Raw genomic sequence first — 139,481 nt, forward strand, 5'->3', positions numbered from 1 at the left:
CGATTCGCAGTCAGGGCACATGTCTGGGTTGCAGACCAGTTCTCAGCAGGGAACACAGGAGAGGCAACCATACACTGATATTTCTCTCCTTATCTCCTTCTCTTCCCCTCTACAAATAAATACATTTAAAAAAAACTGATCCTGCCGTGGCCCCAAATGTGCTGAGAGTTTACAAACATCTGGCTGCGATTGCAGACACTTGGCACCCGCCCACTTCTGGGGAGCCGGCCAGCACACTTGGCTTTCAGTTTCCCTTCTGGCCCACACACAGGGGCTCTGTCTCCCTAGATCACAGCCCTGGGAGCACCGGCCCGGCCCGCCCTCACTGGCACTGGCCGACGTCCACGCCCGAGCTCAGCGGCCCCCACACCCCAGGGGATCTCATGAGCTCTCTGGGCTCACAGATAATGAAGTATATCTGGGGAGTAAAAACGGACTCGCAGCCACAGGCTGGCCAGCGATGAGCTCGGGGCAGAGGGTCCAGCGGCGCCCACCCTCAGACACGCCAACCTTCACACGCCTCCCACGGACCGGAGACCGCACACTCTGACGCAGACCGGACCAGCGGGGGCTGAAGGAGAGACTCCTTTGGTACAAAATTCAGTGACGCTTTCTAAGAAAACCGTAAAAATCTGTAGCCAGCCACCGCGATGCTTGTCACTGAGGAGCATCTTAGAACAGCACTGGTTCTCCTGCCCTGTGTGAAAGATGGTGGAGAAAAGCCGGGAAGGGCAATAAATGCCTGGATTCTCACACCGTGACAAAGCGTGAGTGGAGGTGAGCAGCTCAGGAAGCAGCGAGGCCACGCGTGTCCTGATGTGCTGGCGCGTGCCGCGTGGGCGTGCCAGGGAGCAGGGGTCGCCGCTGTTCCCACCATCTGGGCCCCACGACTGACTTTCCCCCACAGCCCAGTGTGGGAGGGGCAGGGGGCCGTGGCTCCCAACTGTGGTGCCCGCGTGGGTAACGGGGCCACGCCAGCCGTGGCTCTCTCGGCAGCCCCACACTCTGCGCCCCAGGAGCAAAGGGGTGGCAGTGCCTTGACCTGTGCCCAGGCACAGGCTGTGGGCGGGTCCCCAGGCAGACACAGGAAGCTCCTGCCCGAACTCGGGGCCGCCAGCCTTGGCGCTGCTCCAACTTTCATTTTCATGAACAGAAAAATTGAAACTCAGATTCAGCGGAGCGTCACTGGTGGGAGGTGTGTCCACCTGCCATGTGACGCTTCGCCTGTGCACATATAAAGGGAGTCCCTGGGCGGCAGGACAGCCACAGGCAGCGGCACCATGTTCTTCGTCGATCTCCTCCTGTTTGTGGTGAAGCTGCTCTGGAAGGTCCTGGCCGCCCTGGTGGGCAGCTTGGTCCCCTTGCCCGCCTGGCTGGTGGACACGGACAAGGGGCGGCGGCGGCGGCCCCGGAGAGGAGCCCAGGACACCAGCAGTGAGGACGAGGAGGAGGACAGCAGTGAGGATGATGAGCCTCTGACCCCCACCAGCGTCAACTACCACTTCACCCGCCAGTGCAACTACAAGTGCGGCTTCTGCTTCCACACGGCCAAGACGTCCTTCGTGCTGCCGCTGGAGGAGGCTCAGCGGGGCCTGCGGCTGCTGAAGGAGGCGGGTGAGTCTCGGCCGGGGAAACCGGGCAGCCTGCGGAGGAAGGGCAGGCGGGGGACCGGCGCCCACGGGACATGGAGGACCCGAGGCATCTCCCAGCACAGGGTGCGGGCAGGTAGACGCTGTTTCTGACTTGGTGGATGAGCACCCAGGTTGTCTTGACCCTGGAGCTGGTGATGACCAGCGCGGCGGCCACTGGGGTGGTCAGCAAGGCAGCTAGCATGGCGGTCAGCGGGGTGGCCAGTGGGACAGCCCCAGTGGCAACCAGCAGGTTGGTCAGTTGGGCGCCAGCAGAGTGGCCAGCGGGGCGGTCAGCAGAGGGGCGACCCGAGGAGCGGCCAGCGATGTGGTCAGCGGGGTGACCAGAGATGCAGTCAGCGGGGCAGTCAGCGGGGTGACCAGAGGGGCGATCTGAGGCACAGTCAGCGGGGCATTAAGCGGGGCGACTTGATGAGCGACCAGAGGGTGGTCAGCGGGGCGACCAGAGGGGTGGTCAGCAGGTCGGCCAGTGGGGCGGCCAGCAGTGAGATCCGCGGGTGGTCAGCGGGCGGTCAGCTTGGCGACCAGAGGGGCAGTCAGTGGGTGGTCAACGGGGTGCCAGCGGGGTGGTCAGCGGGGTGACCTGAGGGGTGGTCAGCGGGACAGCCAGCGGGGTGGCCAGCGGTGGGATCAGCGGGCGGTCAGCGGGGCGACCAGTGGGGCGGTCAGTGGGGCAGTCAGTGGGGCGGTCAGCGGGGAGACCAGAGGGGCGGTCAGCGGGGCAGTAAGCGAGGCAACCTGATGAGCGACCAGAGGGTGGTCAGCAGGGGCGTCAGTGGGGCGACCAGAGGGGCGATCAGCGGTGCGGTCAGCGGGGCGACCCTAGGCGTGGCCAACAGGGCGGCCAGCTGGGCGGCCAGTGGAGGGGTCAGCGGTGCGGTCAGTGGTGCGATCAGTGGGGGCAGCCAGCGGGGTGGTCAGCGGGGCGACCCGAGAGGTGGTCAGCAGGTTGGCCAGCGGAGCGGCCGGCAGGGCGGTCAGCGGGGTGACCCGAAGGGTGTCAGTAGGGCGACCAGAAGGGCAGCCAACAGAGCCGCCAGATCGGCGGCCAGATCGGCGACCAGCAGGTCGGTCAGCGGGGCAGCCAGCACAGCGGTCAGCGGGGTGGTCTGCAGGGCGGCCAGATCAGTGACCAGCAGGTCAGTCAGTGGGGCAACCAGCATGGCGGTCAGCGGGGCGGCCAGTGCTGCGGCATGGACATGGTCATGGGCACCAGCATCCAATCGGCAGGCAGGTTGTGGCACTCCCTGCGTTCGTCCAAAGCAGTGGTGGGTCAGGGTTTCCCTGCCATGGTGAAGAAGCCAGTCCGAAACCAGGACAAATGGCCTGCCACCGAGGAGCCCTGGTGGCGCCTTCCAGTCTGCATTAGGAGCCTGAGAGACGCTGCAGCTCCAACATCTGCTCAGCCCGCAGTGAGCTTGCGTGGTCCTCACGCCCGCATCCGAGGGAGCGGGGCCTGGCCCCGTCGGGGCAGTGTCTTCCTCTCCACCGCTGCCCCCCTCACTCCTCGTCCTCCTGTCTGTCCCAGAGCACCCCCAGACTGGCGACTTCAGCAGCATGGCCGCCTCCTTTTCTCTCAAGGGGTCTGACCTTTCTCAAGGAAGTAAAGCACGTGAGCACACGGTTGCCCCCCTCCCGAAGGTCCGTCTCCAGACCCGGGGCAGGGAACCAGTTTGCCCACTTAGGGACGGAGACCTCGCAGCCCGGGAGGGGCTGCTCTCCCCCAGCTGCTGCCAGTTTCCCGCAGGCAAACCCCCTGCTTATCTTCCAGCGAGCGGACAGGTTCTGCCCGATCTGGCGCTCTGTGTGATCCCGTTGCATAGTTCGCATTTTATCGGGTATGACTGGTCCTCCCCCCGCCTCCCCGTTCCACAGCCCAGCCGAGGGCAGGCCTGCCAGGCCGTCCTGTGGGGTCCCACCTGGGGCGTCACCATTCCCAGCAGGGTGGTTGCATTCCCTCTCCCTGTCCCTGCCGGGCCGGCAGGAAGGCACACCCTCGTGCCAAGTTGCACCTGAGGCGCCTGGATGCTTCCTCCTGACTGTCTTGCCTGGTCCACAGCCTCACACTCAGCAGCAAAGGCTTCAAGGCCCTTGGCAAGCTCTGAGTTTCCACCAACTCCCTCACCCCAAGGCCGTACCTCCCCTGAGCCTTAGCCACAGCAAGTTCCACCCCCCACACCCCTAACACCTGCCCCACCAAGCCCAGGTGACCAGGTCGCTCTCTCTCCTCCTGCGAGGCTGGTTGCCCCAGTCTCTGTCAGCAAGCTTTCCAAGCTCCTGGTCCTCTGTGGGCAGAATCCAGAGCCTCTCCCCTCCATCCCTGATCCCATGGCCCTTGTTACACGTGCGTATCAGGGCAGTTTTGAAGTTGCACCCTGTGTTTGGTCTGGCCCATTCGTTGTAAACATCTGAGTCCTCGAAGCATCTGAGTTCCCAGGCTGAGCCTCAGCGTCTCTGTGTCTTCGTGCCTAGCAGTGCCTCGAACCTCCTAGGGCCCTAAACAGGTTTCAGAACAGGTGCACTAGTGACGGGTGAGTGAATGAATGAGAAGCCATCTTGTCTTGTGGAAGGGTCTCTGAGTCTTGAGTCACAAACCTGGGCTTGAGTTCCTTGGGTACCAGGTTTGTCCGCAGGTCTAACTTTTCTGAATATCAGTTTAATAACCTTTAAAATGTAGATAACAATAATAGCTCCTATACCAACCTCAAACTTTCTTACAAGGCACACACAACTGAATGCTTCTGTATTTTTATAACCTATTGTAAAGAGTTGTAATGAATACTTTCCCATAATGACTTCTCAGTTTTTAGTCAATAAAAGCCCAGTGAACTAAAATGGTTAGAGTGGAGGACCCAGGACAGGGCAGAGTAGGTGAGAACTACACTAACCTCCTCACAGGACCAAACTGGAATTAGAGCAAAATTATGGGAAAACTGTCCCGAATAAGCAGCTGACCACTAGCTGGAGAGGAAGGAGCCTTGTAACCAAGGACTTATGGGAGGAAGACGTCACCACACTGAGACTGGGAGGGAGTGCGGAGAAGGAGCGAGAGGCCTGGCTGGGCTCCCACGGGTGGGATGTTCCAGTGGCTGGGTGCGTTCCCTCTGAGAACCGTGGGGTCCTGAGCCCCACGCCGAGACCCCCAGCCTGGAGAACCAGAATCAGGAAAGGAACCCTAAGGATACCCAGCTGTGGAAGCAGCCAGGTTTCTGTCCACCAAGAAGAGAGGCCCAGAGCCTCTGAAAGGGCCCCCACAGAATTCTGTTTGCAGCCACTCCGCCTGGGCAGAGGGGACTAGAGACACAGAAGGAGCCTGGGGTGGGGGGCTCTGGGGACAGAGCTGAGGGGGCCGGCCACCAGGACCCCTGTGCTGAGTCATTCCGCACGCCGCGGAAGCCATCTTTCCAGGCAGACTGCTCCTCCGCATGGGACAAGAGCCTGAGGGGGAGCAGTAGCCCCCACTGCAGGTCCCCTCCCACCCCACCCTGCAGAGCTGAACCCCCGGCTCTGAGGAGCACAGCTGGAGGCCACTATGGTGCTCAAGCCTAACAGAAAACCTACAAGCAGAGGCAGGGCTCTGGGCACGTTGGGACTTGAGTTGACCCTTCCCTGGGTGCAGTGCTGGTAGAAGTCAGCCTCCGTGTGCGGCCTGATCCTCTCCACACACACCCGGGCCGAGCAGAGGGACCCACACGCTGTGGATCGCTGAGGGCTCCAAACAGGTGGCCCAGAGCCAGTCACGGGCAGCGTCTGGCATGGGACTGAACCAGAGTCTTTGCAGACCCACCTACACAGAGAAGCAGCCGCAAAAGGGCAGGCAAAGTGAGCAGACAGATAGATAGGCTGCAAACGAGGGACCGAGAGGACCCTCCAGAACGAAGTGAAATGGGGGCCAGCAACGTGTCAGGTCCAGAGTTTAGAGTGAAGGCTGTGAGGACCCCCAACAGCTGAAAAAAGACAGGGGCACCATACAAAAAGGACCAGTCAGAAAGGAAGAATGCAATGTCTGAAATGAGTGACACACTGGGAGGAGTAAACTGCAGGTTAGAAGAAGCGGAAGATCGAATCGGCAATCTGGAAGACAAGGCAGAAAAAAACACCCAAGCTGAGCTGCAAAAAGAAAAGAGAATTAAAATGGTTAAGGTTTGGTACAGGGGACGTGTCCTGTGAGTGAGATTTCTGGCTATTAGAGGAAAATGCTCAGGTAATAATCAAATATTTCAACTTACATTAAAATTAAAATTCACATTGTGTTTAAACGTACTATAGATTTAAACTTAAAATTTAGAGGTCTGGCTGAGAAGGATTCTATCAGACTTACTTCTCTGGCTCTTTGAAGAGAAGACCGGTAGACTTTACCAGCCGTGAACCACACTGTGGTGGCTCCCCGCACGCTGACCCCGCCTTAAACCGGTGGTTCCTGCTCTGAGAGAGTCACCACTTCTCTACCCCTGTCCCCTCAGGGCTCTTGTTTCTCCGTCCCCTCCACCCCTGCTCCTCAAACTCACCGAGCACCTCGACGGGGCACGCAGGTCACCCTTGGGTGAAAACACCCTGTTCTGCGGGATCATAACAACTGTCCACAAGGAGCCTCCTCACCCACAAGTAGGGGGGTGACACCAGTCATCACTGTCCCATCAGGACACAGCTGGGGCTGAAACCCCTGTGACCTGGTGTGACTGGGGTGCCCTCACCCAGGACTGCTCTGGGCCAGGTGGCAGGTGGGACAGCCCTTCTTAGACACATCCTTGGGGAGAGCACACCTTGCCACGGGAGCCCAGGGCAGTTCCTGGGTCCAGTCACCAGGCGGGGAGGGGACGTCTGGGCAGAAGCCTTCACTGGGGCTCTGTGGCCCGGCCAGAGCCTTTCTGTGTCGCCCAGAGACCCTGGCCGAAGGCACTGCCCCCGGCTCTCTGGGCCCGGGGACGCCCAGGGCCCTGTGCAGGGACCCAGATCAGGTGACCGAGACGGTGCATGTGGGGTGCCACTTAAAGGGCTGTTTGAGGAGAGGAACTGCCCCCTCTACCCGGGGCCTGGAAACTGGGGCACTATAGCGTTTTTCAAGGCTGCATGACAGTCCCCTGCAGAAATGAAGCCGGCACGCTCCGTGTTCACTGGTTCAAGGGCACAGGGTTTGCTGCGTGCACGGATAGGTGGGCAGCGTTCTCGGCAGCTCAGCAGCATGTGGTGCACCACCACGAGGCCACCATCTTGAAATTTCAGAGCGCCCGAAAGAAAGCTTCTGGAGGAGCAAAACTGTGTCCTTAGAAAGGGTTGTGTGTTTCAGAGTGTTATCAGACGTCTGAATGAAGCTATAAAAACCTAGAAGGCAATAAGCAAGGCCCATAAAACTCACAGCGAGGGGTGATCTCACCTGGAACATTTTGTGTGCCAAGCTGCTGAATACAAATCTACTGTAAAACACATGAGCATTCTAGGTTGTTCTGGATGGGGAGGGGGTGAGGGTTCTGCTTGGCAATTCTCTGTGTTGCCTCTTCGCACCCTCAAGCTTCTCGGGGACGCTCTCGTCTCTGTAACTGGTGACCTACATTACATGCATCTGGTTCAACACCAGGAAGGAAAGACAAACAACTTCAGGCGATTTGTGTGTGTGTGACACTCTGGCCTACATACACAGTATCCACCAACATGGGGTTGACGGGGGACTGGACTTGGGGAGGGGAGGATGATGAGGGATTTTACGTCCTGTCTGTGACGTGGAGAACACACGGCTCCTGCTATGAATACCACCGCAATGTCTGCGGCGTGGAGACAGAAAAGGACAACTCGCATTTTCCCTCCACCAGGCATGGAGAAGATCAACTTCTCGGGCGGGGAGCCGTTCCTCCACAACCGGGGCGAGTACCTGGGCCAGCTGGTGAAGTACTGCAAAGAGCGCCTGCGCCTGCCCAGCGTGAGCATCGTCAGCAACGGGAGCCTGATCCGAGAGAAGTGGTTCATGGATTACGGTGAGCTTCCTCTGGGGCTTCCCGGGCACCTGCTGTTGCGGGCAGGGCTGCCTTTCCAGGCCCAGTCCGGGCCTCGGGCCAGGCCTGTGGGGGCCCGGGTGGGGGCCACCAAACATGCTCACATCAATCTCTCTTCAAGAGGAGCATTGGGTTTGGGGTGTTTACGTTCTGCAGAGCTGCCCCCAAACCAGCCTGGCCAGAGAGATAAGAGAACACCCTGGTCCGAGGTACTGTGACAGCCAGAAGGAGCACTGAGGATCAGCTTAACAGCCGTCAGGGGCCACAAACACCGCCGCCGGTGACAGCCCCGCCTCACTGCTCCTTTGCTATTCATGTTTAGTTTTTTTAAATACTTGCAGAAATAACCATTCTTTAAATTACTCTTATCTAAAGTAAGTGATTGGACTGGCACGGTTGTCTCACCGAGTCTATACCTCCTGTTTCCTGTCATTGGAGAGCAGTTGGAAGCAGTGACATCTGTGGTCTGCCCTGCGGTGGCCCCGAGAGCCAGGGAGACTCACACTTGGTCAAGTGCAGGGACGTGGCTGGTCAGGTGCAGAGAACGGCCATGCTTTAGAGACAGGTGATGGGGGGCCACCCTGTCTGGGACGTGATTTTCCAACCGCTTCCCTGGGTGTCTGGAACCAGTACAGACTGGTATTGAATGTAAACTGTATCGAAATGAAAATAATACAAAGATCGTAGGAGAGCCAGGCGGGTGGTTTGGAGCAGCAGGGGAAGTTGAAGGAGGAACAGGAGACACGGGGGAGCAGGGGGTGGGGCAGAGAGTGAGGGGAGAGGGGACACGAAGCTGATCCTGTGCCCCGCGAGGGTGCCCGGGCATGGCTGCTCCTATGTGCTGTTTCGGGGAGCGGCTGAGCTCTGCACCCCCAAACCCGAGTTGTCTGGGCTTTCTCGGCGTCTAACAGGATCACACTCTGCACTCTGTAGGGTCTCTGTGGGGGGTTAGTTGCCGAATCAGATATGAAACAGAGGTCAGGAAGGAGGCAGAGAGTCGAAACAGGAGGGTGGCTGAGCGGTCGCACTTCTGTGACCGGAAAAGGAGCAGGCCGGCCAGTGCACACAGGCCCAAGTGCCGGCCTGTCTCAGAAGTTCAGGGCCCGGGCGGAGCTAATGGGACCCCTGGAGGAAGCGCCTTGGAGCGAGCTCACACCGAATGCCAGCGTGGCCGTCCTCTCCTCAGGTGTCTAGTTGTCACAGTCGGTGGACAGGAGTGCCCAGTAGAACACACACTTCAGTGAGTGTGGGGGTATGAGGAAAAAGGCTTCTTCTTTTCCTTTTAAGAAATGAAAGCATGAGTACAGACCAGGGATGTTTTAGCACAAGATATGAAAACAGCCGCAAGGACTTGGTCCCTGGATGGATGTCTTAAGGATGCTCGTTTTCCTTCAGGCAAATACCTGGACATCCTGGCCATCTCCTGTGACAGCTTCAACGAGGACGTGAATGTCCTCATCGGCCGCGGGCAAGGGAAGATAAACCACGTGGAGAACCTCCGGAAGCTGCGGAAGTGGTGCCGAGATTACAGGGTGGCCTTCAAGATCAACTCGGTCATCACCCGCTTCAATGTGGACGAGGACATGAGAGAGCACATCCTGGAGCTGAACCCCGTCCGCTGGAAGGTGAGTGCAGGGCTGCTTCTGCTGACCATCATTTTAACCTGTCCCGGGGGAAAAACCGCCTCCGGGAAGCGGAAAACTTCGAGGACCCAGAGGCGTCAGAAGCCGCCGTACCAGCCGGGAAGCCGGCTCCTTGGTCTGTCTTCTATCTGCTCAGCTTGAAACTGCTTCGATTCTCTTTGCCTCAGTTGTCCTCAAAACTAGGGCTAATTCCCTTCTGGAATATTCTGAGGACAAAGGCCAGAGATACGCTAGGTGCGTGGAGATGCTCTGAAGAAGGCTCCCACAGAAAGCCTCCTCCATATGTGTTAACGGGGACAGCACTGGATTTATTCTTACAGCTCTTGGCTTGTTAATGAATGGGCGTGTGTTCTTCACACACTCCGTTAATACATTTTTTCACTGAATTATTAAAAGGTAGTGCAGGCACGGCCATTCCCAAGTCGTAGCAAAATTCATTCACCAAGGGCTATGCTTCTCGGCTGCCCCGAAATCAGATACTGAAAGTCTGAAGGTCAAAGACACACGCCCACTCAAGGTACAACGCCCACAGTGTGGCCACACTTGCCGATAATGATAAGGTAACGTTTCCTACCCCTGGCTGTTCTTCAGAATCAACTCAGAGACTGTTTAAAACAAACAAGCAAACAAACAGAAAAAAACCCAGCTTCCTGGACTTGACCCCACGCCCATGAAATAGGGACCTGGGCCAGGGGTCAGGGCGGGTAGACATTAGCAGGGGCTGGCACCAGTCTACATGCGTCACAGGCTTCCCTGGTGACCGTTGCAGAGCTGACTCACCTGTGTGTCTGGGACTCCAAGGACCTGCCACCAAGGGTCAGGTGCAGAACTGGGTTCTAGGGAGGAGAAAGGAGCAGGGACGTGGGCAGTGTAAGCTGTGGGCTGGGGCCACACAGGAGCACGGACCAGGCAGAGTTCAATTTTGCCAGAGTGCCCCGAGGGCTTCGGTAGGGGCTGCTACTCAGCTGCACCCTGGAAAACGGACAGAACGTCTGTGGCTGGGGAAGGTCTGGGAAGAAAGTCCGGTCCAGGGCTCTCCACGAAGAGAGCCACTCCTTCCAAAGCTGCCCGGGGCCTGTTTAAATCCACGCCGGCATTCGGCACAAACCTGGAGAGGTGGGGAAGGGGGCTATTAGCTTATTTTTCTGATGTTACCCTGAAAAATGCAGAAATGGGTTAAGGGAAGCTGAAAATGTTACTTTTTTTTATATGTTGCGGAGCAGGGTCCCCCAGACCCTCCCCTCCGGTCCCACCCCCCTCTACTCTCTTCAAGTCCCCACGACCTGGCTGTCCCCCGAGAGCCCCTTGCAGTCTGGCTGGTGGGTTCTGGCACCAAAGTCACAAGGGGAAATGCCCGTGTGTGTGTGTCTTCAATATTGGGTCCTCCAGTCAGGTGGGGACCCCAGACCTTGTGGGGGCGCCCCTCCCCGCCAGGCCTCCGCCTGCCCGCCCTGTGACCCAAGGGGTGGGAGCTGTGGGCATGAAGGTGGCTGGTGTTCCCAGAGGAAAACGGCTCCCAAGGCAAACAGTGGCGGGCCAGGGGCCAGGGGGGCGCAGGCAGCAGTGGGGGGCCTGGGGAGCGCTCGAGAGACAGAGCGAGTGAAGGAGGTGAAATTTAGGGTGATGAAAATTACACTTTTTGCATAATTTTTTGCTCGTGCACCAGTGAAAAGGTAATTAAGTGCCGCACAGAGCCCCCTCTCGCGTGGAAACCCTACAGCCCCGTGGTTAGCCGTCACCTGTGGTCACCTGAAGAATTCGCTGCGACCGGTTTCCTTTTAGATGATTCATTCCTTGTGATGGAACAATGTATCACACGCACATACCCCCATTTACTTACTTAAAAGAATGCTGAAAAGCGACATTCATGGCCTTGGAAAACTGTCCTTCTAGCTGGTCCATTCCCGAGGCCTCCGGGAGGGTGTATTAAAACCCAGTGGCAATGACAGCATTTTGAAAGCACTTATTTCCTGGTTCGGGGATTGCAAATGATTTGCTTATTTTCTCAGTGTTTTCTTGTGGCCCGCAGGCCCTTCACTGAGTGCTCCTTACCCTGTGGTCTAAAAAGTTAGATTCTAAGACTCGATCAAATGTAAAATCCAGGCCTGTTTTTGTGAGTCTACATCTTAAAAATCTCCATGCTTCCTAAATGGCAGCGCGCGCTCTCGTCCCCCCAGAGCAACGTCTTTCTGGAATGTTCCTCGGTGGGAGGCAGCACAGGTCCGGGGACTGAGCTTGGCGGGGTGGTGACGCGAGGCACCCCGTGTGCTCAGGTGTTCCAGTGCCTCCTCATCGAGGGCGAGAACGTGGGAGAAGGGGCTCTGCGCGAGGCCGAGAAGTTCGTCATCACCGAGGAGGAGTTCCAGGGGTTCCTGGACCGCCACCGCGACGTGTCCTGCCTGGTGCCCGAGTGCAACGACAAGGTGGTACCCAGCGTGGTCTGCTTCCCCAGCGCACTGGGGGACTGGGTCCAAAGAGGGACGTCTCTCCCCGAGGGCTCTGCAGGGTCACTCAGCGGAGGGCTCCAGGAGAGCGGGGTGCAGTCTCCTGGCTGGGCCCCCTCCACCTTCGGGGTCTCGGAACGAGGCCCAGGTGCCCCGTTGGTGCCGAGTGCCCCCCCGGACGGCTGTTGTGATCTTTCTCTGGCAACAGATGCAGTGAAAAGAGGGACGCTAGAGGCCGGGTGGAATCAGCCCCCCAGGAGAATCAGATAAGGAAGAGCAGGGCTCTCCCACCACCTGAGGAAATGGGGGGATGGACCTGGAGATTTCACCATCAGAGGAGTTTCGGGGTGACATTGGACCCCACGGGGCAGAGAATCCAGCCTTTGGGGCACAAGCAGCCGCCCCCAGAGATGTGCTTGGTGGGGGAGGCTCCCCCGTGAGGGCCACACCCGAAGACCCACAAGCAACGCAGGGACTGCTGAGCCTGGAACAAGTGAAAACACCCCGCGAGCCTCGTGGGGTGGAGTGTTGAACACACGTACTGAGACTCACACTCGGAACTAACTTTGAACTTCATCTCTCCTTTGCAGATGAAGGATTCCTACCTGATTCTGGATGAATACGTGAGTATTTCCCATGAATTACAAGGTTATCTTTCAAAAACTGATCAAGTGGCGAGGCCAGGGCTGTGTGACCAGCAGGACCATTTAGTCGGCCTTTGTCCTGGGCCAGCCGTTCACGTGTGGGTCGTCATGGGGCACAGCTGGTAAGACACGGGCCTCGGGGGGCACGTCTGCAGTTCCGTTTGTCAAGCACTCAGCTGAGGCCACGGGTTTGCGAGGGCGGAGGCGAGCCAGAGGGCAGGAGACCAGGTGCCCGGGAGTTCGGTGCCCTCAGGGCAGCATCCGGCCCTCGGCTCTCAGTGAGCCCTGTGGAAGCGATCGCAACACCGAAAAGATCCTTGGACTAAACTCCAAATCCTAGTTTTACAGGGTAACTATAGAAATATCCCAATTTCTGTCGTGAATTTTGTAGATGCGCTTCCTGAACTGCCAAAAGGGGCGAAAGGACCCTTCTAAGTCCATCCTGGATGTCGGCGTGGAAGAAGCCATCAAGTTCAGCGGCTTTGACGAAGAGGCATTCCGCAAGCGCGGAGGGAAGTACGTGTGGAGCAAGGCGGACCTGAACCTGGACTGGTAGGGCTGGCAGGGAGCGGCCTCCCGTCCACCTGGGGCTCTCGCAGAGGCCCCTCTGGCTGCCATCGTCTGCAGCGCCTCCTGCTGGCACTTCTCAGTGGCCCCAGATTTGATCTCTGGATTCGCATGATAGCGGGTGGTGACCTGCGGTCCCGAACGCATACTTGGGTAGCTGAACGCCTTGGGTAGTACAAACCCAGTAACTGCAGTTAGTTGGCTTGGTTTGGGGTTGGTTTCTTGAGCACTGTCACTGTGATGCCCGCATTTCCATTTTTTCCTACTTTGTTCATTTCATAGTTCAATTCTGTTCTGCTAAATATTGAGGTGCCGATTTTCACATCTGAAAAAAATCACAAAAGGTCTCTCCTGAAAATTTCTAAATGTTGTAACACTGTCCCCTCCCCTGCCTTTATGCCATTGCAACCCGGGACTCTCTGTCCACAAGTTCACAGTCAGTCGGTATGTTCCAGGCCTAGAAAGTATCATCTCATCTGTCCTCAGGGATCAGGCAGAAGGGGCCCGAGCGACTGCTGCTTGAATGCACGCTCTCACTCTCTCTCTCTTGCTCTCCTTTTCCTTCCAAAGTACTTAGCAAAACCAAGGTACACTTTTCATTTCAAGGTGAAGTGGGCCAGGCGTCTGTGCCTGGGTTGTTGTGTGAGCCCACTGTTCAGGCCGTGTGAGTATGTGAGCAGGTGGCTGCCCCCACCCGCTGGACTGGCCCGAGCTCACGGCCAGAGTGGACAAGAGTGTGGTGAGGAGCCCAGGCCAACCTGGGCCTCAAGCCAGTGACACTTGGCACTGGATCACGTTTCTCACGGAACTCCAAGCCACTTGAAGTCAAGCACGATCTAGGTCAAAATGACAGGGTCCCTGCCTCCCTCCTCCAGCCCCAGGAGGGAAACTGTCACTCAGACAGCGCCAGGGCCCCGAACTCTCTCCTGGCAGGAACATCCAGGCAGCTTGTTTGTGTAGCCGGGACGGGGTCCCAGGGTCTGTAAAATAATGATTTCCTGTCATTCTTTCAAAGGGGCAAAATCATGGAAAATTTTTTTCCCAAACAAAGGAAGAGCTATTTTAACCCAGAGGCCTCTCCACGTGCTGTCCCAGGGTGACGGCCGGGCTGGCCAGCAAGTCCCCTTCCTGATCTGTCTCTGAGACGTTGATTTTGAAAGGTTTGCTTTTTTCCTCAGGAAACATATTCCTACTTCAAATTTTGAGTCCTTCTAATTCAGCTGAAGGGTTTCTGTCCCACTGAGTCCTCATGCATTTTCCACTTTATACATGGCTTGGATACTCATCATTTATCCACAGGAAAAAAGCACACCAACAAATAAAACAGCTGCTGCGCCAAGGTGTTTATGAAAAAAGAGAAAGGTCCCCCCTCTGGATTTTGCTAGTATCTAAGCTATGATGCTGCTGCTATAATCCATACGAATGTAAAAGAATTCTTTTGACTTAGCATGTGTGTAACTTGCCAACCTTCCCAGCATTCCCAGGGGTGAGGGCAAAGAGAAAGAGCAGGCGTGGGTGACGCAGAAGGCCCGGTGAGGCACCAGCGGGGGTTCTGCCAGCGTCCTCCAAAACCCGAATTCGCACCCCGGATCCTCTGACGTAGGTGGACTTTCTCACGCTGCACAGGACTGTGTTTCTCTGTCCCCAAAGGGAAACAAAACAAAACAAGTTAAAAACAAGCTGCACATCAGCAATAAGCTACAGGACTTGAATCCATTTCCGGCTGCTGGTACTCTACTGCTCCCTCCCTGACGCCCTCGCGGATGTACAGGGCTGTGTTCAGAATCGTCCAATGCTCATCTTTTCTACTTGTCGCACTGCAATGCACTTTACGTTTAAATTATATAATGCTTGGCTTTACTTTTTCTGTTTTAAGTATGCATCTCCAGCCTTATGAAATATGCTCTTTTCATCAGGAAAGCAAATGGCCAATGTAACCAAGGCATCTCAGTCAAAGGGGGTAGGGCAGATGTTTTGTGCGCCGTTAATTATCGCTGAAGTTGCATTCTAATGTTCTGATTGGAATTTTGTCTTAGGAAACATCCAGACATTAGTGATCGCACATCGGCTTTAAGAGCATTATCTCTGTTATTTAGTGATAAGTGATATGGAATGTGCCTGTTACGTGTGAACATGAGTGGGACCGTTGGGCCGAATCATCTGAAATGCAGGCTGGTGTCGGGCTTCGGTCTGGAGTTTGGAAGCAAGCGGAGGGCCCCGCACGGAGGGCCGTGAAGCAACGCGGGCGAATGGAGGCCCAGCGGGGCCCCTGGGCAGCCTCGGTCTGTCACACGGCCCAACCCTGTTGGAAAGACCGCGCCACCTGCTGTGATTAGCGGGGGACAGCTTGCACCCTGAGATTTTAGAGCTTGGTCTTTGGCGTGCCTCGGCGGTCCGAGGGGGTGGGGAGCTGTGCATGTGTATCTCAGAGCCCTTGTACGTGGCTCGGACATATTATTCATATTCTATAAGATATTCTAATATATTAAACTTTCCCCAGCATGACAGCTCTCTGTGTCAGTGTGGTGGAGTGTGTATACCGCCATGGCCCTGCTTCACTCGACAATCCCGAAGGGCCAGCGTTTCTGTCACCTGCTCTCTCTCCGGCGCTCCTGTCCAGCTCTCTGCACCAAGGGAGCCACACGCCTGGCCCCGGGGCGCCCCTCATGGCCTCTGGACTCGGAGTGGTCTTGCTGGGACTTGACCTCTGGTTAGAAACACCCACTTTCTCAGGAAGGCTGTGACTCCCTACCTTCCCCAACCTGATGTGCCCACCCTGGGCTGCAGACCCCAGGACAGGGGTCAGGTCCGGGAGCTCACGGACAGTGAAGAGCCTCCGGGACAGCAGGTGTGTTCTGTCCTGGTGGCTGGGTCCCTGACTGCCACACGGGGGGAGGGGTGGGGGGCTCAGCTAGATGGCCCCTGAGCAGGCAGATGCATCCCACTCACAGAGGGAGGGGAACATGGCACAGAGCCCTCCAGAGCAAGTCCCACTGGGAAGCCGCTGACACGGGCTCCAAAGAGCAGAAAGATTCTAACATGTTGTTCGTGATGCTACAAATAACGCACCCGAGAAGCATATTGCAAACACAGAGGAAAGCGAAATGAAGCAGATACAAATGGTCCGCAGTTGTGCCGCCCGAGGCCACCTGCTCAGATACTCACTGGCTTTGCAGCCTCACATATTTTAACAGAATTGCAACCCTGCTCGGTTTTATGTTGCCCGTCTCTCTGGGAGGTTCTCAGAGCCAATGAGCTCGCTTGGGCCACAGGGAGAACATGCACTTCCCAACCACACACACTGACGGGCAACAGGGGAGCAACCCAGGCAGTTTGAAAAAAGGAAGCGCCGGGTTTGGTTTTGAGTTGTTTACATGCTTGCGTATGAACGTGAGTGTATCTCATGTTTGGGGAATTCACTTTATCTAAAAAAAAAACCATAAAAACCACAGTCTGAGCAAGCCAATTCCTGGAGGATTTGGGAAACTGCCCGAAGTGACTCAGTCTTCCTCCCGCCGTCTCGGCCGGTGCCTGCCTGAGTCCGCTCCCGGTCTGGTGTGCGTGGTTTCTTGCCCACACCAAGCCACGCTCCACACCAGCTGGGCGCCTGCAGTTCAGCTGATTTCAGATGCTGTGGCCCTGGAGGCAGCACCAGGCCCCCCAGATGCACACACGATGGCTGTCCCCAGCCCCTTCCTGTCCCTTAGGAGATCGCCAGTTCACTGTAAGAGCATGTGACTCAGGAGCAGCCCAGGGCCCCACGTGGGGAGGGGTCAGAGCTTCCTCCCTGGCCTGCTCTTCCCCTGCCCGCATGTCCGCCTGCCCAGAGGCTCTCCAAGCCCCTCCCCCTGGGGGTGTGTTCACAGAGGCTTCACTGCACAGTCAGGCTTCATTCGGTCCTTGGCCTTTGATTCAAGGCCCAGCCCTACCCCCTCCCAGAAGGTCGGGGGCGTGGGACTGAGAGCCCCAGGCTCCAATCACAGGGCTGGGGCTGCGCAGGCCCCATGCACCAGTCACAGTGGTCCAGTCTCACCCAGTCTCTGTTCCGTGGGTGACAGCCGTGCCCCCCACCTCCTTTCTTTACTTTAAACCTCAGGGACATTCTACCTGTGGCCACTTCCATGGTGTGTGAGCTCTGGGTGCCCCACATCCTGTGACTTTGTCCTGACCCAGGCCTGACTCCCTCACTGCGTCCTTTCGGCTGGCCTGTCCCTCAGGTCCTTCCAGGTTCCCACCCGGCTCCTGGGCCCCAGTGGGCTCTCGAGTCTGAGACTGGACAGTGGGCTCTGCCTGCCTGGTGCCCCCAGCCTTGGCTCCCTTCCAGATGCACTGTCCCTCCCAGCGAGTCTGCCATGAAGGTGTCAGTCAGTTTAAATGAGACCGAGCTGCCCTGGCTGATGTGGCTCAGTGGATTGAGCACAGGCTGCAAACCAAAGGGTCACAGGTTCAATTCCCACTCAGGGCACACGCCTGGGTTGTGGGCCAGGTCCCCAGTAGGAGCCAAATGAGAGGCAACCACATATTGACGTTTCTCTCCCTCTTTCTCCTTCCCTTCCCTCTAAAAATAAATAAATAAAATCTTTAAAAAAACAAAACTAGACCAGGCCACAGTGACAAGTGGCCTGAAACACCCTCTTGGGACTTGGCGACCGAGAGGGGTGCCACTGACTTCATTTTGTGGCTCAGCCATCGCCATGGACAGGGACGAGCACAAGGTAGGTGCCCGGGGTGTCTTCTCTACCTCAGCCCAGCAGTGACACTCCTGCCAGCGTCTGGTGACCCACATGAGTCACAGGGTCCTGCCCGAGTGCCGGGCTGGGAGGCCTGCCTGGGCACAGAGACTCTCAGTGGGCCTTAGCTGTCTGCCCGCAGGGACATCTGAGCGGCACCAAATGCAATCTGATCTGAGGCCTTCGAAAACTCTGTCCTGCCACAAGGGCCACCATGTGCCCCTCGCTGGCAGTGGCATTGGGACAGCCCCCAAGGCCAGGTCCCACCTCAGTGTTTCCTGGTGAGAAACAAAGCGATCAGACTACCCTTTCTCTCTGGCCCCACCATCTCAGTAGGGTCCACGACATTTGCCCCTGGGTCGTAGTTCGCAGAGAGTTCGAGAACACAAAATCATTTCTTTCACCCAATGACTGCGGGTGCCCAGACCGGTTCCTCCAGCGCCGGGCATGGCGGTGCACAGGACAGAAGGGTCTCTACTTTCTGGGAGGATGCCAGGAAAAACGTTTTTACTTTTTGATGAACATAGCAGCAAACTCCCGCTTTATTACCGCTGATTCGGCCGCCTTTGTATGGTGTTTGATCTTGACTGTGACACTGGTCTTTTACCTCGCTGTCACTTGCGTCGGCACCATCAGAGCAGACTCGGCGGGGTGCGGTGGTGGGAGGGAAGAAGTGCCGGGGTTCCCTGTCACTCTAGAGACGGGGGTCCTTTCCTAACGCCAGTGCCTTGGGTCCAGTGCGCATGCTTGAGCCCGCATAACTTCCAGCTCCCAGGAAGTGGCGACCCGAAACCTCACAGGACTTCGACCTTCGAAGACCTGCCACTCTGACCAGCGGGAGCCTTTTCAACGGGAAGTAAGTTGTCGCGGCCGCTCTTCTCCAGGGCTCAAAGCACCCGGGCAGTGGGAGGGACGGAAAAACCTTTCACGGGATTCTGGTGCAGAAAGGGCAACGGATCGCGCACCCGCTGCCTTCCTAGCCTGCTTATAAGCCCGCCCGCTCGCCCCAGACTGTTGGCATCGGGAGACTGTCTTCTGGTGGCCACCAGGCCAGGAGCCTCGCTGGTCATTTTCACCCCCGTGGCAGCAGGCCGTCCCCTGGAGCCCGGGGTGACCCGGCGCGCCCGCGCGGCTGAGGGCGGGCGGCAGGGGGCGCTGCGCAGTGGCGGGAGCGGGAGACTCCGCGCCGTGTCTTTGTGCCATTCGCGCCGCCGCCCTGTCTCCCGCCGGCTGCGCGCCCGGGCTGGAGGCCGGGCCGGGAAGAAAGGGCGGCTGGGGCGGGGCTCAGGCGCGGGGCCGCGGGCACTTGGCGCGGACCTCGGGCCGCGACACCGGACGCGAGCGGAGTGCTTGCAGCCCTGCCGCGGCCGAGCAGGAGCGCCAACCCCCGGGGCCCGGGCCGCGGGGGACCAGGTGGGTGACGGCGTCCTCTTTGTGTCGGCGTGTCGTGAACGGGGCGGCGGGGGGGGGGGGACCGAGGGACGTGGCGTGCGGAGCCGGGCCCCGGACGCTGGGATCGGGGGCTGCTGTGGGGATGCGTGGGCTCCGTGCCGAGGGCGCCACCCTGGCCCTGGCCTGCCCCGTGGTGGCCTCGGCGCCGCGGGCACTTGAGAACCGCGGGTCCCACCTCCTCGGCCCGGGCGCGGGTCTGTGGAGTTGCGTCCCTGGCATTTGGCTGATCCGGCAGTGGGTGGCCGCTCGCAGGCCGCGGATGGCAGGGCCGGACAGGGCACTTCGCTGGGGCGTGGGGAGCAGATGCATCGGGAGCGTCCCCCGCTTTGCACATTTACGGAGCCCGCAGGACTCCCGCCAAGCCTCCCCTAGCCGAGGGTCTGGGGACTGTCCCGCGGGTCTCTCGATTTCTGTCCTAGCAGTGGTTGCCCCGCACCATCCTGGGTGCCCAGCCTCCATCTCTGTGCCACCTGGAGGCTCCAGGCCCTGAGGAAGAGGTCACTTTCCTGTGCCCTCATGATCTCCAGAGACAGGTCCCACCACGGTCACTCTGAAGTGCCCCCTCTGTCTGCCTCTGCCTAGCCTGTGGTCTCCTCGTGCCGGGTGGAGGGCAGGGCGAGCCAGAGGGGTCCGCTGAGCCCAGGGAGCATGTCTGGAGTGGGCCCTGCTGCCTTGGGGGCGTCCTTTAGTACCTGCACTAGGAAGTGACCCCAGATCTTGCTTTGCCCAGTTGTGAAGAGGAGGCTCTCTCCTGGGAGTGGGGCCTGGGGACCTCGGGAGGGCACGTCCAGGGGCTCTGGCCAGGGCTGGCCCTGGGGGAGAGGCTCTCCAGCAGATAAGACGTGCCCGTGAGTGGGAGGTGGGAAGGGGCTGTTGTGGGTGCGCGTGGGCTTCGCCAGGAGGGGAGGCTGGGCGGAGGCCCCGGGCCACTGTGTGGGGGAGTCAGCTTGAAGGGGGAGCCCTGCAGGGAAGTAGGAAGGGGTGCTGGCCAGGGGCACTGCCCACAGAGCAGGGGAGGGGACACAAAGGGGCACGCAGGGGGGCTGTCACGAGGTCCCAGAGCCCAGGCATTTGGTGACACGCTCCCTTCCCCAGGGCTGACAGCAGGAGCCTGTCTTTGGCAGTTTCCCAATTTCTTTTGCAGTTTTGCTTTAATTATTTTTTTAAGAGTGTGGAGAGGTCGTGCCCGGAGAGGTCCGATGGGGGAGGATGAAGAAATGGTAGGATTCCAGGCCGGGCCCGGTCTGGACCCTGCGGCGGAGGGAGGTACTGACGGCGGTAGAGAAGGAGGGTGCGCAGAGCCTGCTTCCGAGTGGGCGAGGCTGTGTTCGGGGGAGGGGGTGCAGAGGGGCGTGGGCCTCGGGAGCAGGCCCCCACACCTGCACCGCTGCCAGCGGGTCCAGCGTGGACGACGTCCTCGTGAGGGAACGGGGATGCGAATGACCTCACCTCACCAGCACGGAAGATGCCCGGGGTCAGCACAATTGGAGTTTGCAAGTTTGTGTGTTTAAAGGGGCCCCCGAACCTTGTGCTGCTAAATTTGGGAAGGGAACTGAAGAAGGGTGAGCTTGAGTGCTGGGGGCAGCGGGCACCCCTGGCGAGGCGCAGGGTGGGTGGTCCCCGCGTCAGAGCTCCACGGGAGCGCGGCGCTTCTCTCGTGGCCTGAGACTCGGATGGGACCTCAGGCACAGGTCAGCTGGAGCTGCCGAGCTGCCTCCGCGAACGTGCCGCTCGGCAGGGCCAGGCACTGGGAGTCTCCTCACCTGTTTTTTCCACTGTGATTCATGATTCTCCTCCTCTGGGGAGCCTTGCTCTTCGTGGGAGAGGCTGGAGGAGGCCTGTTCTCTGAGACTGGGAACCAGAGCCAGGCAGTCTCTGGATTCCCAGCTCCGCCCCCCGGTGACTGTGAGGACACTGTGGACTCAGAGGAGAGGTCTGGGACCCCGGCCAGCGCGTCCCTGTTGGTCCCTGCTGTGCACTCAAGCTGGGGGGTGGGGGGGGATGTGGAGATGCGTCAGCTGCCTGGGGCTCTGGGGGCTGGAGCCACTCAGGACAATGTTGAGCCCTCAGCGTCTTCTGGGCATCTGGCCAAGCAAGGGCGCCCCAGATTCACGGGGTGAGGCTGTGAACAGAGCAGGGTGTCTTCATGGAAGAGCAGCCCCCACAGCCACTCTGGGTGATTTCCTGTGTCCACCCACCCAAGCAGCACACTGAACGCACTTCTCCCTGAGACTGGAGGAGTCGCTGGAGGGGTCCCTTCCGGAACCCGCCCCTCTGTCCTCTGTGTCTGCGTTGCTGACCCTCGCGGATGCCTTTGCCTAATTGGATGAACACCTTCGACAGAAGCAACTGCTCACACATCTGCTGGGGATCAGGACCAGAGGGCAGAGTTCGTACAGCTCCGTGACCCCACTTGGAGACCCTAGGCAAGGGCCTTAACCTCTCTGCATGGCCCCCGTCCCTTCACCTGTAAAACTGGGGTGTTGACCTGACTGATGCCCGAGACCCGGAACTCGGTGCCATGGTGCCATAGTGCCCAGCAGCACCAGGAAGGGCTGTTATGGGAAGGGAGGCCTCTCTCCAGGACCCTGTGCTGAGGGCGGAGGCTTCGGGGCAGGTGGTTTGGCCGTGAGGAGTTTCCACCTTCCTTCTCCCCGAATCGTACACCTGCCGGGAGCTGGTGTCCAGGGTGGCCCGTAGACACCCAGGGCTGGGCGTGCTCCAAGGAGCAGAAAGACAAGCTGAGCGCAAGAGGGAGACATGAGTTCCTGCGTGGCGGGAACTTACTTTCTCATATTCTAATTCGTATACTCTGCACTTATTATTCTTAGAGGCTCCTTGTGTCTGGCACTGGAGGGAGACCGCAGTTAACACTCATTTAGTGTCCCTGTCTCCAGCTGCTGACAGGCAGTGCCGGGCAGGGCCAGGGGTCCTTTCTCGAGGGCTCCCAGAGGTCAGGGCAGGACAGGGGCCAAGTTCGTCCCTGAGAACTGGGGGGCAGCTGCCTTGTAAGGGGGCTGCGGGGGCGGGGCTGTGCTGGCCTCTCCGCCCGAGAAGAGGGTGCCGTGCAGATGGCAAGGACTGTCCCTTTATCCCTTCCAGGTCTGTCCCTGCATCCAGGACATCTGCTCACTGGCCGGGGGCCACTGGCCCGTGGTTCTCCCAGCCTGCCCTCTGTTGCTGGCTGGTCTGCCTGTCTCTGTCATTCAGAATTGGCACCACGTGCCACCCCCTGCGGCCCCCACTCCAGGGAGGTTCTGTGACACCCCCAGAGCCTAGCAGCCCGCTGGTCGCCCTCTCCCAGCTGGTGGGGGACCTGCAGACCCCTGCCTCAGGCGACCGCTGCTCAAGGTGGAAGTTCTCTTGCACAGCCGTTCTGAAGCCAGAAGCCAGGCAGGTTTTATGGACGCTTGTTGGGACGCTGTGCATTGATCCCTCTGGTGCCCTCATCATCTGTCTACTGACCTCTTGTCTCTTCCCTGCTGGGGCACCTTCTGCAGCGCCCTGCTTGTCAAGTCTCCAGTGCGCCCCTTGGGTGGGACTTGGCACTTCATCACGGCTTGGTCCCAGCCCGTCTTTCCAGCTCTGATCTCTCACAGCCTCCACCCGTAGGTGCCAGATCCCCGGTGATCCTCACAGGTCAGCACACACCTCGCCTCATTCCGGGGAGTCGCTGACGTGGGGGGCGACGCGTCCAGTCCTGGCACCCAAGAGCCAGCCGGTCTGGGTGGGCGGCCCCAGGGCGGTGGATAGGGCCGGATGGGTAAGGGAAAGAAGGAGAGAGAAAGGCGTCTTCGTCCCGTGAGCTCACGCACCTCTCAGAAACCTCCTCTGGCTCTGCATCTGCTCCCAGTCCTGCCCACTGACGGCTTCACGCCAGTCCCTCGACCTGCTCGCAGGGCAGCGTGGGAGACCCAGGGCACTCTGTCACCGTGAAGTGGGAGGTGCTAGGAGGTGATGAGTGCCCTTGTAAAAGGGACCCCAGGCCTGCTGCCTTGTGGGAGCACAAAGACAAGGTGCTGTCTGTCGCCCAGGAAGTGAGCGCTCACCAGGACTGACTCCTCTGGCACCCTGACCTTGGACTTGCAGCCTCTGAAACTGTGAGGAATGAATGTCATCTGTCTTGAGCCACCTACTGTGCTGTGGGGTTTGTGTTGCCATCGTCCCCATAGACTGAGACAGGCAAAGGTGGCTGGTCACCAGCCATGTCGGAGTTGGGCCTGCTCTCCCGATCACGTCTGCACAGACCCTAGTGAGGTCCCATCCCCGATCCTGGGGTTAGGAGTTCAGCGTGGCCCTTGGGGAGCACACGGCAACCCCAACGCCCATCCACCAGGGTCAGGAAGAGGAGTTTGCTTGTACGTTACCGTGTGTCTGTGTAGCAGCAGCAGCAGAACACGTATGAACAAGGACTCAGACAGCCAGGGCTCCGCTTCCTCGGCGACACGGTGGGAAGGTGGTGGTCGCTGGCTTTGGTGCGGCTGCTCGGTGCTGTCAACGCAAACCCAGGTCTGTGTGTTGCTCCACGGTCCTCCTCAGCCTGTGTCCCTCTGCCCTCCTGCGGGCGGCCTGGGCCCCCAGGGTCCCCCAGGGTCCCCCAGGGCTGCCTGCTGATGTCTGAGCAGAAGGCTGCATGAGAGACAGGGGGCAGTCCGTGTTGCCCACCTCCATCCCTTTTTCTCAGGGAAGAACTGGCTTTCCCAAAAGCACTGTGGCTACTCTGTCGGTCTCACTGGTCTGGGCTTCGTGGTAACTCCTGGGGGCCAGAGACAAAAGCGAGGCTGCAGGGGTCCGGAGCCGATCCCTGAGAGGGCTGGGCCGGACAGAGGGAGCAGACCCTGCCCGGTGTGGCGCCGGCCAGGCGGCAGTTGAATAGACGGTCCTCGCTTCTCTTCCCTTAGGACCGGGGTCCAGACTGCTGTGCACGTGGCCGAAATGTCCTCGGTGCCGGGCACACTGGAATCCCCCAGACTTGTGCGGCTTCGGGTGCAGTGAGGACCAAGAAGTCGCGTCCCCATCCTGGGCGTTTCTGTGTCCCTTCACGGCCACAGAGCTCCAGACCCAGGGCAGGTGCTCTGTCACCTACCGTGAGTTGAACTCATTAGGCGTCTTTTCCCTTCAAAGACATCCCCGTCCAGAAACAGTCCCATCCATTCGTTCTTTCTTTTGTCCATTTATCCATTTGCTCGGCCGGACCTTTTCGATTCTGGGCGCTTTCAAAGGCAGACGCAGGAATGCACAGTGAGGGCGAGGAGAGGGGTGGGGGCCCGCGAGCGCTTTCCAGAACCGGGCGAGGCGCGTGTTCTGGAACCAATGGGGCAGCTGTTAATCCCTCTAACTTTTGGGACCCTGTGAATTCCTGCCTCACTCCAGCAAAACAGCACACAAAGGAATCCCTTCCCATTTAGCAGGAGCACATCACGTCCGTGTCTCCTGAACTAGCTCAACATTCCAGGTGCGTGCTGTTCCGTCTGGTGGATATTGGCACGGCCGCTCCGCACGCCAGGTGCTGGGCTGCACCAGGCGCGGCCTGTTCTCCACTGAACGTGCTCTTCCCACCTCGAGGGGCCGAGGGGAGCAGCCCGTGTCTGTTCATAGTTTGATCACTCCCAGGATTTTTTCTCCTTTGGCCCGAAGCCCTGATTCCTTGGCAGTGACCTTGTTTTCCCTCCGTCCCTGGCCACGGGCAGCGGGTGCAGCTCCAGGAGGAGCGGAGGCCTTGGCTGCGCCCTGCTGGTCCGGCAGATAAGGCCTCTCTCTCAAGGACTGTGTCTATCTGGGGCGGGCAGGGCCCTTCCTGGTGGGTGGGCGGGCAGAGGAGCTGGCCTGGCCGCAGGCACCGCCCGCCTGCTTTCCAGGGAGCCGAGCTGTGAGTGTGGAAGGCGCCCACGGAGCTCCCAAGATCGGGTGGAGCGCAGAGTGAACCATCTCAGCAGGGACTTGTGTCTTGGTCACGCACTGAGAGGTTTCAGCTGGGCCACATTGGCTAGAATAAAACATACTAGGAACATCGATTTTTCCTTGCTTGTTTGTAATTTTTTGTAAATGTGGACTCTAGACAATTAAAAAATTATATATCAGCTCGCAGAGTCCCCGGATGGGTGATCAGGAGGGACTTGGAGACATGCCTTTCTTCTGTGGTTAACAGCCCTCTAACCTGCTCTGGCCCCTTCTGGGGGGCCGGGGCCCCAGAGCGACCCACCGCACTGGCCCGTACGGTGGCAGGTCTCGGCCTGGTCCCTGCGCTGTTGCCACTGTCCCCAGGCAGCTCCCACTTCCCATCTTGAGTGAGCTTAGTTGTGGACGCTCGCCACTGGCGCCCACTGGGGGGAGCGGACACCTCCTTCCCTGTTACCTCTGTTATTTAGACTCAACTGGGAAGGGACTCAGCTCATTTCGGTGTCAGTTCAGATGCAAAAGTCCTTGGGCTTTGTTTTTTATGTGTAAGACGAGGGCCTTCGGGTAGAGGCATTCACACTTTTCCCTACAAGACTGCTTGACGAAGTTCACCTGGACTTTCGGCTCACACCGGTCAAATGTCGCTTGCTCTCCCCATTTCCCGAGTCCGCCTGTCTCTCCGCTCTCACTGGGCTGTCTCTGGACATGGCCATTTCCCCGCCTGCCGCCCGCGTCCCACGCACCCACCGAATCTTCCACAGAGCAGGTGCCCACTGACGACTGGCTGAGAGGCCTCTCTCCCACCGGCACCTGTTCCTTGTGAATTCTGCCGCCTGCACCGGCCATGTCTCCACGTCTCCATGTAGGGTCCCGAAATGTGCTGTCTTCCAGCTGCTCCGTCCTGCACCCAGAGAGTTCCCTTCTCTCCTGCCTCTGTCACCCCACGATCGATCCAGCACCAGCAGGCATCCTCCACTCGGGTGCAGTGAGGATGGAAACTTGGGTCAGTGCAGACAGCTCGGAGCTGCTGCGGCAGAGCAGGGTGGGCACCTGCACGCCCCGGGGGCAGCCCTGGCGCCAGGCTCCTCCTAGGCTTGAGGCGGCCTTTGCCCGAGAGGCCTCCGATTAGCAAAGGCGCTGGGCTCTGCCTCTCTGTTTGCGCCCGGTTTGTGCCCTTCTTGGTAGGTGTCTACCTTCTCAGGGCCCGAGCCGCCCAGCTCCTTCCTGGCAGCTGGCCCCGCACCCCCCAGCCGCCCAGTGTTTTCTGCTGCATCATGGACACACGCGGCTTTCCCGGCCAGTGTCCTTCTCTAGCCTGCGCCCCATGGCAGGCTGCATTTCCTGTGTCAGCTGACGTCCCCCGGGGTTCTGGGCATCCCCAGGTAGCCCCTGCCCTCGGGTCACCTGCTCTCCCTCCTTCCTGACCTCAGCTCCGCTTGCCTTCTCTGAAGTCCGTCCTGGTTCATCCCACGGCTTTTCCTGTCATTTCCCGGGACCCCTGTGTGGTCCCTTCAGGCCTCATCACGCCCCGGAGCTGCTCTGGCGTGTTGTGCGTGACGTCAGCTGAGTCTGCACCCCGCCGTTCCTCCCCGGACTCCGCAGGCGCGGCGCCCGAGGCCTGAAGCTCCGCCCAGTTGAGTGTGTCCACGTCCTGGAAACACGTGTAAGCTCTGAAGTGTCCTCATGTTGACACAGCGTAAGTGTCCTGCAGCTGGCTGGGTCTCGAGGCCCAGCTGCTTAAATGACATTTCAGCCGCAGTGTAAGTCAAAGGGCGAGCTTTGGGGTTTGGGGTGATGCCAGCGAGGCCGGGGGAACGAGACACACCCAGCGTTGGGGCTGCCCTCCACGCGCCTGCCTCGCTCCCAACTGTCCCTGACCGCAGAGACGAGACGCGGACGTGGACACTTCCTCATCGCGCTGTCCTGGGTGACCATGTGGCAGGCGGGGGGCGGGGCGTCCTCCCCAGTTTTGAATTCCCAGCTTCAGTGCAGCAAACTTTTAACGGAAGTCTGTGTTTTAGAGAATGAAGGACCTTAAGTTTAGAAGGATCACTTTATAACTAATAGTAATGTCTAACCACTGTGCTGTTCACCTGAAACTACTAAAATACTGAATGTCAACTGTAACTGAAAAATTTTTTTTAATTTTAAAGAGAAGACTGTTTTCTAAAGAGAACAATGAGAACACAAGATCCTGTCTGAAAAACCGCCCTCCAGGGCTTTTAAAAACCACTGACTTCTATAAACGATACTAAATGGCAACAAGGTCTCAGCCGAGCACCTGGAAGCCGCACCTGGAAGCCGCACGCGTCATGCGTGCAGTTTTACTCTCTGTTCCTGGGACAGTCCCTGCCGCGGACTCTCTCCCTGCACCTTGCCTGCCCCGATCTCTTCATCTGGAAGTCGGTCTGCTGATGCCGTGCATGCTGTGCCACGAAAATAAACACCGTGGGGCGTCAGATAAAAATCTTCTTGGTAAACTTGGAATTATTACTTTATCATTTTCTTCTAAGTCAAATGAGCTACGAGGAACGTCTGCAAGCATGATGAAGTGAGCCTTGCCACAGACCCGGAAGCATTTATGGATAAATCTTGTCGGCTCAGCAGGAGGAGCAAATTTCCAGGCCGGAGCTGGGGGCGGAGCTGCTTGGGAAGGAAGGCGTCTTCATCTGCAACCTCTAGACTCCTTCGGACAGTGCTCAGGGAAATGTTAGTACATGTGAAGGAAAAGAGATACTTTGTGCACAAATGCTTCTTTAAAAGAAATAGTCTCACATGGAAAACATCTGAATGTGATTAATAGTCTCTCATTAGGTAAGATTCTTGGAGACCGCGGACGTGGGAATACAATGTATCACTGAGTGAAACGACCCTGGGAGTGAAGCGTATGCGGAAGAGACCAGACACGCAGACGTGGGCAGTGAGCCAAGGAAAGAAGGGGTCGTGACTCAGAAGGATTGTGACTTTTCTGCTACATTTGACTTTTTATTGTGGGTACCTTTCGGTTTGTAGTGAAGTCAGTGATGTTGGCTAAAGAGTTCACATTGTAAGTGCTGCCACCGACACTCACCTTTTCATCATTTCATAAACAGCCAACATGACACCCAACCCGTCAGTGAGCCCCGAGCCTCCTGCTGGCACTTTGCCACGGTGGCCTTGAGGGGGGGTACAGGGGGGAAGGTGAGTGATGTGTGGAGACAAAGCCCTCCGGTTCGTTATTGACAAGCAAACCAGAGCAGCGCACACACCCGAAGGGGTGCTTTTTGGGCTTATTTTATGTCCTGTCCCTGCAAACGTGAGCGGTGACAGTTAGTGTCAGATGGGGACAGACTGGCCCTGCCCTGTCCTGGTCGCCTCGTCCTCAGCCTGGTGGTGGTGGTCACAGTCTGAGCAGGATGCTGCAGGACTTCAGGGCCAGGGGCCTCCAGTCCTGCTCCAGACGGCACCCACCTGAGACTGCCTGCTGCCGTGGCCTTGGCCTTGGCCTCGGCCTCTGCCACAGCTCCCGTTTGACACGTCTGAGAAGTGGGAGCAGTGCTGGGGATTCTTCTTTCTTCAGGGCTCCTCTGAGGGTTAAATGCATGAAAACGTTAAAGAAATGCTTTGAAGGAATAAGAAAATTTAAACCAAAAAAAAAAACACCGGGAGTCTGTCCAGAAGCCAGATTGACAAGTAGCCCTTTCCATTTCCACGGGGAGGGAGGCAACCGGCGTGGCACGGTGGGGAGTGGCCAGGGCCCCGGGAATCCGGGCACTGAATCCAGGCCCCGTCTAACGCACTCAGACCCCATCTGGAATTCATTTCCCGGTCGGGTAAAATACTGCACTTCTGCGCCACGAGAACGGAAAGTATTAGTCCCACGGAGGCCGTTACTACTGTCTCAGCTAAAGACAGGACGGCCGGAACGAAACGATGGGGAATGTCCGTGGTTCTCTCCTCTTTGTGGCCGTGCCTGAGACTGTCAGGGAAAAGGCCAGGAAGCCACAGCATCGCTGGCACACACAGCACTTGCCCGGCTGTGGGGCTGAGCGGAACAGTGCGCTGGTTTCTTGCCGGTCCACACCCTGCCCGCCCCGTGTACCCGTCTCAACCCGTAACGGTGCAGCCCAGCGAGACAGTTTTCAATTTTATCAATCTTTCAAAGAACCAGGTCTTCATTGTTTTTCTCTGTGGTTTTCCTGTTTGTGATGTTACCGACTTCTGCTCCAGTTTTCATTATGTCTTTTCTTCTGCCTGCTTTGGGCTTAAAATGCGCTTTTACTCTCGTTTCCTACAGAGGAGCCCAGAGTACTGACTCTTAGACTCCTTCTCTAATAGATGCAGTGCATTTAATGCTGTAACTTTCCCATGAAGCTCCACTTCTGCTGCCTTCCACTCGTTTGGATGAGTCGTCGTTTTCCATTTTCACTCAGCTCCCAGTGTTTCTTAGGTTCTCCTGAGACTTCCGCTCTGGCCCACGTGCTCAGGAATGTGCTGCTGACTTTCCAGCTCTTCAGGGGGGTTCCAGCTGTCACTGACTTCCAGTTCAGTCCCATTGTGACCTGAAAGTTTGCTTTGTGTGGTTTCTGATGTGTGGACTATGGCCCCACATGTTCCCCGTGAGCTAGAGGAATGTGCCGGCTACGGCAGCTGGGCGGAATGTTCTAGGCGTCCAGGAAACCGAGTTGACTGGCAGTGCTGCTCCGTTCGGGTCTGCTCTGTCCTCCCTGGTTTTCTGCCGGCTGGATCGGCTGCTTACTGAGAGGGTGGTGAAGCCCATGGTTATCACGGTCGATTTGCCTGCTTCCCCTCGCAGGTCTGTCGGTGTTTGCGCTGTGCACGGGAAGCTCTGGGGTGAGGCGCATGCGTGTTTGGTGTCGTTGGGTGTCATCAGGGGAGGAACTGGCTTCTTGGTTGCTTGAAGCAGTCCGTGGCAGCCTCATCCCTGACAAGGCTCCCGGCTCTGCAGTCACTTGGGCCGCAGCGACTCCCGCTTTGGGTTGGCCTTAGCGTGTGCTGTCTGTCTCCCTCCCTCCACTGCTCACCAGATTCTATTTAAAGTGTGTTTCTTCGGACAACATATCCTTGCATCTTGCTTTTCTGTTCACTCTGAAAGTCTTTCTGTTTGCCCTGGAGGATTCGGGCCATGCACATCGGCAGCGATTAGTGCTCCAGCCGGGGGAGTGTCCACCGTGCTCCCTAACTGGCGTCTGTGCCTTCCATCTTTTGTGTTTGTTTGTTTGTTTCTCCCCCCCCCTTTGCCGACTCCGTTGGTTCTGAATGTTTTACATGATTTTGTTTTGTCTTTTTTAGTGGCATTCAGTTATATTTTTTGAAACCATTTTTACGGTTTAGCGGTTGCTCTGGAGTTTGCAATATCTATGTTTTTGAAGTAAAACTAAGTTCAAATACGGCGCCGTGGGATCATGGCAATGGCGTCTTGTAACGGTCGTTCCTGCCCCGCCTCTTCCCGCCCCGATGGCACAGCTGTGCGCATTTCCCTCGTTCACGCGTCCTCACCCTCTGACTCGTTGCTCTTTTTACTGCTTTAAACGATTTTCCTTTAGCTCGATGAAGAATAAGAAAAGTAAGATATTTCATTTTACCTTCATGTTTTTCTTTCTCCTCCTGTGTTGAGGTTGATTGGCGCTTCCGACGTAGAGTTTTCCTTCTTTCTGCAGAACTTTCCACACCAGATTCCCTCCACCCGAGCCCGTCTAGGGACGCGTGTGTTCCTCCTTCGCTTGTGGAGGGTGATTCTCCCGGAAACAGAGTTCCAGGTTGGCGGCATTTCCCCTTCAACACTTTAAACATGGCACTCTGCTCTTTTCTGGCTTGCCTGGTTTCCGAAGGGAACTCAGATCTAATTCTTGTTCTTCTTTCTCTGTAAGCACAGCGCTCACCCCTCACCCTCAGCGCCTGTCCGGATCTCCACTCTGGTTCTGATCTTTGCAGTGGCCTGCGATAGGCCTGGATGGACCTTTCTGGTACGTGTCCTCCCGGGTCCTCGACGGGCTTCCTGGAGCTGTGGTCTGGTGACCTCACTGACTTCGGGAAACTCTTGGCTGTTCTTGCTTCGACTTCTTTTCTGCTCTGTTCTCTCTCCTTCTGGTTTCCAGTCGTGCCTGTGTTGGAATCACCCGACGGTTCTTGGATGTTCCTTTTTTAAATTCTGGGTTTTTTCCCCCGTTTTGTATTTCGTTTGGGAACGTTCTGTCTGTTACCCGTCCTCAGGCCCGCCGTCCGTCTTTTCCCCTGGCCGTGCTCAGCGCGTCGACCAGCCCAGCCCAGGTGCTCCTCCCGATTCACCGCGTTTCTGTCCTCGAGTTTCGTGGGGTTATGTTTCAGGCCCCACTGCTCTGCCCGCAGAACCCACTGGCTGTTGCGCTCTGCCTGCCTTTCCCACGGGGGCCCTTCCTATGTCAGTCATTGCCTGGTCTGGTCACGGGACTACGGTCGGCCTGCTGCATGGGGTCTGTCGTCGCCGCTGAGCCTGATGTGCTTGGTGGCGGGGACTGGGGTCTGGGCGAGTCAGGGCGAGGTGTGAGGCTGACCTGGCTACTGGCCGGGCTGGGCCTAGAGGCCCCACGTTCTCCAGGGCCCGTCCTCCGCCCACCCTGCTGTCTCTGGGCCTCCACAGAGGGTCCTGGGAGAGGCGTGAAGCACGGGCCCTTCTTCTGTGGGCCATTCCGGGCGTATTTCGGTTGGCTGCTCTTCCCTGGTCTGAGCCTGGCTAGGATTTTCTTGGCGTGTCACTGTGAGACCCTGGTGGCATTCCTGGAGGCCGCACCCACCAAAGTGTGGGGCTCTTTCAAGACCGTGGCCCCTAGAAGTCTCTGGCTCACTCAAAACTAGTTCACACCCAGCCTCCAGCCTTCCTGGGAAACCGCCTGGCAGGAGTTCCTATCAGTCAGGGCCCCGGGGCGTCTCCTGCAGGGGAGGGCAGCCAGGGTGGGGCTCTCCACCTCGCCTCTGCAGATCTGCCCCAGGTGGTTTGCCCCGGGGTTTCGGTTCCCAGGTTGTCAGTTCATCAGGCCTTTCTGGTGAGGTGGTGGCTGACCACTTCCTGCCCCTCCCTCCCCGTGGAATCCTCACGTGTGCTGCTGCCTGGCTTCTGGGTGCAGCTGCGAGCCCGTGGAGGCGTCGGCGTGCTCCTGGGCGGGGTGGGACTCGGGCTGTCGGAACGGCTGTGGGGGCCTGGGCCTGGAGCCTCCCCCGCACAAGGGAAAGGCAGCGAACCCTCCGTCCCCTCCAGCTTTGGCTCAAACGTCTGTTTGTTCTGAATCACTCCGCACACTCCGAGTGGTCATGATTTCTGTCGGCGGACCGCTCTGTGCCCTACTGAGCGGAAACACCCGGATGGGCTTGGCTGGCATGGACGGCTCTCATCTTTCCGACGTCTATGGGACATGACATCGATTTACAGACGTCAGGTATTCAAGTGTTTTTTAAGTGTAATGAGTGACTCGGATGGAATCCTTCTAGGAAACATTTTATCTAAATTTTAATTTTGAAGGAGTAAATACAAAAGAAGCTACCACAAAGGGTCACTCATTGTACTATTTATAGGACATAGGACATACCCAGAGTAGGAAAAACCAAGGGACAGAGAGCAGTTTGCAGTGGCCAGGGCCTGGCCGGAGGGGCCTGGACTGTAACTGCCTCGTGGGTCATAACGGGGTGTGTTTGGGGTGACGGGAATGTTTTGGGATTAGATAAGAGGTGCTGATCACACCACATTTGCATGACACTGAATGAACTTTAAAGTGGTTAATGTTATGTGCTGTGACTCTCACCTCAATAAAAAGTAGATATTAAAAAGTAAAAAGTCTCCGTACAAAACCTCCCTGTGCAGGGCCACCTTTTCTCCTGCCCGGGCCTCGGGTCTCCCGCGTGGGAGGCTGGTGTCCGCCTCTGGCTTCTTACTTCCACCTGCAGGCCGTCCCCCACCCTCCCCTTTGGGGGGGGAACCACAGCATCCTGCTTTGTTCCTACTTAATAGAAAGGTTTTTCCTGTCACCACATGGAACCTTATTCTTTTCACAGCTACATCGTTCAAGGAGTTGGTTTCTCAGTTCTTTCAAGTTCGAGGGCGGGGGGTGTGCTTTCTCTCACCATCCTAAATCGGCCCCTTTTTCCTGGGCTGATGCCCCTGCTGGAAGAAGCTTCCCATTTTGTGCCCAGGGGGACAGTCGGGTGAGTCAGTCGGCTCTTTGTGAGCAGGTGGAAGCCCGAGCATCGGAGTCATTGTTAGGAGTCGTTTCTTAAACTCCGGAGTGATGGTGGAACCACTCCTGTTATTGCCTGTTATCACAACGAGAGAATTAAAAAAAAAAAAGACCCCCCCCAATTCATTGAGAGTCAGCGAGCCAGTGCGTTTGTTCCCTAGCTGTAATTTTAGCTCCATTCCTGAAGGACGTATTTTACTTCCTCGAGAGAAGACAAACGTGACCTGACCGACTGCAGGACGGCTGTGGGGGGCAACTGCGGCCCCGGCTCCCAGTGTGCACCCCTCCCCTGTCCGACGTCCGCAGACAGAGCCCCTGTGAGGAGGACAGACAGGGCCCTTAGCTCCTTTCTGCGGAGGGTGGGTCAGGAATGGGAGGTGAGGGGGGCTCTCTCTTCTGGAGCAGGGTTCTGTGCCGGTGACTAGTTGGCCCCAGTCTAAATGTCCGTTTATTACAGAGGAGAGAGGGAGAGAGGAGGAGGAGAAGAGCTTGCAGGACTAGTCGCTGGGCGGACGTCCAGCAGGCCCCGGGCTGAGGGTTTGCTGCAAGGCGCCCGGCGTGCAGGGCAGTGGGGCCTCGCAGTGAGATGTTAATGAGGTTTGCAAAGTGCTGCACTTCGTGGGCTTTCGTGAGGCCAATGGAAACGTAATTGTTTTCCCTCGGTGCGTATCATCTCATGGGTATAGACTACATCAAAGATCTATAGCTCTAAAGATTTAGAGTGATAAGCGCAGCCGGGTAAGAAAGTCAGTTCGGTAAGGGATAAAGTGAAGAGTACCCTTCCCTTTAGTCGCAAGTGATTTTCAACAGGAGTTTTCCTTTTTTTCAGTATTCCTCTAAAAAAAATTAGGTGTGTGCGGGTTCCACTGAAATTTGTTTCGCCAACTGGATTTATAGAAATTGTTTTCTACTGTGTGTTGTTATTATTATTTGCGGTTCCTCTTTTACCACAGTCAACCACACTGAGTTTTCAATCAGCAACATTGGGTTCGTGACCATTGCTGACCCGCTCGGCGAAACATGGCGTCTCCGTGTTTCCCCTCCTTCCTTTTCATTCCGAGTGAGATCCAGCGGCCTCCCGAGCATTTATGTACCTACAACGGGGAACAGCGATGAATGGTCTCTTCCGGGCCAGTTTCGCACCAGGTTGGCTTTGTCGGGTTCGTACCTCACACTTGGAGGAGGCATCCCCGCTCCTATCAAGCGGTGCATTAATTCAATTATATTCACAGGAATTGGAAATTAGGACAAGAGCACACCAAACGCGAAGCCCAACCTTATACTTAGGCTTCAGGTGACAAACCGCGGCGCGTGGTGTTTCTCACCTCTCGGTGGATAAGGGGGGTGTGTGAAGGTTCCCAGGGGGCCTCGGCCCCCAAAGCAGGACCCCGTCTTCCCGTCTCCAAGTGTCCCATCAGCGGTGGGTGGGGTGGGTGAAGATCTGGGCCCGGGCGCGTGTTGAAGCCAGAAGTCAGGAGCACCTTCGCCGTCTCTCTCGGGTCCCCGCAGGTGGTCGGCGGCCAGAGCAGGCTGGTAAGCGGCTGGGTGTCTGTCTACTACAGGTGTTTCCGCTCAGACCCAGTTGGTGCCGGGCAGTAGGAGCAGCAGGGCCAGCAGGGTTGGGGGGGGGAGCGTCTGGGAGGCACCCACGGCAGCTTTGTAAGCAGAGCACTGCCCAGGGCATCGTCTGATTCGTAGACCTGGAGCCAGGGCTAGGGGGCCACAGCTCACGGCCAACACGCGATGGGAAAGCCAGTGGGTGCCGAGTGGCTCTGGAAAGTGGGGGCATGGGGGGCTGCGCACCCCGCCAGCAGCCTGAAAGCCACCCAGTCTCACCGCACCGCCTCTGGGCAGAGAGCTCTGCGTACAGCCTCTCTGTGTAAATCTTTTTATAACGCAGCTAAAAAAGTCTCCCGTGGCCAGTGCGCCAGCCGAACAGGGAGCCGTCTTTCCTGCCGAGGACTGGGATTCTATTTACGGGCCCTTCCCTGGGAAAAAAGGCAGAAACTTGGAGTGAAACACATTGTATCGTATTTTCTTTTGTTTGGAGGGCCTGCCTTTATTGTCCAGTAAAGGCAGAGAGGAGAGTGGCACAAAAAGGGACACATTCTCTCTCTGGAGTCCTCCCTGCAGGAGCCAGGAGATGCTGGGGTAGGTCGGGGCTCTCAGCCTTGACCTTGAAGCCTTCAGAACTCAGCAGCCTGCTGGTGAGCATCGAGAGAGGCTTCACTTTCTCAGGCTGCTGGGGTGGGCGAGCTCCTTGTTTTGGTGAGAGAGCCGTGAGGGAGGGAAGTGCCAGGAGATGCGGATGCACCCCAGGGGGGCTGCTCCCTCCGCTCAGGCCCAAACCCTGGCTGCCAGCTCTCACCCGCCCTGCTGGGAGGCGACGAGAAAGACAGAATCGATTTTGGTCTTTCCTCCCTGGCCGGAGTCCTACAAATAAGCAAAGTGCAGGTGCTGCCAGGGCATTTCTGACGAGCAGAAGCTGTCCTGGAGAAAAGAGAGAGCTGGCAAATTCTGAGCATACCCTGGACTCACTCTCCTTATTTTTGAGAAATAAAACCCAGCAGGGGCGGATTGAGTTCTGGCTGTGGCAGGCGCCCTTCTAACACAGAACACGTGTGAACAGGCAGGCGCAGGCCCCTGCTCCCACGGGGATTCCAGGTTGGTGAGGCATGAGTGGAGGGCGGGGGAGGGGCCGGCACGGGAGACAGACCGTGTTCGGCCGACAACAGGAAGCAGCATGTCATGTGTTTTGCTGTCACAAGGCGTAAATGTCGTGGAGAAAAGAAGGAAGTAGACCAGGTGTGGAGGGCTGGGGCGGTTGCAGTTTTAAATGGAATGGTCGGGGGGCTCATTATAAAAGGTGACATCTGGCTCTGACCAGACAGCTCAGCTGGTTAGAGCCTTGTCCCCTATGCACCAGGGTTGCGGGTTTGACCCCGGGTCAGGGCACATGCAAGAATTAACCAAAAAATGCTCTAGTAAATGGAACACTGCATCCGTGCCTGCCTCTTTCTGCCTCTTCCTCTTTCAAATCAATACATACAATACAATACAATAAAAGGTGGCATTTGAACATGGATTTGAGGAGTTGTGGGAAGTAGCTGTGGCGTGTAAGGAGCAAGAGGACTGCAGTTGGACAGGCAGCGGCCCGTGTCCACACACACACCAGCCCGCTGGCGGGACTGCACAGGGACCGGAGTCGGGGCGCCGTCCCCAGAGGCAGCAGGAGCCTGTCGTTCCCTGGGGTTGGAATTGGGGTTTGTGATGGGAAGTCGGCGCAGGGTCCCACGCGGAGGAGGGACGGGGTTCGCATCCCACATCCATAGGCTCATTCCGGGCTCCGAGGTGGTGACAGAGCCCAGGGTGGTGGAGGAAGGTGGATTGGGAGCCTGCTCGGCCACTAGAGAGCCGTCAGTGAGTCGGACAGCAGGTGCGGCGACAGCTCCCCCGGAGGCGGAGGAGGTGGCGGGCAGGGTCACATTCTGGCTTCGATCTGAAGATGGAGTTTTGGGCGGTTCTGGTGGAACCGGTGGGCGTGGTGTGGAAAGAAACGAAAAGTCTACAGTGATGTCTGAGATTTTAGACCAAGTCGTCACCAGCTGGGGTGGAGAAGCTGCAGGTGGAGGCTTAGGTGCAAAAGGGGACGAGAAGGTCAGGGCTGAACACGCCGAGGGTGAGATTGTGAGACGCGCAGGCGGAGGCGCCCGGTGGGCAGGGATCTCCAGACCTGCACCTGGAAGGCCTCCCCCCAGGCTGGATGTGAGGTGGAGCCATCGGCCTACGGTCGATGGGTGAAGGAGTAAGATTCAGCGGAATCCCAGCGAGAGAGAGTTGTCAGGTTCGGGCCCTGGGGCGTCCCAGCTGCAGGAGGTCAGGAGGAAGGGTCAGCAAAGGACACCAGGAGGCCACGCAGGGGGCGCGCAGTGGGGAGGACCCAGGGCGAGTGAGGGGCGGTGCTCGGCGTCCTGACGGGCCCGGTGAGATGGGGCTCGGGAACTGGCTCTTGGGTCAGGGCCCCGCGGGCCCTGGGCAGCTTGGGCAGACTCGGTAAGATGCCACGTCATGGGTCCAGGGCTGTGGCAACAAGCCCAGGTGGTGTGGGTTTGGGGGGAGGGTAGAAGGGAGGGATCACAGATGCCGGCGGTTGACACGTACTTCCTCCGAGAAGCATCCCTGCAGAGGGTGCAGGGTAAGCTGCGTAAGAGCCCAGGGTCTGCGCTTCTCTGGAAGCTTTAGGGACACAGCTGCACGCTGACGGGAACGAGCGCGGGCGGCGGGACCCCGGTTGCTGAAATCCATTCTCCGGTCGGAGAGCGAGAGGTGCGTTTGTGGGCAGGTAGAGTTCTGTGTGATGGATGGGCGTAGGTGGCTCCAGGTGGGGACAGACGGTGACATGTGTGTGGGTGGCCAGCTGTGGCACTCAGAGGAGGAGTCTCTGCAGTCATTCTGGGTCCCTCGTGACCTAGGAAACCAAGCCAGGCACGCGCTGGGAAGCCGTCGCCGGGGCAGGGGGGCAGGACTGAAAGTTTGGGGGAGCAGGGAAGGCGTGAGAATCTCTCTAGAAGGAGGGAGGTGAAGAGGGGTTGGAGCCCTCCCGACACTGGAGGCCACAGCTTGCGAGCCTGTGATCGGCGTGAGCCTGTTTCTCTGGGCAGCACAGCCACTTGGAGGCACCTGGTAGGTCGGTCAAGAGCTGAATTTTGGTTCAGCCAAGCAGAGGGAGGGAGGCTGCTCTGAGGTGACAGCGTGCGCAGGGGAGAGATGACACCGGGTACATGGAGACTGAGGGGGTGACATGAGGAGAGAGGACATCAGGGGTGAGGAGGCAAGGGGGCCGCGTGACGGGTGGGTCATTGGTGCAGGAGAGTGGGGGGAGCTGTCCTGTTAGGGACCCTGGAGGAGGAGGCTGGGGACACCAAGGGGCTGGGCTGAGACTGGATGTGGACCTGGCAGTGGGGGGCCCTTGGGACCCTAAATTCCAAGGCCCCGCAGCCCAGCCCATCGCCTCGGTTTGCTCCTCGCTGCCTGCGCTGTAAAAAGGGCCTGTGTGAGAGGTCTCCCGGGACTCGGACCACACACCAGTGTTAACCCGTGGCCACTCCAGGACCAACACGTCTCTCTGCTGAGGCGCGGCAGGCTGCCACCTGGTCCTGGCTGCCGTGGGGACCTGTGAACTTGACTTTGGGAGCTGCTCCTCCCTCTCTTCACATACCTCGGACACTAAGTGCTTTAGAACCGGCACTTGAACGCTTTAGGGTTAGTGCATTTTTCTCCACGGTGCATTCACTGCTCCAGAGAGACGCCGGGTCTCCTGGGCGGGCTGGGGGGTGCCCTGACGCTCCGGGACAGGCCCCTGCGGGCACCTGGAGCCCTGCGTTCCTGCTCTGCCTGCCGCAGCCTTGCGGATCATTCTCTAGCAAATTCCTGCAACTGAGCAGTGGCGCCCTCGTTACAAAGTCTCCAGTTGAACAGGCTGACACAGCAGAACTGGCATCCCAGCGCGGCACAGACACTTTAACTGTTCAGAACTTACAAAGAGAAACAGTCTTCCTGGACGTAACCCCGCCCCCCAGCACCCTTATTTCTGCCACGGACAGAGCTACATCTGGGAGTTGGTTTTGTTCTGTTTTTTGTTTTGCTTTGTTTTTCTCAAGTGGAGAATGTCATGGGTAAAAAAAGAAATCCTCGGTGAAGAAACGTGAACTCGGCCGCGGCCCTGAGCCAGCCTCCGGGAGGGCCACTGCCGGACAGCTGCGGCTCCGCGTTTGGCCAGCTAAGTTTCCAGGCAGAGGCCGTTGGAAACCCTGCCCAGAATGGACAGGGCCGGTGCCCTGCCATGGCAGCCGGCTCCAGACTGGCCGAGGCGGTGAAACCAGGAACATCTGTAGACACGAGAACCTTGAGGTTGCTGGCCTGAGGCGCACGGCTGGGGGTCCTGTCGGGATAGACCATGGCAGCCACGTCGTCCACAGCGACCTTGGTTTCGGCTTCTCTCTCCTTGTTGTTGTTCCTGTTTTGTTCGGTTGGCGACCTCGGTCACTCCTCAAGTGGCTGACCTGGGCTTCGCTGTCTAGATCTTGGTGTTCCCACGCCCCGCATTCTTGAGGCGAGGATGACAGCAGGTCAGAGACGAGAGGGTCCCTGTCCCCAGACGGGCCGACAGCAGACCGGCACCGAGCGTCTGGTACCTGCAAGGCCCTGGGCTGGGGCTGGGGCAGAAAAGAGGAAACAGGGCGGGCGTCTGCTTTCACGTTTCACTCTAACCTTCACAGGCGGAAGCTGCGGGCACAGGACAGGGCAGAACCGAGGCGGCGAGAGAAACGGGTGCTGGGGGTGAGCGGACCCCCGGCCCCCAGGCCCCGAGGAGTCTGCGGGGGGAGGAGAGAGGAGAGAAGACAGAACCCTCCGAGTCTCGGGGGCGGGACCCTCGGTGTTTGGAGCTGGAACCTGCCCGCCGGCCCGTGGACAACCACGGACGCTTGTGAGGGGAGAGACAGGGTCACACAAACTCAGCGCAGAAGGACTCAGAGCCCAGTTCCTGGCCAGCGTCCCCACCCCCGCCCGCCTGTGGCCGACGGCAGGACGTCCTTCTCCATGAAGGCCGGGCAGTGGCCCGCTCTGTGCGTCACAGCCGCTTTGTCCACTCTCCTTTCTGCTGGCACTTCAGTTGTTCCTGTACCTCGGCCACGGAGGATGTCGCTGCCGTGAATGGGGGGGGGTGTCCCTCAGGTACTCATTTGTCTCCTCTGGGCGCACCCAGAAGCGGGACCACTGGACGGGGGGGGGGGGGTAGAGCTCTTTCCCACGTTCCGAGGGGCCTGCACACCCTTCCCCACGGTGGCCACACCGGCCTGCACTCCCACCCACAGCCCACAGCCCACGGGGGCTCCTTCTCTGTGGGTCCCCGCCAGCGCTCCCAGTCACTGCTCTTTTGCATGACGGCTGTCGAGGACGGTGTGCGGCGAGGTCTCACTGGGGTTCTGAGTTGCGTTTCCCTGGTGATCACTGACGTGGAGCACCCTCGGGGACCTGCTGGCCGTCTGTATGTCCTCCTTTGAAAAATGTCTGCGTGACTCCTTTGTTCGTGTTTTAATTGGGGCGCAGAGAGCCGATGAGAGGCGCTGTGGGGTCCCCGGTGAGGCCAGATCGGCACAGACGTGCAGAAGGCGGTCGGAGACGCGGCTTTGTCATTTCTTGCCCCATGAGGGTGCGAACGTCACCGCACGCTCAGAGCGTGGATTTCTTCGTCATTGTCGGTCGATGGGGATGACAGTGACGCTTCCCTACTTTCCCGGCAGGAAGTCCCTTGGGAGGGTCAGATGTGCCTGAAGGAAGGGCAGGTTCTTCCCAGGATGCAACAGCGTTTGGACACCAGTCACTGACATACAAGTTACTGGTTAGGGATGCAAAGCAGACGGAGTGGTCAGCTGCAGGCCCCACTGGGAGCTGAGGGGAGGGGCGGGAGTGGGGTGTGGGGGCAGGCGGCACCGCTGCCGAACCTGGGAACCCCAGGAGACGCAGTGAGGTGACGGCAGGCACCATTGCTCACAGCCGGGGGGGCTGGCATTGCCATGGTCATGTATGTTAGCCCTCTAAGGGGGGATATCCCGATTATGGGGGGTGGAGTGCTCAAGGAATGTGGAGGATCTGGCTAAGGGATGTCCTCCGTCACAGCATGAAAGGAAGGCACAGCCTTAGAGGAGTTTGGCTTTAATCATAGGCTCCTGACGCTACTGTTCAGACGTCTAGGGGAAAAATGGAACAGCCAGTGGTCGCTGCTTACTAGGATAGCTGGCTTTTGTGTACCGCCCTGGAGGCAGATGTTCAAGTGCGCCGTGCGCTGGGACCGTAACTGTCATTCTTCCCATTGTCCAGCTGGAGACGCCAAGACTGAAAGCCACTCGTTCAAAGCCCCACAACTGGCGGCAGCTGGAGGTGCCACACACGCAGGCTGGGGGCTTCCAGACCTCCTGTGCACTTTCTGCCTGATCGGGGGGGGGTTGGGGGGGGGCGCCTGGGAGGTGACTCTCAGCACCAGGACGTCAGAGGGGACTAGGAGATCCTGGAGGGTGTCTGGTTTGGAACGGATGTCATTTAGGATCGCAAGACAGCTCCGGGGTCCTGACGGGCTGGTGGGCAGTGGGAATGGGATGGGGTCGTCTCTGGATGTTCGGGTTTCGGAAGAGCCCCTTTATGGGGTATTGGCTGGTGCATTACGGATTTCTACAGGTGTCTTCAGCCACAGCGGTAACGGTGCCCAGCTACGGGAGGGGCTGCGCATATGTGTTCACGTGTGGCGGATTACCGGTGGAGTGTAGGAACATCACTGTAACGTCCATTGATGGGCGTGGCCGGTGTGAGGCAAGGAGAGCCGCCAGTGGGCTACAGGGCATCTGTGTACTCGGTGATTTTGTTCTGGATCCTCTTTGTCCCCGTTCAAGGTCAAGGGCATGCTGCCCTCAGACGGGAATGCCAGATCATGTAACCTCTTCGCTGGCACCCCCAGAAAGAAAATCACGTGCAATGTGGAGTTTGGGAAAATCAGAATGAAGAACATCCGGAAGATTTCTGTACTGAACGAATGAGAGAACAGAATGTGAGGATTAACAAAAAAACAGGACGTTTTGTGCAAAAACTGTGCCAAGGTGGGGGAAACATTCCATTTCATCACCTTTGAAGAGGGGGGTGAGGCGGGGGAAAGCATTTCATGGTGCTTCCTTTTGTTTTTTGGGGATCAGAAAGCTCCCAGTCGAACTGAAGAGAAATCGAAAGCACACGGTCCAAGGAAGCTTCTTGTTCCGTGGGACAGGACACGAAGGGTGTCCCTTGCACCAAAAGGAGCAAGTGTGTGTGGAGGGGGCGGGGCCTGAGGCTGACCACCTCAGCTCCCTACGAAGTGTCTCGCTGTGCAGTCTCCTCCCCTCCCCTCTTGCCTGGGACGTTCGTCTGTGCCTGGGCCCTTGCCCTTCTGTAGAAACTTTAGTTTGCTTATCACACAGCAACAGCCACTGTAAAAACAACCACAAAGCCACCTGTGGATTGCCTCGGATGGTATCAAGGCTATAGATCCGTTTAGAAAGAGTAGCCTTTTTTTATACTGAGTCCTCATAGCCATAACATTGTATCACTATCCGTGTATTTGTTTTCATAGATGTCTTGGGGTAGACTTCTGTACTTTTCCCTGATTGGTCCTACCTTCCATGGGCTCCTGGGCACCTTGGTTTTGGGGTGCCTTTGCTGGAGCACACGAGTGTCCTTGGCATCTTGCTCTTGCATCTGGCTGCGTTATAACCCTTAACCGAGTACTTGTAGCAGTTTGTCTGTGGATCCTCCTATGTGTAACCATTCAGTTGTGTATAAAGTGTTGTTTATCTTTTCAATTCTCATGCAACGGGGACTGGAGCGATAGAACGTACCCTGCTCTGTCCCAACTTTCGTGAGGAATGTTCTAGTTGAAGGAAGGATGATGTTTGCCGTCACTTTTTTCCAAACGCTCCTCATTAGGTTAAGAAAGTTCCCTTATGTTCTGCGTTGCTCAGTCGAATTTCATGTTATTAATCATAAACGCACACTGAGTTTCATCAGAGGCTGTTCCGCCCTTAGTCTGACCAGGTGGTTTCTCTGCCCCTCGTCACGCCCTGCGTCTGGCTGATTCCAGTGCTGAGCGCTCTCCTGCTCTGTGGGTGAATCTCGCTTGGTCGCCATTATGCCTGCTTTCTCCCCAAATGCACATCTGACGAACATCTGGGTTCTATTTGCTCTTATTTTGTTTTAAATTTTTGTTTCTTTGCTCATGCGTGAGGTTGGCCTGTATTTTTCCCTTAACTGCTTTTGTCTGACTTGGGAGGAGGGGCTTTTGTTCCTATTTTTAATTTTTCCCATTCCTGGCAAGATTTTGTGTATGACTTGCATTATCTGACCTTGAAATTTTGGGCTTACTCAGCTGAAAACAAGGCCTAGTCATTTCCTTGTGGGAAGATTTCTTTTATCCAGTTTTTTTCCAAGGCTTGCAAAATTATTTGAACTCCTGTTTCCTTTGGAGTCAGTTTTCTTAAATTACTTATTTTCCTGGGTGTATATTCATTGCCTCCTATATTACAATTTAAGATTAGCCTAGAATTATTCATTTAGTTTTAAATCTCTGTTATCTGTTTCAGTATAAATACAGTTTGTTTGAGTCATACGTCTTTTTTCTTCCTTGACCAGAAAGTGTTTGTTTCATTATTATTTCCATAGACAAATACTTCGGATTTTATTGACCCTTTCAACTTCATTTGGTTTTTATCTGTCATAGACTTTTTTCCTCCTACTTTCTTTATGTTAATTCTTCAGTTCCTTTTCTAACTTCTCCAGCTAGAGACAGCTTAGTAGTTTCTAGGGATTTTTTCTTTTTTAACATAAGCATTTAGGATTAAGACTCTCTCCCCCAGTACTGCTGTAATGGCATCTTCAGGTTTTGTTAAATAATATTCTCACTATTTTTTAGTTCTTCAGATATTTCAAGTATTTTATTTTTATCTAAACCCAGGAGTTATTGATAAGATTCCTTTAGAATCTTCTCATTATTGATTTGTATCTCGGTTGCATTAGGTCTGAACACGGAACCCATAGGACTGCAGTTCCGTGAAACTCGGTGAGTCCCTCTTCGAGCTCCTGTGCACGGTGTCTGTGCATGTCCCGCCGATTTGGGGGAAGGTCTTGAATTCTGACATTGTCCAGGAAATGTATGTAGTTACCGTAGTGCCTCTGAGAGCTTCTAGATTTTTACAAATTTTGCAGGTTTGCTGTGTTAAGCAATACATCGTGAAGTTCCCCCCTGTGATGGTGGATTTGCCATTTTCCAGTAACTGCATCGTGTTGGCTTTTTCTATTTTGAACCTATCTGATGGGACCTTTATGGTCACATCTGGTTGGGCCGCAGCTGTGTCTCGGTTGCGGTTTTCTGGGGTCCCCTTTGACTTCCGATCTTCCCAATGTCTCGCCGTCTTACACTTCACAGTTTTACTAGTCTTCCTTCTGGCTGTCGAATTCGGCCCATCTGTTTTAGGATCTTTAATAAATTTGGAGTTTCTCTGACTTTTTAAAAGTACAGCTTTGTTTCCTTGCGTTCTTACTCCATCTCCTCCTTTCGCAGTCCGGCAGCCGAGTGTCCTGTTTGTCCTCTCCCAGGGGCACCGCCAAGACGTCACCAGGCAGACCCAGACGGTCTAGAGTGAATACCCCAACCTCCCAGTTCTCAAAACACACGAACGCCTCGGCACGTCGTACCTGACCGAGATACTTACCTGCCAGGTGTGCCGGTTGTGTTATTTATTTTAGTTCGGCATCTTAACGGGCTTCAGTTACTGTGTAGAGTCTCTGTCACCATCTGGCGAGCAGTAGACCTCTCTCGCCCTTGAACCGATTTGGCCCGGGCCGCTCGGAAGACACGATGGTCTCCAGGGCCCCCTGTCTGTGTCTGGAGCATCTCCGAGCGTGGTCCCCTCTTGCCCGATGGAAGGTTCTCGTGCCTCCCATGACGATGGCCCACGAAGCAGGTGCAGCAAGGGCTCGTGCAAAGAGAGGCTGGCAGCGGACTCGGACTGGCCGAGTGATCGGATCCAACCCCAGTGTGAGCAGAGGGGCTCCTTCCCATGTCACACAAGCACAGAGGGAGCACACAGCGGTGTTGAACTCAGTCACTATCAACACGGCATTTTAGATTTTTTATTCCATAACTTCATTATGGCTCCGTTTGTATCACCACTTGGAAAGACAGTCACACCACACTCCCCCACCCCTCGCCCAAAAAAGAAGGAGGTCAATTGTGTATTTTTTTAAGGAGACCTTTGTCCCATTTTTCTCAGTGACTCGAATTCTAGGACACGTGAGTGTGTGTATTAGGTGTCCGTGGCTCTGGGCCAGACCCGACTGGGGCAGGATCAGAGTCCCTTTCCTCCGGAGTGTCCGGCTGCGAGGCCAGAGGGATGTGTTGACGTGGACCTGCAGACATTTGGCTCGAAGGAAGTCACGGAACACGTGTGACACAGCCCTCGCCTTAGAAACAGACAGAGCTGACAGCTAGCCGAGGCTCAGCCCTGACCAGGCTCAGGGAGCCCAAGGCCCACCCCCGGTTCAGTGGGATTCGCAGAACCCTCCAGACGTCCTCTGCAGGGAACCCTCTGCATTTCAGCAGAGCAGCAATGGGACCCTCCGCCCCGAGGGCCCTCGGCCCTGCTGTGGACGGGCTGGCACTCAGCTCCTCGCAGCCCCATCCAGGCCCCGACTGCGCTTTTCTGCTCCTGGCACCATCGCTACTTGAGTTCAGAAGGGAATCAGGGAGCCAGTAGCTTGCTCATCCCACCCAAAATAATTCCCCTTCGGTGCAGATCACGTCCAGACGTGTGGCTTGGGGGGGCCCGACTTGCCCTGAAGGGCCGGGGCCGGGTCTGCCGCTGGCGTCCTCCGAGGTCCTGGGCGGGGAAAAGCCTGATGCGTGTGCAGTACCAGGGACGTCCTGACACCAAGCCCCGTGTCAGCCTCTGTCGTTTGTGTCGGCCCTTCACGGGCCCCTCTCGAGAGGATCGACTCTTTCAAGCAGACAGACTCCAGGCTCCCTCCCTCCCTCCCTCTGTGCTGTGAATTTAGATTTCCAAGGCTCCTTCCCTGCCCCCTCCTCCAACCGCACGGGGAGCAGGAAGTGTGTTCGCAGCTATAAGCAGCTGAAACGTCAGCTACGCTCCGAGTGGGTGCAGAATCCATAGGCTCACGCCCCGTGAAGAAGCTCTAAAAATACCGCGTGGCCGCAGGCCCCCCAGCACCCGTGACACAGAGGGGACCCTCTGCACCGTCTTAAGGCGTACGGGGTGCTCCAGAAAGCTTCGACGACGTGGTACGGGGTCTGATTCACAGAGGAGTCTGCAGGACTCCGAGGAGTCTTGGCTGCCGGCGGGCCCATTCCTTCCTTGCGTCTGCCCTTTGTGTGAAGGCCTCCCCTTCCCGGTACCTCCTCGAGCCCGGTGCCCGCCTGCACGGTCCTCTGTGCCGCGTCGTCCCACACGGGGCGGGCGCCAGAAGTAGTTGTGAGGTGGCCGCGCTGGGGACTCAGGGGCGTTTCCCGCTGAAGGGGCCTCCGGTCCCTGCCCAGTCCCTTGGTGTGCCCTGTGTGTGTGACCTCTCCTCCACCCTGTGACCGCCCTGTGCAAGGTGGGGCGGTTGTCCTGCACCCCAATTTAGAGATGAGGGTTGTGAGGGTCCCAGGGGCTTTGGACCTGTCCCGGAGCTCAAGCATTTAACTCACAGCTGGACGTTAAATGGAAATCTTTCTGTTGCTTTCTGTTTCACTGCCCACCACGGCCGGTGGGAGGGGGGGGGGGGTGCTCAGAGACCCAGCACCCGGGGGGCGGGGCTCAGCCTTGGCATCACCCTCTGGGAGGCTGGGCGGTTCGTGGTTCCCGCCTCATTCGTTATCCCGCAGCCTTTCACTGTATACACACACATGACAACGTTTGCACACGTATGACAGAATGTGTGCACACACATGATGGAAGCCAGGCCACTGCACATTCTCTCCCATCTAACATGATTACTGTGGAGCATCATTCTAGAATGACCAGCAAGGAGCCACTCCTCGTTCTAAACCCCTCACTGGCTCCCAGGGCCTCAAGGGCCAAGTTCAGACGCTCTCTGCACCAGCTCCCTGCCGAGCCTCATCTAATCTTGGGCTGGAGTCCGGGGCTGGCATCTCAGAGGTCATTCCCTTCCTCGGCCCAGTGCCTGCAGGAGGCTGGTCCTCAGAGCTGTCTGGTGGGCGGCCCCTCTTCTGCACCCGTCCTGGCCACTGTCGGAGCCGAGTCCCTCCACATGGCTGGTGTGAGCTCACCGCCGGAGGCCTGGCGTGCTCAGGCTCAGAGTGTGGGGTCGGCACATGCTGTCTGAGCGTTTGTCAGGTGAATGGCCTGCCCCGAAAACATTCCCTTTTTAGACCACGCCTCCCCTCTGTGGGTGCCCGGATGTCATCTGTAGGACAGAGCTCCGTCTCCCTGCTGTCGCCCTTGGCCTTGCTGGTCCTGGGCTCCAAGGACTTGAGGGAGCCGTGGGGCCTGCGGGGGGCGAGGCCCATGGCCCTGCGCCACCTGGGGCCTGTCTGGAGAGCTGCATGGTCTTGAAGGCAGAGCAGCCCTCAGCAGTGTCTGCGGGGCAGAGTGACACTGCCACTTCCCTGCTTAGATTCTCGGGCCTCTGGTTCTGGGCCCCTCCTGAGGTCCCCAGCACACCCGGGGACACTGAACTGAACGTCAGCTCTGCAAATGCCGTCACTTTAAGTAGATGTCCTTATTCTCTCACCCCCACACCCCCCATTGCACTCTTTGAATGACCGATCCCCTAGGGGTGCTGGGGGCCCCTCTGAGCCCCGCCCTCTGCCCCATCCCAGCTTGCCTGCTTTTAGGGACCCGACTCGGGGGTGTCAGCTTTTCCTGGAGGCCACCGGGTCCTGGCCCTGCCCACTGGGCACTGACTGACTGCGGTCAGGGGCAGGGTGCAGTCCCCGCAGCATGTGGGTCACCGGAGGGCTTGGGTCTGTGGCCCTGCAGGGTGACAAATGGACACATGGCAGCCATTATGGCCACCGCAGGGCCCCGGATGTGCCCACGCCCAGGACACGGGAACTCAGTGGCCATCCACCGTGCCCTGCGGTCCCATTGCCTAGCCGCCCGCTCGGCCCGCTGCCCCAGGAGGAAGGCTGGTGAAGGGTCCGGAAAGTCAAGAGGGGTGACTGGAAGACAAGCCCCGTCCACTCCCTCACTGCCGTGACAGACAGACAGACAGACACAGAGGGCAGGCTTTCTACAGTTCCCTCCCACCCCTGAGTGTCGCCCGGTCGAGGGGAAGGGAGGGCCGTGTTTCAGCAGAGCAGCCCGGTAGGAGGCAGTCCCACCCACAGACCTGGCAGTGGGAACCTGGAGAAACGACCCGGGGCCCCGACGAAGCGGCCGGTGGGCTGCCAGGCCCCCGGGGATTTCCAGAAGTCAGGCTGTGACGGAACCCTCAGCCCATTCCGTGGCCACTCGCCTCTCTCCTGAGTCATGGTGGCAAATTCTGGGGACTTTGATGTGGCTTTTTTGTGCTGAGCCAAAGCCTTGGTGTCCACCATGCTGGGGATGTCCACGTGGCCGTAATTGATTTCCCAGAGGGCCCCGGGCTGGCCGCTGCTTCCGATCAGGCCCTGGTGTGCGGGACTCTGGGCAGGGGGGAGGGGGGTTGCCGTGTGTCGCCCACCCCTGTGTGGGCTGCGCGTGCCGCAAAGTGCAGAATGTGGAGATGCTCGTGTGCCGTTTGTCCCTGCCGGGGTCTTGTCCACCAGGGTGGGGGCGTTACCGAAGCCCACGCACAGCGGCAGGTGCCGGTCCCAGGGTTTCGGACACAGACGTGCGGGGCCCAAGCAGCATGCAGGTCACACGTCTGCAAACAGCTCTTGTTCGGACAGAACTTTTTGCCCTGCAATCAGGTATCTCACGTGACCTGAACCAGGGCAGAGGACTCGACGCCCCCACCCCAAGGTCCCATGGCCTGCCCTGTCCTGCGCCAGCTGGGGCCTCGTGAGGCCGGTCACCTTCCCCACCTGGCCTCCCACCGGGAGGTCTGGGCGTTGCCGGGAGTCGGAAGAGGTGAGAAGGGGGTGGGATGGGGAAGGGGGGTCAGCACAGGACATTTTCGGCCAGTTAGAAAGACAGCACCCCTGGTGTGTGCAGGTGGCAGGACCAGCCGGAGCAGCAGGGGTCCCAGGCCCCTGGTGGGAGGCGCGTCTGGTGTGAGATGGGTCGTAGGCTTCCTGCACCGCCCTCGGGCCGAGGTCACTCGCAGCTGTTCCACATCACTTCTCTGTGCCCCTTTGTTTCCTGACACCTCCCAGCCCTGCATTCTGAGCTTCTGAGAACCTCGGAGAGGTGTCCGGATTTCCTGTCACACTCCAGAGGTCAGGTGACAATGCAGAGGTCACTGGGATATGCTGGGTGGACACCGTGCGAGGAGGAGAGGACACTGCGTGGTTTCGGAATATGCTCATTGAGACCTTCAGCTGTGTTTCACCCGTGTCCCCACCGGGAGGGGTCTGGGTTGGGGCACAGCAGAGGGTAGAACCTGGTTGGGTTTCTGGTCTTGGCACCAGGCCCCGCACAAGTGGGCCACTGGTGGGCAAACCAGAAGGGAAGGGGGGTCTTCGCTGTTGTTCGCGAGGAGTTGACCTGGGGCAAGTCTCCCTGGGTCCCAAATGCTGCTTCGTCATCAGGCTGGCGAGCATGACCCGGATGGGCTCCGGGAAGTGATGACCAAACACTTCAGAGAGGAAACGTCACACAACTTTGAGGGCGAAGAGACAGCCATCTCGGCTCAGAAGTGGGGGTGGGGGTGAGGACAGGCCGCCTGCAGGTGGCCGGCCCGAGTTTGTCCCACCCTGCCACTCACGTCTTCTCTCTGGCCCTCAGCTTCCACCCGGTGCAGGGAGAGGCCGAGGGGCAGCTGTGCATCTCCGCTCCGGAGCCTGGGCAGGCCCCGCGCCTTGTTGCCCAGTTTCGGGAGTGCCTTTCACATTCACAAATGGTTTGTTTACTTCCTGAGCCCAAAAGAACCCATCCCGGTGCTGGTGGCATTTCATTCTGACCTTGGCAGTGAAGGGACTGTGTGAAGTCACTGGTCAGTACAATGCCAATTAAGGGGGGGGGGCGGTTGGCATTGAAAAAAACTTTAAAAATAACCCTGCTCTGGTGTTTGAAACAAACTCCCCACCCCCGGCCCCAGTGTCTTTCTGGATTTGTGATTTATCCTTTGTCTTTGTGCCTTTTCTTGTGTTTTCCTGCAAAACATTCACGTGATACTTTTGCGGTTGGAGAAGACGTAACATGCGCCTTCCTCCTTCTCAGCCTGGCGGGAAGCGGCCGGGGTTTCGAACGAGCATTGCAGGAAGGCCGGTCGCTTCCTCGGCACCCGGTTCGCCTTGAGACCGTCTGCTCTCGCGCCCTGTGCTCGGGCCTTAGTTAAGAAGACGGTGAGCAGCTGGATGGTTTTCTGCGAGTGGAGGTGTTCGGTCTTTGCTATCGACTTCCCACAAAGCACGTTTTCTACCTCGGAACCCCAGGTTTTCGCAGGGACCTGCGTTAAGCTCCAGGTGCGTGCGAGGCTCTGTGGGGGAGCCTTTGCGGATCCAAAGGTTTGTGGTCTGGACCCGCCCCCACCGGGTCTGCAGGTGTTTGGAGAGGGAGACCCGTGTGCGGAGGACACCATTTGTATTTTATTTGGAGAGACACAGGGCACTAAGAAATGGGAATCCCGCGGAGGGCGACCTCGCTGCGGCCCCCGAGGGGTCACTCGGTGCCCTCCAGCCCAGGCCGTGACTTGTCACCACCCTCCGGCCCTCTGCCGGGCCCTTTCCTCCCAGGCGGCGACACCCTCTGATCTCTCAGCTGCAGCAGACAGCGCCTGCCCGCCCATTCCCGGAGCGGCCTCGGAGGTGCTGAGCCCTCCCCGGGCCGTGGTTTAGGATGGGCACCGGGAGGGACCCTGGTAATGACGAAACCCACGTGCGATGGGGTGCGACCTGGTGCACATTCGGCGTCTCCTCATCTGGGGGGGGACAGGTGCCCCATCAGACTGCGGTTTCAGCCACATTAACTGAGCGGGCGAAGCTTCTCACGGGGACTGGGCACCCGGTCCCACATCCCTCCCATGTGGTGTCACCATATTTCACCAACCGCGCTGCCAGCTTCCCGGGACAGGGAGCTGCCGCCTCGCCCAGGGCCCAGCAGAGGCCCCCCGCACGGGACCCCCGGCCCCCAAACACCTCAGAGACGCCGTCTGCTCAGCCACGCTTGCCGTGTGCCCCATTGTGTGTGGCGGGGAATTTGCCCAGTTCCTTAACAGACACGCTGGGTGGGAAATGCCGGTGAGTCACACCGCCCTCGTGAGTCTGGTCCCGGCAGGTTGGCCAGAGGGACTCTGGAATAGTTTCAAACTGAGGTTCCCCTCCGGGAGTTGGCTGTTTTCTTCCCCTTCTCTCCGGTTGGTGGAACCGGATCCGGCCTCCCAGGGCCTGAGCAGCCCCTGCCTGGAGGTCTGTTTTGGGAGAAGGGTAAATTGCCACTGTAGAAACCCTCAGCCACCAAGAACACCCCAATAATAGCCTGTTAGGAAAACATATTTTAAGGTGGAAGTTGACAGTAGCTGGGTTCCTTTGCTGTGGCCGCCTCCCCCCCCTGGCTTTTCTGAAGCGCGGGACCTGGCTGTGGGCCGTTCCTGCCCCAGAACTGCCCCTGGGCTGCCAGTGTGCAGCCGCGCCCTGTGCCGCCTCGGCCCACGGGGCACAGGTGAGAGGCAGCTGCCCCTGCCTCGCCTCTGGGACAGGGTGACGACCGGCAGGGTGTGGTAGCAGGTTCCCAGGGGTTCAGGTTGAGTCTTCTCGACCACAGTGGCCGTTGCTTGCTGGCGAATCCTGTAGTGGCTGCGTTCCTGGCCCGTCTCACTTCATGCGTCTCTGTCCATTCCCTGGGGTCCCTTCCCGAACCAGCCTCCGGTGGGAACCCGGGTCTCGGGCTCTGCTGCTGGGGCAGGGGAGGTGGCCTTCTCTGCTCTGTAGGGGCACAGGCAGGGGAAGCCCGAGAGCTCGCCGGGCACACTCCAGGCACTGGACAGCAGGCAGGCACTTTCAGGCTCGAAGCAGGGACGTGTCTGGGTTTGGAATCACCGCTTGGCCGGCCTCCCACGGGAGCTTCCAGGAACTCCGACGTTTGCAGAAGTGGGTCACTGCCCGCGAAGAGCCGTGGGCATCGCTGAGTACGGCAAGGGTTCCCTCGCGAGAGCACGCTGAGCTCTGTGACCTTTGATGCTTTTCAGTCATGTGTTCCCTCATGTGCCACTGCGACTGCTCTGCAGAGCATCGCGACCGTGACCCAGACAGAGTGATGTCCATAGGAAGATGGAGTGTAGCCGGTGGAGACGGTTTTCTGCAAGGACCGCAGCCTGGGCAGAAAGCTCCGGGCGTGCGGTCGGCAGCCAGCCCAGTCCCGCCAACCCCGACCGCCTGCCCTCGTCCGCTGCCTTCCCCTCTCGGCGCCCCTCTTGGGAAGGCTCAAAGGCATGCTCTAGAACCTCTGGCTTTCCTATTTATGTGAGAAAAATACAGAATGAGAACATCCTCCATCGTGACTCACAAGGTAAAATATGCTGGCAGAGTACTTCTTTATTTTATTTTGGCTGAAGCAGGCAAACAGTGAACATTCAGGACACGGAGGCCAGCCAGGTCGGAATCCACGCCAGAACAAACTCCCGCTTGGCACCACCAGCTCAGCCAACCGCTAGTCACCTCCGCGCTGGGACAGACCCAGCTGCCGCTCAGGGTTTATTCTGGGAACGCAGAGAGCCACCGCAGTAATTGAGAGGTGTCCTGTGGCCGCGGCAGTGATGAGGGCCCCGTGCTCACCCGCAGGGCTCCTGGCACTGGACACCGCCTCCCCTTCCTTGGCCAGCCTGTTCTCATCACGGGACAAGCAAACATACTCGACAGGACAGTCATTTTCTCCAACCGTACAAAAAAAGCACCCTGAGTTACCTGTGAATTTATTCAGCCGAGATGGCTGGAAAAACAAATGGACTCTCCTTCTGGACAAAGGAGGCACTTTGACCTTGGTGGGTTTGTCGTCCCAGCCTGGGCGAGTCGCCTCCTGCAGCGGGGTGGGTGACTGCTCATCCCCGGGGGGCCGCCCCCCGCATCCGCCCCACTTCCTGGCAGTGAGCGTGTGAGGTTGGTGGGTGCCAGTTGGTCAGATGAGGTCTCAGGCTCAGGGCGGGACGCGGTGGCCATGGTGTCCTCTGGGCCTCCGGTCTCCTGCTTCCAGACCCAGGACGGCCCCCACCCTGCCTGTGACAGCCCTCATCAGGGATGGCACGCTAGGTGTGACGATGACAGCAGTGGTCATTCTGGGGGAGCAGTGACATGCGCGGCACGGTGTCACATCTGTGACCATGCTCAGTCCTCTGTACAACCCTCTGAGAACAGCACTGTCGGGGGCTGAGCTGTGTCCCCCGAGAATGGTGGGTTGGAGTCCCGCCCCATGCGCTTGTCTTGGAGGTAGGGCCTTCATGGGGTGGGGGGGGGCGAGTTAAAATGAGGTCAGGAGGGGGCGCTCTAACTCAAACCCCAGGCACTGCCATCAAACAGGGAAATGACACGGAGACTTGCCAAGAGCAACACTGGCGTGAGAGACAAGGGAGAAGACAGACGGCTGTCTGCATGTCAGGGACAGGCCTCGGAGGGACCGACCTGCCCACCCCTGACCTTGGACGCACAGCCCCAGCACTGGGAGACCACAGACATGTGTGGTTCAGGCTCCCCATTTGTGGTAGGAGGGGTGACCCCCGGCCCGGAGTGGCTGCTGGGAGCCTTCTTGGCACACACCTGCCTGGGCCCGGGTCCATCACCCCACGGCGACCCCTTCCCTTCGGAAGTTTGGCCCTGAAGCGTGGTCTGCACATGTCTGGGTGCACAAAGCATCATCAAACACAAAAATGCACGCACACCTGGGTCACGGATTTTGTGCGCTCACATCACGCTCAGCTCTGCCTTCCTTCCCTGAACAGTTTTGACTTTGCCATGTTTTTCCGTCTCGTTTTGCTCGTTGCAGAGCAGAGCGTGTGCTTTGCAGACCGCCCGGCAAGTGTGGGGAAACAGAGACGCTGCTTAGCATTGTATTTTCTGAATCGGCGGCTGCCTGCTGGGGTCCGCAGCCCTTCCTCATCTCTAGTTTCGGGGGAGGGCAGCTACTCCGAGGGGAGCCCGGCCCTGGGGTCATGCAGGGTGCCTGGCAGGGGTGAAGGAGGGGGGCTGGGCTGTGCCCTTAAGTTCCCTCCATTTCCCAGTATCTCCGAACTGCGCTGGGTCGAGTGCTCCTTCAGCTGTCTGGTTCGAGAGTCTGTCTGGAGGGTGGTGGGGCCGGGCCTGGGCCCCGGGCCTGTCTGGTATATATGCTGCCCCCGACTTGTTCAGCATAGGGGCTGAAAGATAACGTTGTAACGGTAACACAGGGAGCGAGTGACTTTGGTGATGTGACGGTGAAGACTGACGAGCGAAGGGCCTGCTGCGGTTCCTGCTGGCCGAGTCCCAGGGGCAGCTTCAGGATGATGAGGCTTTGCCTTGGCCCCTCCCCCGGCAGGCTCCTCACTCCAGCCTGCCCCCCCCCCCCCGGGGCCCAGAGTCTTTTGCCCCCACAGGGTGGTGGCTGCTCCGCTGCCCTGGCAACCGGGACTCCTGTTTTCTCCCTGGGTCCCGCCACTCAGCCCTGTGGCTGGGCAGTCGCTGGTCTGGGAGGGATACCTGGGACTCCCTCCCACTTTCACTGTACTATCTGCGTGGGTTCAGCTCCCGCCTAATTAACCCGCATCCTTGACTTTGAAGGAGGCCTTGCCCCAGTGCCCACTGCAGGTGAAGGAAGCACCGAGTATTTATTTCTAGATTTCCGGTTTTGGCGCTTTTGCATTCACTGCAGTTTCTTTCTGGTCTTTTGTTACCGGTTCGCAAACAGGATTTCAGCCTGGTTAGCAGTTCGCTAGGGCCCTGGGCCCTGGGGGAGGAACCTCAGGTCCCTTCCAGCAGGCCCCTGGGGCAGTGGCTCCCTCCTGCAGGGCCCCCACCGGGCACAAGTCGCCGACCGGATGCCACCCACTTCCCCGGGAGCTGGCCGGGGGCGAGGCTGAGTGACAGCCCACAAAGCTGCCGTGCCTCTCGGTTCACTCAGGTGACAGCCTCCCCCCACAGCCCGGTACCGAAGGGGCGTTATGTAACTTTCCGTTTCAGCCCTGCTCACCTCCTCAGACTGTGAGTGTTTTCCTACCTTCGCCACATACTTTTTTCCTTTTCGAAGAATTTTTGGAGTGGGTTGGGCTGAGTGGGAACAGCCCCAGCTGGTCTCTTCTGTGGACGGACTGCCGATTCTTGGCACGGGACTGTGGGGTTGAGTTCCCCTGGCAAACCCCGTCCCTGCCCGCCCCGCCCCCGTCCTGGCCGCGGGTTTATGATCGTCTCACCCGGGAGACTGGACGCTCCATGTGGATGTTTCTGGGACCCTGCTCGACCAGGTACCTGGCTGTGCACTCCCACCTCCCAGCCCCCCAAATTCTGTCTGAAGGAGATGAACTCTTTGGGATAATTTTTTTTTTCTCTCTTCTTTTCCATGTTGGTATTTACTTTGACTTTCCCTGGCGCAGCAGCAGTTTTTGAAATGTATTTGCAGTGAGGAATATTGCAGGGAAAACTTACTTTCCCCTCACTTACCAAACCGATTCTGGGAGTACGAGGTGTGCCCCGTCTTTGTCCAGAGAGGCTCACGGGATGAGCGAGTCATTCTTATTCCCACTCTCCACCCACCAGCACTAGGTCCCGAAGCTGTTGGTTAAAAATGGAAAATGTCATCCTCTGGCCCACACTCGTCCAGTCTTCTGCTCTTACAGCTTTGTGATCTCTTTCCAAAAATTATGTTGATGCTCTTAGACCTTCTTAACGTTACAAAAAATGCTGTCGTGAACAATTTCCCACTCCCAGTGTTTTGTAAAAAATTTTATTTATGTATTTTTGGAGAGAAGGAAAGAGAGGGACAAAGTGGGGGAGAGAAACATCAATGTGAGAAACATCAGTGTGTAGTTGCCTCTCACATGTCCCCTACTGGGGACCCAGCCTGCAACCCAGGCATGTGCCCTGACTGGGAACTGAACCGGTGACCCTTTGGTTTGCAGGCCGGTGCTCAATCCACTGAGCCACACCAGCCAGGACCCGCTCTGTGTTTTATGCTCTGCACAGATTCCCAGGAAGGGGGTTACCTGACCAAAGAATGCAGACCTTTTCGGGTCCTTGACAAACATCGCCTACCACCCCTCAAAAGTGTCTGCCCTGGACACCCACCAGCCAGGCGCGTCTGTCGGTCTCCCCCGTGACTGGAACCGCCCACGTTCCAGAAACGGTCTGTCAGCTGAGCAGGCATTTGATGAGCCCCAGCAGTGTGCTCCTGAATGAAGCCGGGTATGGGGAGCTCAGGACCCTGGCCCAGGTCGGGGCGCTGGCCAAGGGCAGGCCTGGGCTGAGGCCGGCATCCTGGGTCCCCCCGGGGGGAGACCCTGGCCTGCGTCCACAGCAGCACACATCAGGTGACCACAGCTGTCTCTGGACGACTGTCAGGTAAATTCGCGGGCCGCCATCCGCCTTGTTACTCCACTGTGCAGAAAGTCACGCCCTGTGACCACTGGTTGTCTAGCCTCCTGCTCGGGAAACTCACCCCACGCGCCTCCTGCCCATGACACCAGCGTCACCCAGAGCACGGCACCGGGCACCACACAGCGTGAAGTTCTCCCGGGGACCGGGAAGCCTCTAGTGTCCTGGGGGGCGATCCCTGGAACAGTGTCACCCCAGCTTTGCCCAGCTGTGAGTTTGGCGTCGTGTGACTTGTGCAGACCCGTTTTCATGGCACATCTTCCCTGTACCAGGGCCCACGGCTTGGACCTGGTGGGCCCTGTTACATTTGGGGCCGTAATTCTAGACCACGGATGCTCAGGTGACCCCAGACTTCTGCACTCTTTGGATACAAGAGATTTTGCAAAACAGGTGAAAACCACTGCCCTCGCGGAGCATTCTGGGGAGGGGGATGGAGATGAATGCGCTGGGTTACATGATAGACAGGCCCCCAGGGAGCTGGGAGCAGAAAAGAGAAGCTTGGAAGGTGGGGAGAGGTGGTGGTGGGGGCAGGTGAGGCGTTTGTGCCAGGTGTGCAGGTCACTGGGGAGCCCCTGGGAGGGAGGTGGGGAGCAGGGAAAGCTGATGAAACAGTGTCGTGGCCGGTGCGCGGTTGTCTGGGGAACCCAAGACACAGCCCCCCGGCCCCCGGCCCTTCTCCCCTGAGCCGTCGGTGAACAGAGTGGGAGGGGACACTCGGGCACAGAGGGGCTGTGGGCCTGAGGTTCCGGAGAACTTGGACCTGCTTCCCTCTGGAGCAGCAGGACGTACTGGAGTGGCCTTGGCCGTGTCGGACGGAGGCCTAGGATGGCCGAGAATGAGGAGGATGCTGGCTGGACGTGGCAGAGCCCATTCGTTTGGGCGCTGCAGCTCTGTGCTAACGATTCCCTCCTGACTCAAGAGCCTGCGTCCTTATGCGACTGTAGTCCCCGCGGACCCATTGTTATTTTAGCAGCTCTGAACTTCCCCAAAACAGACTCCTGAGGCGGCTCTGCCTCTGTTCTGTGCAGCCAAGGACTGCGCACAGGGACGGCACGCACAGGTCCGGGCGCAGACTCCCGGTGTCGCCGTGTGCTGGAGACAAACACGCCTTCCGGAGCCGTGAACTCATGGGGACTCCCAGTGGGAGTGCCTCCTGATCGGCGGGGGCGTTTTCCTGGGAATAATTTGAGCTCTGCGTCTGTTGTCCTTCAGGACAGGTTGCGTCAGCGCAGCGGGAGGACAGTTCCCTCGGGGGTGGGCTTCGCACAAAGCCTCTCACTCGGGGAACACAGGACCCGGGTCTGCAGGTGGGTCCTTCGTTGGCGAACGTTCTGTCAGAGCTCTGTCCCCACCTCTGGGCCGTCATGTCGGAGCTCATTCTGAGTAAGTTTTTGGTCGGTTTCTGTAGCTGTTAGAGCTCCCCCTGTGGTCCAGCTGGAGGATGGGGGTGCGGGCGAGGCTTGGGGACAGAGGCGGACACACAGGGGCTATCGGCAGCATCAGCGTCCCGTCTCTCTGTCTGGGGAGCTCGTCTGTGCTTGGGGTCTCCCCAGCCAGGGTCAGAAAAGACAGCGTTTGGAGTGGCCTTGGTGTCGTCCAAATCCTTGCGGGGATATGCCTCCCGGGGTGGCGGGTGCAAGGCTGCGGAATGTGGGGAAGGGAAGTCTCCCTGGCTGGGCCCTTCCGACCTCCTGGTCCCGGCCACGCCCCTTACCCAGGGCTCTTCAGTCCAGTCCAAGGGCAGCCTTCTTTCTAGACAGATGGGGAGCCCTGAGAGGGGGCACGGATATCTCCCGCTGTCGACCACAGCCGGCACAGAGGGGCTGTCTTGTTTGCGTGGTGGTGATTGTCTGCTCACCCGGGCAGGTGAGCACTGGGTGGATTTCAGCCCCTCAGCTGCCTGGACGGTCTGTCACGGCCATCACCAGGCCGAATGCCGTCTTCTACAGACAGGTGATGGGAGAGATCTTCCAGGTGCCTAAAGTGGCACCTTTTCATTCTTAGGATGGAAACTTCAGCGGTGTTGGTTCTCGGAGGCGGCCTCTTTTGTGTCCCAGAGGCGGATCAGCCGGATGGGCAAGTGTGCTTTGGAGGCCGTGGCCCGGGGCAGCGGTGGGAGGGAGGGACCTTTCTGAGCTTGAGGGAGGCCACCTGCCCTGCCCACGCAGGGAAGCAGGTCTGCGTGGGAGCACAGCCGGTCCGGAGCTGGGGCCAGACGCCACGATCGGCCGCCCTGGACCCAGGGACTGAGATGAGAGCAAACCGTTTCCAGTCTTCCGCCTCAGTCCCTAACGTTCTGGCTGCGGAGCACTGAGCGGACCACGCATCTCTGCCCTGTTCCCAGGGCCAGGGACCAGGCCAAACTGCGGGACAGGGCCTGGGGACGTTTGGAACCAGGGCAGCTGATCCACGTGTTGCAGATGCTATTCGGCACGATTCAGTCAGAAAAGAGGCATATAGGGACCCTCTATCTACCAGTGTGTGGGGGGCTCAGCCTCCATTCGCTAGACTCCTTGTCTCGGGTGGAAGGCCCCCTCCTTTCACCCCAGTGGGAGGGACAGCGCCCCACTGACGGCGGTCTTCTTGTTTCACCCGGTTATAGTGAAGGAAAGAGCAAAACAGAGCAGTTTCTTCTCTGACTAGGTTTTCTAAACTCTCCCAGTCTCAGGGGAAGGAGACAACACGTGCACCAGGAGGTGTCCGTGCACCAGGAGGGCTGTGGGGTCCCCCAACCAGGAGCCGGTGGTGGGAGCCGGGGGTGTGTTGTAGGCGGTCAGATGATGGACAAGTGCGGGTGCCAGGACCACAGGCCTCTGGGCTCTGCAAGCAGCGCTTTGCGGCGCTGCCGTCACAGTGTCACACTGCTGAAGTGACAGGGATGCTTCAGGCTCGTCCTGCTTGCTTGTCTCCTGGCTGTGGGGGCCCTTTCATCGTCCTCAGGCCCAGGCGACATGGAGAAATGGCCGCAGGCCCTGGAACACAGTGCCCGATCCCCGGCACTAAGGGCGGTCGCTCAGCAGTGATCAGAAGTGAGCACGGGTCAGACGCGGGTCACGCGTGAAGGCAGACGCAAGGGTGTGGAGGTGGCACGGGAACTCTACATGCCACAGACGTGTTTCAGGGTCCAGGTGGGTGCCTGCGCCTGTCCTCCCAGGAGACCGTGCTGCCTCTCCTGTGCCCATGTGGGCAGATGGCACATGGCAGATGTCACCATGTCCCCATCCGAGGACAGGGAGACGGGCATGGCTCCCGCTGCCAGGTGGACTGCAGGTCTTTGTGTCGGGTCCCAGCTCGGTCACCTCGGACACTCGGGGCGTTCTGTGTGGCCCAGCGCCTGACATGTCTGCTGATGACGTGACGCAGTGTCTGCCTCACGGAAAGGGGGACCTGAGCTTGAGGGGTTCACTGAACTGCCCCAGCCAGCCAGTGAACAGTGGGGGAGCCCTAGCACCGCATAGACCCCACCCCCCTGCCCTAGATTTAACAAGGACACGTCCACTCTCTGTCCCTCCTTCCTGTGGCCAAGGTCAAAGCCTGGAGCGTCCTGACTGCCCCCTGCCTCTGTCTCACACCTCAACTGTCAGCGTGTTCTAGCGACCTTCCTTTCAAAGTCTATCTCGGGGGGTCCTCAGGCCCGTTTGTCATGCCCCCAAAGAATAGACCCCCCGATGGCTGCATTGTTGCAGACAGTCCACCGCGGGTCACGCAGCCCGCTGGTCTGTGGAAGTCCCAGACGCATTTTGGCACCGACTCCCCCCCCCCCCTTAATTTCCCACAGAACACACCAAGCTGGCTGACACGCCGTATCTATTCATCTTCCGACCGACCTTATCTGTTCACCTTCCACCCAGAGCGGAGGCTCCTGGGGGCAGGCCTACCGATCAGTTCTGTTCACTGTTGCCAGGCCCTGATGGGTGCAGAGGGGTCCGGGAGCCAGAGCTGAAGGTGAGGCATTGGTCCTGGAAGATAGTGACAGACCACGAGGGGTCACAGGGCCACTCACTGCCAGTGCCGAGATGACAGCCCAGGTTTCTGGAAGCTTCAGAGACCTCCTCCCACCCCACGGCGTGCCCCCTCCACCAGTCTTCTCCCCGTAACCCCGGAGGGGGGACAAGCCCCAGGCCCGGGGGTGTCCAGGCTGTGGCCCCAGCAACAAGGCTTCTGCCTGGCATCATGAAGGAGACGACCTGAGGCCGTCCTACCCACCTCCGAGCTGCCAAAGGTGCTCCCAGACCAGCCTTGCCGTCAACCAGAAGTGACAGGAAGGAGCGAGAACAGTGCCAACGGCAGCCTAAGCCCATCTCCGTACCCCACAGAGGGACTTTGTGGGGGCAGAGAGTGGGAGGTCCATTCAGAGCAGGGATGGGGGGGCGACTGCTCCCCAGGCTTTGTCCCAGACGAGACGTATGCCACCGCCCACTGCACATTGTCCTTGTCAGGAAAAAGGGACCTGGGGCACACTGTCTCTCTGGCGAGGTTCGGCAAGAACACATCATGGGGGAGGAGAGCGGTGCCGTGCGCAGTGGGGTGGCCGAGGCCTCAAGTCTGTGAACGGTGGGCAGTAAGGAAACGTGAAGAGCCCAGTGTTGCCCTGGAGAGTTGGCTGGGTATTCACAAAGGAAAGAGAGGGAAGGGAGTTGAGCTTAATAAACTGGGGGCAGGAGCCTGGCGCGTCCCCAGGAAGCCGCAGCTTCACACCCCGGGGGCCACAGCGCTCCAAGGGGCTCAACGCTTCTCCTCCCCTCCCCCTCCAGTACCGGACTGTTGGGGGTGTGGGGGGAGGAGCTGGACCACAGACGCCTGTCAGTCTGACCAGGGGGCGGACCCATCAAAAAGCCTGTGATAGCTGGGCAAGTTGATTGGTTCTTTTGAAAAAGCGCCTGGTCCACCCCAACCCAGGCTAATATAATCCCAGGGGAACAATGAAGCTTTCTCTCTCTCTCTCGCTCACGACCCGCACTCACCCCCATGTGTTCGAGCGTCGTCTCTCGCCCAGGAGCACGTGACCCTGTGGGTCTACCAACTCCCAGGCCCGCGGCAGACGGCTCCAGAGGGCTGAGCATTAACATGAAGCAGAAGCTCTGGGCCCCGGCTTCTGTCTTGTCCTCGCTGAGGACATGGTGGACTTTTTCCACGGTGGGACAGACGGAGATGGGACATTGGGAACCCAGGGGCGGATTTCCACCCTAACAAGCTGTCTTGCCACATCACCGTCTCCCTTGCGTGGAGGGGAGCCCGGGTTTCATCCACGACCCCTCCAGCCCTGAAATGCAACGGCTGCATGTGTGAACATGAAAGCCCCCCTCACTGGCAGCCAAGCGCTGTGCTTCTGTGGGCAAACGGGAGCCGAAATAATCGGCCCTTTGTGTCTTCCTCTGGACAACGGGGGTCAGAGCACGGGGCTGGCCCAGGCCGTCCGGGGAGCCGAGTGTCATGTGGGAGCTGTGGACTGGTTACAGCCGGTTACAGCCAGCGTGCGGACGGTTTTATTGGGTCTCCGGGGAAGGACCGGGCTCCAGGGTGGCCACTGTCCCCCAAGACAAGCCGCTGGAGGAGGAGCAGCTTCCAGAAGCAAGCAGGCAGGCCCACTGACCCAGAGCCGGGGAGGCAGCAGCCCAAGGCCTTAGCCCTGGCCTAACGGGACATTTCTCTGAGGCCGTTTTCCGCGGGTAGTCGTCAGGTCCCCGAGGGGCGCCCTTTTCAGTGACACCCCCAGCAGCGCAGGAGCCTTGGGGCTTCCTACAGGAGTCACCTTCTTGTCCTCTCCCCAGGCCAGACTTCTCTGGCGAGGGGCATGACCCTCGGAGCTTTGAGGGCGTGGGGCACTGGCTGGGCCTGCTCCGGGGAGGCCGCTGCTCCCTCCAGGTGAGCGTCCCCCACCCAGCCCAGGGGTTTGTGTCCCATGGCTGACACTGTGCTCCCCGGTCAGGGGTCACCTCACCTGGGCAGGTGACCGGAGAGTCCTGGAGCCCACGGTGGTGTTTCTGTGGGCTTACTCAGCTTTAAATGAAGTAAGTAAGTTTTAGAAATGAGCTCTGTATTTTAGGGTCCTTTAGATTCAGTCGCTCCAGACTTACTGTTAGACATAGATGAGGAAGTTGATACACAGTTCCCGCAGCAGGGAGTTTCAGGGCCACGGCAACAGTGAGGGGGGTGCCCAGTTCCCACCTGCCCCCTGATCCCTGCCCCTGCACCGTGAATGCGCCCAGCACCATGGAGCGGACACCTTGGACCAGAGAGACCTCCCTCTCCCCAAGCCCACCAATGGCTGTCTCTGTCGCTCAGGCTTCGAGACTTCGCGCCACACCCTGGGGATGTAACTGCAGGAATTCACCTCCTCCCAGTCCTGGAGGCTGGGGGTGGGCAGGGTCAGGGTGGCACCAAAGGCTGGTTTTTGTGACAGTGTTCTCTGTGGCTCAGAGGTCGGGGCCTTCCCCGCTGAGTCTCTGTGTGTGTGTGTGTGTGTGTGTGTGTGTGTGTCCTTTTTAACAGGCCTCGGTCCTGTTAGACTAGAGCCCCACCCTTATGACCTCATGTGACCCTAATCACCCCCTAAAGTCACCGAGGGTGAGGGCTGCCACGAGGGGATGGGATTCAGTCCCCAGGACTCGCTCTTCTCGGTGATTGTTCTGAGGGTTTGGACGGGCGTGTAAGGCGAGCGCCCACCGCTTTGCACCGCTCGGAGGAGCTTCACCGCCCCGAGCGCCCCCGTGCACTGCCGGTTCGTACCTCCCTCCTCACCATCTCCACGGTTTTGCTGTAGACTCGGAATCACACAGGCTGGAGCCTTTCACGGTTGCCTTATTCCAGGCAGTCACAGGCATTGAAGGTCCCTGGGCGTCTTTTCATGGCTGGAGGGCCCATTTCCTCTAAGCACTGACTGGTACTCGATATCTGGAGGCCCCGGGGGTGTTCACCGTCACCTGCTGACGGGCGTCCTGGCTGCCTAGGAGCTTTGGAGATTGTGAATAAAGCTGCAGGGACCAGGCGTGTGCAGGGTGTGTGGGGGCAGGGTGTGTGTGGGCGTGTGCGGGTACCGGGCGGCACAGTTGCAGTCAAGTTTCACCACTGAGCTGCGGACAGTGTTCCTTCGCAGGAGCTGGCTGTCAGCTCCTTCCCGGGGTGGCCGAGGCAGCTCCTTCGTAGCAAATTTGCGGCTCCGCTACTGTTCTCCAGCGTCTCCAGCAGCTGCAGCGGCGGCCTCCAGCTCCGGATGATGGAGCCAGAGACGGAGCCACGGCTTCCTGCCGCTGCCCACAGGGAGTCACTGAGTCGGGGCCGGCAGGCTGGGGTGGAGGCAGGGTCAGTACGTACTGTGTCTGCATTCTCAAGAGTCGGGGGGATGGGAGGGGCCTGCAGCGTGGCTCATGGAGGGGCCCCCAGGTCATGCAGGCTGCTGGCTAGTCGCCAGCTCTGTGCCCCTGCCTGAGCAGGGGGTCTCGCCCTCTCTGTGCCTAGGTTTCCTCATTGGTAAAACCGGTCTGGTAGCTCACCATGAACGTGCAGGTGGATGATGTAATGCATGGAAGTGATCTCCTCGTGCCTGGTGGACAGGACGCAGTCACGCCGTGTATTTATAAATCTAGCTCGTCAGGTTGGGGCAGCACAGGGGGCTGATTGGAAGCCACACCTACTCCCGGTCATGAAAAGCAGTGAGTGAGAGAGTTAATACAGGGATTCCGCCCAGTGCCTGGGAGACGCAGGCTGTGGAGCTGTGTTTGGGGGCGATGTGTTTGTGGGGGCTGAGCCCCGTGGGCTTTGGCGGTGCGTGGAGCCGGGGGGGGGGGGAGATGGAGACCCCGGGGGGGTCATCAGGCGTCATTGTGGCTGAAGCACCCTGCAAGGCGGGAGCAAGCCCAGACCACTGCGTCCCCGCACTCCTGTCCGGGGTCCCGATGTAGTAGGTGTGTGCCAGCGTGTCACCCGCCACGCTGGGGCTGCTGTGTGGGGGGGAGCACACGCCGAGGACCACTGACAGACCTCCTGTCCCAGAGACTTGGGCACGAGGGCCTCTGAGGGAGCAGGGACAATTTTCCAAACACCAGGGACTGGGTGTGGGGGGTCCAGACACGGGGTGAGGGAGGGGCTGGGGAGCAAACCTGGGTGACACTCAGCTGGCCTTCGGAGAGCAGGGCCTTTTTGGAGGAGGTCATGGGGGGACAGGTCAGTTGCTTTGTCGTCCTTTACTTTCTTTGAAGGCATGAAGGTGAGAGGAGGGGACCCACCGAAGCCCACAGCCCTGCACCCGGGGGACCGGGTGGGTCTGCCCTGTAGGAACCAGTGGGCCGCCCCTCCATGGCAGGTCTCACTCCCTGGAGTCCGCACACCTCTCCTGTCCCCATGCACACCCCCAGCCCCAGCTGAATAAGCCGCGCGCCTTGTAAACATTTTGAGTTGCTTAGATTGAATAATACTTATAATTGACCAGATGTGCTTAAAATAGTGGGTTATTTCATGTGACTTGACATTCACATCGGGAAAACAAAGGCTTCCTTTCTGCGGTGGTGCATTGTGGTTCTCTCAGCAAATTCCCATTCCCAGTCCGCAGCTGCTCGGGGTTCGCAGGGCCACACTCCGTCTGTCCCATGCGGGGCGGTCCGTGACGGACTTAAACAACATGCGCTATTTTTTGGTAAAATATGACCTATTGTCGGCAGTGTTTGAGTCACAATTTTGAGCGCACCTCGGAGGGGGTCTGCCCTGCAGGGGGACGGTCACAGGGAAGTTGGGATCTGACGCCCCCGGACAGAAACTCGCAGCTGGCCCCGGGGGCGAGGGGCTGCAGGGACGGGTGCCAAGGGCAGTGGGAGGCCACCCAGTCTCCAGGGCCAGTGGAAACCAAGAAAGGAAGCCAGAGGTCAAGTCTGCAGGCCGGGCCAGGGGTCACGCCTTCGGGGAGCCGTAAACAGGAAAAGGGGCCCAGGGGAGGGACGCGGGGAGGGGTGGGAGCTGCCCTGGGAGGGAAGATGGAGCAGGACCCTGGCGGAGAGAGACAGCGCTTGGGGGAGGGACCATGAGGTGGGTGGGCTTCACGGACCCCCTGCGGAAGGGGCGAGCCCTAGTCTCTGCCCTTCTGAAACACATCCGGGGGCAGTGTCCTGACTTGGACCCCCGAGGGTGAAGCACCGGGCTTCAGGAGGCTGTTTTGCTTCTTCCAGAGAGCACGGCCATCAGCTTCAACCGCCTCAAAAACTGAGCTTATCGTGGGGTCCCTCCTCTCCTGGGTCCTTGTCAGCTCCCGTCCCTGGCCTTAGTCCCGACACATAACAATGGCTGGTCCTTTCCAAGCAGCTGATAGGTCCCGGGGATGTTAAGTGTGTCTCGTTCACCACAAGTGCATGTCGGGAGTGGCGGAGGGTGGATGAGTTTTCACAGGAGGGGAGAGGCTGTCACTCATAGAGGTTCCATAATTTCTCCAAGTGTCCGCGCAAGGGCCTGAACCCAGGTCTGCGTGGTTCCAGAGAGTGCCATCCTTTGCCCACAGACGCTGCTCCTGGGGCCTCACCTGACCCCAGGGCTGTTCAATGGACGGGACAGCCCCCTCCCCCCAGCTCTCAGTGGGGAGCCAGTGAGCAGCCGCTGCCCCCTGGGGGCCACTTCCAGTCCTGTGTGTCTTCTGAAGCCATCGGGAAGCCGCCTTGCTTCCGGTGCAGGGGGGCACCCTTGTTAGGGCTGGCTCCCGCCGCTCACCAAAGCCAACTGTCACCCAGACCCCTCACAACGTCGTCCCCCCATACCTCAAAACCAAACCAACACAAAACCATAGTTGTCGCTCTGTGCACCGAGCCTTCAGAGATGTCACTGAAAACAAATGACTAGGGATTAAAACAGAGAAAAGATGCACACAAAGGACCGTGAGCCCAGCATCCAGGGGGCTCCTGTGGTGCCTAAGAGAACAGGAGTCACCAGAACAGGCCCGAGGTGTGGAGGGGCGAAGCCAGTGGAACGCAGTCGGCGGGTGAGACGTGTTGCCCCCGGGCCCCCGGCCCCCCCAGATCACAGGGTGCCCCCGGGTCGGCCCAGTGTTTGTTGTTGTTATGCCTAATAATGAGGCTTGTTCACATAGTCTGGAAGGTTCCAACCAATGCAAACTTTGCCTGAAGTTGTGTCAAAGAGCCATTTGCTGAGAACTGGAAGTGTGCTGACCTTGGACTAAGTTGCCCAGGCAGTGACGCACCCGGTGGGGCCGGAGGGCGGGCGGGGGGCGGGGGGCAGCTGAGCCCGGGCTTCCTTCTGTTCCCGCTCTGCTGGGGACGGGATTACAGTTGCACATTTACAACCAACTGTCAGAGGTCCGCCGCCTGAGAAGGGTGGGCACAGACCCTGACACCCACCTTCCCTGGAGCTTTTGGGAGCAGGGTTGTGTGGGGGAAATGCTGGGATTTGGGGGGGGGCTGTTGCTCCCGGGAGGGGGGGCTGATGGGAGAGTCGGCAGACTCTCCCCACGCTCCCTCCCGCCCTCTGTTCTGGGGTCACCGGTCCCAGGGCGTAGCCTTCCTCTCCTGCTGCACCCTGAGGTTTCTGGTGGGGAGACCATGTGTCCTCCGGGCAGGGAGGGCAGGCACAGACCCTTTGCTCTCAAGTGTCCTTGGTTAGGGCCGCTGAGGTCTTGCGTTTTACCAGCGGACGGACCGCAAGCTGCCCAAGCTGTTTGGCCTTGGAGTGTCTCGCCTCAGTTCCCCGCACCACTCGCCCAGAGGTTTGCCTTCTTACGCCCTGTCTCCCCTGATGGAGACCGGGCTGCCCTGCCCGCCGCCAGTCCGTGCCCTGAACGCTGACCTCCACCTTGCTGTGGTTCACCGACAGACCCAGTTGGAGACCAGCCTGGTCGCCCCCACAAGGGCTCCAACAACAGCTCTGCCAAGGTTTTGCTCTCCTGGGTGCTTGGCGAGTGGGAGATGGCCTCCTCAGTAGGCCTCGGAGGGATGGACGGGAGGGTGGAGACTGGGCAACGCCTTTTGAAATTTGGAGATCACTATCAATGTGGGGAAGGAGTCACCCACACACCCAGGCCAGGGGACTGTGGCTAAGACTTCTCAGAGGACCCCAGTGAGTCCCCTGAAACCCTGGCCCGTCCACAGCCACTCGGCCCCCACCCGCCCCGCTTCCTGCGGCAGGGGCGGCCCTGACCACCCCAGTTCCACGGAGGAGCGAGCATCTGTCCCACGGCCCGACTTCTCTCGTTGCAGGCTGCCCGGCCATGACCACGGCGTGGTACCGGCCCACGTGGGACCTGGCCCTGGACCCGCTGGTGTCCTGCAAGCTGTGTCTCGGCGAGTACCCGCTCGAGCAGATGACGACCCTGGCCCAGTGCCGCTGCACCTTCTGTACCCTGGTGGGCGTCTTGGGAGGAAGCTCCGGTTGAAAAGACTGTCGGGACGAGGCTTTGCTTTCGCGTCTACAGACACCAAGCCTGTGACCTCGCTTGTGCGGGCGGCAGGTCTCCCTTCCCGGGCTTGCCCGTGCTGGTTGATGGGAGGGGCTCCCTGGGTTGCACCCCCCCACCCCTGGGGAAATTCTGCCACAGGTGCCCCTGGTGCAGAGGCTGTGGGTTCCGCAGTCCCCTCGGAGCTGGGGGGCGATGCTGCCACGGCCCGCGGCCCGCTGTCCGGAGAGGAGGGCCCGGCCGTGCCTCCTGTAACGGCCGAGTGCTGGGTTCTAACAGCGCTCGCCCAGTGAGGCTGCGCCGCTGGTCTATGGAGCCGCACTGTCTGCTCACCCTGGTCTGCGGCTGACCTAGACTGTGTTCCTCCTGCCGTCACAGTCAAGTTTTCTTACCAGGGAACCTAATCTGGGGCCCAGTGATCTGCTGGTGACCGCGGCAGGGACTTGTTCTCTCGGGCCCGACTCCGACCCAGTGCCGACTCGGAGAGGGAAAAGGAGGGGGTTGGGTTTATTTTCGGTTCAGCTTATTTAACTTTTCTTTCCATTCAAGGAACATTTTAAAAAGTACTAAAGAGAACCACTTAAAAAAAGATTTTATTTATTTATTTTTAGAGAGAGGAAGGGAGAGGGAAAGAGAGGAATAGAAACATTGGTGTGTGGTGGTCTCTTGTGTGCCCCCTACTGGGGACCTGGCCCACAACCCAGGCCTGTGCCCTGACTGGGAATGGAACCGGTGACCTTTTGCTTCACAGGCCAGTGCTCAATCGATTGAGCCACACCACCCAGGGCGAACTGCTTTCTTTAAACTTAAAAATGCCCAAAACGTCACAGTTGTGACCAGGCCGGCCGCCTGTATGGGCATGTGCATCCCGACCGTCCGTCTTCCTGCCGTGAGACGTGCTCTCCACTCCTGCCCGTGTGTCACGGAGATAATTTCTCGTGTCTCATGGTCTCCTTGGGACGTAGGCCCCTTCAGCGTCATCATCTCCGTTTCACAAACAAGGCCACGGGGCTTTGGGAACGTTCACATGTCCGAGTTCTGCCTGCGTCCGGCTCGGCGTTCTGCGGGGCAGAATCCTGGCCCCCAAGCCCCTGGTCTCGTGAGAGCCAACCAGTGACGCTCGCTGGATCCGATCCCATGTTGCAGTGGACGGACCAAGAGGTGTTCCCCCCGAGGGCCTGGGGGGTCTTCCCCTGGAGCCCAGGACAGGCTTGGCAGGTTTGGGAGCTGAGGGGGGCTGGGAGGAGACAGAGCGGCAGCACAGACGGCTGCCCCCTTTCTCTTTCCGGAGGGTGAGGCCGGCCAGTGGCGCGGGTCTGTGGGTGAAAGGGTCAGCTTCATCCCCCCCCCCCCCCGCCGTGGAGGCCGGCCCCCCGTCCCGGTGCCCTCGTGCAGTCTGCTGCTAGGCAGTCACCTGCCGTCCTGGTGGGCGGGCCTCGGGTGCCCTGGCTTTGTCTTCTTCCCCTGGACGAGCCCACTCGCCCAGCCTTTTTACGGGGGCCTTCACTTTTGTTGTTGTCTTGGCTTTCCTTTTGTAGGAAATAGCAGTAAAAATAAATAAGCGGCTGGAATTCAGATCAAGTGCTTAATTTAAACCAGGTCTGTGAAAGGAGAAAAAGAGCGCTGTGAAAGGAGAAAAAAGAGCGCTGTTTTCTCGGAGAGGGGCTTCCGGGAAACAGCAGGCCCGCTGCGATGTTTCTAAGACCGTTTGTGAACAGTTACAATGTTGCAGGCCGTGGGGCCCTTCCTGCAGCTCCGGGGAGGGGACCGAGGCACCTGCGGGCTGCCCGCCTGGGAGGAAGGGGCCTGCATTACAATTGCATAATTACCTGTTCGAGGCCCTTAAGTAAACGCTTGCCACAGACTCCAGGAAGGGCAGAGGGCTGCTGTGAGGCCATTTCCACTCTGCCCACTAGGTCAAGGGCTGAGGGCTTCCTGCATCATACGGCCTGGGCCCCAGCCTGTCACTCCTGGGGAAGGACCCTAGGGACCCACACCCTGTCCGTTCTGAGCACTCGCCTCTGCATCCCAAAGCCAGTCTCCCAGCCCCTCCCTGAGGCTGCGCAGTGAGGGCCTGGAACCTGCCCCCTGCACCCCCTCCCACCAGCGAGATACCCAAAGGGGCGCACGTATCAGTCTCCCGAGCCCCTTCTGATTCTTGAGACACAAAATAAACGGCCTCCTGTTTTGTCCATTTGCTGGTGCCATGGCCTCTCCCCGAGCCTCATGCTCTGTTCGGTGGGCGAGGGGTTAAGTGGCGCTTTGACAGTTGGTGGCCGACACCTATGACTGAGAGGACAGAGGAGGATGCCCGGTGCTCACTTTCACAGAAGTTTCTGGTAGCCCATTTCTTTCCACCCCTTTCCAGACGCCTTTTGGCTACAAGATCGGAAAACGTAGCTTGGGCGTCCTGGCCCACTTTCTCTCCGGGGATGGCTTTTCCCCGGCTGCCCGGTAACCAAACGGATCCTCCCAGCGCAGTCATTTCGTAGTAACCGGTGTCTGAACCTTCTGGGGGCACCGCGTGCTCGCCTCCCGGTGGCTTTCGACCAGACTCGCTGCCTGTCCCACGCACGTGCTTGTACGGTGACCTCATGTGGTGACGTGCAGGCTTGTCGGCGCCGCCTGGGCTCATGCCTCCACAATCGCTGTCTGTTATCCTGGGGAGGAAAACCGTCCCGTCGGGATGCACCTTCTGCAGGCCAGCACTTTCTCCGCGGACGGCGCCCTTGGCCCCCAGGCACCCAATGTAGACAAACTTAATTACAGGGAGCAGAACAATGATCTTGTCGCTGAGGTTTCTATCTTTATTTTTATTGTTTGCCTGTGACGGTAAGAAACAAGTCACACAGACAGACAGCAAGCGCATTGCTCAGTGAGCCTGCGCCCATCCTTGGCATGGCGCCAGGTGGACAGGCCTGCTACCTTGTCATGGAGAGAACCGTGACTCCCCACCTTGCTGTGGGGAGACCCACTCAAGACCGCCAGGGCCTCCATCTGGAAGGACGAGGGCTCCGTGTGTCTGCCAAGCTCCGGAGACCATGGCCTCGCTCTTTCTTTCCTCGTGTTGTGTGAGGCCACAAATAGGACATTTCTGTGACCTCTCCTGCAGCCAACGAACCCCTGGTTTAGGGGCTCAGCATTGTGTCCCCATGCAGGTCACCCGGTGCCACCAGAGGGGGCGCAGGCCCAGTGGAGGCTCCACAGGACCCCCTCCTGCTCGCCTTCTGCCCCGAGACCTGGGGTTGGTTTTGCCGTGCTTCCCTCTGGCGGCACTGCCTTCTCCCGCCCCAGACGGGCCCCAGACGGGGCTCTCGGCTGCCTTACTTGTCCTGCCTCTTCTGGGGCTCTCTTCACGGTTCTTGAGTTGGTGAAATGTATGCGGTCCAAGGACAGTGTCAGTTCAGGGGCCCTGCCATCCCCAGATCTCTGGCTGGACGACGGAATGGGCTGCCACGTAGGGGGCTCCGTCGTACACGCCGCCACCACCAGGGGTGTGTCACTTCACAGCACTCTGTTCGGTGCCCCTGCGCAGAGCTCCGGGAAGTGCTCCTTCGGAGGAGTCCCTTGGTTTTCCATGTGTAAAGAAATTGTCATCTCGGGTCTTTCATGAGTGATGTGTTTTAGGTTGACAGAATGGTGAAAATGACCAAATTGCCTGTGTAAATAAAATACACAAATTATTACTTCTATATTGAACAGGTACTACCATATTTTGCTGTGTATAATGTGCACCCACATTTCTGGCCCAAACTTGCAGGGAAAAAATCTTTCATTTAAATGTTTTAAAAAAGGTTTCATTTATTTTTAGAGAGGGGGAAGGAGGGAGAAAGAGAGGGAAAGAAACATCAGTATGTGGTTGTCTCTTACAGGCCCCCAAACTAACTCAATTTTTAATTTATGTACATTTAGATACCTGTTTTTTGTATTACATAGGAATTTTGGTATTTATTTGAGGAATTTTTTAATGTACTATGCATAGTACAAGAAATTTTATGTAACAAACAATTACAAAATACAAGAACAGATACAAAGTATTTCAGGCACCACCCACATATAATGTGCATCCTTATTTTTCCCTCAAAAATTTCGGGGGAAAAGTGCGCATTATACACGGCAAAATACGGGCTAATTTTCCAGACTATTTCTCTTGCATGAAATTCTTACGCCCCCGCTGTAAGTTAAGTCACCCAAACTGCAGGTGGGGGGAGTGAGGCTGAAAGAGAGAGACTGCTTGTTCTCCCCATCGGCCCCTCAGAGTAGAGACAGGACGTCCCAGGTCCAGCACCCCTCGGGCTTTCCTGTGACGCTGTGAATGGATTATGCAGTTTGGGACGCTTGGGAAACAGCCCCAGGCACTTCCTCCTGAATCACCGTGATGGTATTTCGCAGTGTGATTACAACAGACAGCGTGGGTGTTACCCCAGGAGAGCGCCTGGGGCTCCGATCAGAGGTGGATTTGGGGGGTGCTGGGGAGGGAGATTCTTCACGCCGTGGCCCAGCTTCCTGTGCCCGCGGGGTTCCCAGAGTTTGTGTCTCAGCCCCTTTGGGGGGCGAGCTCTCCTGGGGAGGGCTGTGTCTTCCCGTCTGACTGTGAGCTCCAACGCGGACACTTCTCAGGGAGCCCGGGCTCTAGGTCTGGCTGGCTGCACGAGGGATTGGGTGAGGGGCCTCATTATCACTGATGGGGGATCAGCCTCCGTTGACCTCTGTGACTGACCTCAGCCCCGGGGTTCACGTACTGCGGCTGTAGTGAGGAGTCCCTGCAGCGAGGGGCCCAGCAGGGCTTGAGGCCGGGGTGCACCCAGCCTGGGCCCCGGCTCCCTGGCTGAGCTGGGAACTCCGTTTTCACCTCTGACTGATGGAAGGGTCACACTGTTCCTGTCACAATGGACAGTAGCGTGCTCTTGAGCAGGGGGACCTCCGGCCCTCCCCCCCCAGCCGTCCCCTTGCTGGCAGACTTTCGGGCCTTGTCCCCACTGGGGTTGTGAGTGGGGATCCCGCTTGGCCCGAGTTCTGTGCACCAGAATGTGGTCCCTGGCTCAGAGGGTCACCTGTCAGTACGGGTGCGTGAATTAAACTTCTAATTGGATGGTAGCTCAGGGCTGCACGCTGAAGACGCCAACCTGTCCTGGACCAACGTGTTTGAGGGGTTGTTTCTGGCTTGTTTTTTAATGCATCACTGCACACTTAGCCTCCAGGACGCGCAGATGTTTGCAGACACCTCTCTGCTTTTTGTTTTCAGTGCCTGAAACAGTACGTGGAGCTCTTGATCAAAGAAGGACTGGAAACCGCCATCAGCTGCCCGGATGCGGCCTGCCCCAAGCAGGGCCACCTGCAGGAGAGCGAGGCAGGTGCCTGGGACGGCGTGTCCTGCGACCAGGGGGCGCGCGGGTTCAGTTTCGGCTGAGCTAGCATGGCGTTCCAGCTCGTTATGGTCCTTGTTTCTATTTTTCCTCCCTTAGATCGAGTGCATGGTTGCGGCTGAAATTATGCAAAGATATAAAAAGCTACAGTTTGAAAGAGGTAGGTGCCCCGGCATGTTTGCCAGTTACAGATCACGGGACATAATGCAGGCAGCTGGCGGGAGTGTTTTCGGGAGAGAGGCGGGGGCATCGTGTGGCTACAGCAGTCTGAATTCTCCAGAGAGCTAGCTCAGAATCAGGAGGACCTGGGTGGTAGCAGGAACCCTCCCAAAACAAGTGTTACAGCGACGTGTCCTCATGGGGGAGGTGTAAAGAGACGCGTCCATCTTCAGCCCAGCAGTTTGAGGGCTAAACTCTCAGACCCGCAGGGAGTTTAAGAGATGCTGAGGCCTGGTCGGAGGCCTGGGGCCGAGCCCCGGAGAAATGGGGGTGTACCCTGCCACCATCCCCAACCCGCCCCCCTGCGCAAAGCCAGACCTTTCCCTGCACTCGGGGCGGGGGGTGATGGGGGGCCGGCTCCAGCAGGACTGGCCTCCCGGGGGCGGGGGTCTCATCTCAGTAATCATGCCAGCCCCTCCACAACGTGGTCCTTATCTGCAAACTGACGCCCCCGAGGCTGACTGACTCACCGGGATCCCCATCTCCAGTGCTTGGCGGGCAGGGCGGGGTGAGGGCTCCTCCCCTCCCACCCGCCCTGCCCAGGCCCTGGGGGTCCCCAGCACCCGGGTGGGTGGCGCGAAGCGTGCGCAGGGCGGCTGTGACAGGATCGCCTCTTTGCGGTGACACTGCAAAGCCTGGCAGTGTCTGCAGGGCAGGGCCGGTCTTCACCTCCGTCCTCTGCTGGCACCAGGGCCACGCCACGGTGTTTCCAGCGTCTGTGGGTCCCCTCTGGCCTCGTTTATAGATTTGTGACCAGGTGGGGCTCCCCTGGAGGACACACACCTGCAAGTACAACTTCAGGTGAACAGGCCAGATTCCGGGATTTCCAGCTCGGGGCGCAGGGGGCGGGCGTCAGGGGCTCCCTCCAGAGATCCAGCCCTGGCTCCGGTTTCCACGCAAACTGCCCACGTGGGAGTGAGCGAGGGGTCAACCGAGGCGAGGGTCAGGGGCCGCCTGTTGAGCTGAGTGTGGAAAATCTGTGTATGTGGTTTCTGAAAGAAATGCTAAAGATACTTCCTCTGGGGGATTACTTCTCTGAAAAAAAAGGGATGGCGGCCAACTTAAGAAAACAGAAAACAATATTGTTGATGGCACTACAATTTCTTTTCCAGAGCTTGTTTATTTAAATGGCATGTATCACTTGGTTTTGACTGTTTATAACTTAAATATAATGCCATGCAATATACAAATCAGTCCGTGCTGCTATAAAACTGATGAATTTGGATTTCTGAGACTTTCAGGCCCTTTGGAAAACATTTTCCCGAGAGAATCTCAACAGAAAGTGGCAGTTATTTGGGTTGTAAGAAAGTGAACTTTCGGTGACATTGAATTTAATTTAAAATTGCAGCTGGGTAAATATTTCTGCCCCATTTTGACTGATTTCTTCAGTACCTTGGCTTTGTCCAAAAGGTTTCTTTTTTTCCTTTTGCATAAAAATGAAGCCAACTTGACTTAGGTTCTAAAATACACCCGTCAAACCTATTACTGTAAAATGTTTTGCCGCATTAAAAGCCAGAGCAAATGGACTTGAACTGAATATGACTAAAGACTCGTCTGCAGGTTCAAACGGCAGAGCTGAAACACAGCGACAGTTTATGGCCGTCGTCGGGCGGGTTCCGAGATCGGGTCCGAAACACGGGTGGGCTTGTGCCCTCCCTGTGAAATGCCCGGGAGAAAAACTCAGACAGTCCTGGGGTTTTCTGAGAACACTGTTTCCCCACACGCCCCGTGGCTGGTGTAACCCCCACACTCTGTCTCCGTGTGGTGCAGATGTCTGAGCTGCCGGAAAAGCCTCGATTTCACTGTGAGTTCTCCATTCTTCCAGCCAGGCCTTGGCAAGCGGGCAGCCGGTAATCACGTGAGGGACGCTTTCCTCTCGGAGCCCCTGCCTGCCCGACCGCAGGGCCCAGAGACTGGCCGGGGAGGGGCTTTCAACAGGGAGGTGTGCTGCCTGTTCTGGGGGCCCCCTTTGGTGTTCCCAGGGGTGTCCCACTGCTATGGGGGCACCAGCCCTGCGGGGTCGAAAGGTGTTCATACCGTGCCCATCTCTCCAGAAGCCCCCGGTGCCCAGAGACCGGCTCTGGCTCCGGCTCCCTGGGGTCTCACCCCACAGGCAGCACCACGGCTGTTGGCTGAGGCCAAAGGCAGGCCTTGGTGCCGTTTCGTGTGTTCGAAGGACAGTGAAGCTCAGAGGTGAAACAGCTTTTCCGGCCCGACCAAAGCCAAGGGCTCCATCAGTGACTCTGTCTCCTGGCAGGACAGGGCTTGCAGCCGCAGAGTGGCAGCCGGTGCACCGGCTCTAACGTCCGCACCGCCTCAGGGGGCGTGGCGGGGGGCTGAGCACGTGCCCGTCACAGCAACTCCTCAAGGGAAGACCAGGCTTAGAAAAGAAAAACACCTTTTAAAAAAAGTCTTGGGTTTTTATATAGGTAAACCTTTCGGGAACCTGCTGCAGTAGCTGTTACTAATGTATCTTTGGGAGCTGGGAGTTCTGATCGGTTTCTGCCAGAGAATGCCCGCTCGCCTTGTTGGAAACGGTATTATGTACACACTCTTCTATATGAGTATTAGATCCGCTGTAATGTGACGTCCGGTCCATCTGAAGTCTGTTACCAGATACGCGTGTGATGGACGAAGGCAGACACGCGTGGGCGTACGGGTGGGCAGAGCCAGGGTCACAGCGGTGAGTCTGTGAGACACTGTATTATCTTGTACTGTTATTTATTCATTATCATTCTACTTCCCATACATACAAGTGTAAACCTACTTTGCCCCCACCTGGAGAGAAATGCCCCCTGGTGTTGCCCAGGGTGGATTTCCTTCTTTTGAGAAAAAGTTTCAAAGATTTTATTTATTTTTAGAGAGAAGGCAAGGGAGAAAGAGAGGGAGAGAAACATTCGTGTGTGGTTGCCTCTTGTGCGCCCCCTGCTGGGGACCTGGACCATAACCCAGGCACATGCCCTGACTGGGAGTCAAACCGACGATGCTTGGGTTTGAATCCGGCACTCAGTCCACCGAGCACGCCAGCCAGGGTGGATTTCCTCGGGGACCTGGCACACCTGACTGGCGGTGCTCCACAGTGGGGGTGTGGGGGTGCTGATGGAGAATTCACTGAAGTCCAGAGAGAGAAAGGAAAGCCCGGGGTCGTGTGTACAGGGGCCCCCGTGCCCTGACGTCTGCTTACAGCTGTCGGAGCGGACCGAGCCTTTGCCCTTCGCCTCTCCCGCAGGGAGTCTCTGCCCGTGGGACAGGCAGTGCCACGTCACAGGTCCATGAGGACAGACCTTCAGTGGTTACTATGGAAACCATAGCTGAGTCCCCTCTACCCTGCACGCCATACTATGACTGGGACTCTCGTGAGAGCGGGCAACAGCTACCCCTTTGTGCAAGGGGCTGAGGCCCCGGAGACAGCACAGGCCCCTTGGGAGCCAGGCCCCTTGCTGAGGTCACAGGCGCCTCGGGGCTGGAGAGCAGCGGGAACCAGGAGGGTCTCGGCGTGGGCTCCCAGGTCGACCAGCACTAACCTTGGTCAAAGCCAGGTTGGAATTCTCTCCACGTGCCGCCCGGACGTGGGCACACAGCACCCACCGTCTGCAGGGCCCTTCCTGGGTGTGTGCACCCCGTGGCCCCGTCAGGCAGAGCAGGGAAGTTGGGGGCCGTGTAGGGAAGGCCTCGAGGTGAATCGGAGAAGGGAGGGACCGGACTGCTAGGTACCCTGCGGGACTCTGATTCCTGAGGAGGACGCGGTGTCTCCCCTACACCGAGATGCGCCCGGCGCTCCCCGCAGCCCCGGCACCCAGCCCGGGCAGGGCAGCCCTCCCTCCGGTCGCCTGTCCCCTCAGCTCAGGCCGCAGCAGGGAGCCGCCCGCCGTGTGCATGGTTCTCCGGAGGCTGCATTTTCCCACAAGCCACCCCCTCGGGTCTGACGGCCAGAACCAGTCCTGGGAAAGCAGACGGTGAACCTGGGGACAGCTAATAACTGGCAGCTTTTCCTCACTGTCGACTCACTGTGGGGGCATCATGGCTTTCCGTTATCACGACGCAGGTCGACGAAAGGGGAACACGTGTTCCCGGACTGCAGAGTTTCTTTATGTTATCAAGTTGGTCTAATATCCTGCCAGGCTACCAGTTCGGGAGTTTCATGCCATTGGTTAATACGCTTCAGTGAAAAAGGCAGAGCAAGGAGTTAGATCACCAGGTGGTCAGCCAAGACCAGGGGGCCAAGTGCACCCGGACCCTGGCCTGGTGTTGTCAATAAAGTTTTACTGGCACACCCACTGAGGGATCACTGTGGCCGCCTCCGTGCTGCTCCAGCAGAGCTGAGCCTGGGACCCAGTCCGAACGGCCCTCCCGGGCTGAGATGCTCACCGCCTGCCCTTTGCAGGAAGGGTTTGCCAGCCCCTGCGGTAGACGATGAGATTGTTCCCAGCTTTTCCTAGATGGCTGACTCTGGCTTCCCCACTGAAAGGGGGTCGTGTCGAACGTGCGTGTCCTGTGGCAGCCCGCTGTGTGGGGCCGCCTCCGCCCCGGCCCTCTCACGTCCCCAGTGAGGACGGATCCCCTTTTCGATGTGGGGGAGCAGAGCCCGCCCTGGCTGCCTGCCGGCCCATGGCATGGAAGCACAGCCTTTCATCGCCCTCCAAGTCTCCCCAGCGCAGTTCAGTCGTCTTGGGTTCCCTCCCCAGAGCCGCCCTGCCGAAGAGCGTGGACACCCATGGCCCGCTTGCAGGCCCTGGAAACGGCCAGACACTTTGGTGGGACACCAGCTGTATTATTCCGAGGTTTCCTGTCACTGCCCCCTCCGCTGCCCCTCACCGAGAATTCAGAGTCACACCGCTCAGGGGCTGAATGAAAAGCAAAACCAGGCTCACAGGGAGGACGGAGGGGACCCACCGTGTGAAGGAATGCGAGCACTCTGAGCAAGGACGCGGAGAAATAGCAGCAGCCGGTGTCCTGTTTCCCAAACCGACTTCCTGACTCCTTTTATCAAATCCAGCTCCTCAGCGGCTTGACCTCCACGGGATGGAAGACCCTGGCACCCCCCACACAGCAGTTAGCTCGAGGCCGAGGTGTGCCCTGGGCGGGAGGCAGCCCCAGGGGACGGGCCGTCGGACGTCCGCCCCAGGGTCTGCTGTGCGTCTCGCTCTGAACCAGGCTGCAAGGCCACCCGGCTGGTGCACAGGCCAGCCTCAGTTCTTTGTGTCCTGGGGGAGGTGAGCTCTGGACCACAATGTGCAGGCTCTCGGAGGGTCAGTGGGGGCCACAGGCATGCGGGGTGCAGCAGTGGCATCCTGAGGGGACCCCGGGGGTCTGGAGCAGGGTCGGAGGCCAGGATGCCTGGAGAGGAGGAGAAAGCCAGGTGGGCGCCTCCTGATGACCGTGCTGACTGGGTGCCCTCCTCTGAGACCTGTCCCTCTCCAGATCTGACCTGTCCCTCTTGTCCCCTGTGCCAGAGGTGCTCCTGGACCCCTGTCGGACCTGGTGCCCAGCGTCCACCTGCCAGGCTGTGTGCCAGCTCCAGGAGATGGGACTGCAGACGCCCCAGCTGGTGCAGTGCAAAGCCTGCGACACGGAGTTCTGCTCCGCCTGCAAGGCCAGCTGGCACCCCGGCCGGGGCTGCCCCGAGGCCGTGCCGGTCACCTTCCTCCCCGGGGAGACCAGGTGGGCTCCGTGCACCGGGTGGAGGGGGAGGGCTTGGAGGATGGGGGCAGGGGCTTCCTCTCTCCCTGTGCTACAGGGCAGACGTGGCTGCATCCAGATCGGCCCGCTCTGCTGAGTCTCGTTCACACCTGGGGTGGCTGGTTTGTTTTTTGCTTAATGTTGACAACTATTTGGGGGGGGGGGCGCTGTGCAGGGCCCAGGAGACACAACGGGGCCCGGGAGCCGACCTGCACTCTGTCCGCCCAGAAGGACAGACATGTGGACGGTCAGTTTCCGTTTGGGGTTCTGTGCCCTGAGATTTTCTCAAGACTCCGCTGTGGAAGGGGACCTGAATCGGGGTGCAGGAGCCGGGCGCCGTGGCTGGGAGGTGGCCCCAAATACCAGAAAGACCCCCGACAACAGGTCCCTGGGGGCCACATCCTCCAAAAGGCCAAGCCTGTCAGGAGAACCCGGTCGGTCACTACTGCGTTCCTGCCCCCTGTCCTCTCCCAGCTCTGCAGCCGGTGCCCCGGTGGGCACCGCACACCACCTCCAGCACCTCGAAGTGTGGTGGATCGAAGCACAGGGAAGCGACAGCCCTCACCTTTTCTCATCCTGAAGGGCCGCAGTGGCCTCTGTTTCCATCAAGAGTTGGCTTTGCACTTGGCCGCCGACCCTGCCCTCCCTGTTTCTGCGGGAGCCGGTCTGATTGCAGCACCAGCCGTACTGTGTCCAGTCCCTCTGTTTACGCGGCTGGTCCTCCTGGATGCCAAGCCTGCCTTGGTTCCACCTTTGTCACCCCGGGTCTTGGCCTGGGGAGGGGCGCTACCCTGGGCTGCTGTAGTCCCCAGCACTCCCACCCGTGTCCTCGGTCCTGAGGCCCACTGCCCGGTGCCACTTCTGACCGACAGCGCGCTCAGCTCTTCGCCTGACACACGGTCTGTTTTTGCAAAACCCAATCTCCCCTTCGCCCATGTTACCGAGTGGCACCTGGTCAGCTCCACAAACCTGAGTCTCACAGACACCGCCACATGTGGACGGCGGCAATGACCCCAGAGTCCCGTCTGCCCTCGTAACCTTTACTGTCGTCATGCTTCAAGTGTAATTCGAGGGCCAGAAAGTCCAGGAAAGCCACTGTTCATACCAGCTACGTGTCTGCATGCTGGAAGCCCCCAGAGCTTCCAGGGTTTACCTGTTCCTGTTTGAAACATCTCCCAGGGAGATGCTGTCCCTAACGTGGTCTCTGTCCCCAGCATTTCCCTGGCCGGGAGACAGGTTGTAAGGACCAGGAAGAGCCAATGAGCTGACCCCTGTGTTTCTGTGGCATTTTTCTGAAAGAGGGTGTATGAAAATGATCAGCCCTTTGGAATGTACAAAAAACACACGGATGAGGACACAGACCCTGACCGTGACCCCATTACTCGGATTCCTCCGTTCTCAGCCATTTGCCACATGTTCTTTTGCTTGTCTGTGCTTCTCTCTAAAGTGGCATGTGTGCAAATGTTGCTCTTTTCCCCCCAAACTGAAGGAGCCAGTTCACAGTTTTTGGTGGTGGTTTTCCAGAGTTCTCGTCTCTTTGGTTTTGCTTTATCTCATTTGCTACCGAGCGGCCCCGGCCACTGCAGGTGGGCCCACAGTCCCGGGACCGGGGACAGCCCGGGACCTGCGGGCGGGGCCCTGATGGACCGTGTCCCCGCAGCTCGGCCTTCAGGCCCGAGGAGGACGATGCGCCCATCAAACGCTGCCCCAAGTGCAAGGTCTACATCGAGCGGGACGAAGGGTGCGCCCAAATGATGTGCAAGAGTTGCAAGCACGCCTTCTGCTGGTACTGCCTCGAGTCGCTGGACGTGAGTGCCACCGGGAAGGCCCCTGGGACCTTGCAGGCCAGAGTCTGTGTGTGTGAGGTGTGTGTTTACGTATGCCTCACACACACAGCCATGTATAGGCATGTGCATCCTATGCGTGGGTCATATGCATCTTACATGCACACAGGTAGTCCATGTGTGGGCAGACTCTCCGCACCTTACCCATACAAGGGATGTGTATAATTTTGCATTTTACTGTGTCCCAGTGCTTTTTGAGGCCACCGTCATTTACACATTGTAAAAGCCTCGACAGTGTGTCCGGAGGGAGAAGAGAGGTCCTGTTTAAACACACATTCACCCTGCTCAGGAGGCATGTCCCGTGTCCCCCTCGGCTCTGCTACCGGGGAGGCCGGCAGAGTCCGGACACCGGGGAGCGGGTGAGCCCCAGGGAGAGAAGCCCCTAACCCTGGGGGCGGTGGTCCTGTGGAGCGTGCTGCGGGCCGATGGGTGTGAAGCCCGCCGGCAGCCCCGGGAAGGAGCAGGGACTGGTCCGGGATGGTTGGGGCCCGGTGACAGCACAGTGACAGCGGACGCAGTGTTCCTTCACCAGGCAGAGAGCACAGAACAGGACAGGGTGCGATGAGGAGGGACAAAGCGTTAATACAGGGCCTGAGCTTGGCCAGACCGTGAACTTGGAGCCGTGACAGGGGTCTCTGTGCTGAGCTGAGAGGGGTGGCCTCTAGCACGGGGACCCTGCCCCCCAAGCTCTGGCCCAACCATGGGAGGTGGTGAGCTGGGCCCACCCCACACCCACGGGCCCAGGAATCAGCATGTTCCATCAGCCGTCCAGGTGACCCACACGAGGGTGATTTGTCTGCACTGGGTCGTGCCAGGCGATTTGGTGCGTGTTGCGGAAAACAAGTTAAAAAACCGTTCGGGAGCCTGCAGTGCAGGACTTCCGATGGGCGCCCAGCCGGCCTCAGTGGGAAGGAGGGCGCGCTTCTGACTTCTCACAGTGGACGGACGTGCTGGGCCACAGCCTCCAGGAAGACGGGGGTCTGGCTGGAGGCTGCCGGCGCTGCCCTTCTCCCGGGGGCTGGGGTGGGGGTGTGGGCTGGTGGCAGCTGCCGGCGCTCCTGACCTCCCTCCACAGCTTCTCCCTGCCCCCCACCCGGGGAAATCCAGGGCGAGGATGCAGTACCATGGATTCAGGTGCCAGGAATGGCCTGTACGAATCAGCAAACTGGGGGCAGCAGTATCCCCAGTTACTGGGGAGGGGGCTCCCAGCAGAGCAGACTGTGGGGCCGGGCAAGAGCCTCTGTGCCTGGTCTCCTGGGCCCCCCAGAGAGGGGCTCACTGTCTCCTCAGACACACCAGGCCCGGGCTGGTCCCTCTATTGTCCAAAAGAGGCCGTTGGCACCCTCGTTAGAGAACACACGGCCACCAGCCTCCTTTCTGCTGTTTACGGAGCCGTCTCTGTTATGGACCATTGCGGGGAACGGCAGCTTCTGTTCACAGCAGAGCAGAGGGCCCTGTCTAGAAACCCCCTGCACTCTCAGTCAGGGCTGGATGAGGTTTGGGGCGCCAAGCACGGGGCCGGGGTCCGAGTGAACAGACCAGAGTCCATGAGGGGCGCCTGACAGTAAGTCCCGGAGAGGCCGTGGGAAGGCGGTCGGGGTCCAGCTGGGCGGTGAGCACCGGACGGAGGCAGCGGAGGTTTTTTGTTTTCCCTGAGCGTCCGCAGGAGTGACTGCCCACTACTGGTTGGTCGGGGGCATTGCAGAGACTGGTTCTCAGGCGAGAGCGTAGGTGGTCCGTCTGCACCAGGCAGGGGGGTGGCCAGAGAGAAGGGAAACCTTTGCCTCCCTGCCCCCGGGATAATCCGGCCTGGAGGAGAGGAAGACGAAGAGGCAGAGGGTCCCCAGAGGACAACGCCCCACCAGGGCCCGGAGCGGCCTGGGGGTAGCAGGAGCCTCCCTCTACTTGATCCTTGACCTGTGTCACGAGAGTCTCTCCTTCTCTCCAAAATCTAGAAAGCCACTGAGCGCAGGGTCACCGGCTCCGGGGGAGGTTGAAATCTGGGACGGCGGCCTGCGGTGGCATTTGCTTGCCCTCCCATGTCGCACCCTGCCTCGGGAGTCCCCTTGGACCTCAGGAACTTGGCCCAGACTCCGGCACTGACTTGCCCCGTCTCTCTCACTTCCCAGGACGACTTCCTCCTGATCCACTATGATAAGGGACCCTGCCGGGACAAGCTGGGCCACTCCAGGGCTTCCGTCATCTGGCATCGGACACAGGTAGGGCCCAGCCACCTGGCCTTGGGTCTGGGGAAGGGCACGTGTGTGCGGGTGTGTGTACATGTGTGCAGGAGTGAAGGTGGCTTCCAGAACACTTGCCAGTTCCGTGGAGAAACACGCTGGGATACACGGTTCCCAGTCTCAGGTGAGGCTCTGGCTGCCGGGGCCAGAGCGGAGCTCGGAGGACACGGGTCTCGGGCCTGAGGGGACTCCTGGCTCTCACCCGAGGTCTCGGCCAAGGCTCACAGTCTTTCGGCTGCTGCGCACACAACCCTTGGGGAGGGAAGCCCTGCAGGGGCCCCGAGGCGAGCGACCCCTGGGACAGAAGCGGGCCCAGTGGGCCTTGGAGGCCCCAGGGGGCCTGTCGCTAACACGAGTCCGCGCTTTCCACACACCTGGGTTCCCTGCTGGGCGTGTGGGGGTCGGGATGGGTCGGGCTGACTGGCAACAGTCGCACAGTCTGGAAACACTAGACACCATGGACTCCTGCGCTTGAAGTGGTGACTCGGAAGGTGTGTGAATTGTAGCAGCCAAGCTGTGCTGGAGAATCAGAACCAAGGGACCCCGACCGGAAGTGGCCCTGGGTCTGGAGAGCTGACTGTGGCTCTCCTTCCCTGTCGTCCTGGTCCCAGCACTGTCCCACACGGGTCACAGAGGGGCCCATGGCTCACACGTCTGCCCACAGTGTCAGGTCACAAGCTCCCTGGGGACGTGAGCCCCCACCTGCCCTGGGGACCCGTACAGCTCAGACCACCCCACACTCAGGAGCTGCCTCTGAGCCCTGCAGCCCCCGGTGTGTTGGGGCTGTGGTCGGCCCCCACCGCCCACCTCCCAGTGTGCGGTTTGTGGATTCACGAGGTCCCTGCCCCCAGCTCTGCCTGCAGTCGGCTGTGACACCAGGTGACAGGACTCTGTGGGGTGTCAGAGGACTTCAGTGCCCCCCCCCCCCGTGCTATTTTAGCAGGCGGCTATCGGCGCTTCCCCAGGGAGTGGAAGTGCCCTCTGCCACATGCCTCGTACCGAGCGCGCTTTCAAACCGACTTCTCTGGAGGGCACATCATGCTGGCGAGAGACGTTTTCTGTCTTTGTCACACAAAGGTTCTGCTTCTTTTGTTCTGTGCCAGGCAGTGTAACTTGCCCTCGGGGCAGCAGGTCTCTCTGGCTGTGACCGAGCTGCAGGGACCCGTCCCGAGAAGTGGTGGGCAGGTGCGGGGGCCCCAGGGGGCTGTGGAGACAGGTCTCACTCACGACTCCCAGCTGTGCCTGCCTGGGCCTGCCCCCCGGATGCTGCCGCTGGGCCCCTCACCTGCCCTCCGCTCACCCCCGACAAACACGGCCTCTGAGAAGTGGCTGCCTGCCGTCTCCAGGGCTGTTCTGCAGAAACCAGACGTCCTGTGTAAGAGACAGAAGGGACGCTTCTCTCCCTCTGGGGTCCTGCTGCTTCTGCAGGGAGCCACTCCCTGACGGGGGTGAGGGGAATCTTATCCACTGGTCTCCCCGCTCCTCTGAGCAGGGAGCAAACGGCTCTTAACCATGGGCTGCCGCACAGCAAAGGGGGTCCGGCTGTGAGCCAGAGGGTGGAGCGTGTACCCACGTACCCGCGGAGCTGCGTCCTGCCTCCCCTGAGGCTGCGCTGAAGGGCGGTGGGAGTTCGCTCCAGGAGTTTGTGGTGAGCTGTGTCTGCCGCCCCCCCAAAGTTGGGAGGGCCCCTTCCTTGAAAGCAGACACAGACACTGTTCTCCCGTCCTGTGCAATTCAGACATCGCCCAGACCTGTGGGCGAGACACTGGTGACCCCGCTTACTAAGTGGTGTGCGCAGACGAGGCAGATGAAGACGGAGATTACCTGGCCGAGCATGTGAGCATTTGGCTGCAATCTGGGCACGTTTTTTGAGTCCCGGGCTCCTTTAGGACTCACAGTAGTGGAGAGTGCTCGAGAGCGCCCTCTGGGGGAGTAACACCTCCCTGGGTGCTCTTGGGGCATCTGAGATAGCAGTGTGCTTGCGGTTTTGACAGAGCTGGGCGTGAATTCACAGCCTGTAATTCCCCCGCCGGTGTTCACTGGGCTCTCAGCATCGGCACAGTGTAATTTACTGATGTGGTGTCATGTACGTGCGCTCGTGTGGGCAATGGTTTCAGGCAGAACTCTGTGTCCAGGACCGTGGGGTCTGTCCAGAAGGCACCCAGCCATGTGCTTTGAGAAACAGAGACACTGACTGAAGAAGATACAAGGTACAGGAAACACTGTACACAGGACAGTGACCCGTCAGTCCCCTTCAAAGCAGGCCCCTTGGGACCTCACACAGTTCTCCCAATCACCTTCAGCTGCCCTGTTGTAATTTCCTGAATCTAACTGATGGTCTGAAATCACTTCCCTTTCAAAGGGGATTTTAGTTTGGGGATGATGTGGACTCCGACCAGCGGGGTCCCTGTGTCATGGCCGTGATGAACACATTCACAAGGACTGCAGAAGTCCCGTGGAGAAGAGGGACGGCCTGGCCACTCTCTGAGTGAGAGAGGGCCCCGGCCCCAGCCTGGGCAGGCTTTTGTTGCTTTTCTGGGCACGTTCCATCAAGATGGTCCTCATTTCCTGTGCACAGGGAAAGATGTTGCTGACTACTTCTTACAGAGAACAAAGAAAAGAATGTCTCGAATGCAGGGGGAAAAGTGGTCAAACTGGTTACACTCAGTCCTCGGGAGGATTAGCACAGATATTGGGAAGTTACTTTAAAGATAGGCAGCAAACACATTCTGCCTCAATTCAGGGTGAGGGAGTTTTAGCAAAAGCAAGCCTCAAAGCAGCCTGGGTACAAAGCAGGCCTGGCTCCCCGCAGGAAAGCCAATCTGCGGGCCTGGCTCCTGCATGCTGCCTGTCATTTTTCCGAACCAGGGGCTGGGCTACATTCACCACTGCCACACAGATCTGTTCCCTATATTGGGAAAAGCCAGAAGTCGCAGGGCACCAAATCTAGCCTATAGAGGGGCTGAATCACCTGGGTGATTTGATATTTTGCCAAAAACTCTGCACAAGACATGATGCATGAGTGGGCACATTGCCATGATGAAGTTGCCAGTCACTGACTGCCAGTAGCTGTGGCCTCTGAATGATCTGAATGGTTTCTGTAGAGGAGTGTTCAAGCTTAACACAAAACTTGATGCATATTTATTGCTCTGCTCACTCATTTTGAAGGTGACGGCCACACAGTGCACATGCTCACTCAGTGGCATCTACCGCCTCCACTGCCCAGCACAGTGAGGTCATCATCGTTCACACGTGCGCATTCCAGCCCGCTCTCCTTGGCTGCCAGGTTACATGGATTTGCGCGAATCGTTCTCATTATATTAATAATGGCTGGACTTTTTCCAGACAGAGCTCGTATTTTCCCTCACACACCTGGGATGCTTTGCATACTACAGTGTTTCAGAGCTTTTTAGCAGTCCTTGGAGATCTTTCACCTCATTTGTTTACCTTATAATTGAGAAAATGATTTTATAATTAAGGCCCAGAGAGCAGTAAACACCTGAGTCAGGATTAGGACCAGGTGCTAGGCGTTTGTGTAACAGTCCCTCTGAGCACTAGGTGGGGCTGTAACCCCATCTTTAGGTCTCCGTCCTGGGCTCTGAGCTGTCTGAGAGGCAGGAGACCAGCCCAAACCAGCCTCCTGCTCCTCTGACCAACCTCCCTGCCTAATTTGCATGACTCCATGTGTGCATTTGAGGCTTATTTCTTTCAGCACTTACTCCTACCTAGGGGTAATCATGTGTCAAAACAAAATAACCCAAAATACAAAAATAAAGCATGCGTGTTAAAACAAGGTACCACAGGTCTGGCCGTCTCCGAACACTCCCGTCCACCAGCCTTTCTCGTCCACCAGCCACCTCCTCTCTTTACCCACGGAGCCACCTCCCTGAGAAAACCTTCCCTCTTCCCCGCGCCCCCTCCACACCCAGAACCCAATGGAAGGGCTTCCTAACTGCATTGTTATAGCTGATTAGCTGGTGGTCTCTTTCCACCAGACTGGCTGCTTCTTGGGGGCCAAGATCGTACGTGTTTCTGTATGTGCAACACCCAGGACAGCATCTAGCTCAGGAGGGGCTGCTGGGTTAACCGGGTGTGCAAATGGGAGGGTGTTTGGGTGCTCAGATGGAAAGAGGGAGGAGAAGAGAAGTGAAAGTAACAAAAGAAAAGGAGAAATGGGAAGAGGAGGGAGGGGAAGAAAGTGAAGGGAAGGAAGTAGGGGTGGATGACGGATGGATGGACGAATGGACAGATGGAAGGATGATAAATAGATGGATGAGTGAGTGGATGGGTGGAAAGGTAGATGGGTGATGGACAGATGGATGGATGATAAATAGATGGATGAGTGAGTGGATGGGTGGAAAGGTAGATGGGTGATGGACAGATGGATGGATGAAAGGGCGGAAGGATAGATGAGAGACTATATGGTTGGATGCTGCGTGAATAATGGGTGGATGGACAGACGGGTGGATGGATGGATGGATGGATGGGAGGACGAGGTGTGGGTGGCTGAGGGACGGATGGGACGGCTGTATGGTTCATACTTCAGCCGTGGCACCTACAGACCAGCCACCTTACCCTCTGCTCCTGTGTCTCCGTCTTGCAGGTCGTGGGCATCTTTGCCGGATTTGGGCTCCTGCTCCTGGTGGCCTCGCCACTCCTGCTTCTGGCCACCCCGTTCGTGCTTTGCTGCAGGTGCAAATGCAGCAAAGGCGACGATGACCCCTCACCCACCTAGAGGAAGGCGGGCGCTGGCACGGGACCCCCGCCTCCAAGAAGTGTGGTGCCCCCTCCCACCCCCCCACCCCCCACTAAACATCGTTCTTGCCTTATGTGCCCCATTGAGCTTCACAGTGTCGCGCTGGACGCCATGGTTTCAGGGACCAATGTCAGAACTCTCGCCGAGGCCCCAGTGCCGTCACCGGGGCTGGCGGGCAGAGGGTACATCCCGGCAGAACCTGGCTCTGCAGACTCGACCCAGGAGGTGCTGCAGGAAGCACACGGGCTGCTTTCTTCCCGTGGTGACCGACGAGGAGTGTGTGGCAGGTGCACAAGAGACCTTCTTGGGCAAGTTGTTGTCTCGCCCTCAGCCTCCAGGTGGCGCCATGTTGCCGAGAGGAATCTTGGCAGGATTGCCACTGGCTTCAGACAGACTCCCGTGATTCTGACTCGAGAAAAGTACTGTTGGAGACAACCGTTTTCATTACTAGTGGCATTTAGTAACTTTTCAGAAGGCATTTCCCCCCCAGCAGAGTAGTGGAAACTCAACAAGGTGCGTCTACGCCATCCTCTGCCTTTCTCGCATTGGGAGATGTGTGTGTTCGGAAGCTGGGCCGAACGAGCCTGGGAGGGCCTGGGCGCCTCGGTGCCCACCTCCCCGAAAGCCGTTCCGTGTTTCTTCGGAAGCACGGCCATGTTGGCAGGTCCGTGGCCGTCATCGGCTTGCCTTTCCTTTCTTCGCTCCTTGCCCAGCCAGTTCTGCCCGCCATCCGCCTATTTCTCCCCACCTGGCCACCAGCAGACACACTTTACGCACGTCTTCAGAGACCACAGGTCTGCTCACAAGTGGTTTTCTGGGCATCACTGCAGTTTGGCGCTTGCCTCTGTCTCCCCTGGGGGGCAGTAGGCAGGAAACGAGGCCCTCGGTCTGCAGGGGGGCCCTAGGGTCTGAGGGTGGGGGGCACTTCCTGCGTGTCTGCAGGTTTTTCAGGGCTTAGTTAGTTTCTCGAGCTCTGGGCCCCGACCCGAACCATTCGCCCCTGCTGAAACCCCCCGTCATTGCGCCAGGGGTCTGCCACTCTGTCTTCTCCAGGCCGTGTGGCTGCTCCTTCCCATGGCAGCGGCGTCCACGGGTCAATGAGACGCATCCCCCCATGGATTAACTTTGAAAAGTGGGGAGCAAGTGTTCTTTACAGAGACTTGGTGTTGGTGCAGCTACCCAAGTCCCATGCGCTGGTACAGGGCTAGCTGGTTGCGTCGACCTTGGGGCTTCCAAACACGGTGGAGGGGCAGATGTTGCAGATTTGTTACAGTGGCACTTGTGGAAACTCACTAAGGGGCTTCGCAGGGGACTAAAGGGGAGCAAAAGCTGACGTTGCTCCCCACCATTCGCTTGTGGGGAGCCCTTGTGTGCACAGGAGGGGGCAGCGTTTGTGGCCTTTCGGGTCAGGTTTACCTCCCCATGGAGAACTCTCCTCTTTGTTTCTGAAGTTTTAATGGGTCAGAAGAAATAGGACCACCTCGTTTCTTCCCTTCTGGTGTTTATTTCTTTTATGAAACAAGTCATTCAGGAGACCGGTCCATGTCAAAATGTTCCCTGTAACTGCAGTTTAAAATTTCAGTGTCTACGTTAAAAGAACAAGCCTGCGCCTGCCCTCGAGGGGAGGAGCCTGGGCGGCGCGTCTCTGTGCCCGGGGAAGGGGACCCAGGGTCTGGCGGCCGCTGCCTTTCCTGAGAGGGTGGCGGCTCCGTGAGGCTTAAAGCTGAAGCCGGTGGCCTGCGCTTGAAGCCACATCACGGGGTTTGTGACCGCCTCCCTCCAGCCACCGCGCTTTGACGTGTGTGTGGAAGCAGCAGGTGTGTGGTCCTGGGTCCAGGGGTCCACAGTTGGGAGGCTGCGCCCATCCCGGTCCATCTTGCTGGCCCTGGCCGCTGCTCTCTGCACAGTGACCGTCCCTCCTCCGTCCACTGGGGTGGGGCCTGAGCCTTGAAAAGGTCGCATTCCCAGGGTGAGAGCTCCCATGTGTCTGTTCCTAGTGGGCCAGGTCGGCCGTCTACCCTGAGAAGTCCGAGGCCCAACCCTGCCTGTCTGTAGCCCTGCCCACCGGTGCCTTCACAGCTGGCACATTTCACAAGTACGAGGTGTGACCCCCTTTGGGACCACCGAGACTGTGGGGCCGACGGGAGCCCAAGTGGCACCTGCTTGCCCTGAGGCTTGGCACCAAGTGAGCCTTGGTGCACTCCAGGGGTAGCAAAGCCGAGGCCGCCCATTCCCTGGAAGGGCCCCAGCAGGCCGCCCCCAGGCCCTCCCGTGACCCCGCATTTCCCCCCCTCCTCCGTCAGTCTGGCAGGGATGCCACCCCCCCTTGTCTGTGGGGTCGTGATGCTGACCAGGCTCGACGTAAAATGTGGGCAGAGCGTGGGGAGCTGGCCTGCATTTGGATGTTATGGCTCGCCATCGGTCCCCGGGGAACCTGGGGGAGTTCTGCACTTTGGGGGTGGACTCCTCCCAGTTCATGTGACAATGACACCCCGGTCGCTGACGGTTTTCACGGCCGCCCTCTGGAAGCAGTGCGGTTGATTCCATCAGAGGCCTTTAAGTCCAGGGGACAAGGAAGAAGAGTCCCCCAGACTGACCCGGGCTGGGATGGAGGCCCCACCAGCCCGAAGGTTACCCAAGTCCCATTGGAAACTGACCGCCTTGCGAGGTTGGGTGGGCGTGACTGTCTGTCCAGCTGGCTCCGTCGCATGTCCTGCAGCCCTGAGCTGAGTATTGCCATCATCACCAGCGGCCAGTGTCTCAGAGAAGGGGTCCCTGTGCGTGTCATGCAGCAGAGACTGAGTTAGGGGTTGAGCGCAGGCGAGACCTTCGCTGCAGGAACCTGCCCATGTCCGGTCTCACTCTGCCCCTTGGGGCAGCCACCGGAACCTACACTCGTCACTTCTCCAACAGGGGGAACATGTCTCCTAGCCCCGTGTTGTCCCAGAAAACCAGCCGAGGGACCAGGCTGATCCCTGAGTCGAGCCTCAGGCCCACAGGGAAAAAGGTCGTCACACATGCAAGAACTACTTCCAGACGAGTGTATCTTTTTTCCCCCAAATGACAAAAATTAGGAAGTTACTTCACAAACTGGAACGGGCAGTTTCCCCTGGGTACTCTTTAAACAGGAGGAGATCAGGAAGAACCAGGGCGAGCTTTCCATATGTTCCCAGATTCTCATGTATCAATAAATACCCTTGTACATACACATAGACACATTGTAGCACAGTCACGGAGGGAGAACGTGGTGCATGTGTAGAGCTCCAGGAAGGCCTGGTTAAAGAAATACCAAAGCTTGTTTATTCCTCGGCATGAACCCAAGCCCCAGGGGAACTGAAATGAGGAGCGTGGCCCTCCGGCCCCAGACGCCGCGTGGAGCGCAGGGGCCTGTGCTCACTCAGAGCCGCAGGTGCGACTGGGAGCCCGGAGCGCTGCCGTCTGGAGTCCAGCCCACGGTCCCGGTCGCCGTTCGGCTGCGCCCTTGCATCCCCCACAGGGGCCTTCAGGGGCGTGCCCGCGCACCCTGGCGGCCCCTGCCGTCTTTGCTCGTCATTGTAACCTTGTATAAAACCTGCATGAGTGGGCCTCGCACTTGTAGACAGGGCGCGTTGGGCAGGCGGCGGAACGCGGAAGCCTTAGGCTGCGCTGCGGCCGCGGCGGTGCGTCCGCGCCAGGAACACTGTGACGCTCGGGGCGCTGCCTGAATGCCTTTTCGCGTCGTGGTTTGTACTCTGCAATCCTATGGGAAAGTGTGATTTGTAATTTCAATACATATTTTGAATGTATTGTGTCTTATGTAGTGTGTCCCCCCTTTGGAAGGGATTTCTTTTTAAAGATATTTTGGCTGGAATACAGGCTACTTTTGTAAATTTCTGTCTGGCTGCATCTTTTGTTCGGGTGGGGAGACCGCAGAAGGGGCAGGTGCAGTTGGAGGCGGAAGGAGACGGGGGGGGGGGGCGGAGCCTTAGAATCTGTGGGCGGCTGGGGCGGGGTGTCCCCAGCTGGGAAGGCAGCGCCCGCATCCCGGGGTCCCCCCTCCCAGGGGCGTTCACCCGAGGGAGCTGGGTCCTGGGGAAGTCCGCACCCTCGCGCCTGCCTCGTCTTCACTTCACTGCGCCAGCTTCGGACGGTGCGTCAGCTTCGGGGGGCTCTGCGTCCCATCTCCTCTCCCGCCCCCTCCCCATGCCAACCCCAGGGCTTGAACACCCCTCCCAGTCCACAGGGTTCCGTGAGTGTTCTTTTTCTGCTGGTCAGGCAGTGTATGAAACACGAATGCTTCTCGTTGGGTGGGAGAAATAACAGGGACTCTAGGATTACAGTGGGTGACCTCCACTTCCGTTAGCTCTGGGACGAACACATCTTCGTTCACAGGAACCGCAGGCCAGGAGAAGGTTAGGTTCTGAAGCCCAGCGATCAGCCTCGGTCCTGTGGCTCAGTTGGCTGGGGCATCGTTTCAAGCACCCAAAAGTTTGTGGGTTCAATTCCCAGTCAGGGCACATGACTAGGCTGTGGGTTTGATTCCTGGTTGGGGCGTGTTGGGAAGCAACCCGTATTGCTATCATCTATCTATCTATCTATCTATCTATCTATCTATCTATCTATCTATCTATCTATCTTTCTATCTATCTATCTTTCTATCTATCTATCTATTTCTATCTCTGAGACAGAGAGGAGACGAGACAGGTGAAGCCTGGGGTGGGGGGCGGTGCGGGGACCAGGGCGGGTCTGGGATGTCATCCAGCCCCACATTCAGAGAACTGAAGTTGCTGTGTAGGGTATGGGAGCCACCGGGCGTTCAGGGTGGGCAGTAGCAGTTAAGTTGTCTGCTGCAGAAAGACTTCTCGGTCCCTGGGTCCCTGGGTCCCTGAGTCCCTGGGTCCCTGGGTCCCTGGGTCCCTGGGTCCCTGGGTCCCTGGGTCCCTGGGTCCCTGGGTCGGAGCAGACAAGCCTGACTGCAGGTTTGCTGGGGTTGAAGGGCCTGGAGCTGTGGACCCAGGACCTGGTGGAAGCCAGCCAGGGTGCAATGCCTGAGGATGGCCAGCAGGTGGCACCCCAACACTGCATTTATCTGGTTTCTGGCCAGGGCTCGTTGGTTCCTATTTTTTACGTTGGTGTTTTCTTTTATTGTTCATACTGCTTGGAGTTTTGTGTCTGCCTCCTGCCCTCTCACCCTGCACCCAACATCATTCAGAGTACATTGCCCCTGAGATGAATCAGAATGAGGCGGAGCTGCAAGCAAAAGTTTCCCAAGCGCTCAGTCTCAGAAGGGACCTGGCTGCGTGTGGGGCAGCATGGCACCCATTTTGCACCTGCGTGCTGGTGGGGGGACAGCCCTCTGTGGCCACCGCCCGCCCTGGGCCATGCAGTCATCACTGCTGGCACCCGGGAGCTCGGGCACAGGGAATTCAGGCTCGGGCAGCTAGAGGCGGACCCAGGGCCCCTCCACCACGTGCCCCTCCACTTCCTCAGGTGCCCCGGGCGGACGCACCTGCTCCGGGTGACACAGTACCAGCCTTCCCCGGAGCAGTCCTTGGGATGTTCCACGCTGGCTCTAAGGACAAGAGACTTGCCCCTCAGACAGTGGTTTCTCCTCGCAGTGGGAGAAGGGCTGCCCTGGGCACCACTCGAGTGGGGCTCCGGCCCCCGTGTGGCCACCCGCCCCAGCCGCCAGGCACTCTGGTCCTTCCAGGGGCCCTGAGCACCATGCTGCACTCCCATCCTCACTGCCCCTGAGGGACACCCGGCACAATACTCTGGATGTGGCAGGTCCCCGCTGTCCATCCCTAAGACACGGATGAGAGGATGAATCCACCGTGTTCTGTTAGTAACATAGTGACCACAGGGGATAGCGTTCCATCTGAGGTCTGACTTCACGGGCAGCCCCACAACTTTTGTAACTACTTTCATAGTTATAGTGCTACTTTTACAACTCAGCACATCTGCAGACCGACGTTCTAGGTAGATGTAATGTTTGTTCTCTAAACGTTAACTTCTTATTTACTGATTTTTGAGAGGGAAAGGGAGAGAAAGCGAGAAACACGGATTTGTGGCTTCACTTATGTTGATGCATCTGTGGACAGCTTCTTGACTGTGCCCCAGCCAGAGATGGACCCTGGGACCTGGGTGTGTGGGGACGATACTCTGACCCGCTGAACCACCCAGCCAGGGCTCAGTACAGGTGCTGCTGGGTCCTAAAATTCCACAGGTGAGCAGAGTTCCTCGAGATGCATCGCTTGCCCGGGTCACGCAGCTCGTGAGAGGCAGCGGCATGCAGGTGTGACTGGCTTCAGCCCTGGTGCTCTGGGCCTCTGACCCCAGTGGCCTGAGCGCCCTAAATCAGTCCCAGCGTCTGGAGGTCAGCAAGGGGTTGGCTCCTTTTTGACGGTCAGTGTGGTGGGCTGTGTATTCATTCCCCTGTGGGCTGCAGGCAGCCTCTGGCGCTGTGCGGGTGGGCGTGCAGGCGAGTGCTGGCGGGCACGTGGCAGGACACGCTCCGGACTGCGGTGACCTCCTTCCGTCCCTATGCTCTCAGCCTCCAGCTCGCTCTTCCTTCTGCCCGGGTCTGGAGTCCACTCGGATTTCGCCATCAGTCAAAGGCCCAGGAGGAGCTGGGGCGGGGGCTGCCGCTGCCTGGCTGCCCAGGACGGGGTGGGGCTCGGGGTCCAGCTGTCTGTCTGGGTGTCTCTGCAGCCCTTCTGTGCCCAGCCTCTCCCCCTGCTCCTGCTTCTGGCCAGAAGGGGGCGCCTTCATTATCTGGGATTTTCTGTCTCCCTACCAAACGACTGACTTTTGAACACAGTAGTGGTTAATTTTTTTGTTTGGACACAGAGCAAACACTGAGCCCCCGCCAGGTGCCAGTTACCACGCCAGGCATCACCCGGCACGTGGGCAGTTTCAGGGCTGGGTCGGGCAAGGTCAGCGCGCCCTGTACCTTGGAGGCCGAGTTCACTTTGTGGGGGGCACGGCCCCTGTGAAAGGTGTGGGGCCCAAAGGTGCCCAGCAACCCTGGAAAGAGGGCCCCTGAACCAAATTTCTCTCTCTCTCTTTATTCTCATTTCTTTCCTCGTCATGTTCCTTGTCTTCTCTCAAATCTCTGATAACAGACGCTTTCATTTACAAACCTCCCAACTGGGTTTCCTGTCTCTGTGCTTGAGCATTTAATCAAGACCCTTTAATTCAGCTCGTCTTGGTGCGGGCCACTTCTTTTTTAGCGGCAGGCGCAGAATTTGATCTGGTGGAGGCAGATTGTTGCATTATTAAAATGAACAGTTCACACCAACCCAAGGAAGTCGGCGCTCAGAATAGCGGAGCCCGAGCCGGCGGAGATTTGGAACGGTTTCGATAACCGAACAGGAGGGCCGCCTTGAGACGTGCAGCTAAAGGTTGTCCAAGATTCCCATCTTTTAAAGATTTGCAGGCAGGCTCCAAACCTGCTTAAAATAAGGGGCTTCTGTCTGAAATGCCAATGGCACTTGTCCTATGTATAGACAGTGCTTATGTGACGAATGTCATCTGAAGGAGGGCCAGCACTACCCGCCTGGCCCTTCTCTTTCCCAGCTGTGGAGGGAGCTTGCAAAAACATTCACATCTCTGGCGACGCGTGAACAAAACAGGGGAAGGAAGCCCAGCACATGGGCCACCTATTCTGTGCCTGGCGCAGTGCCAGGCACTTCTACCTGCAGAGACCTCCCTTTGGGCCACGATGGTGACAGGCAGGTGGCTTTATTACCATCTTCCAATGGCGGAGTCGGGGCTCGGAGGCTGGAAGGTCCAGATCGGACCACCAGCGTGGAGCGGGGAAAGCAGAGCCTGTGCCAGGGCTGCCTCGGGCCCGCGGCTGCGTCCCCAGAATCCCTGACAGTCACTACATCACAGAGTCCCCCGTCCCCCGCGGCCACACCGAGACCAGACGCCGCTGCCTCCCAGCGCGCAGAGGGTCAGCTCGCAGCCTCGGAAGTGCCAAGATCCCCATCTGCTCCTCTGTCTGAAATGGGGATATTTTGCTCTTTTTAAATTTTATTTTCCCAAATTTCGATGTGGTCTCTCAGCAGGTGTGCTGCAGCCTTCGGTTGCGATGCCAGGAAGGAGGAAGATGTGTTAAGTGATGTGGGGGGCAGTCGGGGGGGTGACAGTGAACAGGGAGCGACATGGGAACCGGGAGACAGGAACCAAGGCCCGCTGTCCTGTCCAGCCCGGGTGTGAGGGCGAGCGGCAGCGCCTCCCTGAGGGACCCGGTGGAACCAGGAAGCCTCTCCCCGGGGGGCGGAGGGGGACGGACGGCCCCGGAGACGTGCCAGAAACGCACGGAGGAGCCTGCCCGAAGCTGGAGCTGCTGCCGCGCCGGGCCCGGCTGCTGCGTCTCAGGGACACTCATATTTACGCGCGCCGGCCTGGTGCTGCCCACACCTGCCACCAGCAAAGTCCGCACGTCGGTGGGTGGGTGGGTTCACATCCACGTGCAGGGCGGCCACCCTCCAAGGGAAGAACGTGGGGACAGGGTTTCAGAGAGTCATCAAATGGTTGCTTGACACCAGAGCGTGGCTGCCGGAGGGGGTCAGGGTGACGCGTGGGTGCGGGGCCAGGAAACACACAGCCACCCCGTGGGAGCTGCTGGCGGACCCCCCGAGTCCCGCTGGAGCTGGTGCCCGGGCTGCAGTGGGTCTGTGGACGGCGCCTCAGAGCCGGGGGAGGGCACGCAGCCTCCGCGTCACTGTCAGGGGGCCGGGCGCTGTTCTGAACTGCGCATGACCACCCGGCCTGACCTCTCCTTTTCCAGCTGGGGAAAGGGGAGACCAAGGAAGTCACCTTAGCATCTGCCTTTGAAACTGTCCTTGTTTAGCTCTTTTGCATTAATTCAAGTGCTTCAGGTGAGTTGTCCCGTGGTCAGGGAACACCGAGGCAGACCGGGTCACCGCCCTCCAGCCCGTGGGAGTGCACAGTCGTGGGCCTGGAGTCTGCCTTCCTCCCGGGGAGGCGGGGCCGGGGGGGGGAAGCTGCCTGCTGACCGTGACACCCCGGGGCCGGAAGGGGTCAGGGCATGGCAGCTCCCCTTGTGCTGGGCAAACCACCCCCTGGGGTGCAGTCCCTGAGTTGCCAAGGAGCCTTTCGGAGGCTTGCGTTGGAGGAAAAGGAGGATCCCTACTTCATCTGATTTTAAAACCGGGCTTCTGAGCAGATTTTGGGTCGATGAGAACAGACCTAAACAGATTCCAAGCTTGACACTAACTCTTGTGCTGATTCCCTGACTGGACACAGACAGAGCTGTGACTCAGAGAGGTGAACATGTCCCCAGACGGCACCCGGCCCACTCTTCCTCCCCAGGGCCTGTGTCCGCCCCATGGCCGGCGCCGGAGCCCCCAGACGGCAGTGCTTCCCCTTCAAGGCCCGTACGCACGGACCCCTGTGGGTGTCAGGATGAAAGCTGAACTTTGTACCCTTGTGGGAGAGAAAATATTTTTGGAACCCCAAAACTAATCATTTTGAAACTATTTACGTAACTATTTGGAGAGCGGGTCATTTAAAATCGTGTCTATTGTTTTTCCACGTAAGGTAAGAATTTGATATATCATAAAATTTCAAATCCCGCCTTACTTAAAAGTTGAGGCAAACTAAGATCAGTGACGCTCTGGTTACAGCCCGCGATGAAAAGCGAATGGAAACAGGCACCAATAAGAAGCATTTCCGGTTATAATTTCTAGGGTTTCATAGAAACCAGGAGACTGGATTTCCAGGGGATTGTATGTGATGTGAGCTCCCTCCCCAGCGCAGGGAGGACAGAGGGACAAGGGTCCTCCACACCCCAGGCTCTAGGAGAGGGGGTGCAAACTCCAGGCGTCATCGGAGAAGCCTATCTGCTCCGGTCTGGGTCAGGGTCGGCTCTCAGGGGTCTGGCCTTGGCCACCACCCAGCAGCGGGGCACAGTCCTCTGACCTCAACAGCCCCGGGGCCAATCCACAGGGGCCTCATGCCACCCAGAGGGCCTCCCATTCCTTTGTTTTTCGGCTCAGAAACCACTTCCTCTTTGTTTCCCCTCCCACCCCGGCGCCCCTTTGATGTTGCTGGTTCAGCATGGCAGTTCTCATTCCCGGCAAAGGCAGCCGGCCGATCCCTCCAGATGCTGGAAATCAGAAGTAAGCTTGGCCAGCAGCGCCTTTTCTTTGAGGAGTCACCGGCTTTGCCCCGAACAGCAGGTGTTCCTGCTGCAGCTGAAACCCCTGCCAGGGCCCGGCCAGCCGCCTCCCTGCAGGGTGCAGAAGGCCTGCATGCCTTCAAGGGCCGATGGTGGGCCCGGGCACCCCCTTTCTGGAGGAGGGGCAGTGGCACCCGGCCAACAGGCAACCCCAGTGCTCTCCTCCAAATCAGCAGCCCTGACCAGGTCTTCACCCAGGAGGGACAGGAAGGAGCAGCCGCCAACCCCTGACGCCGGAGGCCCAGGTCCCCAGTGATGGTGTCCCTGGGTGCTGTGCACTGGAAGGCTCAGGCTGCCCACATCCCCCCAGGGAGGGCCCAGCGGGACCCCACAGGTCCTTCACAGCTCACGTCCCTTTGGCTTCTCCCTGGCACACAGCACAGGGACGTTGGTGACTCCAGGACAGACAGGCCTTAGTGGCTGGGGACTGTGTGTGGCTGGGCCAGGACCACTCACGGCAACAGATTCCGCAACTCAAAACCCGGACTTTGCTGGAAGTGTGCGCTGCTGTTAGCCACATGGCCACTCCTTTCAAGTCTGCGCCGTGAGGGGCAAAAAGGAAGTCAGAGTTCGCCTGCGGTCAGCGATCTCGCTGATCTTGGTCAGCGGGTGGACTTCGAGTGCGGCCCTGCAGCCTGGCGCATTGCCCCAGGGTGCAAGTAGTCCGTCCTCCTAGTAAACAGGGAAATCGGACGAATTATAACAAAACCCAGGGAGGCCGAGCTCGGAGCTGGTGGTTAGGGGGTGTGACCCATCATCTTCCCAAATGGGATCTATGACCCCCACCGGGCAGCCCTGGGGCCCGTGGGGTCTCTGATTGACAGGGAGTGGGGGGCTCACGCTTCAGAGGAGCTTACTTCCCCAGGACGCCACACAGCACCCAGGTGTAGCTCATGGGGATGGGGGATCCTTTGATTCCGGCTTCGGGGGAAGAGAAGCCAGAATGTTTGTGGACTCGAAGGTGCCAGGCACAGGGACTCCTCAGAGGTGACAGGGGCAGCCATCCTGGGAGATGAGACCGTGCGGGGTGAAGAGTTCCAGCCCCACCCACAGACGGGGCTCCGTGTGCCGCGGCCAGCGCGGATTTTCAATTCAGAAACCGCCCTCGCACTGTTTATGATGAGGCCGGTGCTGTGCAGGTTGTCCACCTGTCACTTAAAAGTCGGCTCGCCCGGCCCTGCACCCCTCTAGCGGGTCTTCCCTCCGCCTTCCTGCCTCTCGGTGCGAACCGTTGTTTCACTCTTCATTTGGAGCGGTGTTCGTTTCCCAGACGACTGGGGAGCCGGTAATGAGTCCCGCGTGCCCCCACTTCTCTTTCACAGTCTCCCCGGCCGTTAACATCTCTCTTCCACGCACGCGGCACCTCCGTTACAGTGGACGCGACGCCGAACCAGTGGTGGCGGAAGTGTGTGGGGCTCCCCTTCTCCCAGGCCCCTCCTCCGGTCCCCAGACCCCCCGGACTCCACCCACTGCCCCTCCTCCGAGACCGGTCTTCCCTGGCCAGTCACCAGGATTTTGACTGCATTGCTCCAAATTCCATTTCTACCCAATTAAAAAAACAATTTCTAACAATACTCCGGGCTTCCTGAACCCCAAATATCTGAAAATCACAGGGGGTGGTTGAGAAGGGCCAAGCTCACCCTACACTGTGGAAAGGGGGCAAACTACCCGTTTAATGAGACCTCTTCCGGCCCCGGTCCCTGCATGGTCGTCTCTGTGTAGGGTTCTGACACTGCTGTCCCTGGCCAGGCGTGACAGTGACGGTCAGCGGCATGGGGGCATCTTCTCGGGGCCCCGTTCTCTCAGCCCGCTCTGCTGGTCGACCCCTGTGGGCGCCCAGCCTGCCGGTCCCACCCGAGACCTGAGCAGATGGGGGTGTCGCTCTCTCCCATTACTCTTCTAAATAATTTTCAGGAAGTCCTTGGTTTTTACTTTCACCAATAAAACGTCACCGTAAACACCACATTCTTGCCACCTGGGTCCCTGTAAATGCCCCCTTCCCTCCTTCCGCTTTGCAGGCCTCGGCGGATGACTTGGTAGAGTGGGTGAGGGGCGGGTGGGGAGGGCGATTATTCCTCTTTCTCTTGGGATGTTGCCAGTAGAGTCTGTGCCCACGTGGTTTTCACCTGCCCCATTTTAAACACTCTCTGTCCTTAAATATAGGCAGAAGTTTCCCTTTTTCTTTTATTACTGTTATTATTATTAAATCCATAGGGTTTGCTTTGTTCATCTGCATTGCTGCTTGGACGCTGACCTCCAGGTCTGGCTCCGAGTCTCCGTCCCCGAGTTGCTGGCCTGTAACCAGCTGCTCCGTGGGGGCAGCTCCGGACATTAATGTTGAGCCACTTCATGTCTGTCGATAGGACAGCCGAGGGGTCCCCCGACGGCCCCCTGGGGTTTCCAGGTTCTTCCACTCTGGGATGAGCACCCATCAGCACCCCGAGTCCTCCATCACACGGTGCCCCCACCCACCCAGTCGGCTGATCTCGGGGGGTCAAGGCTGCATGTACAGATCCCACGAGCCTCACGGACATGAGGCCCCCGCGTCTTCCCCGTCAGCCTGGGACATCCCTGTGGAAGGACATCCTGTTGAGGATGGACTCTGTCTGCCCCAAGGGAGGGACTGTCATTGGCTCCCCTTCAGTCGCACGGTGTAGTCTTCTGGGAGAGGATGGTATGTCATCGAAGCTGCCAACCGTACCCTCTGAATGAATAATCACTAACAGAAAATGAAAACGGCCATCACGCCGAACAAGATGAGCCCCAGGCAGCTGCTGTTCAACCCGCAGAGCCTCCGGGGCTGCGGGAAGTGGGAAGGGGGGGTAGGGGTCCCCGGGAATTCACAGTAGGGGGCCGACGCTGCGGATGCAGCCAGCGGGTGGTTTTTCTGAGGAGAGAGGAGCCGGGAAGCTCACAGCTCGCGAGCTGTGTACTCTCCTGGCCCTTTTTGGAGGACATGCTGGGTGTCCGGGAGGCAGAGTGAGGCAGAAAATGGGGAGAGACTGGGAAAGAGAAGATTTAAAGTAGTAGGTAATGGAAAAAGCATTGCACAATGTTCAAATCCCCTAAAGCTTGGTGCTGGGTTTCATAGGTGGGTCAGACACGGCCTGAGAGCAGGAAGAGCTGGGGGGAAGGAGCTGCTACTGCCCGGTGTTGCCGAGACCGACAAGGGCCAAGTGAAATAAGAACACAGGGTGTTGAAGAGGGAGGGGGTGGGTCCCGCGCACCCTCGGCTCGCGTGGGAACACGTGGTCGCGACCTCTCTGCAGACGGCCTCCAAGCTTTAAAAACGCCCCCAATGGGAGCTGCATGAAGGGGTGTGCATAGATGCTGCTATTTTGTATCGTACTCCAATGTATTTAAAGTCTGGTGCAGCCCCCAATGTGTGTGAATCCAAGTGAACAGACAAAGAGGTACCTGTGACCCCCCCTTGTGCGCCGTCTGAATTTTGGGGGCCCAGGTGCAGTCACAGAACTTCCCGTTCGAGCACTGGTTTGAAGAGCACTGCTGTGACGTGGGTCCCGCTACTGTGACGCTTACCTCGGAATTTGGTTGGATTTCCACTCTTCTGCTTCAGCGTGGTGGTGGTGGTGATGCTCTGGTGTAGAGCCTCTTCGGATTTGCACAGAAGAGGATTTGAAGCTCACACACAGCCCTCCTCAACCCCATGTTCCTGGGAAAGCTGTTTTAACTTTTGAGGCTTCGTCTGCTAAACCGCAAAGTGGGGATGACAGTATTTGCCCAACTGTCACCCCCCCCCACTTGAGATAATATGAGGCACACGAAAAGCCTTTGTGGTCCAGCAAGCACAGATCCATAATCAGCAGTAGTTCCCACCAATGTCATGAATAAAACATAGTTCAGATGAACTTGGCTTGCAGATGAAAACCTGCTTCACCCGGAGGAAGACTTTTAATATGAAAAAACCTAAAATAAAGCTCATTCCCCAGCCAGTGCAAATATTAATTAGCAGTCTGGCGAGAAGCAGGTCATACTGCTGAGTGTCAACGTGCCAGAATGTCCCCTGGTTACAAGACAGTCGCACCTTGCTAATTTGTCATGAAGGGCCCCTGGAGCCGAGAGAGATGACAACGATTTGTGTGAAGGAGAAATTCTCACTGACTAAATCACACTTCTGCAGGTTTGTGAAAAGGTGCTACTTTTGTTAGCTCTGTTTTGACGTTTTTAATGATGTCTGTATAATTGGCAGAGTCCTCTCCAGGTGACTGTTTAAATGGCGGAATCTCACCGTGTGCCTAGACCGGATACGTGCCCAAATTTGGTTTTTATTTCAGCTGCCCATACACTTCGCCACTGGCTCCATCTTCTGAATCGACTCTTAGAATGAGTCACCATCAGGAAAATGTCATGGGTGTTTGGTACTTCCTATTGGTGAATATGGGGGAGTTGAACAAATTTGACCCAATGATCCGTTTCAGGAGCTGTGTCAAAAAGCCAAGATTTTGAATTTAAATAAGCCCGTATTGACTTCTAACTGCGGACATGAGTGTGTGAGCTCAGGAGTGTGGGGAAATGGGGGCTTTGCTTAGCCGAGAGGGCCGGCCGGGGGAAGGTGAGTGGCGTGCCGGATCGCGGCAGCACCCCCCCCCGCCCCCACGGTGGTGTGCAGTTCCTTTTATCCTAGATGTTATCTGCGGTCCGTGTGACAGTGCACACACACACTACAAACATGCACACTTGTCCGTAGATATTGTCGGAAAGAGAACCAAAGGCTCAGGGGCCAATTCTATCCTTGATTGCAACCTTCTCACCCATAAAAATTTTAGGGAGACTCGGAGCTCTCAGATGTTTCCAGTGGGTGGTGTTGGTGGAAAACGGTCTCTTCCGCAGGGTCACGAGCAAAGCACCCTGGGGGCATCATGGTGCGGCAGGGTTCAGTCACGCGGAAGGCTGCCCCTGGGTTTTCAATGTCCCATCTGCCTCTGTCCCACCATGAAAAAGCCCCACCGTGTCCTCTGCAAACAAAAGCCAGTGTCCAGTTTCTGCTTCCTGTTAGAGCTGAGTCTTTTGGAGCCCAAGTAGTCTGCCGTGGGCCCCGTAGTGGCTAGATCCACGTGGTCTCATGCTCCTGGGCAAGTGAGGGGGGCAGGGGAGAGGGAGAGAGAGTTGCTTTGATCCATTTGAATAATATTAGCTTGGGTTTGGGATGAACCACGTGCTTTTTCAAGAGAACCAATCAACTTGCCCAGCTTTAGCAGGTTTTTTGATGGGCCCGCCCCCTCATTAGATTGACAGGCCTCTGTGATCCAAGCTCCTCCCCCCACCCCCAACAGTCCTGTACCGGAGCTGGGGAGGAGAAGCATTGATCCCCTTGGAGGAACCCAGCGCTGAGGTCCTGGGCTGTGAGGCTGTAGCTTCCTGGGGACGCACCAGGCTCCTGCCCCCAGTTGATTAGGCTCCATGTCCAGTCCCCTCGGTTCCCTTTCATTATTAATCATTAGCTAACTACCGACAGTAACATAGGGACCTCCCTCCCGAAGACAGGGAGGTGCTCATTCCTCAAACAGCACTCAGCGAGCTCTCGGGTCACCATGGTCTGTGTGACAGCCTGCCACTCAGCCTGGTGCATGTGTCTCCTGGCAACCGAGCCCCCAGAGTCAGGGCCTTTGAACTGAAGTTTCCTGCAGGATGTTTGGATGCTTGACGTGTGCACAGTCATGCAGCGCAAAAACCTGGGAAGGCAGCCGGGACTTCACACGACTCACGTCTTTTGTCAACAGGGGACCCAGTTCTCACAGCCAGAGTCCATCCACATGTAGGCAGGAGGCGGTCCAGGGCATGGATGGCAGAGCCGTGCTGGTTAAATCGTCCAATTGCTTCTTCTCTGAGGCAGTCCATCATCTGTGGGTCTGTGTGAGGTCCCCGCTTTGCTCATCCCCCTGGCTGTTTAGAGAGAAGATTTTTCCCAGTGTAGGTTTGCATCAGAAGTCTCTTGTTCAATAAAGAAATAAGTAGCTTTAGACACTATTGCACACGCGATTTGCGGAGTTAGCAACAAGACACGCAAGGCTCACGCACGTACTTGGAGAGCCAACAGTGGGAGAATCACACTCAGAGTTTTGCCGGTGGGGTAGCCTTGTGCTGCCGGCATTTACAAACCATTTACATCCTCCCCCACTTTTAGCAGTAAAATTTCAACTGAGATACTTACGTTTCCTAACATCGCTTCATATTCTTTTGTCATAATTAATGTAAGAACTTCTGTCTTCCTAAGGTTAACGCATAATTGTGTGCACATAATAACTTGTCTTTGCCTGTAAGCTTGTGTTTATAGGGACCTACCACTTTTTTTTAAATGAAACAGCTTCTTTTGTTGCAGTCAAACTCTTGGTTCTAATAAAATTGTGTTTATGACCCCAAGATATAAAACACGTAATAATGTCCAACCCTTTTGTGATACGCATTTTGTGTCTGGCCTGGCCCAGAGATATTTAACTCATTTAATTCTCATTAAAGATCTGCAAACTTGGGAAGGTGGTGTCTCCATTTTACAGATGGAAACATCGAGACACTAGAGACTAATTGTCATGCCCAAGGTCCTAAAGCTGCTCAGTGGTGGAAGCTGCCATTGAACCCTGGGCGTGTGGGGCCACTGTGTCCTCTGGCTCTTCAGAGAGAGCAGAGTTAACCTGTTAAAGTACACGGGCCTGGGAGCCCAGAGCCCCAGACACTCGGCTTCACTTCGTCCTCCGGGGAAGCCCTCACAGCAGGTCTCATTGTTGGCATGGCCCTCAGACCTGCCCTTGGCTCTGGGGACACTGCTCTTTGGTGTCTTTCTCCAGTGTCACTGCTTTAAATAGCCTGTGTTCTCCCCAGTACGAATCTGCCTCCCTCCCTGACATCCTGCCTCCCAATGCTATCCACTCACCTGATGATTTCGTTGGATAGTTCATGGCTCGCCACTTCGCACGACCAAGACCACCCTCCTTCCGCACGCACACCCACTGCCTCCCCATCCAATAGGGGGGTGGCCGTCCCATCAACTCTCCCAGCTGCCCTGTCCTCACCCCCGGAAGCCGGTTGTCTCGCCCTTTCCTCTGTCCCCCCGAGTTCATGTGCACAATCCCGTGGGGCCCACCTTCAAAATGAACCCAGAATCAGAATCCCTCACCATTTCCAACTCCACTCGCTGATCCAAATGACCCTCATCTCTCACGGGAATTACAGCAATCGCTCCAAACCCACCCAAGCTTCTCCTCTTGCCTTCACACGTGGTCTGTTCTTGAAATGGAACCGGAGAGAGAGGGTTCCGTATGGAAATCCCATCACCTCGTCCTCTGCTCAGGACTCGCTGACGGTTTCCATTCCCCCCTGAGTAGCAGCTGCAGCCCCCCGGCCCGACCCCCTCTGCTCCATTGGCCGACCCCCCCCTCTCCTCCCGGCCTCACTGGCGTCCTTCCTAGTCCTTGGATGTGTGTAGCAGGTGCCCACTCCAGCGTGGCTTCCTCCCTCCCTCCGCCCCTTCCTTTCTCCCCTCCTTCCGGTCTCTGCTAGAATAGCGCCGTGTGACAGAGGCCCACCCTCGGACCCTGAAACAATAGTCCTGTCCCTCCTTTGCCACGTCCGGACGTTCACTCTCCCTCCTGTTGCCTTTATTGTTCTTCACAACAATACAGTCTACTGTGTCTGATTTTAACCACTTCCAGTCTTACCCTGCCACCGCCCTCACCAGAACACTGCTGCGTGAGCACAGGGTCATTGCCACTGTTGCGAATCCGCAGAGCCCGGAGCAGTTGGTAGAAGATGTTTGTTGGGGAGCACGATGAGTGAGTCTCCTGGAAACTCCCAGGCTTCCGGGTGCACAGCCACGTGAGCTCAGCCACAGGGACACGGTGGCCGAGCTGAGCTACAAGGGAGGGAAGTTGGAACTGGGTCTGACGGGGCTGCTGGGGTCTAAACAGCATTGTCCTGGTGGGGTGAGGGGGGTAGAGGTGGGGAAACTTCTGTTTGTTTTTTGCCAGGGGCAACATCCAGGGTGACTTCGTCTGGAAGGCCGGGTGGGATGTAAGGGAGGCGTCTGCGGTCCAGGTTTCAAAAGGGCCAGCATGTGTGGTGCAGAAGGAAGTGTGGGCCTGGGGTCTCAGACGGGGAGGAGCTGTGTCGATCGGTGGGTGGGGTGCTCAGGGTCTCGGGAGTCCAACGTGAAGGTGTGGCCTGGCCCGGGCCCTGGGAGAAGGCTCTGGAAAGAACCCGTTCCAGGCTCATTGGGTTGCTGGGGGAACCCCTCTGGACTGTTTGCTGGGGGCCCCCCATCAGCACCAAGAGGCCTCTTTTCTGTCATTTTGTAGGAGCGCCTGCGAGCATCACACAGCCAGCTGCAGGTCCCTCCTCACGCCCGGCACCTGCTGAGTCCCCTCCTCTGTGGCATCTGTCCTCTGCTCCCAATGGGAGGTACACGCCCCTCTGGGGGCCTGGTGAGACTCATCCACACCCACCTGGGTCATCTAGGCTGGCGTCCGTCCCTACGTCTGTGATCTCTGTGACGCCGGCCCAGCCCCAGCCTTGGCCCCATTCTACCCGTTAGAAGAAGTCGGGGTCCTGCCCGCACCCGGGAAGCCTGCTCTAGAGTGAAGCATGTCAGACACCCCCCCGCGTGTCGACCACAAAGACAGGAGGGTATTTATGTCGCACGAGCTTTAGGAAACACTAGGAAAGCAGACGGGGATGGAGGACGGTCGTTCCTGTGTCTCATTTCTCTCACTGTCGTGTTCCTGGTCCCTGTTCCCGCAGAGCACTGCAGATCAGCGGGAGGCGCCCGGAGTGAGCATTCGGGCCACTGGAGGAACACCTGCAGCGTGACCTGGGGTAGGATGTCACTCTGCTCCCTGGTGCCTGGCTAGCGCAGGTCCAGACAGATGAAGCCGACTGACAAGGTGACCTTCAGTGGACTGAAGACGACTTCACTGTACTGGTCAGTGGGGGCGGTAGATGCCATTGAGTGAGCGTGTGTGCTGTGTGGCCGTCACATTCACAATGACTGAGTGAGTAGAGCAATGAATTTGCCTTAACTTTTGCATTAAGCTGGAACATTTCCTCCACAAAAATAATTTGGATGATTTTGGAGGCCACAGCTCTGGGCAACTGGTGATGGCAGCTTCGTTGCGACAATGCACCCGCTCACACATCATGTCTCACGCATAGGTTTTTTGTGAAACGTCAAATCACCCTGGTGACTCAGCCCCCTGCAGCCCAGATTCGGTGCCCTGCGACTTCTGGGTTTCCCCACAGCTAAAATCACCTTCGAAAGGAGATTTCAGATGGTCGAAGTCAGGGGTACCTCCCTGAAACCAGAGGTACCTAACCTCCACGCAGCTCATTGGCACAGGTACCTGGTCCCTCGGTTGAGGGGCGCTGGCCAGGCACCTCCAGTGTGGAGTCATCGTTTCTCTCCTCACTCTGTTCTCGGGCCGCTGATTCCGACCTCTCGGGGCACACGAGGGGGATTCCATGGGGACCGGAATCTGCAGGTGCTGCTGGAGATTTTTCTGGAAGGAAAACTTGCCTATGCGACCATGTATTTATGGGACGGCAGACTCGTTTCGCCCCGCGGGTCAAAATCCAACACCACACTATTTGCATTGTTGCTCAAGGGTCTCTCACTATGGGCGGCTGTTGTGGGTTGGCCTCTGTGTCCCTTTAGTGTGTCCCCTCCCCATCCTGTCACTTGTCCCCATGCTGCCTTCCTTTCTGGGATGGCGAGGTGTCCTGGGCTCATCTCGCACAGTCCCTGTCACTGTTCTGGAAGCAGACACTTCTCCAAGGAGCCGCGAGGCCTCTTCTGCGAGGATAATTTTTAAGACCCCAAATCTGGGTGCTGGCATCTAGGAGCCAGGGCACCTCTGTGGGCAGGGCTGGGTAACCTCCGAGTGTGTGCCGACTGGTGTGTGCGCGTGGGCGGCTCTGTGTTCCCCGTGTACTTACGTATGTTTGATGACACACGCACCGCGATGGTATTTGAAGGGTTTCTGTTCTATACACAGTATATATGTATTATGTGTCTGTCCGTATGTATACACATACTCCTATAGATAGTATTTATGTACCTACCTACATACAACTAATATATGGAATATTAATATCCATATATTCAGAGTATTAGCTCTAACACAAGTTTGTAGGTAAAGGAGAATTCTTGCTGCAACAAAAAATGTGTACTTCCCTAGGTCTCTTGACACATTATTCTATCTCCCCTCCCTCCCGCCATTCTCTGCTTACCCCGCCCCCACCCCCTGTGTAGATCTATTTCCCAACCACGCTTAAAAAGGTTATGTGAATCGGTGTCCCCAGCAGTCAGAACTGAGAAGGGTTGTCTCCTTGTCCCCTACTGAAAATACCCCGTCTTTCGGGGCAGGGGCGGGGCTCAGCGCCCCTCGCACACACCTGCACTTGGGGGATGTGTGTCCTCTCTGCCTCGATTCCCGACCGGCGGCAGCGTGTGAGAAGCGGGTGCCTGCGTGCGGGAGAGCCGGCCTCTGCTTTCTCTCCTGCCTCGCACATGAGATCCGGTAACAGTGGCGGTTACCATTCAGGTCCGACAACCTGTCCACATCATAATGTTCTCAGGCCATTGTGTTAAGTAGATATTTTAAGGCTCGTGGCTCTCAAAATATTAACTGAATGAATATTCATAGTTTAAAAAGCAAAACCGTGTGCAAGGTAGCGGAGGGCTCTTAGCCTGAGCGGAAGCTCTGTCACACGGGACACGAGGCACAAGGGCTTCAAAGGGGCTCAAGTGCGCCCAGCTCCCTCCTCCACTTCGCCCCAGTGGACAGAACCGAGGGGGCCGTCACCAGGTCGTCACTGACACTCTGGGCTGTGGCCAACGCTGGCCTCGGAGCTAGGACGTCCTTCCATCTCTCTCCAACGTCGAGGACTCTGGGTACAAATGAAGGCTTGGGAACTTCTCCCATTGGCAAACGAGGGCCACAAGAACTTCAGTGACTTCCCCAAAGTCACGTGGCTTCAGGACGGCACAGCTGGGCTTTCCGTGCCCGAACTGCACTTCATGAGCCATGTGCTGTGCTGCCCTCATCTGTGGCCAAATGCGGGGAGACAACCAACCCGAACGGATGGGCCACATGAGGATTTCAGGTTCGGGTCCATTGCCAGGCAAGTGACCCCGGGGCAGTCATCATTTCCAAACGGCTTTAACTGGAAGTTTCTTCCTTGCACCACCGGAGAGGCTGCGGCACCTTGGGGAGTGTGTGTGCACTCACTGTGCACTTCACCGTTCTCCACTCAGACAGAGGGGCGTGCGTGCGGCGGGGAAACCAGCCACCGCCTGCCGCGGCTCCTGGACTCCTTCCCGGCTGAAGCCCCCGAGGAAGGCAGAAAGGAGCCCGGAGACTTGAGGCAGGAGATAGAAGGGTTTCCCTGAGACAGGTCGACGAGGGGTAGACAGACAGACAGACAGACGATTCCTCCAGGAGGGGCAATGAACCATGCCTTTCAGCCTCGGGGCCCCAGGAGTGCCCCAGGGAGGATGCAAGACCCCGGGTGCTTGGGGAGCAATGTCACAAAGACTTGGGACCAGATCTACAGAGGCCTGAAGCTTCCGAAAGGTGCCCGAAGAGCCGCTGACCTGGTGGCGATCTCAGTCGTCCTGTGTGGGCAAATGGCAGTGACCTGAGGGGCCCCCGTGAGAGACCGGGCACTAGGGAACCTCCCGGGGAAGTCGTCAGGGGAGGGATTACACGAGAATGACTGAAGTGACTTTCCTGCCCACCCGTTCCAGGTATGACTTAAATGCCTACCGCTCACCAGACCCTGGGACTCAGCGGCAGACAGTCAAGTACAGGGTACAGCACGACTCCGTGAGCGTGCGTGCTTGTTGTCGGATTGTAAAGGAATTAAACTTTGTTGGCCTCCCGACCCCGCCTCACAGGGACTGTCCCTGAGCTCACTGCCAAGGGCGGCCTCTCGGGGGCCGGCCACCCCCTACGAGCATCCCCGACCCCTCTCTGCTCAGGAAAGGGCACTGTGAGTCCCTCCTCACCGTGCGTCTCCAAAGGGAAAGCAATGCCTAGAAAAACAAAGACTTCAAACAGTGACGTAAAGCTGACGTGAATCCAGGAAGACGGGTGAACCGGGGAAAAGAGGGGGCCAACGGAGAAAGTGACATCTGTGTCTTCGTGATTTGAATAACAGTATAAAATACGGCAGACCCGGCGGAGGGGCGCAGTGGGCTGGAGCGCTGGCCCACAAGCTGACAGGCAGCAGGACTGATTCCCGGTCAGGGCACGTCCCTGGGTTGTGGGTTCGGTCCTGGCTGGGGCGAGCACACATCGCTGTTTCTCTGCTCTTTCACCCCCTCCCTTCCTCTCTCCCTAAAATCAATAATCATGCCCTTGGATGACAATATAAAAATTGCAAACCTGCCACCGGGTTCTTATGTTCAAGGCAGGAAATAAGAACTTCATTTGCATGGCAGGAACAGCAGTTGTTCCATCTCATGAAGCTGCTGCTTGTGAAACTTTTTATTTCTTAGATTTTATTTATTTATATTTAGAGAGAGGGGAAGAGAAAGGAGAAAGGCAGGGAATTCCTCAAAGTGTGGTTGCTTCTCATGCGCCCCCTACTGGGGACCTGGCCCACAACCCAGGCATGTGCTGTGACTGGGAATCAAACTGGCAACCCTTTGGTTCGCAGGCCAGTACTCAACCCACTGAGCCACGCCTGCCAGGGCCATTTATTAAACATTTTTAAAGTGACACATTTTTTTTGGAGGGGGGCATGTGAAGTCCTTCCGTGCAGCCCAATGTGACTGGAGAAAACAGCTGTGTTTCTGTTTCCAAAGCAGGGGTCAGGGTTCCAGAGGGTCCTTGCTCACCCCCCTTTGTTGCTCCCCAGCAGCCCCCAGCGTCCTGCCCTGGAGCACTTAGAGCTCGTTGAGGACCCCAGCTCACTACCTGAGACTCCGCGCCCCCCGAGGAAGGGCCCCTGCCTGCCCGCCCGTCTCCCCAGCGCTGCCCACTGCGACCCTGACCGACACAGCGGCCAGCCCGACACTCCAGCCCTGCACTCCCGGCCCCAGGCTCTTAGCTGTGCCACCAGGGATCTGTCCGTGGCCTTTAAAGTTTGCGCATCAAAGATTAGATGGACTTATGAAACGGGAAGTCACAGGTCTTTTATCCAAAACCCAGGAGAGCTGGAAATCTGAGGGTTATTTTCCAGCTATTTCAGAAGCCTCTGGAGCGTTCCGCAGACACATACATTTGCCCCAGCTCATGAGGCGCTGTCTCCCCACAGTGGCCACCCCCCCACCCCCGGCATTCCCAGCAGGGGGGCTCCCAAGGACCCCTCAGCCAGTGCATCTGCGCAGCCGGTGAGCCGTGTTTTACTGCTTTTGTGGATTGAGCCCCTTTGCAGCCAATTGCTCTGCGAACATCTGTAGCAGAAGCCGTCTGGGGAGCTTTTCAAGAGCCAATCAGAGGGTGCAGCTTTCACTTCATGCGTTTTTAAAATTAATTTTGATAAAGTGTTTACACATGTTGGCTGTGCCTGAGATGGAAACCGCCTTAGGGAATGTGGGCTCCTGCCCGGGGCAGTGACGGACCCCTCACCCCGCTCCCTCCAGGTGAGAAGTTACCTGTGGCTGCTGCCTCCTGGTCAGACGGCAGAGCCGGGCAGAGCCCGCCCTGCCTCCGGTGTGGGCACAGCTGAACTGGGGCTTGTGGGCGGGTTAAAGGCGCCCACTCCTTATTAACAAGACCGTGGGCCACTTGTCACTGAAGCCCTGGTGAGGGGACGGGAGAGAACTGAAGAGGAACTGAGAGAAGAAAGGGCACCCAGCCCCCCCCCCCCCACTCCCATGCAGAGTGAACCGGGCTCAGCGCCAGCGCCAAACCTGCGCCCATCCTCCCTTCACGGCTGCACCTGCCGCTGCGGTCAACTCTGAACCCCTGTGCAGGCCCAGCCACTGGCGGCAGGGGCCGCCCGAGGTGGCCGAGGTGCACTCCCTTCCAGTTCCACAGAGAGGGCTGGGAAGGCAGAGCCCGGAGCAGAGACCGGGAGGGTCTGATCTTCCATCCACAGGCGGTTTTCAGAGAAGTCCGAGCCTGCTCTGGAACAGCTGTGACTGGAGAACACGCCCTTTGCTCAGGAGACTGTTCTTGCATGGAGGCCAAGTTCAGCTCGTGTTCATTCCCCTGGCCGTTCTCGGAATACTGACTGAAAGCGTTTATGCCCAGGAGCACGCCTCCCTGCTCCCCACAGCCAAGCCCTGGGCGAGCACATTGCCAAGCAGCTTTGGAGAAGTGTAACCCGGTTTGCACCGAAACGAAGCGTAGAAAAGGTAAGTTCATGAGGACACACTCCTTAGTCATTAAAAGATAATCTTTATTGCCCAGCTCCTGAGGAATATCTAATGCCTTCCCAGGCATTAGATAGCTGATATGCTTATCAGAAATATGTATCTGCCAATTACACATTCTTTGTGACAAATAGGTTATTCCTACATGCATAATGTTTAAACGTGCCACTTTTTAAAAGTATATACTGCCACAGTACTTTGACTAATGCAGAAGTTATTTTGGTGGCATGAGAGTGCTTGAGAATGCCATGTGTAAGCAGCTGGCGCACCGTGACACTGATCTAATGTGCCAGGCTGCAGTTCCACCCGAAAAGGGCAAACGTGGGGGCGCTGCAGCCTCCCCATGCCGTTCACGGCGTCATCTCTGTGGCCTTTTAGAGGCGTCACTGGTTTAAATGGCGATCCCTGGATTCCCCCACCCCGGAATGCAGAAGTCACAGGCCGTTCTGTTCCTGCTCACTGTTCACTGCAAACCTCAGATAGACCTTGAGTGAGGTTCACACCGCTGCGGCCCTCCGCCTCCCTCCAGCTCTGTCTGCGTCGCCCTCTGGTGACTTTGTGTCAACTCCACGAGGGGTGTTTACTGTGTGACTTAGGCCACACATCATGGACCGGGAGAGAGGATTCTTCCTTTGTTCTTCTCTGTCTTCTGGGACCACCGACCGTTGACTAAACATCTTCCTTCGTGGCTCGGCTGAAAGGGTCGTTCCCGATTTGTCCTTGCACGGTGGCCCCATGTGATCCCAAAGGTCTGTATGAGGGAGAGATGCAGGCCGGGGAGCCCCAGGGGAGCCGGGGGGACAGAGGCGGAGGTGGGGGCTCTGAGCCGGACTCGACACCTGGCTGGTGTCTGCCGCGCTGATGAGCCAGAGACCACCCCTCAGAGGCGAGGCCGCTCTGTCCACGCTCGATTTCGTTAATTACCCAGGAATTATGAAGCCCTGGCTCCGTGCCCAGGGAATGACCGGGGTTCCCTGGCCGGCCATCATTTATTTCTGCCTCCTTCCGGAACATCTCCCTCATCGTTCTGCCACCACCTCCTCCTGGCGGCACTGTCCTCACTCTGCTCCCAGGACACCGAGACTCCTGGCTTCTGGTCTCCTCCTGACAGCGTCCCCTCCGCGGGGGCCACCTGTCACTCCGATCTGCAAACACCCAGTCCTCGCCTGTTATCTTCCCTGGCTCCACGCTCTGCCTCCGGGGCCTCTTCCTGCAATCTCTCGGCTTTATCACCTGCCGAGGAGGGGCCCACTTGGGTTTACTCTGTCATCTCCACATGTGGGTAGTCAACGGCCCACCTCACAGCAATTTCCCCGAAAAGATACGTGGAAATCTTAAACCAGGTACCGGTGACTAGGGTGTTATTTGGAAACAGGGCTTTTGCAGGTGCGATCAGGTTAGGGTGGGGTCTGCTCCCGTGTCACTGTGTCCTCATAAGAGGAGGAGAAGCGACACAGGCACACCAGGGAGGTGACCAGATACAGAGAGAGGCGGGGACCTGAGCGACACAGCCACAACCTAAGGACCGCGGAGGACCTCTGGGCGCCCCCAGAGGCCAGAGGGGGCATGGCCCTGCCAACCCCTTGATGTCACCCTTGAAGCCTCCAGAAATGAAGTGGTGAGCCATCCACTCGGAGGCCCCTGGTTACAGCAGCCTGTGGAAGGAACATGGCGTCCCAAGTTACAAATGGATGATTCTGGACCCAGCGCGACTCCGGGCCGAGGTTCCTTTCGGAACCCGCGGAGTGCTCCGCTTTGCTAGAAGGAGCATCTGGTCCAGTTTACCAAAAAAAGAAACCCGGAAACAAAATCCGGGCTTCTTTTCCATCTTTCTGAAATTCAGCAGGCGGTCAGCAGAGCCGGTCAGCGGGGGCGTTGGTGTTCTCAGTGTGGCCGTGGTCACCGGGGCGGGCATGTCGACGGGAAAGAGAGGGTGGCCTCCCCAGTCTGTGTGTCGGGGACTTCGTTGCTAGAGTGTGACGTAGCCAGACCCCCAGAGTTCCTTCCTTACTAAAGCTTCTGGGGGTGGGGAGCCCTTCCCGCGTGTCGGCGGCAGCCTCGCTCAATGCTGCCTGTGCGGCAATAGATGGGTAGCGGGTCTCGAGCTGCCCACCAAATGCTCACCGATCCTTCCGACTCTGGTTCTCTCCTCCCATCGTTTGGAATGAAGACCTCACCCAGAGACAGGAGGTAATGCATTCGAGTCACTTCCAGGATCCGACCGGCCCGGCTCCCCGCGCCCCCTGGTGTCCTCTCAGGGCCCGGCGTGGCCGCTCCGCGTCCGCCTGAGGACCCCGGAGATTCTCCCTCCTGCTTGCTGGACACCGAGGCAGAGGATGGCAGCCCCTCCCTCCACAACCCGCCGCGGGGTCTGTGCCGCAGTTCGGAATTCACCGGAAACCAGCCTCTTATTGGAGCACTGTTGCTTTTGTTCCAGTCTAAAGAACCGGTCTGACCTCAGGGCTAGAAAATAAAACAAACTCATTTACTGGAATTATTCCTGTGGGTTAAAGGAGCCAGGCGTTTCCCAGTCAGTTGTGCACATTTTTATACGTGCAGTGAGGAATTCTGAATACTTTTCTCTAACTCCTCGGAGAAGGAAAACCGTGAGTCAGAAGATGAAGCACCGCGGCGTGCTGGGACCTCGGTGGGCATTTTCCCCTCCCCCTTCCCTCCCCCTGGGGCCCCTTGGAGACCCCCTCCGACTGCCGGTTCCTCGGCACAGACTGGAAAAGCAGACAGAAAATGTCTAGGACTTTATTTTAGACCAGCTCATTGACTCAGGGAAGGACTTTCAACTGTCTTTTTGGTTTAGGTTAAAAAGCACCACGGAGCAGCTGTTTCCATTTCCTTTAACGTTGTGACCCTACAAACACTGTCACCAGGCAGGTGTTAAGTTTCATCACCAGGCAGGGGGTAGGGAGGGTGTCCACGGAGCAAAAGAGCTTGTGGCACAATGTTAAACACAGAGCGTGCACAGAGGTCCCCACAGAGGCCACCACTCGGGCCGCGCTCCTGTTCCCAGGCTGCAGGAGCCTTTGGGGTTTCCTTGCCCCCCTTCCCAGGCCCCTCACAGGCGGCCTCAGTGCTGGGGGCGGGGCCCACACCCCTGCCCTGGAGCAGCGGCAGCAGCAGGCTGCTTCGGTATAAGGAAGAGCTCGGCGTGGTTCCCCGGACCTTAGGACAGCCCCTCTGAAAGGATCGCGGTGCCAGCCAGCGGCTGGTCCGGCTCCTGTGGAGGATGGCGGGACCTGGGAGTGTTGTCCGGAGACTGGCAGTGGGACGAGGGTGGAACCTGCTTGGACGCTGTGCCACCATAAACGGACTTTCGGCAGAAACCCAGGCGCGCCCTTCGTTCTTGGCCTCTCGTTTGCGGAAAGAAGTTTGACAGCGTCATTTCAGGAGGGCGGTGCGCGCTCAGGCACATCTCTGCACTGGATGACTCTCCGCAGACCCCAGGACGGAGCAGCTGGAGGCTAAGGTTTGTTGTTTCCTCCTTGTCGGATGGAGCAGGGGCTGCAGTGGAGACTTCGGACGGGGAGATGGAATTCGAATCCGGGTGGTCCGAGGCCTGGGCCGCCCTCTTCACCCCACACATGCTGCCTCCTCTTTGGGGGGGTTCCTTTCCTTGAGAGAAACTGATAAAAAGCAAGATGGCAGAGCCGAGCAGGTGACCCAGTGACCGTGGAGGGAGAGCAGGGGCTTGGGGCTGAGGCCGAGCTGATGCTGAATTTCTGCGCTGCCACTTCGGCATCACCTTCTCGTTTCCTCGCCTGTAAAGGGGCCTGGCTTGCAAGGCTGTATGCAAATGGGGGACGCGGCAGGTGTGGAGGCCCGGGTGGACCACAGCTGGCCCTCAGCCCCCGGGTTCCCCTCCCCACCAGTGACAGAGCTCACGCCGGTGCCGGGGAGCTGGGCCGGCTTTGTCGGGCCATCGAGAAGCAGAACGGTCCTCCCCTGGGAGCCGAGTAAAACCCAGTGCTCCCTTCCACGTGTGCCGTCTCCGCGTGCCACTGGGGTTGGGTGTCTGCCAGAGGCCCCTGCTGTGAGGTGAACCGTGTGTCCTCGGGGCCCCGTGGGTGAGAACGGTGTCGACGCCGGGGTGTCAGAGTGTGTCGGTCTTCATGGGGGTTCTGTCCTGCAGAACTTCTTCTGAACAGTCACGTGGAGAGGGACGGGCCCGCTGAAGAGCCTGTCACTGCGGGTTTCAGGAGACGGTCTGGATGGAGCGGACGCTGAAACGGGCAGCCCGTGGGGACTCCGGCAGTGTGTGGGGGGAGAAAATCGAGGTGTCCCTCCACTCACCGTGTCCCTGTCGGCACCAGGCTCTCCAGGCTGGTCATTTACACTGGACTCTCACTCATTCTCCACTCTTCCACCTGGTCATCCTTACTCATCCACACCTGCCGCACGCCAGGTGCTGGAGTAGACCCTGGGGACCCAGCGGGGACAAAGCGAAGCCCTTCCTGCTCCCATGGAGTCCACCCCCCCCCGGGGGGGCTCATTCAGTGAGCAGCTGGAATCCAGCGTGGTGAGCGGGTGAGCAAAGGTGCTCAGAGGACCAAGAGCAAGCCGTTCCTTGCAGGCACTGTTTTAAGACAGTTTACCAGGCTGTTAACTGTTAGCACGTTAATTAGAATGAAGAATACGTTGTATAACGTCATGACCAAAGAACAAGCCGAAAGGTGGTGCTTGGAAGTACCCAGCATGCACTGGGGAGGACTCGGTTTCCGTAAACATGAGTCTAAACAACTGTGTCCACAACCCAAAGCAACACCTTTGCTTCCGGTGTCACATTGGGACCAGCACAGTGATTGGGAGGCTCCCCAGGTGACTGACACGCCTGCCGTGCCCGAGTGACAGGGGCCCCCGGACGAGGGAAGCAGCCTGCGACTGTCTCAGAAGCAGGGCCCAGACCACGTGGCGCCTGGTGGATGCGGGTCCAGCAGTGCCAGATGGCTGGGTGAGGACATTTGCAAAGACAGGGGCGGGAGGGACAGGGCGAGTTCTCCGGCCTCCGGGGACCACCCTGGGGACACACGGGCTCTGGCAGTGACTGTTTGTTGACTGCGTTCTCCCACGTGAGACGGTGGAGGGACGGTGTGTGCACTAACCCTTCTGGTTTGCTGTCATCAAAGACGCGGTCGGTCCGACCAGGCAGGGAAAGCCACTGCGGTGAAACGGACGGGAAATGCTCCTCCGTCCCTGTGGGGGAGTCCTCCTTCCACTGTGCGTCCCTGAAGAATTTCGGGTGCTGACTATGGGGCCCAGGGGACGATCGCCACCCTGGACAGGTCCCCAGGGAGGGAGTTTCCTGGCAGTCCCACCAACCGGGGGAGGGAGGCCGCAGAAATGGAAGACCTAGAGCACGTGTATCTGCATCCTCTCTTCTGCGGACTCCGTTCCCTACCGTTCATCTCCGGGGAGGACGGCCGCCGTCCCCGCCCGCACGAGGACCCCGAGCCTCCGCACCGCCCCGCCCGCGTCCAGGGTAGCGGCATCCCGGGAGCCTCCTGCGATGTCTAAACGGAAACCGCTCGCTCGGATCGGATTCAACTTCCTAGGAGTGAACTACGGGAGTGGGCGGGAGCTGCGGGGCCCTCTGCTCTCCGATGCAAATGCATGCAAATTTCTCCCTATTAGAATCATCGTCTGGTTGTCCTCCTCGCAAGGGGCACATCAGAGCCATATGACCTGATTTCTGCACCTGCTGTTTAATTAAATTTACAAGGCAGACGCGCACACCCGTCTTCACAGCCGCGGCTTCTGATTTACAAGGTGGCTGACGGCTGCGCTGCACCCCTGGGAGCTGCCCGGCCTTCTTTGTTGGCCGGAGGATGGGAAAGGCACGAATTCGCAGAAACACTCCGAGTCGTTCCGCTCTCCCATCCGAGCCCCGGTTTGTGTCCTAAGGCCCGAGGGAGACATGACTCGGAGTATTTAGGGCCCCCGGGGTAGCGTTTTCGCTCTTGTTGATTTTGCTTCACGTTCACGGAGGCGGCAGAGCTCCACGCTTCTCCGAGGTGCAATGTGTCCAGTTGCTGCGACCAATCCCAGTGTGTGGCCGAGGACAGGCAGACGCCTGCCTGTGGCTCTCGTGAGCCGTTTGTTGTGTCCGAACGACGTCTGCGAGATGGGCCCCCGGCTTCTGCAGACGGGCAGAGCCTCGTCTGTGTACTGTGTGCAGCTCTCCGTGCTGGTGGGAGAGACAGCACGGCCTGCTTCCGCCTGTCCGGGGACAGGTTAGCACTAGTTCTTGAGTGACCCGAGTTCTCCATTTCTTACGAGCCGGTGCCCAGACGCAGACGGGATTTTCCTGAGGGCGATGGCTCAGAGCGAAAACCCAAGGGAACCGTATTCGGAGGAGGGGGAGGCGGGTGGAAAACACACACTTCTTTGTATTTTTCTACTGAGTCCCCAGCCCCAGGTCTTAAGTGGAAAGCAGAATGCCTTTTCTGTGACTGCAGAGAAAATACTCTAATGAGAATAATATTTTGTCTGTTTTCACCCACATGCTGTGAAATCTTGAAGGTCCTCAAAAGGCACACAGTTTTTATGAAATACGGGCGACTCTGTCTTCTGACGAAAGGACGTGAACTGCTGATGGCTGGCCCGTAGGTGGCGCCACGCCTTCACTGAACCTGGGGACACAGCAGGCAAGTTTGGAACCGGTCACTGGAATTTAAGCCCGAGCTGCAACGGACTGGGAGCCATGTATGGGTTGCGTCTAGGCCTGGCCAAGAATAACTCTGAAGAAATTTTGTTTTCTGGCAATACAGATGGGAACACACTGCAGAACCTTTAAAAAGAATAAATATGTACATGGTTCAGAGCTTTCGGAATAATTTCACCTGCACCCCCTAATTAAGTTCGCATCCCCAGAATCACACAAGAGAAGCACCGTGTTTCAGCTTTGGGGGGATAACAATTTGGTGGCTGTGGTAATCTCAAGAAGTACTTGCCAGTCAGTTTCTATTTACCAATATTTTATTATTTCAGCCTCGAACACAGAGCAAAGAGTGAATCCCTCTTCACAGGAGCTGCTCTCCCATCAGTAACTACTATTTAAAGGCAGGTTCTCTGTAGGAAACCTCATTGCAGGAGTGGACACTGTTCTGCAGCTTTGTTCTGTGGTACGAGACGTGGTCACAATGTCCGCCCTTGAGACCCAAATGCCTCATAAGATGCTTCGTTTTTTCTTGGGGGAGGGACGCGTCATCACCCCGAGAGAGATGGCAGAGAGTTTCTGAAAAGCAGGATTGACAAAGCCGTCTGTTTTCACCTGAGAACTCAGGCCTCGTTGAGGTAGTGACTCTGATGCCCAGAGGACTTTGGGCGGTGGCTCCGCTGGGGGTTCGTGGGCTGTGGCCCCGGTGGGAGGCCCGCCCGGCCGGCGCACCCACCTGGGAGCCGGCACAGAAAGGCACTCGAAGCCCGTCTGGTGGCTGCAAAGGAATCGTGACTCAGAAGTGCCGGGTCCCTTGACTAATGCGATGCTTACGCAACAGGAAGGCGCTGGGGAGGGCTTGGAATAAAACACGCCCCTACGCAGAGTTTTTCTTGCCTTAGAAAAAAGGCGAGGAAGGGCAGCAACGTTCGTGCCCGTTTATCGTCAAAGCCGACACGCCTCGTCCACTCTGCAGCCCGACAACGTTCCCAGCAGCTGGTCCGGCTGGGTAAGGTCACCCCTACTACGTGGCAGCGCACGCACAGTAGGGTTCCAGCAAAGAAAACATGCTTAAGAGCGACGTAGAAAGCAGAATCAAACGAGTGAGGTGTATTGTTTATCTCTCAATATCTTTTCCAATGTCAAGGGGAAAGGCAAAACCACAGTGCCTGCTCCACACCAGGCTCGGTGGCCATCAGTAGTTCCTGTTCACACATGTGTGCGTGTGTGCATTATTTACACACTCGATTCCCACAGCAGGGGCACCCCGGGTAAAGCCCCTTGACCACAGAGAACGTGTCTTCCTCCAGTTTATGTCTGCGGGCGGCTCAGAGCCTGAACCGGCCTAAAGGGACATTACCTGCCCATTGTCCCAGTGTCAGGAGAGGAGCCGATGTGGAGACCGAGGTCCCCTGTTCCTACGGAACCCAGAGTGGCGTCGCTCACACAGGGGTGACGGTAACAAAGCAAACTGCCCTTAGCTTTTCTCGTCATCAACTCCTTCATTTGCTTAATGATGCTAATCCATCTCCGCAGAGTCACGGAGTCAGGAGGACTCAGGACACAGAGTCACTGTGTGGACTGATTACAAGATTGAACAAATGCAAACACCTGCTATTTTAACTGAAACCCGGCACACTCAGCAGGCGTGACACATCTCATTAAAATGAATTTTGAGTTCAAGGCTTCACCACCACCTGCCCTGTCCTCGGGCCGAGCAGACCACGGCCTGGCCGGGCCGCCGAGGAGCCCTGCCCATGTGATCCAGCCAAACTCCGCTTTTGAAAGGCTTTTTAAAACTAAAACTAAAAAAAAAAAAAAAAAATTGTCTATATCACGGCTCCAGATTGGTCCTAACGCTGAGGGCTGTGGAATAACAGAATTCTTCTTCTACCACATGTCTCGGAAGGTTCTTCTTATTCAAAACAAATGGGGAACTTGGTGCCCTTTACCGTCATTATTTCATCTCTACAGAAGGCTCTTCTCCCCTGACCTACGCTCCCCAGTGAACTCGTCCTTAGAGAGAAAATTGGTCCCACTCTGAAGCTCGGAAAAGAAACAGCAGATGAACTTGGATTTGTGGTCCGAGGCCGACCCCTCCCGACCTCAGCCGTCCCTTCCCTTCTGCCCTGGGCCAGGCGTCGCATCTGCAGCACTGGGGAGGCCGAGGTCACAGACCCGAAATCCCACTCCCCCACCCCACCCCTGCTGACCCCAAGAGGTTCCCGAGGAGCTGAGACCCAGCAGACCCTGGGCCAGGCGGTGCTTGCTGGCCGGGGTCCCTTGTCCTGCCGTCATTCCCTTCTGCTGGCTGTCGCTAGGATCTTACTTTGGAGAGGTGCAAACCTGCCAGCCCATCAGAGGAAATCACACATCTTTGTTCACAGGTAGTGGCAGAAGTCACCAAGCAGGGAGACGGCCTCTGGCCTGCAGGCCCGGCAGGGCCCCGGCCATCTGCGTTCACACGGACTCTCGGGTCCCCCTCCCACAAGCCCAGGCTGCAACCCTCTGAACTCTGCCTGGCTCTCTCAGAGTTCAAAGCAGGGAGGGCACTCTGAGCTCCAGCGGTCTGGGCAGGGACAAGTCCAAGGGCAGCATCTGCCTAAAGACAGAGGGTCAGGATCCTGGCCATGGAGCCGGGGCCCTGGGCTCTGCCTCCTGGATCCTTGGAGCCGAGAGGGGAGCCAGGGCCTCCGCCCGTAGCTGCTCGCTCCAGAGCTGCCTCATCCTCAAGTGCAAGCGCTTGACGATTTAGCTAATGAGCTTTCCTGCCGTGGACCATGGGGGGCGGTGCCTCTGCCCTGGCTGCCAGCCCGAGTTATTTTTCTTTTAAGTCAAGAGACAGGCTGAACCACATCAGGTGGAGGCCCGGGTGCCGTGCGCAGCCTCGTGCCGGAGAACATCTTTGCCTCGGGTGACAGATGGCCACGTCACACTCTACCCCCAGACCTCTGGCCCCAGCGATGCCGCACAGACGACACCCGCCCCGCCGGCACTCTGTCATCCCTTTGCGTGACTGCGGGATGGGACTCGCGCCAGGGCAGCTCCAGAGCAATGCACGGGAGCAAACGGCACAGTGCAAACTTCTAGGCGGTGGCCCTCCCTCCCATCCGCCAGCGAGACACCAGCACGGTGTCTGCATCCGCACTTGATCTTGACGTGGCTTCCAGTTGACTGGAGGCCCGGCGTGCTTCGCGTTGACTTGGAGTCTCAGCACAGCACAGCTCTGTCTGCTGAATGTGGCTGAATGTGGAGGAGGTGGGTTTGTGGGTACGTGGGGGCTGGAAGGGAAACAGTCCCCGTTTTGGGGCGATTCTGCGTGTCAGGTTGGTACCCACCGTTCTGGTGTTTGTTGTGCTTTGTCTGGTTTTGGTTTTCACTTTGTTTTGCTCCTTGTAACACAGCGCTTGAGAGCAGAGTCAGCGTTCAGACTCCAGAGTCCTGTCGTCAGTGCTGATCTGCAGAGTTCAGGTTGTTGGCTGCGGACGTTGTCACAGTGCGAGAAAACCGCTGAAGGACACACAGCGCTTCTTCCTCCTCTGCCTTAGTGACAGAAGTCCCAAGTCTAGGGCATTCCAGCTGAAACACCTTCCCTCCCAGACTGTCTCTCAGTCTATGTGACAAAGTCCCAGCTGGTGGGGCAGGGACGTGTGTCTGTGCGACTTTGAAGCTACCCCCCGAGAGAATTCCATCCAGTCCGTTAACAAAGCCAGTCCCAAAGGCTGCAGAGTTCAAGGTCTTGTCAGGCTGCTGTCCCTCAGTAAACAAACCTGGGGCCACCATCAGGAAACTGGGGGTAAATTTCCCCCCCGCCCGGTCTGGCTTCTCGAGCATTGATTTAAAACACGGGGCCTGCAGACACCCTCTCTGGGAAGGGCGGACTCCCATGTCTGGGGCCAGGAATGGCTGACCTCGGGTCCAGGGTGTGGGCCAGGGGCCGTTCGTCACGCTCACCCAGCAACCTCAGCCGGCGCCTCCGCCGGGCCGGATGCCTGCCCCCCTGTGCATCCTCGTCACCCAAACGCCCACCTGTCACAATAATTACAACCTCACTGTGGATGATTCGGTGAACCTTCCCCTTCAAAGCAAAAGACAAGCTCATTCCTGGTGTTCGATGGCCTGTCTTTACCAGCCGGCATGAGAAATATTCCGGAAGGACAGCTTCATCGAAGGGGGCTGTTCAGGGGACATTAGCTCCCCACTTCCAAATCTTCTTTTTAAAATCAAAAAAGAATTGTCATTAACTATAGAGGACCAGAGTCACTGCTTTCATCTAAATACGCAGTGCTCACATTTTAATGGTAAATGATACCCCTGGGCCCTCCCTTTTCCTCAGTCAATGAACGGCCCTCACAGCAGGTGTCTACGCCAGCCTGGTGTTCCTCTACTTCCGGCTGGCGGTGGTCACCTGGGCCCCTCTGAGGGGGGACAGACTCCACCCTCCTGTGATGCCCACCACCCACCTTAACTGAAAAGCTTCGATGGTAGACAGAATTGTTAGCATACGTGTTCCTTGTAAGAGCTCTTCCCCGAAACTCCTGGGTTTCCCTTTATTTACACTCAAATAAGAGTTAACATGGATATAAACCTACTGGTACTCTTCTGCCTTAATTACACCCAAACTTGAATGGGGTAGCGGCAAGATCAAGAATCTGAAACAAAGTTTAATCTATAAAGTAGGAATAATAATAATAGTCCAGCTGAATAAGATTCCAGTAAAAAGAACTCAGAATCACGCATGTCATCCAGCAGTTCATCATCACCATATCATCACCTTCATCACCGTCAGCATGAACCTCGTCATCACCACCAGCCTCATCCACATCATCACCACCATGAGGATGAAGGAAGTGCCTGCTGTAAATCCACTGTGTGGACCGTCCAACTCCGTCACAGGCCGTACTCTCCCAACACTGAGTGACACCGTTTCTCCTTCCAGGTGAGGCATGGAAATCCCTCCTACCAAGTGGCGGAAACTGCTGATGTCACGCCTGGTCGCGTCTTGTCTGCAGAAAGTAACCAGACAGGAAGAGACACGTAAAAAACCTCCTCTGTTACCAGCGTTTAGAACAGACACTTTAATTTCTATTTAAAATGTGTCCCTGTTAGGAAGTCACAAACCGGGTTCACCCAGTGAATTCAAAATTAGAAAATGAAACTGGATGAAAAAAAGTCCCTAATGTGTTCAAAGCAGTAAACAAATATTGGGGTGTCTGTCATATGAGCAACCCCCCGTTTTTAGCAACCAGGAGAGCGCTGTTCTTGTTTTTGCTGTGCTAACCGAGCCGCTGGTCAGCTTGACCCATCCTCTCTACTGTCTGCCGCCTCCGCAAACCCAGGAGAGTGGACAGGAACAAGCGGAGGGCTGTGGCCAGTTCCAGTGCACACAACCCTATCGCTATGTGCTCACAGTTTGCAGCCTCCTGTGGAATCACCTGTGTCCCGATGCCACGGTAGCCCAGGTGCACCTCCCACAGCTGCATCAGAGAGCGCGCAAACAGTGCCCAGCCCACGGAGCCGGGGTCGACTCAAAGGGCAGTTTTGTCAGGATGACTCTGTTATAGATTCTGCATGTAAAGCCACGGGAACATTAAAAATAAAAGGGGTGGGGGGAAGCAACCCCTCTAGAGAACCAATGAACTGTGAAGGCAAGGGCGAAATGCCATTACCACCCAGAATAAATTCTGCGGTATCTATCGCAACTTCATCCGAGGTGTTAGGGTTGGGAAGTGAAGAAGAACCCTTTTAAAATAAAATGAAGCCAAGACTCCACGCTCCTGACCCTCCCTAGGCCCAGGCCTGCCCCAGAGACACGGAGGGAAGAACGGCCGGTACTCCGTCTGAGCCGGAACGTGCACAGCAGGCCTCGGGGCACCTGCCTCCTCGAGTGACGTGCAGGGCTCATCACTGAAGAGCGGCAGAAACACCCATTATGTGTTGATTCCAAATACTTGTGCTTTTAATGTCTGTGTTCAGTCTATATAACAGCCTGCGGGGGGGAGAAAATCAAATTACATACCGTACACAGACCTCCAAAAGTACTGATTCCTGATTTAGAGAAAGCAAACGAAAAAGCAGGGTGGACGCGGGAAGGGACCACGAAGAGGCCCGGCTGTGAGTCGTTAAGGACTTATTACCATAGTGCTGTTCTCAGGGGAATAAAACACATCAATATACATTTTAACGAAAGTAGGAAGTACTTGAGCAAATTCCACAAAGTTCTTAGTCAGCACCTTTAAAAATGATCTTCTGTTTCATCTCTGTTGAAACCAAATGCAAAGTGATTTATTTGCCTGGCAGTTGATGATTCACGAGGCTGTATAAATCAACCATTTAAGGGTAGTCGTCTCAAGTGGCAACGTATTTGTATTTGGTAAAGCAAGTTAGGATTGTGGAAGAAATTCGTTAGCTCCAAGAGAAACGAAAGTCTTGTTGATGAGCGCAACATCCAAGTGGGTTGTGAAGCTTCTGGAATGCAGATGGGAGGGGTTACAGTGTTACTGCCTTGTTGGGAGAAGGATGTCTCCGTCCTGGGAGTCTGAACTCGACTTTAAATGACCATGATGACAACGACTCTCTCACGCTCGCAATTCAAATAGGTTTCCTTCAAAGTTACATTTTACTGGGGTTTAAACACAATATTCTGTGACCCTGAATTATTCTCCTAATTAATTGCTGCTCCAAGCTGCATGAAACCGCACACACCCAGCTCTTGTCTTCTGCAGTAAGGTAAAGAGAACCTTCGCCGTTGGCAGGCTGCATCTCACCCAGAAGACCTGCCCCGTATATAGGAAATGCATCACGACTCTCTGAGCATCCCACAAAGACCGAACGTGTTGAATGATCAGGAGACTCTGATGTGTCTGAGTGAATTTACGACATTGGCTGATCTGCAAATTTGGTCTTGCAGGGTCCCAAGAGAGGACAGCGTCTCGTTGTTGCTGTGTGTACCGTGTGTGTGTGTGTGTGGCCGTGAACGCCACACGCCGGGACCCACAGGGCACTGCAGACGGTGGAGCACAGCAGGGAGGCCTCGCACTTGTCCCTCCACTGCTTCTTCCCTCTGGGAAGAGAGATTTTCTCTGCTGTCACAATTCCAACTAGTCTTCAAAAACATTGAAGACATCGTGAAGGGAGGGAAAAGGAGACCCATAGCTCGGGGGGAGATATTTGTCCTCTGCGTATCCATCACAGCTTCCACGGGCAGAGTGCTTAACTCTTGCATTTGCCAAGCAAGGAGCTGGGCACCCAACCCGGAGAGAGCCTGTAGGGAGGAGGAGGAGGGTCCAGAGGAATCCGGGTCCACACTTCGAAAGTCGTTATGGGTTTGGACTCCATTCTGGGTGTGATAGAAGCCACTGGGCGGTTTTGAGCAGGGAGGTGATCGGCTCTGCCTTAAGTTTTAAGACGATTGATCGCTCACTGTGTCGAGACAGGGACAATGACCAAGCAGTGGGTGGAGGCACCAGGCCAGAGCATGCCTCGTTTGGTTGCATCCTGTCCGGGCACGTTTTCAGAGATGGATGTCCTGGCAGAGCGAACACATACTCTGAGAGAAATAAAGGGTGGAGGTGACTTCTGGGTTTTTTGTTCAAGCAACTGGAAGAGTAGAGTTGCAGCAACCAGGGTGCAGGATGACCTCAGGTGGAACAGGTTTGGGATTGGGATCTGTTTTTAACTTTTGGATATGCCTCTAACTTTTATCAGAGAAAGAACTGGAACTATGGAACGGGCCATCGAGCAGATGAGTCTGCAATGCTAACGAGGCACATGGGCCTGTTGCATACATTAGAGAGTCGTCCAGCCTTGGACTAAAGACCTCAGAGTGGCCGATCTCACTGAGGCACAGGGTGGAGACGGAGGATGAGGATTGAGGACCCAGGCCTGCGCACTCGGACTGAGAGACTGGGGAGGTGGAGTGTACCCCGAGAAGGAGCACCCAGCGCAAAGGTGGGAAAACCTCCGCCGTGCTCGTTCCGGAGACTAAATGCAGGCCGCCCCGGGAGCAGCCGTGGCAACTGCGCTCAGGGCTCTGGGCGAGCCAAGGTCAAGAAGCGATCTTCGAGTGTGTCAGTGCAGAGACCACCGGTGTCCTCCAGTCCCAGTGCAGTGGTGAGACCGGACGCTGCGCGGAGTGGGTCCCCCAGAGGCTGAGAGCTCTAGCATCGAGGAGAGTGTCGGACGTTACCATGGGCGGGGTCTGCCGAGCTGTGGTGGTCTTATCCACGTGGGGCAGAAGGTCCTGTTGTGGTAAAGGTCCACTAATGGGTGTCAAGTGCAGAGCCACAAGTAGCTGGTCACAACAGTATGTAGAGAGGTTTTTCAGTAAGTGCTTCTCTACAAAGGAGCAGACAAGGGGAAGAAGTTTGATCAGCAGAAAGGTGATACATATTTGTATCAATGGGAATGATCTGGAGGGGACCGTGGTGGGGGAAGAGGGAGCAGGGAAGAGCTCAGGTGGCTGTCCTCGGGTAGGAGAGGTGACAGGAGTGTTCGAGTGAACAGGGCGCCTTAACCAAGGCCTTGGGAAGATGTCATCCACAAGAAAGGGAAGGAAGCAGAGGACGAGACCCAGCTGCAGGGCGTGTGGTAGGTTTGGTGCCCGTAGCCTGGGAAACGCCCTTCTGAGAGCTGCGCTTACATCGGTAAGAGGTCAAGCAAAGTCGCTGACTCACAGTGAGGACGAAACCAAGGCCCGGGGGTGTGAGGAGGACGGAGAGGATATGCAATGGTCATCTAGAGCGGAGGAGTGAGAGACTGGGAAGACGTATCACTGCGGCCAGACAGCAGCAATGGGTCCAGGTGGCATCCTTGGCGTGAATTTTAACTTGACTGTGCACTGTTCTTAAAAAATACTTCGGTGTAAGTGTGGGGCACTGAGTAGGCAGTGGGCTCGATGGACCCAGGTTGTGGCTTTGCCAAACAGGGATGACCGGACAAGAAGGGTGAGGGGCTGACGACGAATGAATGGAAGGGTTTCCTGTGGGGATCCGTGGCGGAATTTTAGACGGCGAGGAGGAAAGGACACCAAGCCAAGGGCTGAGGGAGGCGAGAAGGATGACAGGGTCGGCGGGCTGGGTCGGGCTGGAACGAAAAGACTGTCGGTGCTGAGACACGAGAGGACAGGAGCTGGGAAGATGAGAGGCGGGGTCCAGGAGTAGGGGCCCCGAGACAGTGGCCATGAAGGAGTCACGCGGTATCAGCAGCATGTTCTTGGGTGCAGTTGTAGGAGCGGGCGGCTGGGCCCTGGGGACCGCAGGACCGTTGAGTTACAGGAGGTCCAGGAGCTGATTCACCAGCATTTCGTCAGAATCATCGCCAAATCACCAAGAATAGAGCTAAAGGTTTCATGGGGGAGATTGGTAGTGGGTCAGGAGCCCAAACCTATGAGGAATGAAGCATACCCAGCGGATGAACTTGATCCTATTTTTTGAAGTATGCAACAAATGCTCCTTATTGTTTTCTTCTTCTGAAACTGAATATATTTTAGTTTTATTTTTCCCATTACAGTTTACATTCACTGTATCAGGTTTTACGCATCATGGTTAGACAATCCTGAACTTGATCCTGTTGCTCCAATCTGCTTTGTTTCCCCCTCACCTGCTTCCCGACTTGGCCACTCCCCACCCAGGATGCTGCGTGCGGCTCCCTCCTTCCTGGATTCGGTCTTCACGCCCCCAGACGCTCCCTGCTGAGGCCCCTCCTCCCGGAGCCATCAGAGGGGCTGACCTCACCTGCAGGTCCGATCTGGTCACCTTACTGTCTGGTCACCGATAATGATGCCCACCACCTGTGGGAGATGGCTCAGCTCCTCGCCCAGAACAGGGGTCTCCCGGGACCTGCAGGTGCCCTGCCTTCTCATCCTCCTCTCTGGGACTTTGCCTTTCAGCAGCAGAGAGCTACTAGTGTGTTTCCGCAGCTCCGTGTTCTCAGTGACAGGGTCTCACCTTTCCTGCCACGGTGGCAGCCCCCCCCTTCGTCGCTGTGCTCAAGCCTCTGCATAGCTCAGTCAGCTCACCCCTTACGCCCCCACTCAGGAACCCCACTTTCCCAGGGGCCCTGGGGCTCAGTGTCTGACACACTGCACCATGTGTGTAATTTTTTGACTAAGATGGGAAGGTCTGTGGCATGGAGGGAAAGTTGGATAACTGACCTTTTCTCAGCTTTGGGGGAATTCAGAACCTATAGCAAGTGAGACCCTTTCAACCACACACCACTTTTTAATGTGTTTTCTATTTGGAAGCAAGTGAAAGGGTGTAAGAGTCAACTAGTATGTGTTATAATGCTCCCCTTTGTCTGGGACACGCCAGGAATGCAAGGCCTGAACATGCAAATAGGCCACCTGCCTGTCCAGGGCCACCTGAGTGTCCACACGACACCAGCTCCCGCCCCGTTGCAGGGTCTGGGCGTGTGCTGCCTCTCCACAGCGAGATAAGGAGTTTGCCCCCAAATTCGATCAGCCGCACACGTGATTCGGCTGGTTTTCCTCCCCAGGCTTCTCTGATGCCCCAGCACACACCCCTCATTCTGGCATTTTGAGTGGCACCTGCCTCTTCTACTCATGTCGTCAGTGGGGAGACGGAGGCCCGGTGTGAGGACAGTAACGTGCCCAAGTCCCGCAGCAATTCACTGCTGACGTGGACGACCGGGCTCCCACCCCCACGCTCTCTACAAGCCCTCGCTTGCCCTGGAACCGGGTTTAGACCCATCTTTGGTTTTAATCACTTCACTTTCCGCTTTCTTTTAAACACTGAAGTTCACTCCTCATCCACGGTATCCTTCAGGTGTGTCTTCCCCAGGGAGGTTTTTTTCCTTCTTCCCGGTGGAGAGGCATCAGCCTGTGTTGTGGTATTATTCTTTAAATGTTTACAGTCTTCCATTTTCTGCACACTGTGTCCCCGGCAGCGTGGAGTCAGACGGCCCCGCGCAGGTAGCGTCTGCTCCATCTGGTCCGTGCCTTGCTGCCGGCAGGCCCCTGTATGGTGTGGCAGCTGATGGCCCATCTGGTCTCAGGTGCAGCCCCAGGTAGAGCAGATTGCAGCCTGCCAATCTGCGGGCCCGGAGGCGTGATTGCTGCCAGGAGGCGCGCACCGGAGTGAGGTGGCCACCGCAGCGCCAGAATCCGAGGGCAGAAGGTATTCTTGGCCTCCGGCATGGTCTGGCCTTCCAGGACCGGTTGGGGACCAAGAAGCCATACCGAACTGCAAATGTCAGTGCCGAAGCCACATCCAGAAAACTTACTCCTCTCTTTGCCTGCTCTCGGCTCCAGTGAGTCAGGCGAAGGATTCGAAGGGATTGGCCAGGATGCTGGGCAGCACCGGTGAGCAACAGCGGTGCGTCCGCGTCTCGGAGTGGGGCGTCGTGAGTTCGGTCTCCCCATGTGGCGTCTTGTTTGCGGTGTGCGCTCATGGCCACAGGTCTAAGAGGACAACATTCCTAGAGGAAATGTAGGGAATTAGAGTTCTTTAGCTTTAGTCTGGGCTGATCAATAAAATGCACACATAATGTGAGTTGTGCTCATTAATCCTGGAAAGAAAAGAATTCCATCCGCACGTCAAAATTCTGGATCAGCGGCAGCGAGGGGTGCGGAACGAGGTATCTCCCGCAATTTTCCCTGCGAGCCAGCCCCTCCCCGCCTACCCCTCTGGAACCTCTGGCTCTCCCGCTGCCCAGCTCTGCCCAACGCGCCACGGAGGGGCTGCAGGTCAGTGCGATCTGGTACCGGGAATGCCAAACAGTGTCCAACTTTGCTCTGACATGAGTCTCTGGGTTTCTGAAAGTGGTTTTGAAGAGCCGTTCGTGAGGTCTGAGGACAACCGTATACTCGAGGAATTGTGTTACAGTTTTGGTGTGAAATTGGCTATTCTTTTTCAGAATGCTTTAGAATTCAGGGGAATCCCCCAAGGCGAAGAAGGTATTCGTGCATATCTACCTGTGAGCCCTGAAAACCAGCAGATCCTGGAGCTTCCCAGAGCCCTCGCGGTTCATATGGGCATCACAAGTACATTGCAGAGTACACTGGGTTCCCTTCCACCCATAAATTCATCTAGTTTCGTGGGGACAGACCCACTTGCGCTATGAGAGCGCAGGCCAAACTTGACCAGTCGCCAGTACCCGGGGCTCTTAGAGGAGCACTTGAACTGCTTTTGCCTCCTATAACTGCCGGTGGACCGAGAAAAGGTGCAGATATTCACCACCCAGATACTAAGAGGTGCCGCGACGGGAGGGCTGAACTTGGAGAAAAGGGTTGGAAATGACATGGTGAGAACCTTTTGCTGGGGCTGTGCCTCACTGGAGGCTAGACCTGGTCTCTGTGGTCATACACGGTGTAGAATCTGAAGTTATAGTCATAAACAAAGCAAACTATACGAGAGAGAATTGCATAAAAATAGAATAGTCACCATTTTTGTAATGATCCCTCCATCAACAGATGGGGAATCGGGCGCAGAGACGACCCTTGGCTTGTCTGGGTGACCCACCAGCAGGGCAGCAGGGACATGCAGACAGGTCTGTCTCTTACACCTGAGGCCTCCATCGCCGCACACACGACTGTCTCCCCTGCCGGAGACGGACAGAGCTGGCCTGTCCTAGTCACGGGGAGAGGACGCGCCAGGCAGCCCATCAGGGCCCCCGATGAGCCGCGGATGCCTGAGACCCACTGGTGGATGCAAGGCAGCCACAGAGGGAGGTGTCTGTGCAGAAAACTGAAGGACCAAACACACACCACCTGGGTTGTGAAGCTCGTTTTTACAGTGAGTGTCCTACAGGTAAATGTAACTGAAACTATTGGATGCGGCCGTGCCTCTCCGTCACTCTGCCCATAACTAGGTGCGGAGGGGGACCGCAGGCATCGGTGTGGGGCGTGCACATCCTGGACACGGTGGCTGGACACTCTGGTCACAGAGGCGGACACAGTCCGTTTTGTGGCCAGGGCTTGTTCACGGGTCAGAGCGAACCTTCTGTGTCCAGTGATCAGAGTCTGGGTCCCCAGGATCCCGGAACACGGGCAGCTGGGTCACTCAGATGTGTCACTTCTTTGAGTCTCTGGGCGCCCTTCTGCTCTGCCCTGGACCTCCAGGGAAGGAGGACTGAGACACCTGCACAGCTGCCACCATGTGTCCCCTTCCTCCGGGGCGTCTTCTGGACCCTGTCTGCGCACTGCACAGGCACAGAAGTGTTGTCCCCTCTGCTGGCACTGCAGGCGGGGGACACCTGCAGAACCCGAGGACGAGGCAGACCAGGGGGTGGGCGCAAAGCGACAAGCACCGGCCGCATAGAGAGTGAGCGCTAGTGTGGACGGTGGGCCTGCGATGGTCAAGACCTGCCCGGTCAACACGGGTTCATCAGTCCTAACAAACGCACCTTCCGGCCGGCAGGTGCCGACTGACGGTGGGAGATGCTGAGTGTCTGTGGGGACAGGGAGTGTACGGGACACCTCGGTCCCTTCCCCTCCATTTCACTGTGCACCTAAAACTATTCTGAGGTGACTGTCTTCAATCAAACCCACGCAGGGTCGTTATACAATCACAGCTCTCAAATCTGTTGGTAGTAGGAACTGGGCCAACGGCAGCGGTACTTTTGCCGAGTTACTGAGGTTAAATGGGAATTAAGATTAAATACGAATAAAGAGAGAAAAGAAATGAAGATTAAATACAAGGCTGTAATCCTGGGTAAGGAGTTTCCTGGCGTATGAAAACCGTGGAGGATGCCTGGGGACTGGCCTCCAAGGAGCCCTTTCCAAGTGGGCTGGGAAACTCACTTTAAACGTCAGCGTGCGGGTCTGGTCATGTGGGCGCTACGCTTCTTATTCTGTTCGGAACATCTCGCGTGTGGTATGAGCTCACCCCAGACCCAGAACACATCCGGGTGAGGACCGCCGTGGTCCCGGGGGTCGCTGGCCTGTGAGGCCGCTGCTGCCGAGCCTGAAGACTGTTGTGTGGTCAGCGTCCTGCAGGGCATCGCTCTTCCCTGCTTCCACGCCTTCGACAGCGAACAACTCCGGTTTCCAACCCCTCAGCGAACCGGTTACCTGTGAACTTTCATTGTGCCCCTGCCGCCTGCAGCCCCCCGTGACAGCAGCCCTCACAATCCCCCAACACAGCACCTGCTTCCCACGGAGTGCGTGTCTGAAAAGGCCTTCGCCTTTGCTTTCTGCTGCTGGCGTCCACACGGTGGGTACTCGAGCCCACGTACTGTGGGCTGTCCTCCTATGAGGAGGCGTGGGGGACACCATTCACTCAGCGTCTCTCCTGGGGACCCCGCTGCTTTGCCACTCCGCACTGTCACGGAGTCCTGCTGTGGCTCAGGCTCTGCAGAATCTAACACGCGTGAACAGCAGAGACGCTGGCTGTTTGGGGAGCTGGTGAGGCCCCTCCGCCTCTTCCAACAGGGGGCCCAGCCACAACAGTGTTAGCGGAGCTTTGCAGACAGGGGTGGGGGGAGGCGATGCTGCGTGGGGGGCGCTCAGGCAGAGGCCGCAGCCTGGGGCCTGGGCTCGTGGCCTTGGGTAGTGGTGGCTTCGGCGGAAGTCCTCGGCGAGGACAGAGCAGTGTCTGTTCTCGTAGGTGCTGGAGGGCAGCAGAGTGGGGACCGGGTATGAAGGGGGAACGCTGGACTGGGAGCAGAAAGGAGAGAGAGAGGAGGGGCTTGCAGGGACAGTGAGGCCTGAGGAAAGGGGCACTCGGGGCCTCTGTCCTTTCCCGGAGCCCCCTCCAGGCTCGGGAGTAAGAATTGTCTTGTCCCTGGGTGGGTGCCCAGGACATGCACGGGCGCAGGTGTGGCACTGCGGGTCACATCGTGGTCTGCTCCTGCCTTTCCTGACCCCCTCGTCAAGGCTCCAGTTCTCAGATGGAGGGGAGAAGCCGCCCACTCACCCTCCAAGGCGAGGCCTTTCTCTGGGCAGGCTGTGCTGTCTCCCGGAGCACACAGCTTCCCACGCCTGGTGTGGGTCGCGCTCTGTTCGCCCTGGAATCCAGGCCAGGTGGGCACAGCTGGGTGTGGTGCTGGGCAGTGTCGAGTGGACTTGAACTTGGACGTTCTGAATGGAGAGCTCCCTCTGGAGACGCTGTGGTTCAGGTTGCCTGTGTGAAGGAGGGTCCGGGAACTGGACAGGACCCAAGATGATGGGGATGGAGCCCTGAGTGACCTGAACGCCGACACAGGAAAACCCAGAATGCAAAGGGCACTTTACAGCGGTCCTGACTGCAACGGTAAAGACAACCCCAAACTTCCCCCAGCGAGAGCCACGGGTGGAGCAGGACGTGCAAAAGAAGGTGTGTTCACGCATCAAATATTATTTTCATAACCGAGGCCAATTAACGATTCAACTGAAGGAACTGGAGAGGAGAACCCTGAAAACGAATCTCGAGACGAGCCGAGGTGTTTTACTCTACACCTTTACAACGCCCCCGAGCTCTTCCTCGAACATCCTGCAGGGGCGTGACAGGCACTGGAGCAGCAGCAGAACCTGCGTCTACTGGGTGGGGAGCCCAGGACCCAGGAGGCGCGCGGGCCACGTGTGCACGGCTCCCCCAGGGGCCAGCTGTCCCTGCCACACCCGTGGGCACACACACACACACACACACACACACACACACACACATGCCCTCTCCTGGCACGGTGCCTGGCCCCAAACAGTTGCTCCGTAAACTTTTGAAGGGAGGGAATCACTCATTTCACAAATGTTACAAAGCGGTCTCCCTGGGAGATCGCCATGCTGGTGTTTGTACATTAAGGTGAGACGTTTGCCTTGGAGGGGATGAGGGGCATTTCCCGTTGGTGCATTTCAGTGCAGGGCGAGGGGTCAACAGCAGGAGGCGGCCCCCCAAGGCAGAGGCAGCTAAGCCTGCTCAGAAAGACTGGGCCTGTGCCGATGAAGCTCCCTCATTACACTCTAACCCCCACAGTCGAAAATTTTCAGGGAGACCAGGGGCCGATGTCATCTGGTCCGGGGCCCAGAATCCGGGGCCCGCCCCACTGGGTCCCGAGGGCTAATAGATTGCTTCTGCTCCACACGAACCTCGGCGCCTGGAGCCCAGGGACCCTGCGGCCACCCCCACCGTCTCCTCCGTCCGCCCCAGAACTGAGAGCAGGGCCCCGCAAACAGCTGGCGCTCAGCACATGCTCGCCAGGACAGGCAGCAGCCCAGGAATGGCCCCAAAGAGACTGTCAGATTCCTCTCAGCTCGTCTTAAATGCCTGGCATTTCACCCAGTCTCCCCACATATGGCTTATCTGCAGTTGGGGGTAAAAAATCAAAAGAGTGTGCGTAAGTTACTTAAATTTCCAAGGAGAGAACAGATGGCGATTTGAAATAGTTACGGGGGGAAATTAACGGGAAAGGAGACAATGGCCGGGAAAACCAGCCCTGTCTCTGCGGGCGCAGACCGGGCGAGGTCGTCGGAGGGGCCTCGGCACTTGGGACCCGCCCTCTCGCTGCAGGCCGCCCACCAGCTGTCACCAAAGGCTGTGTGACACTTGGTGACACTGGTGCCAACTGGCAGAGAGACTGTGACAAGCAGGCCTATTTTCAGTGGCAGTTGAATTGAATTCATGTCAAGAAAAGGGAAAGGTGGGGTGTGAGAGAAGGAGAGCGAGAGAAGCTTTTAAGGGGGCCCAGCCGTGAAGAGCCCCAGCAAAGTGTCCCAGACAGCCCGCCGCTCCTGCCGGGACCTGGCAGGGCAGGCGGGGGACGTGCCCCATCCAGGGGCTGCTGGGGACACACTCCACTCCCCCAGGAGTTGGTCCACAGCCTCACGCTCGGCGTGGGTGGGGCCAGAGAGCAGGGAGGTTCCTGGTCCTGGGGTGCTGTGAGGCCTCAGAGGTGCCTGAGCAACTCCGCAACCCTCAGGCCACGGCCACTTTCACACACCGCCCCGGGATAGCACTTGCCCACGGCTGTGTGTGCACATGTGTGCACGGAGCTGTGTGTGCACAGGGAACTGTGTGTACTGGGGAAGGCGGTGGGGAAGGCAGAGGCGAGGCTCCGCGGGCAGCTTATGTTGGCTGAGCCCAGCGTGGGGGTCGGGGCTTGGGGTGCAGCTTAAAAGTCTTACCTTTCCCTCGTCTGGAGACATTCCAAAGGGGCAGGTGAGGAAACAGTACACAAAAAGAACACGCCAAAGTTAAGTTTATGTGTAGTATGTTTGAGAGAGATGTCAGGAAAGAATGCGTAGCCCTGCCCTTGGCTTCCTCACACCAGGTTAGGTAGTTCTGAGTTTCTCAGCCCCCCGGCCACGTGGGACCGCAGAGCAGTGGACAGGAGGGCAGACCGGGCCTGCTCGGCAGGGGCAGGAAACCTCTGGGGGAAGCCGGGGTTTGCAGGACGGGGGGCGGGACAGGAGCAGCATCAAGGGGTCCCTCTTCCGGACGTCAGGCTGTCGAAGTTTCCAGAGTGGCCTGAGCCCAGCTCATAGCCTGAGCTTCAGCCCGGGAGGAAGCAGGCTGACTGCATGGGACGGTGAGTACCGACAGATGCCATTTCCGGGCGTGTCTGCGTGGGGGCCACAGGAGCAGCGTGAGAAGCAGTAGACTGAGTCGGGACGGTGGCCCGGTCAGTGTGGGTGAGCACCACGGCCTCTGTCGAGGACCCGGACAGAATGAGGGGGGAAGGAAGGGTGGCTCCTCTGACCCGGTCCGGGACCTGGTCCTGGACTCGGCCCGGGACTCACACCGGCAGGCCCCTGGTTCTCAGGCCGTAGCAAGGAGCGAATCGCACCGGCTCCCTCGGGTCACCAGCTGTAGGGTACAGATCATGGGACTTTGTAGCCTCTAATTATGTCACCCAGTTCCTATAATGAATCTCTTTCTATATATCTGTGTCAATATGGTGATATCTGTACTGTCCATAACAGCTGTTATAGCTCTGCTGTGGCCACCTGCACCCGCATATCCACCTGCGCCTGCATCTCTATCTGCACCTGCACCTGCACCTGCACCTCCACCTGCACCTGCATCTCCACCTGCACCCGCATCTCCACCCTCATCCCCACCCCCTCTCTGTCCTGTTTCTCCGTGTGTCACAGCGGCCCTGTTTCCCAGCGGGCAAAGCCCCGGTGGCTGTCGCCTCCCCAACCCCGCCTCCGGCTGCCTCCTGCCACCCTCTCCGGTGGCCTGTGCTCTTTGGCTTCCAAGATCCCTGATTCTTCGTGTTCCTTTGAGAAGAGTCCCTGGTTAGTCAAAGGAAACAGCACTGCTGTGTGTCACAGCGTGACGTGGGCGCCACACGACACTCAGCCCTCAGTCCCTGGGGACCCGAGAGCAGGACTGAAGCCCCCCACGGGACACTTAGATGCTCCAAGGGTGGCCTGTCCCGTCGACTTCATTTCCTCTGAACCGTTCTCGCGTTCTTTCCAGCGCCCCACGAGAGGGAGGAGCGAGGGGAACTGGGAGGCGGGGTCGGGGCGGTTGCTTCACAGGCGGGGGTGGCCTGTCACCCCCTGGGTCTGTTTGGACAGGGTTCACAGCACCCCTCCCGGCCGGCAGAGCGACATTTACATTCTGCTTCCGGGGGGAGACACGGGGACCAGGCCCCTGTGCCTTTTCACGGCTTCGGGAGGTGGTTGCGTTGTTCAAGGAAAGGTCCCGAGGACATCCTCCAGACTCAGTCCCCCCATTCGTGTTTACGGTGGGAATGAACCCCAACATGGAGGGAGCCCATGAGGCTGCAGGCATCTCTTGTTATTGATTTTTTAAGTGTGTTCACTACTCAGCTCCTGAATCCATTACAGAGAGCAAATACATATTTAAATATTTATTATTATCCGAGACTGTGGTCATACACTTCCTCATCCGCCCACTCCCATCTGCTCCGTGATTGACGGAACAGATGGGAGTCGCACCCGGTTCTAAGAGCCAGAAGACAGGGCCCTCCCTGCGCATTCACCGAGGGAACCGGAGCCGAGGCGGAGAGGGCGCACGACTTCCTGTCGCCTCCCCCAGGCCTCCCTCCTGAGCGAGCCTGCGGGCCCTAGAGGTTAACGCCATGCCAGGGACCGCCACAAGGAGAACAGTGACGATAGGGTCATTAGACCCTCCCGGGTCTCTGCCCTGCTCGGCAGCCTTGTCCTCACATTGCCCTCCCCTGCGGAGACCCTGCCGCCACCCCAGATCCTCTGCCTCCTTCCACCCCCTGCGGTTCTGTGCCCAGTCCGCCATGTGGCCTGACTGTGCCCCCCACTCCACCTCCGCTGCCAGGCCTCCAGCTCTCTCCCCACTTCTCTCCCCAGACCCCGATTCTCTGTAGAACAAGCAGAGGAATGCAGGAGGGGCCTGGGGGCGCGGAGGGCGGGCACGGAAAGGCTTGGGCACGCTGGGAGATCAACTGAGTCTCGGGGCCTCGGCAGTGCTGCCTGCCCGTATATCGATGCTGTGAGTCAGGCCGGACACCCCGCAGTGGGCTGACCAGAGCCACCGCAGGTTTGCTGGGACCACAGGAATCACATGACTGTGTCTCTGCCACTGAGGGAGCAGAGAGAGGGGCGGAGAGGGGAGAGTGTTCACGAGGTCAGCCCAGCCACGCAGGAGCCGAGCTTCGTGAGCGCAGGTGCACAGGAGGAGCAGGGAAGGGGGGCAGCGTCCCCCTCACGGTGGAGTCCAGGGGGAGAGAAAGCAACACAGAAGGAGGATGACGTCCGGGTTCTTCACATGAATGACGGGATGGAGAAGAAGACAACGCGTGGGTGGGTGGGGCGTAGGAGGAGGAGTGATGAGCAGACTCAAAACGGTCGGGACTGAATTACTCGTGGAATTCTCCAACCGGAAGTGCTGAGTAAGCGATCGATCATTAACATCACTCAGGTTTTATTGATTGAGAAGTAGTCATCTCACCTGCTACAGTTAAAAATGTACATAAAACCTACCTTTAGTCATCCTCCCAATTAAGAAATACCCTCACAGGTGCAGGAGAAACTCGGGCCGACTTTATCGAAGCGTGGTAATGGACGAGGAAATTGGAGATGATTTTATTGTACGTGAACAGAAGAGCGAGCACATGAAAAGTACAGTTTGGGCCCTGGCTGGGCAGCTCGGTGGATCGGAGCAATGTCCTGTCCACCAGAAGTAGCGGCTTTGACCTCCAGTTGGGACGTGCGTGGGAGGCGACTGATGGACGCTTCTCTCCCACGTTGACGTTGCGTTTTCTCGCTGTCTCTCTGCTTCTTTCACTAAAATCAATAAGCATGGATTTTAACATTTTAATAAATAAATGAATGAATGAATGGTGGCCTGTTAACACAATGAAATGGCGTATACAATGAAAAGGGCAAGAGTGGGCTGGTGAGTGTTTTGCAGTGAGACCTCTGGGGCCGGGGTGGGGGAAGTTCTGGCTTGTGCCTTTCTTTGATTTCAAATG

At 57.8% G+C, this 139,481-nt stretch overlaps 2 protein-coding genes across 9 annotated transcripts; both read left to right on the plus strand.

Annotated features, from left to right (window-relative positions):
- Positions 1-308: 308 nt before the first annotated feature.
- RSAD2 (radical S-adenosyl methionine domain containing 2) lies at positions 309-15,441 on the plus strand. Its single transcript, XM_037151811.2, has 6 exons — positions 309-1,614; positions 7,457-7,618; positions 9,032-9,261; positions 11,553-11,702; positions 12,314-12,346; positions 12,759-15,441. Exons 1-6 carry the CDS (start codon positions 1,281-1,283, stop codon positions 12,921-12,923), a joined length of 1,074 nt encoding a protein of 357 aa, XP_037007706.1. The 5' UTR covers positions 309-1,280; the 3' UTR covers positions 12,924-15,441.
- A 3,430-nt stretch (positions 15,442-18,871) lies between these two features.
- Positions 18,872-91,813, plus strand: RNF144A (ring finger protein 144A). Of its 8 annotated transcripts, none has more exons than XM_037151719.2 (8): positions 18,872-19,077; positions 67,644-67,789; positions 73,086-73,190; positions 73,306-73,366; positions 78,879-79,086; positions 80,765-80,912; positions 83,078-83,167; positions 87,792-91,813. In XM_037151719.2, the coding sequence occupies exons 2-8, from the start codon at positions 67,655-67,657 to the stop codon at positions 87,921-87,923; spliced, it is 879 nt and encodes a 292-aa protein (XP_037007614.1). In that variant the 5' UTR covers positions 18,872-19,077; positions 67,644-67,654; the 3' UTR covers positions 87,924-91,813. The 8 variants fall into 8 exon arrangements, with proteins under 8 accessions (XP_037007614.1, XP_053522898.1, XP_037007613.1 ...); XM_037151718.2 differs by lacking the exon at positions 18,872-19,077 and adding an exon at positions 32,113-32,426; XM_037151720.2 differs by lacking the exon at positions 18,872-19,077 and adding an exon at positions 37,423-37,547.
- Positions 91,814-139,481: the final 47,668 nt, after the last annotated feature.

The sequence above is a fragment of the Artibeus jamaicensis genome, unplaced genomic scaffold, assembly GCF_021234435.1.
Source record: "Artibeus jamaicensis isolate MK-2021 breed Jamaican fruit bat unplaced genomic scaffold, CSHL_Jam_final contig_465, whole genome shotgun sequence".
Lineage (NCBI taxonomy): Eukaryota > Metazoa > Chordata > Mammalia > Chiroptera > Phyllostomidae > Artibeus > Artibeus jamaicensis.

What these genes read in the sequence shown, in the direction of transcription:
- RNF144A (XM_037151718.2), top strand. Translation starts at nt 32,396, where the DNA reads ATGGGACATGACATCGATTTACAGACGTCAG. An exon ending in AAAGCTACAGTTTGAAAGAG is followed by an intron (nt 73,367 to 78,878) that starts GTAGGTGCCCCG and finishes CCCCTGTGCCAG; the next exon opens with AGGTGCTCCTGGACCCCTGT. An exon ending in ACTGCCTCGAGTCGCTGGAC is followed by an intron (nt 80,913 to 83,077) that starts GTGAGTGCCACC and finishes CTCACTTCCCAG; the next exon opens with GACGACTTCCTCCTGATCCA.
- RSAD2 (XM_037151811.2), top strand. Translation starts at nt 1,281, where the DNA reads ATGTTCTTCGTCGATCTCCTCCTGTTTGTGGTGAAGCTGCTCTGGAAG. An exon ending in GCGGCTGCTGAAGGAGGCGG is followed by an intron (nt 1,615 to 7,456) that starts GTGAGTCTCGGC and finishes TCCCTCCACCAG; the next exon opens with GCATGGAGAAGATCAACTTC. An exon ending in TGAACCCCGTCCGCTGGAAG is followed by an intron (nt 9,262 to 11,552) that starts GTGAGTGCAGGG and finishes CCGTGTGCTCAG; the next exon opens with GTGTTCCAGTGCCTCCTCAT.